The sequence below is a fragment of the Sturnus vulgaris genome, chromosome 4 (assembly GCF_052056855.1).
Source record: "Sturnus vulgaris isolate bStuVul1 chromosome 4, bStuVul1.hap1, whole genome shotgun sequence".
In the NCBI taxonomy this organism is placed as follows: Eukaryota; Metazoa; Chordata; class Aves; order Passeriformes; family Sturnidae; genus Sturnus; species Sturnus vulgaris.
Window position 1 is genome coordinate 40,441,690 of NC_142246.1, and position 144,179 is coordinate 40,585,868.

Here is a 144,179-nt window from a genome sequence, read left to right on the forward strand (position 1 = left end):
TAGGTTATAGATTAAGAAGAAATTCTTCACTATGCAGACTATGACACCCTGGAACATGCTGCTGAGAAAAGCTGAGGCTATCTCATCCTTGGAAATGTGCAAAACCAGGTTGGATAGGGCTTGGAGCAACCTGGTTTAGCAGAAAGCATCTCTGCCCATGGCAGGAGGTTTGGAAGCAAATGATCTTTGGTTTCCAACGCAAACCATTCTGTAATTCTATGATAACATTTTCCCCAAATAAAGAAGGAGAATCCTGTACGTTTAAGATCTGGAATGCACTTTTGTACATAGATTCACAAAAATGTCCTCTATTTTAATTTCCACTGCAGCAGAATCACACAGTTAATTACATGTCTTAGCTGAACATTTAAAATCAGCGTATCAGGCACTCAAGCACTTACCTGATCATGCTCTGAGTCTTATTTAGTGCCTTTTTTGAAGCTGCAGCAGGATTTTTCTTCAAAAAGAAACAGATGTGTGACCTCAGCCACTTAATATAAGGCTAGAAAACATACATTTTCTATTTCAGCCCAGAACATATATTTTAAAACATTCAGTTCTTTTAGCTTTATCCTCTTTCCACAAGCTCTACCCACCATCAAAGGGAACAAAGGCCCTGAACCAACCTGGCAATTATTATACTCATTTAGTCCTAAACATAAATCTGTTTCTATATCTGCCTGGCCTACCTTCAACGAATTTGTTAGTTACTTAGAGACCTGAAGATGTCCCAACAAGAATAAAATGGTTTTGGGGGAGTTTTTCAACCAAGAATATTTGTGTCTGTGATACATACAGTGTCCTGGATTGTACACATGTATCTTCATTCAGAATGTGCTAGGATCTTCCTTAATTTTCTAGCCTAAAATTGTTCTTTTGCTTATGGATCAAAGTATATGCAAAAAATTCATCAATTAAAAAAAATAACCAAATGAAACTGTAATATTCAGCTACAGACCTTATTCTGATTTTTAGATGACAAGACTGTTTTTTGCCAGCCCTAGGGCAAAGAGAACTTTCTGTCTTGCACTTGTCATTTCAATGTGCTTGATAAATTGGACTGGACATTAACAAGAAGCTAGAGCCTTTGGAATCTGGCTCTATGAAAACTTCTAATACAGTAGGAGAGTCAAATAGTTGACACTTTTGCAAACATATATCAGAAGCAACAATAGATCTACTTTCAACACGACAGCAACTGCATCAATGTTGCTTCATGTATACACAACTGCAAGAACAGTGATATGACTGACCTTGAGGCACTGTAAGTTTTATTTCACAAAAAACCTACTTTTTTTCTCTCTCAGAAAAGAAATAATTTTTTAAACTGGAAATAAATGTGTACTGCAATAAGAATATGGACATTGTTCTTTCGTATAGGTTTTGTTCTGCAAACCAGAAACATCATGGCAATTTAGGACATCTATATGTGAATATGCATATTATTTATATTCTGTTACAAAACTGACCAGAATGCCACAGTAAACCATTTAAATGTGAGTGATTACATTAAAAGCAGCTGTCATTCTCCAAAACTGTAAAGTAAATTATTTTCTACAGCTGCACACATTGTTACTGGTTTTGAGAACGCTTGGTATCCATGCTTTCTATCTTTTAAGCAGATTCCATTGGTCCAAGACTACTCTCTCATCTGTTTCTTGACCCTTAGTAAGTGATCTACCTACAGTAAGCTTTTTCTTTGTCATTGTTGATCCAGTGCAGGCCAGATGCTTGCATTTTAGCCTGAATCCTTTGAAGTAACTGGAAATAGACTCTGCAGGGATTTGCATCAAAGACAAGGAATATTTGCCATACAATAATTAAAAAGCCCCAACAAAATAGAACACATTTACATGGTAATGTATTTGTACTGCAAGTTAAAATCTGCATATTTAATGTTTTCCTATAATTTTAATTTCAACTACATTATTCAATAATTTCTCATATAAAATATCTTTCCATAAAGTATCTTTCAGTTTTATTAAAGTTTTCTTTAGCATTTGAAATGTCAGGTAAATGTCCTTTTTCCTAAAATTTATTTTCATATATAAAACGTTTAGAGTTTCTAAAAAAAAAGTAGCAAAAGTCTTTACCATATCAGTAAAGTATCTGAGAGAGGGTAACAGATATTTTCTATGAAAGCATCAAATTCTTTTGTATGCAGTTTTTCCCACTGCTTCAATCTAATATTTTACATTTGCTATTGATCGTTCTTTTTATTTCATATTCGCTGAGTCTAGTCATCTAGATGTTTGTTCATTTCTTTTTTAAACTACAAAATCAAAGGAAAGTTCACTCTTCATCAAATATAGCAAAACAAGAAATCCTTTGGAGTATTTTCACATCTAACCTATGACGATGGAAAAGCAAGTCTCCAAAGAAACCAGAGCATTGCCTTCAGAGGCAAAGCCATAGAAGGAGAAAAAAGTACCCAAAACAGAGAGGAGTTTAACTTGCATAAGCCTTTTATCAGTGGATATGAACAAAGATTCCTATCATAATTTGAAAAGTAGGAATTACTCAACTAAAACAAAAGAGATGCATTTTCATTCTGTAAAATAGTATAAGCACAGAAATATACCATGATTTAATAATTAATTTCAGAAATTCATATGGATTGAAATTCCGATGGACAAACTCTGTAAGTATCATCCCTCAAACTGACCTCTTTCAATGATAGATTTTTTTTCTGTCTGTTACTTTAAATAACTATAGTAGGGGGATTTTATTAACCTGTACTAATTATAAAACATCCATTTTAAGTTTATCACACTGTGTGGAATATCCTGCTCTTGATTTTACCAGTGTGTAGACAGATGGAGAATGGCTTCTCAGTCTTACTCCCTTTAAATATGTAGGAATTATATTAACCTTTTTAGACAGAGCCCTGTATTGTAGGTTTGGGGTTTTTTTCATTTACTTATCTTAATAACTCCTAGAGTTTTCTCAGGGTTGCAGCTTTCCTCACTCTAAAATCTTCAGTGGTCCTTATTCTTAAATGCTTCACTTCACATGTGTGCATATTACAACATTTCTACTTTGTTAATGTGTCAAAGTGAATCTAGAGTGAGGCAATTACACATGATACATCTAATTCAAAGTTTATCATTTTTTCAACTTTCTGGTATGTCCCTGTTATTCCAAGAGTTTTTTAAAAAGAACATTAGGGTGGTAAAAATTACTTCAGTAAGTTAGGAAGCCAAGTAATTTTCTGGGCACATCTAAAAGACCTGAAAAATTGTCTGAGTCACCATTTGATGCTGCTAATAATATTTTCTACTAGGAAGATGGAGTAGGAATCAACTTTATTCTTTTTTCTGTTTTAAGCTCTTCTACTCTATGCACTGGTGGGACAAATAAAATGTGTCTTCAAATGCCCCTTGAATATGAAACATTTTCTCCTCCTTTCTCTGGGTGTATTCTCTGTTGTTGAAGTATTTTTAATGTTCAAGACTTGGTTTTTTTGTTTTTGTTTATTTGTAATTTCTGTACAAAATTTGCCTTTTTTTTTTTTTTTTTTTTTTTTTACCTGGATCTCATTTGCCTCTCTTCATGCCTGGTTAAGTCTATTTACTGTCAGAGCCAAATTAACCTGACAAGCCGTCTTTCATGAATCTCATTCTACTGTCTACAATAAATATCACCTTGAATTTATGTAGACTTCTCATCTTTTCATACCACTTTAAAAAATCATTAAAATCTCTGTTGAAGGAAGGGATTTTGTTGACTAGATTTAGTACCAGAACTTTGACTAACATTACTTCAATCAAATCACAGAGACCTGAAACATGACTATGATTAAAGTTGTTTTTGGGTAGAGACAGCTCCAACACTGCAACCATTCTCCTGAAAACAGGAATAATTGGTTATTACCTTCTAAAATTTCTGCATCATCAAATCAATATTTACAAGTGAGACAAAGTATTCCTTAAATAACTGTTCTGCAACAAAAGTTGATCAAAATGCATACATGAATAACAGTCTTTTCCCTTCTAGACTAAATGCAGATTTCAGTCTTTCCAGTCTTTCTATCTGACCTTGCTGGCACTTCCTAGCACAGGGCTATTTATGAGGGCAAACAGAAAACTATAGGAAAAAAAACCACCACCAACAAAAGAATATGTACTTTGAAATTTGGCTTGGTTTCTTGGCAGCCTTTGACCATTCACCCTCCAAAATGAAACTGAAATATTTCATTAAAGGCCGAAAAACGTGACTTTAAGCCCAGATAACAGAATTTACATATATTCATTTTAATGACTTTTGAAAGAAATATGAACTTTTCCACTTCTGTGATCAAACAAGAAAAAAAACCACCAGACAAAAACTTCACCTCACTTACTATGCAATCCTACATAAAACATAGCTAAAACTATGCTTGCTTTGTCCTAGACCTTTATTCCTTCTTTTCTAGCATTCCTTAGAGTAAAGCGTTCCAGCTGTGGTAAATATTGCTCAGGCATGGATCTGCAATACATTTTGCACTTTGATATTCACAAGCATAAATTTCCTTCCAAGTCAAAGACGTTTATCACAGTTTGACTGGCAGTTAGAAACACATTTTCTAGAAAAAATATGCTATACATTCGGTTTTCTTTCCCAATGTTAACTTTCACTTGTAAGTAGATTATACTCCTTTTCTCTTTATATTTGTGGGGGGTTTTTTTCCAATTATTTGTATATCCTTAGACATATCTATTGCAAACTACTAGTCCAGTTCTTTTGCTTATTTTCTTCAGATGAAAATGTGAATCACATTCTATATCTTTATTCCAATAATTCAGTACATCTTCAAAGAGCATCAAAGCTCTCTTTGATCAAATGGAAAATGATCAAAGTCTAAGCTTGTTAGGAAAAAAAGCCTATACAGAGTGGAGATTCTAGTCCTTTTTTCACTTTTATCTTAGCTCTCTGCTTTGAATATGCATTTTATTGTATGAAAAAGGTTGATGGTAGAATAAAGTAAAACAGAAATTGAGGGCTAGTGGAGGTGTAAGTATTACTGAAGTGCTTGACTGCCTCATGCTCTTGTTTTCAGTGCAATGCTAGCTTCAGACACAGGAAGAGTTATACCTCACTGAGAACTCCATTCTCATGTACTTACAATAATTTCCACCTCAGGTTAAATAGGTCTTTAAATTCAAAAAGGACCTGCCAGTAGGAAAATAATGACAGCTGCATGTTCCTGATTAACCTAGTACTGCACAGGAGTTCCATGTACTCCAAGGGGATGGTGCAACTGTGTTCTGCTACTAATTGAGCCATCAGCTGTGTATTCCACGTGAATTCCATGTGTAATTTTGCACTCTCACTACTTGCATTGCAACTAAGGTGACTTGAGGCGCTAAGTCAAATATGGATGGTTTGAGCTAGTACTGAACTGGACAGCTATGACACTGATAATGAATAAGAAGTTGGGGAGGGAATATAATTATTTTCATTAATTTCTTAATGTTTAGTTGGTCCCGAATTAGGGCCCCACATTTTTTCTATATTTACCTGAAATCAAAAATTTTTATCATATGAACACAATGCCTAAATGTATATGCTACAAGGAACATTGTAGGACATAATTAAAAGAATCCCCTTAAAATCATAGTATCATATTTTTCAAGTATAGGAATTTAAATTTCAAAAATTCCTTGATTTATGCTTTTATATATCTGTATGCTTTCTTACTATATATTTCATTAATTAAATCATAAATTCAGAAATTTTTTTTTTTTTTTGTATTTCAGGGATATGTGTCAAAGTCTTCAGAGAGGCTCATTCACAAACTGAGAATTAAATGGGAACAAGAAAACACTTTGTAAATCTTTATAATGTTAATGAAATTTAATTTTTAAACATGTATTACCTACAAAATCTACTCCTCTACTCAGTTTTCCTCTCACATTTTAGCACCCCCATCTCCAAACTGCATACCTTTATCAACTCAGCTCTTTTTAACCCTGTACATTTACATTTTTCCACCTTGACCACCCCTTTAACAGCCATCATAGAACTGATCAATTATATCCTAGAACATACATCAGTAGGAAACAGGGAATAAAACTAGACAGGTTTATAGATATACTGTTGGAGATAGACATTTGCAAGGAGAATTCAGACTGTTTTCTCAGAGGTGAAATGCAAATTGAACTCATCACAGCTTACAAGTGCATTTACAGAAGAAAAAGGCTGACAGTTAACCCAGCAAAGGAGGTGTACCAAAGAGAAGATTACTGACTGGAATCTCAACTTAGAAAAACTCAAATTGAAAATGAAGCGGAAATTATTAACCATGTTTTGTATAATTCACCACTATTATCAAGGAAATGTATTATCAAGGAAATTTATAATTATCCAGTTGTGAATATCTTCCCACTACACCTACTAACCACTTTTTGTGGAAATGGCTTCAGTTTAGTCATACCAGTTTTTGGCAAAATTCAGGGATGACTGATTGATATGTGAAATGCTATAATATAAGGAAGTCTACTACATGTAGAAAAACCTCAGGGAAAGTATTATTTTGGTAATAAGTGTGGGCAGAAGGAAGTGACAGGGGATGTTGAGAAATCTGAAATGTTTCTTGCACATTTGTGCATCAGTCTCTGTCTTGGTTTGAAAGCCAGGTGTCTCCTAGGGAAGACAAAGGCCTCCCTTGGATTGGAGAACGTAAACCCCCTCCCTCTGAATTAGTATGATTTTGAAATTAAGGGGGCTCTCAGGCGAAGATATGAGGACAAGAATAACAATTCTTTACTAATATACATAACAAGGCAAAAAAACCAACAACAACAATGGATTTAATAACAAACAGAACAGGAACCCAGTTCCGGTCCTCTCAGCCGCAGGCACTTTCCCCTTTGGTGCAGTTCCCGTCACAGCCGGCAGGGAGCGCTGGTGGCTCCCGGTGGGCAGGGCAGGTGCGATGATCCCCCCGTGACTGCAGGGGGCGCTGTGGCGCGAGCTCGGGCAGCACGCGGTAATGGCGGCTGTGTCCGAGACGGGAAGGGATGGAAAAGAGAGACTTTGCTTCACGAACCCTGGGGCAGTGTCAGTCCTGGTGCTCCAGCAGGATACTCGGAAAGAGCAAGCTGAAATGGCAGGGCATCCTAGCAGAGCATGGGTGCAGGGTCCAGCAGCAGAAGAAGAGGCAGCTCCTGGCTGGGCTATGGCAGTGGTAGCAGCGACCGTCCTCCTCCAAAGAGTGAGCGAGAGAGAACAACTGTCCCCATTCTCCTTTTACCTGCTTCTAGTCTCACCGTGTCTCTGTCCCTCCCTCTGAGAGATACTCTCAAAAACCAGAGGGGTTGCTTTCCCCTCCCATGTCTCAATAGCCATCAGGGCCTCTTTAGCAATGGGAAAAATTCCACAGGCAACAGGTAAAAGAAAAACCAAACCCCAACAGTCTCATAAAAACACTTAAACAAAAGCTGACTAAAGGTAGTTTAATTAAGGGTAACAAAGATATGGTGTGAGCCCAGAAAAGGGAAGGAAAAGTTTACGAGGTAACATTTACATTACATATTTTCAAAACCTTGGGACATGATGGACTTCTACCTGAGATACTTAACGGATGAACTGAAAACTCATAAAATCATTCTCTTTGTGAAATCATCAAGGAAAAGTTAAACACCAAAAGAGTGGAAATTAATAAAAATAGTGTTAGTAAATGTAGTAAGTATAGTGTTTATAGAAAAAAAAAAAAAAACTAAAAAGCAAGCAAAATGGAACTAAAAAAATATAACTAGCTTATGCTTAGTTCTGAGAAAAATCTGAGCTATTTACAAACATCCTGCAGAGGCAATACAGATCATATATTTCAATGTCATAATGCAGGCCCATAATAAGCCAGAAAGCTCAAATTGCTTTAATTGCTAGATGGTAGGTGCAAAACAACTTGGATAATCATAGATAACTGTATTTAGATAGCAGTTAGCATAATGACATTCAGAAGGCTTGGGGGGATATACAGAATCTTATATTTAGTCAGGAACCATTCAATGACTTCATTAATGACATGGATAGTGGGGCAGAGGATGCTTAGTGAACCTGCATGAAGGTAAGGGAGATGGCACCTAAATTGCAGGACAACGTAAAGGTGAAATACTGGAAACTGGTGCAAGACATTCCACTTGTCCAACGGCAGCCAAATAGACATAGGATAAAGGGGACAGGATGCAAAAGAACCACTAGGTATCAGATCTGAGTTGGAATAACTGTTCCCTCCTCTAATTATCAGGGGCACAGCCTTCATGAATTGAGCAGCCTTGGTTACTGCAGTCTAAGATGGGAATTAACTGGATGCAGCTTGGAGAGGTGATCAATAGGTAGTCAGAGATACAGAAAACTTGGAAAGAGAAGGCTGGACATATTTCTAACATAAAGACAAAAGTGAATGTGGATGTAATTATGTCAAAAGCTGTGAACAAAGGGAAAATAAGTTATTCCTGTATTACAGTGATATACAGGACCAGAAGAAACAGGCCTTACAGAAAAGGCAGGATATTAGGAAATAATTTAGATTAGAGGGACTGATCTGATGACACAGGTTGACTGGGAAACTAATGTAATTTCCACTATTGGAACAATTCACAGGCTAGGCAATACCCAGGTCTGAATAAAAGTAGAAAGTAATATTGTTGATATAGGTGAAAGTGATACAGCTGATGTAGCCGATACAAGTGATAATCCATGAAAAACCTCACTATACATAGGAAGATGATCTTATAGAGTCTCATCAAATGCATTTAAGCTTCAACAACATGCATAGGCTGTAGCCTCCTTTGGAAGGTCAAATGCCATTCTTCCAAACTTCTGCAGCAGGCAAAGAAACGTACCTGATTTTCATATGGAATTTCCACAGAACAGGAACTTTAAAAATAAACCTTTAAATCCACATTAAAATACTCGGAAGAAAAGACATCCACAGGGATCAGTTTTCAGCCACATTTCCTAAAGCACTGGATTCACTCATCTATATTTTACTAACTAAAAATAATTTAGTTTAAAGCTGTTCAGTTCATTTAAAAAGCTGGTTTAGAATTGCTATTGAATAAACCAAGATTTCAGAATTCTTAATAAAACTGAGAAAGTTTGACTTTGAAATTCCAAGTACCAAAAACATAAAGAGGTTATTATGCTTTCCTCTAAGTTTTTTTGCTGAAGAATTAAAAGACTTGCAAAGTTGTATATGCATTAACTGCTTGACACAAACCAATTCAGTATGATTGAAGAGATATTCTGTGGGGGATTGCATTAAAAATGCAAATAAGATGAAAAAGGTATGCAAAGAAGATTAAATGATGACCAAGTGATTTTTTTTCCAAGTACATACTTGACAATCTAGCAAACTCAATTATTCCTCCCAATCCACATTTCATACTTATATACACATAAAACCCATTGTCTAGTGCCCTCAACGGTTTTCAAAGTTGTTATTTACAGATTTTCAAGTTGACAGTAATGTAGCCATAACTTTTGTTGGACTTCAGTTCATTAGTCTGTTCCTCCCTATGGTAATTTCATTACGTCTTCAACCTGCATTCTAACTCCCACTGCTACAATTAGTCATGAAATTTAAAGCTACCAGATTGTAAAGTTATGCTACCTACTACCTACCACCCAAGGGTAATTTAACCATTAATTACTGTAGCACCAGCTAACATTCCTCCCATCTAGTGAACAAGATCCTTAGAGCTCATAAACTTTCCTATATTTTTAGGTGAGTACTTTGTTGATCTGAGTCTGAATGTCCACACTAATCTCACAATGAATAACAGGCCTTAAATGCACCCTTTAAATTACCAAGTAACTTCACTGGAAATTAAACAAATATGGCAGAGCTGGAATACAAAAAACACCACAGAAAACTGTCATAGAGAGCATAGGACCTCTGTGATTCTGGTTATTTTTATTTAGCTGCATTTGTCCATGGATGAAAAGCCTGAAGGGGCTGTATACTGAATAAACACAAACATAAATTCTGCAGTTGATTTCAGTGGGGCTATACTCATGGGGCATAAGTCTTTGAAAACTGGATTTTCCAGCAGTCAAAGGTAGGGGAAATAATGGGAAAGCCACTTATTCACTGTTCTGATGTCACTGTTCATCATCAATACATACATAAAGCTTGGGGAGAAGGGGGCTGAGAGGTGCTAGTGACTTGGGTTTAAGTAGTCTCTCATCTTGCTGGGTTCACAATTCCACATGATCTGTCTCAACTCTTCAGTTTATAGAGAAAAGGTCTAGGAACAGGAATCAGAAAACCCAGTGTCAGGCTGATCAAGAGGGACTGATGAGTGAAAAAGAATCTTGTATTTCTTGAGTACCTAAATCAGGACACTAATCAGTATCAGCTGTTTCTATAAAGAAATTTAGGCTTTTTTTCCAGACACTAAAGTACTTCTTGAACAAAGAACCTTGTGCATTGCTTAGGCTTTTTTTGCTTCCAAAATATTCTTTCCTGAAGCATCTTTTCTTTTAAAGGATTTCCTGCATGTCTGGATATATATATGTGTGTGTGTATATGTATGCATATTCACATATAAAGATATAGATATAAATATAGAAATATAATTTTTTCAGTTTTGTTTTGTTTGAATACCTGCCATTGCATTAATGAATTTTTGAACTACCACACTGGGCATCAGAGGGCCTAGTGGAACCCTTCTCTTGCAGCATACAGCAGTCCAGGTGGGGAAAGAGGAGGAGACGTACACTCCTTCAGGTGCATGGAATATGATGGTAAACACTGCTTACAATAACTAAAACATTATTGTCTATTTTAATCACAGGCTTAAAAAACAGTTTCATATTGGCTACTATGAAGAAAATTAACTCTGTCCCAGCCAAATTCAGTAAAAGCAGTAATGAAATTTTAGGTTAGTTACTCCTCTTGTAATGACTGGCAGGAAAATACAGATACTTCCTATTTCAAGAATAACTTGATGCAGAGCATTTGGTTCTTACTTTCTCTACTTCTCTTTCTTTTTCTTACACCTTCTTTTTTTGTTTAAATCCTCAGAACCTAGCTTGGAATTTTCAGAGCCAGTAGAAGCACATAATGCATTGTTTAGATGTTGATGATGCTGCAGCAAGCATGCTACTAAACTCATAGCAGACCAGAAGCCTAGAGTTTTGTGGTCTTTATATTGTTTCTGTGACAGTCACATTACACCTGATTTCATTTATCTGAGTTGTTTTCTTTCCTTTTTGGTAGAAACAAAATCCTGCATTTCTTTCAAGGTAATACATTTCTTCTACCAAATTCCCCTTTACCTACATCCATCTTCCTTTCCCCCTTCCTTCCTTTCTCCCTTCCTGGAACCCTTTTCTCCCTTCCTTCTTTCCTTCCTTCCTGGAATCCTTCCTTCCTTTTTTTCTACTGTATACAGTATATAAAGTATAAGTAAACCCCAAAATTATCCATAAATTGATTATCCATTATAGGTTATGGATGTTTTATAGTTTGTACTAAGAGGTTTTGATTTCATATAAAGGACAAAAATGTCACGAGATGGCACTGAGGACACTTTCCCCTAAACACACAAGTGGGGTGTTTGGAAAAAATAGAATAGGGTGAAAATTTCCTTTAGGCAGTGGAAAATGGAAAACAAGGTTTTGCTCTCCAGGTACCTGAGCCCAAGACGCTCTTTCTCTATTTAGTAACTGAACTTATTTGCTAAAGAACTAAAGCATCTAAATGCAGGAAAGATGCAAAAAGGCATTATTTCTTTACAGTGGAAGACTACTAAGCACCTAAGTTACACTACACAGAACTCACTTATAGACTACCAATAAACATCTAATTTTTCATAAAACAATTTACTGCCTTGTGTTCTATTACAAAATTTTTATTTTCTCTAAAATTGAAGGCTCATGTACAAGGTCATTCATTTAGTTCATTCTGTAGTTTGATGTCATTTGATATAATTCTGTTTTTCATTCTGTCTCAATAGTGTTGTTTTCTGTATAACTGTCTATTAGCATTGACACTTTCTCTTAAAGATTTTTTTTCTTCTTGTAGAACTTGATTTGGAAAGTTTCATGGATTTTATGCAACTTTTATCTGAAGGAATATGTTCTGATTTATATTGTGCTTATTCTGTTGCTGACATTTGGTGACATTTTCTCTTTTGTTGACAGCTTTGTACTTCATTAAAAAGTAGGCTACTCGAGTGAAGGTGTTTAATTTGCTTTGTTCAGCCTTTATCATATCCAGCACATAAAGTACTCTTCTTACTTCATTCCTTGCATTAGCTTTCCTCTCTGATTGCTTCTTTTCTGCACTTTGCTTTTCTCTATGTCCCCTTTGTGAAGTATTTTCTCTTTTGTCAGCAGTTGAATCTCTCTTTACTAATTTTTTTAATAGTTCAGCAGTATAGCAGAACATTTTGTAGCTATTTACTTTGAAGCTGTAGGCAAGCAAAGCTTGTAACAGTATGATTTGCAAGTTCCTGTCATAAAAGGTCAAACACCCAGTCTTTCAGTCTTTGTGTTTCTCTTATTAGCATGCCAGAACTGTGATTACTAATCCTGAAAAAATTCTTGCCGCACTGACTAAAATCCAAGATATTTTTTATTCTAATAGCTGCCACAAAGGTGAACTAGAAGAACAACTTCGATGCCCAAATGGATGTGACTAGACCTGCAGCTTCACTGCTAATGGCAGGAAATACAAAATACTACCAAAGAGCTTTCAGGCAGAGATAAATTACCTACCTCACAGTCGCCAGAGACTAAATACCTGCCAAGATGCAAATAGCATTGTCTTACAACTGTGGGATCAAAAACAACTGATGTTTACAATAGCTCTTTTAAAAGGTGTTAAAATCTGAGAGACAACATAAGTAATTGGTTAATTATATCCCAGTTATTGAAAATTAGAAGCTTTAAGCTTAATTTTTCCAGAGGTGATATTCTTTTTCTTCTTAATCAGTGCTAGATTTCAGAATTACTTTGGTGGGGAGAGGGAAGATGTCAATATAACTTATCAGTGCTAAGGAGTAAAAGAAATTATGTTTCCTGAAAGCAAAGACTTAGCAATACAGCTGGTATTCTGGACCATGTTTTTTTAATTTTTAACCGATGGTCTTGCAGTTTCAACTTTCATACGCAATTCAGAGTAAGTGGTTTCCTGTGATGTACATCAGAAAGAAATAAACAAAAATAAATGGAAAGTAACTGGATTTCCTACATGATTAAAATTTTACAAAACATTCCAGCTCTTGGCAAGGTGGTGTGCAGGTGGGGCTGTAGGTCTCTGGGAGAGCCAGAGGTTGCTCAGTGCCACACACAGTCAGGTGCAATCAGCTCCAGTGGACCCACAACAGGACACAAGCGAACATACCAGCCAAGCTGATGACACTTCCATGAAAACATATGTTTTAAAATTCATAAAATGCCAGACAGAGAGAGGAGGAGGGAAAAAAAAAGGAGTGAGAAACAAGAGAGAGAAGACTGATGTCAGAGAAGGAGGAGCTCCATGGAAGAATTGATATTTCCCCTACAGCTTGTGAAGGGTCCATGCTGGAGCACAGAAGTGTGGGGAGGAAGGAGCAGTACACAGGAGCAAAGAAGCTGCCATGTACTGACTGTAAGCTCCTGCACCGCTTGGAGCAGGGCTAGAAGAGTCAGAAATGAAAGAATTATGTAGACCATGGGAAAGGGGGGCAGGGCAGAGTTGGGGGAAGGGTGTTGCTTTGTCTTTCTGTTTTCCACTACCCAAATTAATAAATGTCTATTTTAAGTAAGAGTAGATTACATTGTCTTTTCCCAGTTGAGCCTGTTTTGCTTGTGGCAGTAACTGATAAGCAATCTCCCTGCCTTTGTCCTGACCCATGAACTTTCTCCCTACTGTTCCTCTCTTCTCCCCTCTATCCTGGTGAGGAGAGGGAGTCAGCAAATGGCCAGGTAGGTGTTTGACAGTTAGTCAGGACCAGCCCACCACAATGTGCTGCAAAAAACTCTGAATGCACAGAAAAACATGATTCAAATACTGGTTTTATAAAAAAGTGAAACAAAATGAGCCGTTTATCTTTCTCAGATATAATTTTCCCGTATATATATGTGCATACATACTTTCACACACAGGTTCCCCTCATCCATGGATCTGATAATCATTTCTAAATGAAGACTTGAATCTTCATTTGAGCAATAAACAGTCTCCTTTTTCTAAACGCAACCAGAATGCTTCCATTTCCTAAAATTACTAAACAGTAGTTACACAGCATCTTTCCATGCTTATCATTTTACAGCCCAGAAAATAAGGATAAAAACTGTAACATTTCTGGGTTTATCCATTTTGTGGAATACTACAGTTCTAACCTAGTGTAACTAAATTTTAAAATGTGCATGTCTGTGTGTCTCCTACTGTGGATTTACAGGCCTAATAGGCTATGAAAATAGATTAGTAAATTGAGTATGCTGCTCAGTATTTGGTCTCATTTTTTATTTCTGTTGCTTGTTTGTTTAAATTACCTGAATTTGAATAATTTTTATGTGTTTACATATTTTGGGTTATTTTTTTCTGTGCTTGCTCAGTTCCCAGAATGCTAATAGCTCTGAAAATGGCAGCACCTTTGTGCCTTGTCTGTAGCACCAGTGGTAATACCTTATGTCTGTTAGCACCAAAATAAATCCTACAATAGGCTTGTTCAATCAGATTTTGACACAGACAACTGACACTTGGAAACAACATGCAGCTTGGTTTTGACTTAAACAATAATTTCCAATAGAATAGATATTTTCTTACTTGTGTAAGCTCCCCATCTGAGTAATAGCTTACCTTCTGTGAAGCCACTGGCATCTGAAGAAGATACAGGCACCAATCTCAGTCTCCTCTGCTGATTATCACCATTTCTAGAATACATAAAAGAAAATTATCTCTGTGACATTGTTTAATATCTTTCTTACTCCAGTAAAGCAGAAGAAAAAGGAGGTGTTGAAGACCCGTGTCTTGGGCCTTCTAGAAATGAAGACACACTGCCATCCAACAAGACACTGAAAGTATCAAGAAATAAAAAAATCTGTCAGAAGTTCTGCTTCTACCATTTCATGACTAGGCTAAGAGGTTATTGCCCAAGATCATCCATCCACTGATATTCCATTAACAATTTAACATTCCTCTGTTGTGGGGCAAGATCAGATATGGATTATCTGATTTGTCCCTATATAAAATTTGTGCAGTGGGCATCATTAACATATTCAGTCATGTTCATTCATTCATAGCTTCAGTCACGTTATCAAAAATCTACTTGCTCCTCAACCCTCAAGACGAGGGGCTGACAATCTTAATCTGTGCTGGTAAGCCCAGTGCTTTCCCCCACACTAACATTTCTCTGTACCTTCATGTACATTCTCATTCTGAAGGTGAACCCTGCAATAATGCTCCTCTGTTGTTTGCTAGGTTGGGGTACAAATTCCATCCGCAATCTATGATCCTACGAAGGTCAAAGACCCCAGAAACAATCATGAAATGTCCAATGCTAGTGAAAAAACAAACAAAAAAAAACCACCCCCCCAAAAAAAACAACAAAAAAAACCAACCTGCCATAAAAAGGGACTTCATAGATATTGTGAGGATGAATTGATGACTTGAACATGCAATTGCTTTACACGCTCTTTCACTTTAATTTTGTTTCTGTTTTCTCATGGGAAGCACAAATTATATTCCTGGCTACCATTTCAGTGGCATTTTGCAGATCATATAAAGTTATATAAAAATCCTATAAAGTGCACTTTTGGAACAGGTTTAATTCAGGCTTGATCCATTCCAAGAAATTGTATTCTCTCACTATAAATCATGATTTATAACTTTTCCCATTAAACCTTAAGGTTTCCACAGCAGCTGTCTGGTTTTAATTGCACTGCCTTTTCAAAATTAAAGCATTAAAACTTGCTTGTTTTCTATTAAAGTATGTTTAAACTGATCTTTATCTTATTATTTTTGTAGTATTGAATAAAAGCCATCATACTGAAAAAATATCCAATATTTACATATTTATTATGCCAAGGGTCATTCTAGCAACAATTAATCACAAGAATTTTCATTTTATGGTACTGCTTACATTCTGTTAGAATTAGATAGTCACAGATAGTGGAATTAAAAAACGAAAATGGAACAGAATTAAATTTTGTGAAAATTAAAAAAAAAAAAAAAAAACTGTGTTAGGCTGAATGGCATTTAACTGTTTGGAAATATAGAATTAAATCTTTCCAAAGTAAGCAAAATTCTTTTAAGCCAGAAGTTGGTAGCTCTAAATGGTAATATGTTTAAATCTTCTCTTGATTTACACTCTGAGTGTGTTTATATAACTGCAATCTGAGAAATATCCTGGTAACATCAGTTACATTAATAGGGTTAAATGAGCTAAAAAATGTCAGATTCACATCTTAGCATCAGTATAAATTTGGTCCATGCTTCTTAACTTCTGGAGATTTATTAAAAAGACATAAAACACTACCCTCTGCTACATCATCTATAGAATAACATTTCCTAGCCCAGAGCCTCAACAGATTTATTTTACTTCTGGGGCACACAAGAACGTATTTCAATTCATGTCTAAAATTACCTGTACACTGTCATTAATTACAAGTATTGAATTTGCATGTGTCTCCTCTAACTTATTCTTGTTCCTCTGCAGTAATCCAAATTATCTGTATCACTGATCAAATATACCAACCATCCAAAGTGATCTGACTCTTTCCTCTTTTTTTTTGGCGAGTGGTGGCCATCTTTTTCTTGACTACCAGGAGGCAAGTGAAGCAACAGTGTTAGAATAAATCTTATGCAAGCAATTTATTCACAAGTTATTTTATTAACTGAGCATCACATGGGCCAGCTAGCATTACTGTGCTTATGGAAACAGTGCAGTATAAGAATATCCTTGGGATTATACAAGACAATGGTTTGATGTGCTTTTTTAGGCTGCAGCAGTGCTGGGTTAAGACTGTACTGTCCTCCACTCCTTGTCACACTTCCCTTCCCATTAACATCCCCCCAGATCTATTGGCTTAACCAGGGTATCAGCACTCGACACTAGCATAAGCTAATAGTAGGGGTGTTTTCTAACCCAAATAATTTTACAGAAGCAAATTAGTAGTGAGTGAGTGTGCTACTAGGTTGGCAAGTATGTGCTGATAACTCTCACAGGTAGTGATAACTCTCAGAGATGATGATGTCACAGAAGAAGCTCTGAACTACCTTTTTAACCAGCTGAGCTGCATCTGGAACAATGCATCTGATTGCAAACTCAGAAATATTGTGAGTCAGCTATTTTGAGAATAGCTGTCAGATGCAACTAGAGATTGCAAGGGTGACATATGTTCATTATAGATAATAGATAACTGTCCCACTAGATAATGCAGTTATTTATCTTTTTTTTTTAAATTATTCATTTCTTGGGCAATCATTATTAAATGAACTTAGCTTTTTTGTTTTCAAACAGTTCCAGGGTCAGTCCAAAGTTTCATATATATTTTCTGAATATTCATACTTCAGACATAAAAAGACCAGTCATTTCCAAAGCATTAATATTAATAAAGTATTTAATTACATAAATGTCAACATTATATGGTTTGACTCCAAGTAAACAGACATTTATAACCAGAAAGACTTTCAGTTTTGGGGTTTTTTCACTATGACCTTCAGTCATTAACAGCTCTGGTGCTAAATGACACAGATGCTGGAAGTTGTATAATTTTTTTTGTATTTCAATCTAGACAGATGGCTGAAAAATGAAACAGCTGTATTTTTTCTGAAAGCCTGAAGGCACTTCTTAGATAGCAAAAATTCTTATGATGGACAGGTTCAGATTTCAGGGACAGTCCTACAAACTGCTGCAGCAATAAATGAGCTTGAATTCACCTCCAGACCACTTAATATCAGAGAAGATAAAGACATTGGAATTACTTTGTGGCATAATGAGTTTTCAACTTCCTCTCAGTGTAAGCACTACCTGTAAACATTTTATTAAATCAGGAAAAGATTCAAGGAAATAAAAAGTAATTTGAGATCACCATGAATTATTTATACATTCTTGAATGAAGTGCTTGAAAAAGGATGTACACGCACTCCTCCCGTTCTAGAAGGATCTTGCAGCCATAAAGCCAACCATTCCCTGGGCTGCATCCAAAGCAGCGGGCAGCAGGGGAGGGAGGAGATTCTGCCCCTCTGCTCTGCTCAGGTGAGAGAGCTGCATCCAGCTCAGGGGACCCCAGCACAGGAAGGACATGGATCTGTTGGAACAAATCCAGAGCAGAAACATCAAGATGATTAGAGGGATGGAGCAGCTCTCCCATGAGAAAAGGCTGAGAGAGAAGAGGAGGTGCCAGGCAGACCATATTGCAGCCTTACAGCATGTAAAGGGGGCCCATAAAAGAGATGGGTAGAAACATTTCAGCAGACTCTGTTGCAAAGGTTAGCGGTTTTAAACTAAAGCAGGGTAGATTAAGGTGACATGTAAGGAGAAAAGTTTTTACAATGAGGGCGGTGAAACACTGGCACGGGTTCCCAGAGACTTAATAGATGTCTTCACTTGAGGAACATTCAAAGTCAGACTGGATAGAGCTCTGAGCAACCTGATCTAGTTGAAAATGTTCCTGCTCATTGCAGGGGGGTTGTTTTAGATAAACTTTAAAGGCCTCTTTCAACCCAAACTCGTCTATGAGCTATCCAATTTGCTATTGCATTATATAAAAATATCTTATTCTCTGAGGTCAATTGCTGATGAGACAGCACAGACTTAAGCATTTTGACCTTAATTATACTTTTCTTTAAGTCTAAGTACGAAGAATTTGGATGCTAAGGAAATATCATTCTGAAAAGTTTGTGAATTACATAGAATAGGACTGGAAGGAATTATAACCTTTCTAGGGAAAATAGTTTAAGGAGAAACTACAGAACAAGTTATATAAAAACTATAGAAGAGTAAAGACCTTTTTATGCAATGAAGCGGCAATTGTGAGGAAAGAAATCCATCTTTATGAGAAATTTAATGAGAAAAACAGTGGCACTAATACATTGTTAAGGCTATAACTGCATGGTGCAATGACCACTGGGTAAAGTACTGCATTTTTAATTTTATGCACTGGTTAAGATCCACATGGTATAGGAATTGTTATACAGTGTAAGAGAAAAAAATGGGAATTTCAGAATGCCAAAACCAGTGAAACTTGTGGTGTAAGAGAGGAAACAATAAGTTAAAATAGATTCATAAACATATTATTGCTAAGACTATCTAGATTGCGTATTGATGGAGTAGCATAATGACTTAAAATTCTGGCTTTTAATGAGGAAATATATGAAATCATATAAAAATTCCATCTGCCCAACCAGAATAAGCACTTTCAAAGAATTGTTCTTGATTTTCAATATTGCTTGGACATTTTCAGTTGTAAACCTTATGTGCTTTAAAGATGTAACTTTAAAATTATTTTCATTATTCTTTTCTAATCATGTAACTTTAAATTTAATGTAAAGATCAGCAGGTTCGAGACATGCAATTGGACATTTAGGGTGATTAAAAAGACAATTGCTGATGTGCAATAATTGCATACACTTTCTGAATTGCATCTTGTGTAGGCCATTTGTGAAGTTACCCAAACTGTTTAAACACCTTTCTTTAGTGAATCTTCCAGTTTGTACAAGCACAAGTTTTTCACAACTAAATAAAAAGAACAGAACATTTGATTTGCACATGAACAGATGAAAGAGGAATCCGGAAGGATAATGCTTGGCATAGTTATAAACTCATGGATGATAAAGCTGCAGTGGCGAGGATATCACAACGTGAGATACAGCCAACCACCAAAGCAATGGAATAAGACACTCAGTAAAATTTTATGTTATAAACAAAAAGACAGTGTATGAGAATATGAGGGCATAAAACAAAGAATGGTAAAAAAGTTAAGGCCTCAGTGCTTTGTAAGAGATGTACATTTATTCTGTCTGAATAAAATGTCATAGTAGATCATATGGTCCTGAATACTGCGTTGGATTCTAGACAAGCTCACAAAAATGTCATCAGAAGAATTTCCCTCACATGTATACAGACAGAGTATTTGCAACATATTTAGTAATGATTGCAAATAAAACATCAGCAAAAATACAGAACCTGAGTTCACTGGTGTAGGACAGAAAAGAAAGTACAGAAAATGATTTAATCATTTTACTTACTGGAATTACACATAGAAGCTTGAACAGCAGGAGAGTCCTCTTATATAAAATCTGCTTTACAGACAGAGAAGTAGATCTTTCTTTTTTCATTATAATTTTAATTTTATACTTCCATCTCTACATATAGCATGCATGCACCCTAAAGCCCTCTGTCATGTGCTTTTCTTTTAAATACTAATTCTAACCAACATAAAATGCTGGTCAAGAGAAGCCTTGTGTATCACTACTTCCATCATAATATAAATTCTCATGTACATATTTTTAGATGAATGTTTATCTTGTGGCTAATAGGCCAGAAATGGACTAGAAATAATTTTGTATAGAAGTAATTATTAGATATCAAAAATGATAGGTAATAAATACTAAAATACTAATGAATAACTAAACCCAGTTGTAGACTGGCCCTGTATAAGATCAACACTTTGGAAAAAAGAATTTTCCTTCTACTAATTGTTGAATATTATTGTTTCAAGCAACAAAATTATTCATACAAAGCAATCCATTCATGAACAGAAGAAAAGATAACTCAATAAAATACTTTTAAATGATCAAATGATCATCAAAAATCAAAATTATTTCACTCACTCATATTTGATTGTCTTAGATTTCATATTTGGAAAGTCTATCTAATGAAGTTTTATCATTACCACTTTGTGGTGACTAAATACCATTATCTTGTTATTTGTGCAGATCCCTAATGCTCCCCACTCCTATTAAAAGCAGAGTTCTAATGAAGCTCGTGAGGTGTCACTAGGTAATTACCACTTACTGTCTGAAATGAAGCTCAGTTCCAAGCCATTCGCATTTTATGTGCTAAAACTAAATTATTAATGCGGAATTTTACACATTTTAAGGTTTAATTTTTCAGTCTAATGAAACCATAAATTTCAAGCTTTCAAAAATACTCCTATCCCTTATTTAATTCAATATGTAATTGAGAACATGCTTTTGCTACAGATGGAGAGGCCTTTTCAAATTTGAATTAATTTGGTGTTTTGCTGAGTTAGTAGATTAAGTGCTACAGATTTCCTGATGTTCACTACACTAAATCCTAGCTGTCAAATTAATGGAATGAAATTTTGGAAATTCACAAGGTCAAAAATATTTTTGCAAAAGTGATAGCTATATTTTCTCCCCTTACTGAATGACTCCCACAAAGTGGTAGCAGCTGGGAACAGTCAAAGGCAAAATTCTACTACAAAAAAGTGAATAAAATCCAAGTTCATTTGTGTATACATTTTATACAATGTATTCAGGAATAATACACCATTTTAAAGAAGTGGATATGTTATGTTTAGCTAGTGGTACAAACACCCTGAGCAAAAAGTTTACAACAGGTTTATCCTTAAAATTCAAGGTAATGTACTAAGTTGTGAACACCAGACTGACACGCTGTTTTCAGTGAGAGACTTCTGGGGTGAAATAAAAGAATTCCAAACCAAAAATAATTTTACAAATAGCCACACGTGGCTATTTTAAAGTGCAGTAAGATTTCCTCAAATCTTTCACATGTAGTGTCGCTCACATATCTCTCAGTGAAATTAATAACCACCAAGATGGGGGGAAAAAAACCCAAACAACAACAGTCCCACACTCTTCCTACAGCAGTATTCAGCACTGTTGAAGAATGCTATTTTCTCTGTCTTATATGAGTATTCCTCTAGTCTTCTGCTCCTCTAGCAGGAAGGGTAAGCATATGTCATTACCTTGGCTGTCTCAGCTTTCTCCACCAATTTCTACTGACATGTTTGGTTGAGCATAATGAAAGGTACAAAAGTGTTTCCTGATTCACAATGTCACTCATAAATTCCTGGCTCTCTAGTGCACCTACTACTACACACTGTGTATTTTTTGGACTATTTTATCTATCGCTATTCAGAGACCAACTCACAAATCTTTATACTAATGTGTTACAGTATTTATTTCACAAAGTAATTGCTTGATATTCGGCACTGTCATATTTTGCCTTTGACAGAAGAGAGGAGCTATCATTGAGAAAATGATAAAGGATTAATTGCTACATCCAGTGTCTCAAAAATGCTCATAGTTATAATTGCAGTTTAAAAAATTGCCATTGATGATTACAGTTAAAATATACAAATCCCCTGGTTCAAATTTTCTAGTCATGGGGGTATAAAAGTCAGGGTAATACCTCATTTTTGCTCCATAATATCTGTGACAAGTTATAATGCATCACTGACTATCTAGTGATTCATGAAATGAAAACTCCTTCCTGTTTACATCAATGTAGATATTCCCTGGGGGTTCTTCACAAAACATTTGTCCACTTGTACAGCATGCAAATCATGAGACATTTGCTATCTTATGAAATGCTCCTATTTCTTTTTCTTTTTCAAAAGCACTAGCCTTAGAGAAATTTCAATATCTATTTCATAATCTGTCACTAGAATTTAAATATTCTCTCAGCAGGTTGAAACAGCAGACTGATAACCTCAGCACTGGTGTTCTCTACAAGTTAGTGAAAGACATGCAGCATCACACGTAATTCAAAAGGTTGCTTTGCATTTATTTCACCAAACTCTCCAGATTCTCTTCAAAAAAAACCTCTTTTACCTTTGGCAGAACTATACTTCTGAAGCACAGATCACACATATAAAACTGAAAGCATACTAGCTAGCCCTAACCCAGATAACTCAGAGACCTACTTGGCTCCCTATAGGCAGCATGGAAAGAAATTAGCCACCTGCTGAGAATAATCCTAATGCACTAGCTGTGAGGAGAAAGGGAGGAAAGCAGTCTGGAGCAAACCAATGGAGAATTATAAACCCATGCATGTATCTAACTTCCTACCCTGCCTTAGACTGTGGTGCATCTGTTCACTTTGAATGTTCACTGCTCCATGCTGAGTCTCTGCTGAATTTCTTCTGACTGAAGAGATGCTGTAGCACAGTATCCTGCAGCTCCACCACTCACACCCCGTAGGTGGGACCATACCACAACACTGCATCACTCGCAAATTATGTGGCAGCTGCTGGTGCATCTATCTCATTTGGAAAACACTTTTTAGATTTGGTTTCTCAAGCTACTGTAGTCCTTCTCTGGGCAGGCTTTGGATGGGTCTCATTCTTCAGGGAGGAGTAGTTGTGGACCTGCATGCAGAGCATACCAAGGCTTGTGCACGTGCCAGGTTAGAAAGTGATACCTCACAAATGGAAGCATCAGTGAGCAATTTTTTATTTTAGGAGGTTAGCGCATGCATAAACTCTTCTAGATGTTTTGGCCCTTTGCCAGGTTCTGTGCTGTCTAGAGGAGCTGAAGTGTTGTAGAGTTTAACAATTTAGTGCTATATGCACTATATAAATTGTGCCCTATGTATGCTGTATAACTGACCAACTCTCATAGCTCATTAAAAAATAGAAAGCTAATTAAAGTGTCTGCCCATTTTTCATTTCTACGGACTGTTCTCTCAACAGTGCTCGAGTAACTAAGTGAAACTGAGAAAAGTTTTAATTCTGAAAACTGTAGACATGGAATGATTGCAAAAAAATTATATTAGACACTATTGTTTTGATCCAGCTCAAAAGCTCTTGCATCGTTTCACAGCCCAGTGAAATAGTTGAGAATTCATTCTTCAATGCAATGAGACTACTCTTCATAATTGCAACAATACTTGGCACTGAGGGACAATTTTCTGGTAAAAACATTATTTCCCTGAAAACTAAAATTTATGTTTCTTTAAAACAGAAAGAAGTATCAGCATATTTGTTCCATAACAGTCTCTCTCTGAGCTACCTATATTCCATGGAGAATAAATTAAAATATTAGGAATTTAGTCAAAGACAGATAAATTTTTCTTCCACATTTGTAATAACGCACAGTATGGAAGATGATCAATAATGTAACATGAATTGCTTTAGCCCCCACACAGACACATATTTGAACATTTCCTTTAACCCATTGCAGAAAGCACAAAATCACTCTCTTCCCAAAGCACGAGTTGCTGAATCAGCTTTGTGGTGAGAAGTATCCCTAAACCCACAATGACATTCAAACCAAAGCTGTAATTGGGGTTAGGATTTGGGTGAGTAATTATATCTAGATTAAAAATTATGTGACAACATTCATACTCTACGGAAATCAAACTCTGGGTTTCAATTCATAGAATTACAGACTGGAAATATTATATAAAGCACTGACTTTTTTTTGTTATAACTGAAAACTTACTCTTGTAAAGACCTTTAGGAATAGGTAAAATGCTGATGGGACTGAGAAGAGCAATACTTAAAGCAGATGCTATGCTTCCCAGAGTTTAAAACATGTCATTTCTAAATTTATTAAATAATTTTCAGTTATAAAAAAATCTACTGAAATTTGGTGTGCTACATGTAAACACACATTCCTTAAACACAGAATTCCTTACAGAAGAAACAGCTATGCCTGGTCCAGGAACTTGCCACGATTCTTGTAAGTATGCAAACCATTTTGTAACTAAGAGAAGGCAAAAGACTTGTTGGTATAAGTGAGAAATACAATATTCAGTTTTCTCATTTTTGCAACTTTGAAAACCTCATAAAATACATTGATTCAAAGTGCAGACAGTGGCTATCACAGGAACTTTTAAAATCACTTAAATAATTATTCTTTTATACGTTACAGAAATCTTCACTTGTAACTTTATCTGACAGAAAATATGTTACAAAAAATTCAACAATCATGAGATTAAGCTACAAAAGCTCTGCTGAAGAAGTGCTATTAACTAGTTTGGAAGGAAGAAAGGCAAAATACCTGGCTTGCCAGTGATGAGCAAGGGAATGTTGTGCCTAAACTTAAGGAAATGATCAATAATGGGATCCTTTCATCTGCTTCAAGAGGTGTTGTGGCTGCAAAGAACCACCTGAAATGTTTCTACACTAATGAGGCAGAGTGAGGAACAAACAAGACAAGCTCGAACTTTGGCCTGGTCCCGGATATTTGATATCACCTGCTTAAGTGAAACCTGCTGGGCTGACTTCTGTGATCAGAGAGCCCTGTTGGATTTTTATGGGCTCTTCTGGAGGGACACACAGGACAGAATATGAGGAGGTATAATAGCACTGTGTGTAATGGAAGGGACAGAATGTGTGGAGCTCACAGTGGGCACTGGCACAGCTGAGAGCTTCTGCCCAAGAATCAAGGGGCAAGCGAATAATGTGGATGTTACAGTGGTAGTCCACTACAGCTTTCCAATTCAGGGTGATGATGTCAAAAAAATATTTTTGAGGAATCAAGAGATGCTTCCAAGCCAACTGCTCTTGTTCTTACAGGGGACTTCAGCTTGTTAGAAACCAACTGGGAGCATCACACAATTGGTACAACTTGGGCCAGAAGACTCCTAAAAAATCTGTCATGCATACAGTGTAATATTTCTGAATCTTGTGGTAGCTTTTGATAGCAGTGTTTCTGTAGCGCTCTGAAAATAACTCACCTTGTAGAAGCTAAATCATTCCTTTTGGTCACTGCAGTACCACTTTATCACCTTGAATAAGAGCTTTCTGATCCTGTTTCTGCAAGTTACACCTTTCCCATGAGCTTTTCTATGTATTTCTTGCTGTTATGGTGTAAGTTATTTTTCTAAATAGAAGCCGAGAGACATTATTTATTTATTTTGGGTTCAGAAAAATCCTAACCACATCTTAACTCTGCAGAGAAAGGCTAGAAAAATGAATGGCCTAAAATGTCAAATAAGTACGATGCTTATAAAGTACTGTATCGAAAATTATAGTTCAGCATAAAAGATTCAGAATCCTACATTAAGCTTTCTTTCCCTTAGGTTTAGATTATGAAAGATCAAACTCAGCTATGTTATATAAGCATATGGAAGTCAATAATATTTTCAGTAAGATTTTCACTTCCATTCTGGCCAGATATGGCTTATTATCTTTAAGTATTACCAGGAGTTTACTATAGATGGAAGCAGCCAGCTCAGATAACTTTTAATTTTGTTTTTCTTTTAAACTACCCCATTTCTAAAGAAAAAGTCTATTGTAATGTCCCTAGAACAGAATTAAAATTCAAATTAATTTAAGACTCAATTTCCTATTATTATCCGTACAGTATTTCAGTTTAGGATGCATTTTTGTATCTCATTGTTCCTTATTTTGTTACAACTATACAAACATCTGTACAGATGTGGTTAAAATCAAAATATTGCTATTTATAACAGATGATGTTGGTGAGCTCAATATGAATCAGTCTTAGATCTGTGACATTTATAGCACTGCAATATATACAATGATACCATAAACTATTACTGTTTCAGAAACCTTAACAGCGTAATATTTGCTCACCAATTCATCAGCACAACTATTAAAAAGTTATTTGCGAAAAATTTCTTTGTAGCAAAAATATTATTGGAGTACTCAAAAATATTATTGGAGTAGTCTAGGTCTACCTAGAAAAGACGATGGTTCCTCAGGAACCTTATCTTGGACCCTCTGTACTGTAAAAGTTCTCACACTTACTGCATATTCAAGAAAAATGCATGCACATACATACATACATACATGCACACATACATCCAAAGAAAAGGAAATTGATTTGAAGAGGGATACCATTCAAAATTTTTTTAGAGGACCAACATTTAGATTATTGTTTTCCTAAGTTAGCATCAAGACTGGTGCTTTCACATGACAAGACCAATATTGTAAAACATCTACGAATTTCAGTTTCTGATGAGACAAGTCTTTCTGCTATACACAAAAACATTAATCATCCTAGACAGAGTCAAGGATGAAAAGACGTGCCAGTTACTGCATATTTGCCTACTGAGCAGGAGTTTTCAATTTTTAAACAATTATAAATAAATTTTTTTGTTGTTAAGGTCTATGAGCTACTAGTTGAACAACTGACAGGTCTACCTGTAGGAAATAAACAATCACAAAAACAAATGGTAAATATTTATCTATCTACACATTGTTGTTGCCTAAAGAGCATTCCACCAGATGGACACTTCTCCCCAGTTATGACTAGCCCATTCCAGACTCATCCCTTTTACAGCTTCTGTCATGTATTACATCACACAAAGGTGGCTGTTTTCTTCTGATGAGAGTATGGTAGAATGATAGAATCATACTGCAGTTTCTTTAAAAACTCCACCTTCCTGTTACTTTTTTATCATTTTAGGAGTAAAATTAACCCCCATACATGGAACTAAAGGTAGCACAGATTATTTGATTTTTGTACTGCACTGGTGCTACTATAACAGCTACAAAAGCATAAAAACATTTGTGAGGACACAGATATTGGAAAATGAGCTTTTGTGAGAAAGTGCATAAAACAGAGAATATTGGTTTATTTGACAGATTTCATAAAAACTGCCCGTGGATGATTTTATAAATCTCTCTCTAGGGATTTACAATCTTTATCCTCCTTTTGCTTCTACCCTCCACTTCAGAATAACCCTTTAAGGCTTCTAACTTCCACGCCACTTTGCTCTCTCTTTTACAGAAACATGATATACTACAGCTCAAATGCAACCTTTCTGTTAATTTGGTTTGGGTAGAGAGCCCAGACATATTGCCAAAATGAAACAAACAAAATATTGACAGAGTGTTAGCTAGGTTTTTTCCAGTATTTTGTAAGGCAAATTGAGAACAAACTGTACACCTTGGCACCTAGAGTAAGAAGCTGCAAATGCCTGTTTCATCCCTGCTCCTCCCTAACTGGGAGTGCTCCCTAAGCTCTTCCTAGAATATAGTACAGCATGTTTCTAAAAATAACCAAGAAAGACACAGTAACAAAAGGCTTCACCCATAACACTTGGAGTCCATGAAAAGTCCCTCAGCAACTACAATTTTTATATCACTTGTTAAGCTAAAGGTCTGTCTATACCAAACAATGCATTTATCTAGCCCCTAGCACAATCCCATTTGCAGTAACAATAGCTCAAATAATTTCTTAAAATCTAGGGTGAAATTCATGCTCCAAAAATTTTAATTCTAACTACAATTAAAATTGTGGTATATGCTACAGTATAATTTAATAATGGTTAATATATATTTCTGTCACTGTAAAAGCCATCAGATCATTTATTGCTTTTGAATAGATGTCCAACACAACTAATCACTTGTGTATCATCTCATTAATTTGGTATCAATAACTGAATACAGAAAAAGGTAGAGATGAGTGCAAACTCTGCCATGCAATAAGGAAAATAGAATTATATTGTTTTCTGTTTTAATATTTGATTTGCCAGGTTTGCTGATTCCTTTTATTTTTTGGCTTAAATAGACAAGGAAGTGTGATGATGAGCATCGCAATACAAAGTATCACCTTGTTTGTTATTTGTTTGTGCACCCAGGGAGCATAGGGGAGGTATGACCAACCTCTTTTCACCCTTGTTCTCTGATTTATATTCTCTAGCACTGGCAATATTTGTTTAGTTTTATATTATCATAATACAGTAGGGCAGAATACAACAGGTAAAGCCAAATTTTTCTGGATTCTTTTATTTCTATTCCTTTTTCCCTGTTTATGTGTGCGTCCCAGGAAAGGTGCCTGCAAATTAGAACACAAACACAATGTGTCACTGGCTTTATTGTTTTATTCTTTTCAGGTGAAACAAAGTTTCTGTTTTCTGCCTCCATTTATTTAAAAAACAATTATTGTCCTTGTTGAAATTGTAAAATAGCATTGTTAGTGTCATTGGATTTTGAAGTGCACTTTTCTTGTTTAGTTGTAAAGTGTGCTTTTAAAATATCTATAAAATATCTCTCTATTTTGTCTAGTTGTGTGGGCAGGTGTCTGGGTGACTCTAGTGCTTTTGCAGAAAGTCCACATTTTCTGATGAACAGTGTAAGATTCATGCCTCTAGAGAAGTCAAATTGTATTTAAGGTGGTGATTTTTCTCTATTGTCAGAATATAAATCAGAATAACATAAAATTATTTTCCTAAAATACTGTAATTTAAGAATTTTAAAGTGTTACAGGTGGAAAAAAAGAGAGGCGGACAAAAAAAGAGAACTTTAAATTATCGAACAACTCGTACAAACCACATATGGGGACTATCTTCCAAAGGGCAATCTTAAGTAGGCAGCAGACATTCAACCATTCAGGCTGGGCCATACAGACAAAAAAAAATGCAATTTCCAAGACAATTTAGCACTTGGGCATCATTCTGCTCTTGAAATATGCTCGTAATCCTCAGTGGAAAATGAATACTTAGTCAATGACCTTTTCAAAATCTCCTCCTGCAATATATGCTGCTTTTACTGTTCTGCTCATGATATTAGGTGGAAAAATCTTCTGACCTAACAGCTTCCCTCTGGAAATACTGATTCAGTAAAACCGGAATCAGCTGATTTCCAGTTTTTGAGACAATGCTGACTTGACTTCTTGCCAGTCACCAACCTTCTTGTGCTAGAAACAGTCCTAAAACATGGAGCTCCTTGACTTCATGTACTCCCAAAAACTTCTTTCATGGTGTTCTGGGGAGACATGGCTTCCAGTGTTTCCTACGTCTGCCAAACAGGAGAAGCAGCAGGATGCTCTTGGAGAGCTGACCTGCCCACTCTCACAGCTCCCAGCCACAGCACTTATTTTGTCAGCTGTGCAGGTAGCAACAGCCTGCAGAAGCAAACTCTGAACCCCAGGGCACAGGAAGCTGCCTTGTGAGAGGTTTTAATGCCCAAGTAGATGCAGATAGAAAAAGCCTGGTAACCTTGATGATGCCAGTTTTGTGACAGCTTGTTTATGTGTGAGCTGCTGAGGGACCTTACTTGCTGTTTACTGCCTGGCTATGTAATGGGATGCCAGTGTCTGATAAAAGGTAGATCGGAGATGTTCGGATTATCCACTCTTAAAATCAAACCTCATGTTTATATCTCACAAATGGTCCATACTAAAAGCTAAAAGCAAATCAGAAATTACAGATCTGTTTATATGCATATCTTGTGAATCAGTTTTATGAGACTAGAGCTATAAACTGTTATAACAGGTGAAAGTTTTGTGAGCACTGAGAAATTAATTTCAGCCAGAAAAAACTTTTTAAGGATGACAATGAAATTACAAGCACAGGGAAGTCCTTGGAGAAGGTATTGGTTATGTCTGCAAGAGGAACATGAAAAGTGTTAAGTGTTCTCAGTCATAGCTGTGTCTGCACTATGGCTAGATGAAAAGTTTTGAATAAAAACAGGATGACTATGACAGTCTTGAACAAAAGGAAAAGGTTGTGAGGACCCTGCTGTGCCTATTTTTGAAACCCTGCATTCAGCAGACAGGGTGCTCTTAGGTAGATATCTCAGCTACAAGTGTTATTTTAAAGGTCAGTATAACAAGACATTAGGCATTCAGGATAAAGCTCTTCCAACAAGGATTAAGTAACTGGGTTTCAGAGGTGATGACTGAGTGCCCTTTTAGCAGTAAATTCCAAACGAGTCGACTGTCAGTGTCTTAGCAAGAAATTCCAAAGCAAGTCCTAGATGTCAGTTTGTTTCAGGTTCCCAGCTCCTGGGTTAATTGGTTCCTGGTGTTCTCAGGCAGTCTGGTAGCCTTGCAGCTTAGAGCACAAGCCATTGTCCTTCACTGCAGGCATTTCCAGGAAACTGAAAAATTCCACATTAGTTGTTAAAATAGCTGTAAACCCCATGGAAGACAACGTAGTCTACGAGCCAACCTTTTATTCAGATATGTAATTTAAAAAACCAAAATCAACAAAAGCCACCAAACCAAAACACAGATATCTAAACAAATATTTGCATTTTTCATTTAGCTCTATTATCCATCACTTCAGAAGGTTACATCAATACTCCAAGCAATATATAGTTCACTCTACATATTTGTGATAAAAATACTTGGTGATAAATTCTTTAAAAATGAAGCTCATAGGGAAATCTGGAGTGTATAAATTCACAGAGCACATTTTGCAATTTTACCAAGTTTCAGTGCTTTCCTGGTGCAAAACAAGAGAGTGATTAGACAAGGGACATCATCTTCAGCCTCTGCCCCCAAACAACTTGGATAAAAAGCTTAGCATCATTCATAATTTGTCAGTGTAACTCAAGACCCCATGGCCAACCACTCTTGGGGAGATTAACTCAAAGCCACAGAGAGAACACACAATATTACCTCTTGCTTAGTTTTTCACAGAGCTTTTTCAGTGTGTAGTGAGCAGAAACCCACAGAGCCTTGACAAACTCAGGAAAGAGAAGGAGATACAATTTGAGAAGCGGAGTCGGATATGATGAGACTTGAGCTTGGGAGCCAAGCCACAGTCTACAGAGGTATAACTGTGTAGCAAATATAAATTACTTGTCAAATTTGTGCCTAACATTTCTTAAAGGAACAATTCCGGGTGACAAGGACGTGCTCTCTCTCTCTGTGCATTCATGTACATAAGTAAAACCCTGGCAAACTCTGGTAGAAGTTGGGACTAGAGATCTGATATTACTTTTATACTGCAGATACAGTGGTAGCTAATGTACAGTCTGTTTACATTTCATCAAAGATGGCAGATAAAAGTAAGTGCACAGAACCCTGATATTTAGGAAAGTGATATGCAGCTACCGAAATCAACATGATTAATCACACCCACAGCTGTCTCTTCTCATTTTCAGTAGTCATAAAAGTAGCAAGGATTCCCCTGCTCCACATATCCCTATTTTCTCAGCAGTGATTTTTTTCAGAAAGATGCTGAACTGGCTGTATAAATGCAGACTGTATATAACCCATAATAACAAAATAGTATAAATCTCAACATGAGTACACTAATTGCAAGTTTCCTACAATTCAATTAATAAGAAAATATATTTATATCAACACGATTTTGAGCAGGAAAAATGTTGTTGGATCTGCATACTTTGTATCTTTTCACTGTTTCTGACTCGTAGTCCACAAGCAAACTTGGTAGCAAACAATCTGTTCCTCAGCATTTTGCACAGACCACCATCCATGCTCACTTTCTCCCTCGCATCCTAGGTGACAGAATTAATATAGGAAATAAAACCGGGTTACCTTTTCTGACAATTCCAATACTTGCTTCTGGCTTCTTCCACTCTTTTAGCAACTGACAACCTCCGAGTCACAACTCTGGATCACAATGTACTGCTTTTCTATTCAATAACTTGGCATGAATGTCACTTCCAGCATGTTTTCGAAAGTGTTTGGAAGCCCCAAATGTCTTTTAGTTAGAATTAGGAATGAAAAATTTCTGTTACAGGAAAGATTTCTGAAAGTTACATTAGTTTCTGTTCTCACAGACAAAGGCAGGTTATTTCAAAGGTTTATCTTTGAGGATGAGAAGAAGAAGAGACAATTACGCTTTGGATTTGCTTACAGCTAATGGATAAATTATCAAACCACATCTTCAATGGATTGAGGAAGCTTAAGTGTGGTTCAATGGGCAATCATCTTTTCCAGAAGCTCAATCCTCTCCTCAATCAACCAGACATTTTAATTCTGCACCCTCTACAAACCTAATGAAATGGCATGGTGTTATATGCATAGATACTACATTCATAAAATATTTTTTAACAAAAATCAGTCCTCAGAATATTGTAATAGTACAAAATCCAGAATGTGAATTTACAGCACAACACTAAAAGAAATACAGAAGAGCCCTTGTAGTGGTCCTAAATATCCAAGTGGTTCCTGCAGCTAAAGACTGAATTTGGCTTACAGATTTAATTACTGCTTTAGAATTTGCTGTTGAGAATAGCTAAGTAAAAAAAGTCATTAACAGTATAAAAGCTCCAAATGCATTGGTTTGCACAACCAGAAATAAAGTACTCATGACAGAGTGTTCTGCCTAAGGAAAAAGAACAGTGGCAACACAAAATTATTTTGAGCTGCAAGAGTAAAGTTAGTTTCAGTTTTATAGAAAACATTCAAATAATTCCCTTATTGTTCATCACCTTGTTAACTGAAAAAGGATTTCAAATAGGATAACAAAATAAACTGTTCTAATTGGTGAGTGTATTTTAGGACTTACTAAAAATATAACAAGAAAACATGGCCTGCTTTGCAATATATAATCTGGTTTGCTTCTTAACAGTACCAAGACTCTATGAAGACAGAAAGGTGAATCTGATGTGATTTGCCTTTGAAGAAGCATTTCAAGGGGTACAAATTCCACAGCCATCCTTGTGTTACACAATAATTTTCTCTACACGATATTAAGAGATAATTGTCCAGTCTTCTTTCACGGGCATATAACAATAGTGCAAAGATTACAAGGGCCAGATATGTTGCAACTGATACACTACAGAATTAATCTTGAGCCGCATTGTTGTTGTTACAAGCCACTCGGATGTGTTTTCACTTTCAATTTATAGCTCCTTTTTTAGAGTGCCACTTCTCTTAGATTAGTCCTTAAAAGCAGGAGAAGATTTTGGGTGTGTCTATTTTTCTTCATACACTATTTTCTAAACTTCAATATATTCTTCAGAGCAAGCTGGCGTTCCAGGAGCTAAATCAAAAAGTACTTGTGGACATCACCTGATTGATTACAAAATCTCTTTATTTTCTCTCTGGTAACAACATCAGCCCAAAATATAATGTGGCTTAAATAAGGAAAGAGTGTTGCAACAATATTTCATGCACACATTTCTGTCTTGTAAATAGAAATATGAATCTAGATTAGACATTTAATATTAAGACTCAACTTTTTAAACTTTAAAACTGGTTTGAAAAAATCAAATGCAAAAGGGTTTTGATGAAATAAGCCCAGAAAAAAACAGAGAATACCCTGGGGGTCTTTGCAACCATGCTAAGTGTCCTTTCATAAGATTCATGGAAGCAGCAGTAGAAAACCAAATTTCAAGAGAGGAAAAACAAATAAAGTAAATGTTTTTATTTATGTTGAAGTTCTTGTGGGAATAAACATTCACAGCTGGTTAACAGACAAAAAGAATGGAATGTCTACACAGATACATGCTAACATCTCTTATGAAAGCAGACATTAAGAATCAGTTAAAAACCATAGAAATATATTTTTGAAACTTGACAACATACTAAAGTATTTACTCATTCTCCCTAGCTTCCTCTTCTATGGTTCCAGAGAAGCCAGTTCCAAACAGGTCACTGGTTCAAACACAGCAAAAGCTGTTACAATACACATTCTCTTGGTAAACCTTATTTTCCACTACTCTAAAATTTTGATCAATATTGCTTAATCTTGTAATGTTTACTAGCAGTGAAAGAAATCCCTTAATTTTTATTCAACATTCTTCATCTCCTAGATGATGTACCACACAAGCATGTAGCTAAAAAAAAATGCATCCCTTATATTCAATATCAAAAGTATTCTGCTTAAACAACTGCTGAAGTCATATCGCCTTGGCTGTAAAGGCTGATGGTACTCATGGTCTGGAATTGATGATACCAGATCCCTGAGAAAGGACAGCCTCCAACAGTCAGAGCAGAAGTTCCAGTCCCCTAAAACTCAAATAGTCATTGCAGTAATTACACACCACCATCTTATGAAACCAGGGTTTAGAGAAAAAAGCAAATAGTTCATTTTGAAGCCAATGCAGTGCTTTCACTTTCAGTATTTTCAGTGTATACCTACTTCAGCGAATACTAGGTTCTAGTTCCTTTTTAAAAGGAGGCATCTTGCTTTTTAAAAAGGTGTTATATGTTCATCCCAGCCTGGGTATAATCAGTTATTGCTGTGGAAGGATAGGAAGGGCTGATGACAATAATTCTTTATTTCTAAACACAATCATTTCCCACATTACCTGTAGAAAGTCTTAAGGCTGCCACGAATCAGAAGTTACTCCTCCTTTTACAGATTACAGTTCTAATAATCTCTAGAAAGGTTCAACTTTGCAGATGAGGACAAGTTTAAACGTTACCATTACATGTTATCCATAATAGATGATGAGGTTTTTAAATTATAACTTGACAATAATAGAATGATAGTAGATAACGTGCACAACTAAAAAGAAAAAAAAAACCCAAAAACAAAGCAAAACAGAAATTTAACATGATTTTATATTTTAAAATCCTTACCTACCAAGAAGACAGGTTTTTTTCAAAGAAGATGAGATTAAGTCAGTTTCATAGCAATAAATTAATGTTTCTGTAACTTCTGGCGCAAAATTATGAATTTACAACTGTAAATAATATTACAAGTTTGGTGGCTGGATGGAATGATTATGGTTATCTAAACGCACAGAAACTCATCTTTAAGAAATGTGGCACGTATGGATATCTCATTTCTGAACCAAGAAGTCATTTCTTTTGAGTGAAGAATGTGAACATAATGAGAAAAAAATTCAATAGTCAGCAGAATTATTTCAAATAACTAAGCAGCTTACATTTTTAAAAATGTAATTCACATTGAAGGTTTTAGCTGAACAGAAGAAGGTCAGGAGTTTTACTGTGGTTACTTATAGCATATTGCTGGAAAGTCACTGACACCTATCATACTGGAGCAAAGAAAAAGATACCTTTATCTGTAGTTCTTACTATAATCTGTACTATTTCTTCTCAAAAGGCTTACCTATTGAAATAGATATATTTATAACGAAATACCAGAAATCTGGTACCATTAAAGAATGTTTTAAAGTGTTTAAGAGAGTGTCAGCATTTACTTTATAAACCTTTGTATTCAAAGGTTTATGTCTGAGCCGTAAAAATCAGTCCATTGTATAACTTCGCTTATTAACTCTCATTGTAGGAGTCTGTTCCTCCACCCCACTCTTTCTCCTTTGCTAAATAGCCAATTTTCTTTCTGACCTGAAGTTACAGATATATATTTTAGAAATACTCGTTTATGTGTGATTTTCTTCCAGTTACTTTCCCTTCACTATTATACAACAAGACATTTTAGATATAATGTAACATTTTAATATAAGATGACCGCTCAGTTTTCAAAGATACAGGTTGTTATTAACTGAATATGTCTAACACATTTAATCCTCACATCCTGAGCTTCGTTTTAGCTCACCTGATTCATTAATGAGTAAAAAATACCTTAGTTGTTTCTCTTTGTTGTTGCTACAAGTCTCCACAGCATCCTCTATATCAATGTGCCAACAATAGAAAGATGAGGAACAGAACTACATTTTCATGAAATATTTCCCAAAAAACCCCCATCTTTGTGCTTAACTTGCCTCCTTGTGTCTCTGAGATACAGACACAGGCCATAAGACTGATCTCACATATTCATAGTAGACTTTGGTGTTCCAATAGCACTGGCACGTCTGGTAAGAGTGAGCCACTCCATATTGTGAAGAAATCTCATTAAATCTAATATGAAATTCTTTAAATTGTAAGTCTTCAGTGGCAAGCTGCAAGCCTCCAGAATGCATGGCTGCCAGCCATAGTTACAGTAACCTTCCACACCTACGTTCCTGCACGTTACCAATACTACAGTTTTTGCCAAGAACTCAGGCTCGCATTATTATCCAGAAGTCTCCAGCGACTCTCTTTGACTGCTGTACCCCACTCAGCACTGAAGGGCAGACACCGACCTGAGTGTTGTTGGCTCAGCTAGAAACAGCCCTGTGGACTAGCAGGTGGTAGTAAAATAAATACCTGACCTATAGCACCTCACTCTTTGCAAAAGGTCTCCAAAAGTTTCACTTGTCAGCACCAGTCCTTTCTGATTTTCCAAAGGAAGGAAAACAAAGAGAATAGCCATGAAATTCAGAAAGAGCTGCCTGAACTGCATTTCATTAGTTGGGAGGGTAGGGTGAGAGGAGAAAAATGTTCTCGTATATATAGGTCTCATCAAACACAGCCACTCGTGGCTTCACCTTGTGCAGCCTCCGGATGAGACAAGGTTTCTTATGTCTGCTGCTGTGAGAGCTGCAAAGACCCTGTGGGTCTGAAGCAGGACATGGATGAGCTTTACAGCACATTCATTCCTATTGCAGCATTCCTGAGTCATCTAACAGAGTACTGATTTTTCCTCAAGGAGTATGTTAATGTAATATAATAAAAAGGATTGCATTGTTTTAGCTGTCAAACACAAAGATAAATGCACTGACATTCCCAGAAATAAAGCAGAGTTCTGTTGTTCCTTTATGTCTGAAGAGAAGGGAAAACACATCACAATTCCACACATTGAAACTTCCTGTTTTCATTCTTTTGTATTTATCTATTTATGTATTCTCAGTCATTGAATTGCCTCAAATTTCTCCCCTGGGACATGACGCTTTCAGCTGGGCTGTTGAAACTAGTTCTGTGCTCAAAAAAGTGATGATTGAAAGCAGGTAAAATTAGGCTATTTAGTTGTTTATGATATGTTGACACTGTCCTCAATTAAGCCCTCTTAGGAATGAGAGATTCAGACGTCTGTATGTGTCCCAACATTCTTAATTAGCTATCTGGACAACTGACATAAAATCAAACAGACTGATTGCTCTTAGTTTCTCTGTTCTCTTCCTGTAGCCCGTGGCAGAGTTGAAACTACACTAAGAAGGTATCGGGTTTGTATATAACATTTCTAAAAGCACATACCTGGCTCAATGAATAAAAGAAATAACAAGATATTCTAGGCTCACATTGCTTTTCACTTAGTGTGATCTACAGTATCTGTACAACTTGGATTATTTTTGCACTAGTATCACTAACTTCTAGAGTGATATCTACAAATCAACCTTATTTTTTCTTAATTATGAAATGATGATAGAAAATTTCCGTAAGCCACAAAATACTTTTAAGTCCTGTGTGTGATCATTATTATTTAAGTAATTTAAAACTTCAGTCATTCTTCTCACAAAGAAGAATACCAAAAGAAATAAAGCAAAACAAACCACAACCAACCAAAAAATCCAAATACTTATGAATTTTGTCAAGGCTTTTTCTCAGTAATTACAAGACATCAATCCACCAGTCTATAGCATGTGGAACAAGGGAGCACAGTTTCATTGACATGACATCATCAAATGGCAGGGGAGGAATCCAAAGAAAGTTACTCGTTTTAGAAGTCCTTGGATGAGGCCGTGTATTTTTATTTCAATACTTAATAGGTCACAAGCTATAGCTGCAATGGTACAGTCTTTCTAAAATCACAAGAAACCTAAACCTGGGTCTTTATGCTAATAGATATGTATAGTGATTATATCACAACTGGGGAAAAGGAAAATAAAAATTGAAGGTGTTGCTAAATTTCCAAATTAACATGCTGAACAATGATATTCCAGGATGAAATGTGAGCAAAAATAATTACTATTAATGTTTTTATGAAATTTTAAGCTCAAAGATAGTTTTACCTAGAGACAAACTACATCCACTCTTTAGAAAAGCCAGTCTTGGAACCAGCATTTCTGGATAATTTATTCATGGCAGCCACTTTTCTAAAAAAAATGCTATCTGTCCTCTAGCAAAACAAGGACCTGTTAATCATAGAGTCAAAGTACACATCAGCTGGCTGAAATACAAGAAAACTTTAAAAACAACTTTTTGATTTTTTGAAATATTTTCCTAATTGCAGAGATGAATAAAGCAACAAAGGAACCCAATTTCACAGCTAAAATTTTCCTGCACTAATATCAATAGACATTTTTCTTTTAGCAAGTCAACAGCCAAAAGAGGCTGGTTCTGTTCTGGGCCATCTGCTTTATTGTATTTAAAATTACACATAATGATTATATGAATTTGAACATTTAACATTTCTGGCTACTCTGAGAGAAAAATGCAATTTCATAGCCCAACTTTTCATTTATAGTTTGGCTTATGCACTGACAAGGGAGAAAACAGTTGCTCTTCAGCAGTTGTTTAGGTCCCCAAACATAAAGTGAGTCAAGATTTTGGAGTGCTATATAGAAGATTTTCGGGATTGGTTCAGCCTACACTAAATTAACAATAGCAGCAAAAGTAGCCACGAATGAGATATTTTTGCCTTCTTTGCCAGGAAAATTACTCAGGACCAGTGCTCAATTCGATCGGTTAAAATAAATTTATGGTAATCATCATTAGGGACTTAGTGTATGCAAGAATGTGGCTTTCAAATATTTATTTCTGCAGAGAAATCATTGCTTTGAAATCTAGCCAAGTCCAAAGTTCTGAAAGCACTATCAGGCTTTATATATGAGTCTTCCTTGTCTTCATTTTCTGGATTTCCATTTTTCTTTGTTACCTTTACATCTTCTCCACTCTATCACCAAAAGTAACAAGTCAAAGTATCTCAATAGATAACATGGTCAAAAGAAATGTATTCTAGTGCATTGGCAGGAATAATGCAAGTAAAATAATTTCTAGACATTTTATTCTTCATTTTCAATTGAAGCAACCTGAGAAGTACAGCAAATCAAACAACTTTTTTTTCCTTATATTGAAACGTCTCTGTGAACATCTTTTATTTTAACTTTTACTTTGATTTGTGTACTTATATCAATAATTAGTTAGTACCCAAATATTTCTTTGGATCTCACCAATCCTGTTCTTACTTTTAATTCCATTATGAGTTTCATGAAGTGCTACTGCAAATTAATAAATTTACTGTTAATAAATGAAATTAATCACAACACAAGGGATTTCACTGTATGGATATACTGGTAGTTAGTAACTTCTTAAATCACTGGTTTAACAAATTTGACTGATGAGTCAAAAGAAGGCAGAAGGCTTTTAGGGCCCTAATAAAAACCTGCTAAGATACATAGGTTATGGCTAGATCCTTGCTGAGAATTTGAGGAAGGCTGGGTGCAAGAGTTGATGCAAACAGTGAACTGTTGCTTGAGAAAGCATCTTTCCATTCATACATGCTACATATCATTCCCACATTTTTCACATTTACATGATTACATTTAAATTTCTTGTTAAAGATTTTCTTGTCCTTGTATGACTGCTGTATTTTCAATTGAGGATTTTTATTTCTGCTGCAAGGAGGTTACAGAGTAACAAAAGTTATTTTTGTTAGGATTTTGAGACACAATGCACTTTATTTATTGATTAGGAATCAGATTAAAAATGTTGAAGTAGGGGATTTTTCCTGCTTTAATGAGGCAAAAGAGCTACATATATGAGCGTTTCTCATAAAATACGTATTGATAGAGTGTTTCAGATATTATATGCATTATAAAATACTATTACATTACAGTAGTGGAACTACAACATTGTGTGACAAAAGGGAAGATAATGACTAGAGAAAATATATCCAGTGCCCATTTTAAAATGCTTAAGCATTGTTTTGGAAAAACGTTATGATCTTTATCCTGATATGCTGCACAGTATGAATGTGCAAAGGCATTATAAAACTTCTCTGGATAAGCAGCTAAGGGGATCCCTTAATGACAGATTGATGGCAGAGATGTCACTACAACATCCGCTTTGTGGCAATGAAATTTTTGTCAAGACTTGATGGCAGTAGACATGCCAGAGTGTCACTTCACTCTAGCTGACTTCCAGCCTGTGTAATGATACTTTGGGCACACTTAGAGACTGACAATATTATGATGGTATCAAGATAAGGCTAACTGAAGGTTGGCATGAAAACTTTGCCCCTACTGCATAAAGTCATAATGTGTTGAAGTTGTGTCTGAATTTATTTTGACTTTGCAACAGAAGCACAGTAGAACTGAGTCAAAATTCTAAGCCTTCTCATAACTCTTACTAAAATAGCATTATTTAAACTTTGTGCTTAAAACATCTTCTTAAAAGTATCCACTACACATAGGGAAGAATTAGAATAGTGATGAAAATGTAATCTAAATGCAGGAACAAAGAGTATGCTGAACTATACAGAATAATCTAGAGGTTGTTTTCTCATTTTATTTTTGCAATCTGCTAATGTATCATAACATTCAACTGTCTCAATGATGTTACTATTTCATAAATCGTCTAAAGGAAGAAGTAAAGAGTAACTTCAAAATGTTACTTAGAAAAATGAATTCTATTTCTCTCTCAGGGATCTTGTCAGTGTTTTAGCAATTGGTAATCTCCTACTGCATATTTTCACATTTGATATACAATTATTATGTACAAACAGTGTGAATTCATTAGCTTTATGAAAATGATAGGTATTATGCATGAATTTCTTCCTGTCCCTCGGGACTGAAATGAAAGTCAGATACTGCATTTCTAAAGGCTTCCCTTTAGCAAATTTCATAAGCAAATACCGTAACAAAATGTTTGTTAAATAGGCACTAATGTATGCTGAATCATATCTTACCTAATTTGAAGAAAATCTTAGCAAAATTTCCAAGAAAGGATGACCCAGCTCCTGAATTTCTAGTGTTAGTCAAGAAGACCTTTTTGTAGTCATGAATTTGTTCAGAATGTTTTTGGTTTTATTTGCCAGTGACTGTAGACTTTTTGACACTAGAAGACTTCATATTGTTCTTATGGTTAATAATTTTTTTTCCAAAGTAACATGTTGCTCAGAGTTGTATCAACTTGGAAAGTTTCTGACTGGAAAATTTCCAAAGTTGGATGTTTTCTGAGAGGATTACAGAGACCTGAATAAGAAACATTTCTGCTTCCACAACACATATTTTGACACGAATCTTTCATGAAAATAATTCATTATTTGCATCATTGATTAAAAATAAATGTGAGCCATCACAAAAAAATTAAAGTCCCCCTTTCCAGTGAATGGCCTTGTGATGACTGAGCATGTAGTTAAAAATAAAACCTCTTTGAACAATTGTCAATAAAATCATTGCTGGTATCAGGAAATAAAGTTTCATATAACATGACAGTTTCTATTTTAAAAGGCAATATTCTCCAATTCCAGTTAAAATAAGTCACTACTTTCTGAGGAAACTTGTATTACTTGCATGAATCAAATCTGGCCTCAAACTTTCAAAACTTCGTTTACATATTATTTCATTTCCCTTAACTTCTGTTCAGCTATTGTAGCACAGGAATTTATTTGATGAGGTCATATGAATCTTGAAAGCCAGGACTAGTACCTCTCAGAGAAAAAGCATCAGAGAAAAAGCCATTTAGCTGAGTTTTTGGAAACTGTCCGGATGACTTAAAGGAGGAAGAGAAACAGAACATTTCTGACTGCTCAGTTAAATTAGCAATTTTAATTAGGTGTACTAACTTTTTACTCTTATGAGGAGTGTCTTCTGGCCATGTAACTGAGCAGCATGAACAAGACAGGCAGGAACACATTTCTATGACTTAAGAGCTTCTGCCAGACCCCTGCCACATTCAAGCAAGCACCAGTCGTATCTCCTAGCCTGCATCCTCCTGTGCCAAAACAGAAACAAGTGCAAGAGTTTGATGAGCATACCCCAGTTAGGTTTGCAGTCCTGATAAACAGTGAATGTGGATTTCTAGGTCATCCTCAGATGTCCAAAAATCTATACACAATCTTTTCTTAGTTTCATTTTTTTCTGAAGCTTCTGCCTTAGTGTATCCGCATCACAAATATTAATCTTTTACCTTTGTAGGCATTTACAAACTCATTAGTCATCACAATACAACCACACTCAATGATGCAGTGGAAGAGAGCAAGGAAAAAAACTCAGCCCAAAAGCAAATAAGGCATCCAGATAAACTGAATGCCCACCACCACCATTAAGATCAACAGTGAATTTCCTTTTTTACTTATACCACAGCTGTACAATTCCTTTCAGTTCCATTACCATGTAATTTAAAAGCTATGGTTTACACATCTGTCTCTGGCAGACTTCAGGCATCAAGGGATGGCTAAGCAGCCTCTTCCACACAAACATCTTCAGTACTGTGGGCACTTCTGCACCTCAAGAAAAACATAATGGAGCTAAGAGGGTATGAAGAAGGAATAATAACCTTAACAGGAACAGATGAGAAAGACTGGCATTGTTTGATGCAGAGATGGGGGGTATGCTTGAAGGTCTCACAAGGATGAGTGAACTCAGAACTATTTATTGAATAAGCCCAAAGAGAAACATCTAGCTCTTAATGAATTTATCATATCAATTTAAGGCTTTTAAAACAAAACAAAATATTTTTGTGCAGTAGCAAGTGAACTTCTGAAATTTGCTGCCTCAGGAGTCTCTTGGAGGCAGCAGATTAAAAAACCCCACAAATTTAAAGAAAACAGGGCCATAAACAGGTACTAAAGTGAATAAGCAAAAAGGCACTTTCTAATACCTTTAATCTAATAATTGTGGATTTATAATATCTCCAATATTAAGAACTTACAAGTTCTTACTATTTCTAGTCTTACAATTTGTTAACACAGTTTTCAAGAGTTGGTTGGATAAAGCCCTGAGTAACCCGCTCTCACCTCACAGCTGGTAGTGCTTTGAGTAGGAAATTGCATTAAGATGTCTCCCGAGGTCCTTCCCAGTCTGAAATATCTTATGATCCTAACTTGTGAGTTCAATAATTTAAGAATTCAGGAAAAATAAAATTGTTATTTTTCAAATGTGAGAGTTCTCCTCAGCAAAAAAGCTTCATCAAAAGGAAAAGCATAGCTGTATTGAAAGGCAGAAAATTAAAATTCTGCCACTAAGTTTAGCACATATTAAAGTTAATGGGGCATATTCTGAAATTGCTTAAAGTTCGTTCCTTTCACTGTAATAGTTAAAATGAGTAGAGGATAAGTTTTAATTTGGTGGGATTTCAGGAGCCTAGCTAGAGGGCAAATCTTAGCCCATGGAAATGTTCCCTTTTTCATTTGGAAGAAAAGCAGTTGAGCTTTCTTGCTTAACAATAACCACATTAATAAAACTCCACAGTGAGAAACTTGCTTGTGCACTGATCCAAGGGTAATGCAAATGGGGAAACCAGGCTGTCCATGAAATGAAACGCTTTCACATCCTGTAGAAAACAGGATTCATAAAAGTCTATCACTGTTTCCCAGAGAAGGGACCTTTCTGCTTTACCTCTTACCTGCTGCTTTTTCTCCGTGTTCATCGTGATATTAAACAGTAAAGTTAAAATAGATAAATCATCTATGTTTCTGCTTATTATTCTAGATTTTTCTTGCCTGGGGACTTCCTGAGCTCACAATAGGAATTCACAAAATTCTGAAAGTGGCTCTTGAAAAACCCATAGCTGCTTTCCCTTCTTTCCAAGCTCATCCACACATCCTCACACATAGATCTGGCTGTTGCTATTTCCACATTCAATTGGATAATGGCATCCCACACCCACCTTAGAGTAAAAGACAAAAAATGGCATGCATATTTACTATTTATACAATATATATAATATCTATATAATATATATATTTACTATTTTTACTATATTTATTTTCACTATAAATATGGTTTTACTGAATTTAGTAGCAATAGTATCTGTCAATAGTCCTCTCACTGCAAAGGACTTGGTAGTACAATTCAGTGTCTTGTGAGGAATGAAGAGGAAAAGATTTGATTTTCCCCTTCCCTGCTCTAGTCTTTACAAAAAGCAAGAATTCATCCTAATGCTGTGCAGCAGCCCACAGATTAGTCCACAGTCCTAAGAAACTTCACGTTATTGAGCTACTTTCTAAAAAGCTCAAATATGAGTTGGGCTCAAAGCAATACTGGGTGATAGAGAGAAAACCAACAGATTCTATCACATCCGGAATATAATATCCCAAAATATCTTCAGTTTTGAATACCAGCATCTGTCCTTGCCATGTCAATTGTTCACTCTAAGAGGCTCATGACTGAAACATTTATATCAACCATTTTATTTCCCCTGGGAGTGAGTCACAAGCTGGTAGTGAAAACTGGTGTCTTTCCGTTGATTTTAATGGAGCTATTCCAGCTGGCACCATCTAAAAATTTCATGCCTTATCTCAGATTCCACACTTCATATGAGTTAATTCATTATGAAAGCAAAACCTTGTGGGCAGAAGCCATGACTCTCTGCTCCACTGTCTCATTACTAACACTTACAGAAGATTAGATTTTAGAATTTGTGATAAGCTTAGTACTTCAAAAAGAAAGGAAAAAAAAGAAAAAAAATAATAATACCAAAAAGAAAAAGAAATATATTTTCTAAGGTCACTTATACCATAAAACATCACAGAAGAGTGGAGAAATAACTTGAAAGAACCTGTATAACAGCCTAAAGTTTATTCTTCATTTTTAGGTAATCTCCAAGTTTGTAGGATAAGTCTGAAATGGTAGACTTTTTTTTTAGACATTGGACTTTTTTTGGCATTTGGACATTTGGACAATTTCCCATTATGTTTTTTTCTGATTATGACTATTCATGTAGAATTCATTATTATGGAAAGCCTTTATACTGAGACAGATCTTAGAGCCAAATCTAAGAGAGATTTAAATTCCACATCACTGAAATATCTAATTTTTTTTGTTTGTTCATTTTAATCGGGTATATACCTCTAACTTAATTTCCTAAATTCAACTTAAGAAATATAGGGATAAAGAGAAGTCTGAAAACCCACAAAAATCACAGAGCATAGCTGGAAGCCAGCTCCTTATAATGTTTGTAAAGCCAGTGGATTAGACAGTGGAAAAGGTACTCTGCAGCCTAGAACGCAGTCTACAGTGAGGGATAAATTTTGGTCTATGTTCTAACCACTTGAAGCAAAATCAATGAACAGGTTTGGAGACTGCATTCCTGTCTAAGGCCACATCTTGTAAATACAGCAAACATCCCTCTTTAAGGATGCAGTTCTCATTCACTCCAAATCCTTTCTTTTCTTATAACTTCTCTTGACCCTTTCCTCTTTTCCCTCTTCCCCTTCCACACACACTTAGGAACTCAGAGTGCAAAGCGCTGCTCTTATAAGGTTACTTCCACAAAGTTTATGAGAAGTACGTCTGATACACAGATGGTGTGAAACTCTTCAGTGTTCCACCCACAAGATGTCAAACAGCCCTCAATGCACAAATTATACCTCAGCATCTGACCAGAGAATGGAGCCCTTATAATATAAACAGTCAAAACCTTTAAAATGAAAACACACAAGCGAAGGAAGGCTGAAGTGCTGAAGGATACTGCCTATGCTTAGAAATTCTGCAACAGAAGGGAACTTTATGATTAAACCCCCATGATGTTCCCTGGAACACGATAAAATATAAAAGTACAAAGTAAAAAATTCTGATGAAAAGGAAATCTCCTTCTTTCTCTCAAATCATAGAATGGGTTGTTTTGGAAGTGACCATGAATATCCTCTAGTACTTAACCCCTCACCATGAGAGGACTAGAGACTGTCACACCAACCTGCTGCATGCCTCTAAAGGGTATAATAGGGACTGCATGCAGAGGCTTTCCTGGCCTCTGTCCTTGCCAGCTCCCAGTGTAGCTCCAATTTTTCAGACGAAAGCAGCACAAGTCCTTACCCCAGCCACCATCTCAGTATTTCTCCCCAGACCAAATCACTTGTCAAAGAAGAGGATATTCTTTCTAACTGAGCCAGAAAATTTCAAAGACAGCAGTAATTGAATTCAACAGTGATATGAAGGAAGAGAATAAGAAGAGTGATCATATCTCCTTTCAATTTCTGTGTGGTACTTGTATACAGGGTTTGTGCCTTCCAAACTAACTGACAATGAAGAGAGAGAAAAGGAGGAAATAAAAAACATCAACTGCTCAATGTGCCATCGCAGTCAAGAAATTACCACATATCCATCTAAAATGTCATCTCCTCCAGAATATTATGTGCAGCATTGATCACAGGGTTTCAAAAAAAGTGTCAAACTGGCAGAGGTTCAGAAAAGGAAGCTCAAATCTCTGGGGAAAAAAATCCAGAGAAATTAACAAAGAGATGGAAAAACACTCAGTAAATTTTACTTAATCATTTTACTTAAAAAGGTGATGCAAAAATGTTACTTTGTTTTAATGTAAGTACATCAGAATAAAACATGCACTGATAGTCTGGAAATGGTTGGGAGCTTCTCATCTCCATTTCTTGTAATAAATAGGTATGAAAGAATTCAATTAAAGGATGCTAAATTAATAATAAATACCTTTTCTTCCACATAGCACAATAGAATTCGCTGTTCCTTGAAGCTACTGAGGCCAAAATCTCAGAGATCCAAAAATAACATATCTCTAATCAACATCCAGAATTCTTACAACTGTCAATTAACTTTGTATTGGAATATGTACAAAACTGCAGGAGAAAGGCTAACAGATTTCTATCCAGCAGAAGTTTAAGACCTAGAAAAGAAAAGGGACATTTTTTTCTAAATTAAACAACTGAGAAATCATCATTTTGTTGTTGTTGTTGTTGCTACAGATACAGTAAATAATGTTCTTCCTAAGGTCAGAATAAAAATACTGTGCAAGTTGGACCTCTGGTCCACTCACTCCAATATCACAACTCCAAAGACAAAGGGGATTAAATTTATCTAGAATATATGAGTGATGTTACATTTTTCAACAGAATTAGATCAATAGCAACAGTATATTTCAAGTAATCTTGAAAAAAGAAAAAAAAAGGCATGCAATAAACTGTATGTTCTCTTGCTTACATGATGTTTCATTCTTTTATTAAGTAATACTTTTAATGTTATTTCATTCTAGCACCTTCAGGTACAATTGTTTTCAGATTATTTCTTTATTCTGTATTTCAGTTCACCTGTGCATCATATACTTTGTCTTTACCTTGGCTCTGTTTTTATCCAAACTTTATCCTAAAAAACAGCTCGGTATATGATTAGTAAATTATAATTTATGGTGCATACCTTATTGTACATACTCACCCATGCCTTGCAGCTATTGGGCTTTTCATTGTTCTAATGGCAGTATAGTTATTGAACAAAAAACAAAGAAATGTCTTTTAGTAAGTTAAGGAAACATTTATGACCTCACTTTCAAAAGCTGTATCCAAATAAATATGAAGAATAGAAAAATAAAGTATCATTAATTCCACAGTCATTGGCTGATATTACAGTATGCCTGTAATAAACAAGGTTAACCAGACAGTTGAACACACTATTTTTGTACTCTTCAAAACTGTGTGCTTTTATACACTGATTCATTTTAATGAAATGTAAATTCAAAGTCTTATTTTCTTATTTGCTAGTACATCATTAAAGCATTTTTCACATGCCCATTACAGCCCTTTATTTTCTTTTCCATTAAATCATGGAGGGCAGCAAGGATGACTGGGGACAGAAGCATCTCTCTTATCAGGAAAGGCTGAGGGAACTGGGTCTGTTCAGCCTTGAGAAAGGACAACTGAGAGGGGAACTCATAATTTTCAAAATGTAAGCATGTGAGTTTCAAATAATTTGGTCACACATGATGAGAGTTACAAAGGAATGAAAGGATCAGAGCATCTATTGTCTCACAATAGCTGTAAATGAGCTTAGACGGGACAACAGAAAAATTCTTCATCTCACTCTAATCAGATACAAAATTTTCAGTGTAGTGATGAGACCATACACTTCAACAGTGTAACACATACATTACACACAGTGGCATAACATGCAATTTGCATAAATTTGGCTTATTCAATTTTTCTCATATTACATTGAAAATTATTTCAAAGATATCTTTCTAAAGATCCCTATCTCTATTTTTTAAATAATATTTCTATCTTTGAGTGGCAGTGTTCTTTGGCAGACCTTCCTTATTTTTCACCCACATTGCAACTCGAATGAACTGTTCAAACTGTAACCTGAACCTAAGCAGCTCAGGTTTCTGCAACTGTAAAAGAAATATGCTCAGTGCAAGAATGAAAATTAATCACACCTACTTATGCTCTACTGCCATTCTAAAACTCCCATTTTCCTACAAATTATAACCCAGCAGTTTAGGTACACAAAAATAAACAGGCAGCAGGATGCTCCCACACTAGCAGGATTTCAGGTCAAAATACTCAGCACAGTGAGGTTATAAGGTAAACCACCTTTTTACTATGCACTTGAGCCAGATTATGAACATCCAAACTTATTAGTTATTACATTGCAGGAGTAAGAGAAGATTTTCATTGCTGTGGGACTACAGCAGAGTTCCTGTGTTGTTCAGCACCAAAGTACCCCCACACCACACTCAGAGAGAACAATATCTCTCTGAGCAAATTCGGGAAGGACTTCTCAACCTCTGCAGAGAGAAGGAAGCATTTCTGTGACCACAGGAGGCTCAAAGGGCTTTTAAATTTCAGAAATCTTCTGATCATTCCTGCTACAGATACAGAAAAGAGCTATAGATATCACAGAGAAATAGATACTGCAGGAGAGAAAACCAGAGTTTTAGCCTGCCAAAAGTCCAAGGTTTGATATGATTGCCCTCTGCAGACATATCAAGAGGCATTGTATAAAAAGAGAAAAATGTCATTTCCTATCAAGGATAATGTGACACATGAAAAAAAAGACCATAAATTGGGTATGAAGAACTGAAAATTCAAACAAGTGCCTTGTTACCAAAATACTGGGAATCCCAAACATCAAATTGTTCTTAATGTGGACTTTAATAAAATTAATAATGGCATTCCATGATGCAATTTCAAGGAAGGGAGGAAGGGAGGAAGGGAGGAAGGGAGGAAGGGAGGAAGGAAGGAAGGAAGGAAGGAAGGAAGGAAGGAAGGAAGGAAGGAAGGAAGGAAGGAAGGAAGGAAGGAAGGAAGGAAGGAAGGAAGGAAGGAAGGAAGGAAGGAAGGAAGGAAGGAAGGAAGGAAGGAAGGAAGGAAGGAAGGAAGGAAGGAAGGAAGGAAGGAAGGAAGGAAGGAATTCATGCTTAGCTAACCAGGATATCAGAATCTAAATGGGGACATCTGATATTTCATTGTTTGCCTCACAAACTGCAATGATTAAAGTCAGTGATTCAGGCAATTTTACAGCCAAGCTGATCCAGATTAAGACACCACAGCTGCAATTCATCTGTCAGTGTCCTTGTTCTGATGTGTATTATCTTCATCTTTTCAAGAACATGCCAAGTAATGTAAAATCTACCCCTCCTTTACCCTGTTTACCAAAAAAAGCATTTGAAGGCAAAAACGTAGCAGTAGGTCAGTGTCTTCTTATGAGAAGGAAATAATAGATGGCACTATCTTTGACGGCAATGCAATTGAGAAAGATTTCAAGTCTTGAGAAATTAAACTTAAAACTAAAAGAGATTTTTATTGTGAGTTGTTTTTGTAAATGTATCTATCATTCCACGCTTTGCCATCTAATGTGATCTCTGAAACCATTTTTAAAATGGATACAAGGTAAGATATTTTATAAATAGGTAATATAGATATGCAAGTTTTATATAATTATTGTAGACTGATAGTGTAAATTATACACTTTTCTCTCTAGTTGTGTATTTTTTGTATGAAAATGTCAATGTCTTTATGAAAGCACAAATATGCACTTTTGAATGCACTAGAAATTAGGTATATAAGTTTTGCAGAAATACAGCAGTCTTTCAGACCATATTCTAAAATACAAATCTATTTCCTAGGGAATTAGGTTTCTTTTCCATAAAGCATGCTGTACACAGATTTGGAGGTCAATCATTCTCAATCTTCATTGAAGAAATTGGAGACAGTTTGATGATCAAAATTAATTAAATGAGAAAGAAATTTTTGCCACGCATGAAAAATTGAGGTCAGGAAGGAAACATGTTTGAAATTATCTATAAAATGAAAGTATAGACATATATCAGGTGTTAATAGAGACAGTTAGTTTATTGATTGTATTAATCACATCCAGAGAACAATTCCTAAATAGGTAATTAAACGACACTGGAGTCAGAGCATTCCACTATGCTCCTTGGCTCAGTATGGCTCAGTTATGGGTCTTTTGCCATGAGACAACCCTTGCTTTTGCCACTTCTAAAACTGTTGTTTTAGAAATCACTGCATACATTCATAATGACCCAAAGATGTGAAAGTAAACAAATTTATCATTAAAAAGGGAAAATCTACAAAGGAAAAACAATGGAAACATCTTTGTTCAATAGCTGATGCCTATAAAGACACCTAACCCCAAGGAATAAGTACACGGACACAAGTTACATAAATTTAGAACAGGCAAATAGGAGCAGAGATTTTTTATAATTTTATAACCATACAGAAAGGTCTTCGAAAATTTTTTATCAAATCTCTTGACCAAATCTAGAAACAGACATGTTGATAACACATAATAAAATCTCTGAAAAATGAGACATTATAATTGTCACTCAAATGGTATAATCTTCATGCAAATTTATAATCTAGTTTTGAAACTGGCATTCATTTTTATGGATACAACTAGTAGTTATTTATAACATTTACTGACAAGTTGGAACATTAAAAGCACTTGATGTCACTTTTTATTATTTTTCTCTAGGTTGTACAGTATAAAAAGAAAAATTCTGCTTTTCCAGCAAATTTTAAATTCATGACAGCGCCTCTTAAATGCACATTTGTAAAGGTTACATATATTTCATAGAAAATTATATATGCCATTTGAAACTATTCATTTTGTAGAATTACTGTTTCTGCCGTTGAGATATCTTCTACCCTACCACCAAATCTGATTTTATGTTTCCTTTTGCTTTATTTGCGGGAATATGGGTTGAATTCATTATGTCTGATATAGGAACACTTGTCATCAGAAATTATCTCAACTGGTCCTTTAAGGTACATTTTAAAAGTGTGATTTTGGGGGTTTTGAACTCATTAGTGATATTGTCATTGATCTGAATAAGGAATAGATAAAGGAGTGCCATTTACACTCTTTTAAGAGGAAAAACATAAACAAAATCCATAAAGTATTGACAATTTCTATATTGATGAAGGAATATGTGATTCACTCGCAAAGAAGCAAAAGAAAACTAGCTTCAGATTCTCAACAGGATCAATGAGTTATCAGTTACTGACCAACCAGTAATAATTATCACCAACCTATTTTTATGTGGCGAATAATGGAACTGGGTCTCAGTATCCTATTTTGGATTCTTGACTAAAAGATTTTTAAAAAGTGTAACTTGTCAAGTGATGCACATCTCTGTGCGGAGGCAGCTAAGTACCATTATGACTTGACACCAGTACTTACATAGTAATTTTCAGTGTCCAAAGCCATTTTGGCAATTGTTTCAAACCATTTGTAGTAGTTGGAGGTACAGCATTAGAAGAAAAATTGTGGCGAGATGGCACAAGGAAAAAAATTAATATGGTAAAAACAATAAACATTACATAACTTCAGGTTTTCAATTCAAAGAATATATTCAAATCATAGAAGCCTATAAAAGAGACCAATGCAAAAGCACCTGGAAATTACATAGCAAATTTTTTTTTTCTGCCAACAAGTCATGCACCTCTCTTGGTGCTAAATTTTACATGTGGGTAGAAAAATAATGAGATTTATCTATAAATACGTTTCTTCAAGCTTGAAAAATGAGTCAAGTATCCCAGATGATAGCTGGGACAGAGAAAAAACACTAAACAAGTAATTTTTTTCACTGCTTACAAATTCTATTTCTTAATGAGTCTATTGGTGTATTTTGTAAGACAACAAGCTTTTAGAACCACGGTATAAATAATAAAGCCAAAGTGATACCTGCCATCTTTAGCCCCAAATGCATGTCTAACTTTTTCGTTCTCTTCTTTCCCCATCTTAAAGTATTTACTGGTGGAGTATTTGCCCCAGCTTTTCAGAGATCCCATGATTGTATTCATAGCCAGTCTAACATCAGGAAGGAAAGAACAGCTGTAAGAGCAGTATTCCTGTATTGAGGCACAGGAGATGTGCAGGAGAGGTATGAAGGAGGGATGTTTCTTGTGATGGAAGGCACACACTCTTCCACTGAGGTACAATCTGACTTCATGAATGTTACAGCTCTTTCAGCTGATTAAGCTATAACAGAATTTCTCTCTTTAGTCAACCTTCTCTCCTCTTCATCTCCTATCTCCATCCACAGAAAAGGTTCTGATCAAGTAACTGACAAAACTGTGAATGAAGAGAAAAAAAACATCTAAAGAGTAATGTATTGATTCATTCCCTCTTATCAAAGGTTTGGCTAATCTTATACCATTTGACTTGTTTTAGCTAGAAATCCCCACTTTACCTATCATTTCATGATGTTATATATTCATAATGCATATCACTTCACCAGGATCACAAAGTCCTTTCTAAATTGAATGCACACCATGCAAGAATCTTTTCAGGCCCAGGAATTGTACTTAGCTCTACAGTGAATTTTCAGGGGCTATAGTGACTTTACACAACATTTTATAATAGAAATTGAAGGTTGCATCTATTTGAACTGGAAGTGAAGTTAGGTAAGGAGAAAATAATTATCCAAACTAGAATTGGAACAGAGCACTAACAACTCCATTCTTGCAGAACAATACTGATATGCTTTCGGTTTTGTCACTCATGTGAAAAATGTAATCATCTTTATCATACAGAGTCCCTTACTCGCTGCTGAGCCGTAAATTCAAAATTTACTTGAATCAATAGAGGCTTTTGTTAAAAAACACTCAACAATTACCTCTTGATTTTCTTTCTGGTTCTCTATTCTGGTTCTACCAGAGGGAAACATACATCTTTGATTACATTTTTCTTTCTTTTTTTCCCCAGGAACCAGCCTGTTTGATTACAAAACTGGAAAAATATAGTCCCAAATGGTTTTGCCAATGGAAAAACCATTTTAGATGTATCTCAGAAGTTGATCTTTGTTCTCTGCAGCAGCACTAACATTTGTTTTTTATGTGCAAGGATCAAGTTGTTATTTTTTACAAATATTGTCATTTTAAAAACCTTGACTTTCCATGAAATAAATATTTTTGTTTTCTTTTCGTTTTGCTTTTACTTGAACTCAAGAGTCATTCCTTTCATCCGGAACCAAAGCCTTTCATATTGATGAATGCCCTTTAAGAATTTTACATGTATATTTAACAGTGACCTATGTGTTAAAATCACATAGGTCACTGAGAAAGTCATAATTGTAGTTAATCTCAAAATTAACAAAATCTTTAAACATTACCAGTAATTATATTGAAAAAAATAGCTTATTTCTGTGGCGGTAATTGAGAAAAGCCCCTGGCATGCTTTTGCAGTTCCCTTTTATCAGTTATTCTGTCTGAATTAGATACACCTGTTACAATTATCCTATAGATCATAAGAAATACTGAAACAAAAGCCTGGATACAGACAACATACATAATTTAGAGACAGGGCTTTCAAGATGTGAATTTCTTCTATAACATGTTTCAGCTCGAGTGGAAACAATGGAGGGCAATACTTACCTCATCATCTATTCACAGGACGTGGAAAAAAATATGTCTGTGTCCCTCAGCTATTTTCTGAAGACTTGAGAACAGCTGCAAAATAGGTCAGAAATAGAAGGAGTTTGTCAAATTTCTCATTAACCAAAATCAGAAGATACATGTTTCCAAGGAGGTAATGCACATCAGAATGAAACATGCTGAGGTTCTTCAGCAAAAGCTCGTAATCATTTCTTTCGATCCCATCTTCTGATTGGATTGTCTCGCCATGAAGAGCTATTGTAATCCACTCCTCCTCTTTACTTAGTGGTACTGGGACCCAGCAGATGCCCTTTTTCTTCGTTGTGCCAGGTCATGACAGCACTTGGAAGTTGGTGCAAGGAATACACCCAAAGGAGCTGTCTGTTCAGGGATTCACTAATTAGAGCAAGGGGGTGGAGCACAAGACACTTTTGAATAAATATTATTCATAATTGAATAAATATGATTCCATTTTTCTGTACAAGAATTAGGCAGTACATCAGACAGTAATCCAAAGCACTATAACAAGCTACCTCTGTGATTCTCCTTCAAGATTTTTACATATTTTCCAATTATCACATTAAACTAGACTATTAACTTAAACATTAATGTTACAAGTACTTTTCTTACCACTTTCCCACTGCCTTGGCACTCTCCTAAAAAGAACAGTGCAAAGTTCAGCAAAAAATCATACATAAAATATAATCAGCCCACCACTGAATTCAGACAATTTTAAGATGTAGAATAGAACTGAGTCTGGGTCTTGACCAACTTTGCTTAATTGTTCCCACTGAAATCAAAAGTAAAATTCCTACTCACCCCTCAGGGAGCAGAAGTAGTCTGATGCTAAGTAGTTTTAGCAGATTAACTACAACTGCACCTTTCCTCCTGCATTTTACATTTTTTCTATTCTAACTGCTCTCCTGGGATGCCTTTCCTCTAGGAGCATTTGTGTTCTCTGACCTGCATCTGTTCAATATTATTTCACTTGGATTCTCCCTAACCTAACCTCAGTTTTTTAATCCATGTTTAAATTGATATTTGTACATTAAACATCAATACATAACTATGTAAGTAAAGGGATTTTTTTAAAGTTATCTTCAGTGTCTTTCTTATTCTCTTATCTCCTCAACTAAAAAGTAAATTAGAGTAATTAATAAGCAACACCCATATGAAATTTCTTTGTCAGTGACAGGTCAATTCTGAAACTTAATGATAGACGTTCTGATATAAAAAGGATAAAAATTTAGATTAGAAATTCTTTTCCCTAGGATTAACTCAACAATGAATACATATTCCCTAACAAAATCAGCTCAATGACAGTTTAAAATATTTTTCTGCTAAATAGAATGTGCTAAATAATTCTAACTAATCTAAAACCCAGAAGATTAGCACTCTGGTGCAGATTTCTGAACGATGCCATATATTTATCTTACCTAGACAGTGCTACCACTGGAACGTTTATGTAACCTCTTGTGTCCTCTCTTTTCAGTTTAGAATGGTGATACTTCCTGTAGAAAAAGATCTTCATTTTCCTGGCACTTTTGATTCTGCCTGTCCAGATATAAACTTCAACACAGCACAACTTAATTAATTTCTGTGTTTCAGTTTTAGGTTCACATTTTCCAAAAAGCAAAAAAATCTCCCTTTTGGGCTTGACTTCATAAATGTAAATTATTTTCCTTGCATTCAGCCTAACATTTTCCAAAGTGTTAGGCTGAATTCAAAGAAAGTGATTTTTGTTTGCAATTACAATGCAAGTCTCATACATGCAGTATACTAATCTTCATTGCATTATACAACTGCAGTTATACAAAGTACTTTAAACCCAGAAAAACAATGGTTTGGATGTAATTTCATGCAACAGAACAATTGCATCTACAAAACATTTTCTATTTATTTTAAGCACATTCTAAATTTGTTAATTTTGAAGCTACAAGTAGAAATGCTTCTGTTAAGACATTATTTTCTACCAGAAAAATCTGCAGCATGTATCTCGTTTTTTGTCTAGTACATAGCAACTGAAATAATGCGTTATGTAGAATGTTTGTTATATTGTATTACCTCTTGTTCACAGTAAGTAAAGTTGAAGTACAGAGTGAGATACCCCTTGCCTTCAAATCCAGCAAATAAAGAAATGTAGCACTTCAACTGATGGGAGTAGTCTTTGTCTGAACTAACCCTAGCAAATTTCTGTGGATCTACTGGCAGTCAAAACTAAAGCCCTCCATAAATAAGTAATTTCCAGAACTAGGGTAAGATTGGGAAGTATTAGAAAAAAAGATTCTCTGGAATATACTCAAGCAGGACATTGTAAGATGCGTTAAGAGTGAAATATATGACTACAGAATGAAAACTGAGATGCTTATTCTAACACAAATTTAGACTGGATTCAGATTAGGGATATTTTGTTTCCATTTTTTATCACATTCGAGGCCAGACCAGAGTGATGAGCAATTAAATGGCAAAATTCAAAGCACAAAAGGTAGACACACATAATAAATATATCTCAAAATCTATATCAGAGGTTTTAAGATAGACTTTTATCAGAAAGCTTCAAATTAACTACAGATAACTTTTTGTAAATTATTAAACTCAAGAGGAAAGAAAGAAGGGTTTGTATATATGAAATTAATTCTAAAGCACAGCAGCAAGAAAATAGTTGGATTTTTTTTCAGATTGTTACCAGCACTGTATTTGCTGTCCTTATTAACATGCTGAAAAAAAACATTTATGAATGTTAGAGATCTTTGAAAAATCATGAGGTTTTGAGGATGGCATTAAGTCCTCTGACAGTCTATGTGTTTACTTTTTGACTTTTCCTTTAAAATTACTCTTTTTAAAGATGAAACTTGATCTGGAAACTTGAAAGACCTGATTATAGATCATGAGGCTAACATGGGGCAAGAAAGAAACCAGGAGAACTGAAGCTGACAGAACTCTCGAGTTAGTAAGCTCAAAAAAGATTTAAGGCAGAATATGATGATACACTACCACACAGACAAAAGGATATCTGATTTCACAGCCTTCTGACTAGCTCTAACTAGGGTGATAAAAGTGGTGAACCTTTCTTGTTGGCCTTCTCCACAGGGTGCAAACTGAAAAAGAAAAAAATTAAAATGCTATATTGTTATCTAAATGGCCTGGAGTTATTTTATTTGTGGGGATTATAATTGTGGCGTATGTTCAGGGTCTCTGCTGACTGATTATCACTAAAGAAAACACAGCAAACCAGAAGGGTAGAGATGTTGAGAAAAGCAATCTCTAAAAGATTTATGATGAATGTCAGAGCCAATGCGAGCACCTTTTGCTGTTGCCACCGCAAGACACAATCCTACTGGTAGTTATCTTCAACAAACACTCAATAAGAAAATGTCCATGGAGAATGGGACTCTGTTCATCTGCAGTTTTGCAGGGAAATGGCCTAGGAAGAGCGTGGGTAAATCACCATTGGTCAGTAATCAAATGCCAAATAGTCACTGAGGACAGTTTCAAAAAAACAATCTTGTTAATTCCTGCTCTTTATCCAAGTCTCTATTTGGAAGTGCAAGTAAAAGCCAATTTGGGGCATAGTTCTAGAAGTGGAGTCCTGCAAATCTCCACAGCCATACAAAAAATTTAAAAGCTAAACATGGAAAACCAGTTACTTATAACAAATATATTATATATATCAACTATATTCTGTCAGAATCTATCACACATTCTACAGTATGACAAAGATCTATTGAGCATTCTTGGCTGATATATGTAATATAAACTAACATCAAATGGCCCAGACAAAATCCTCAAAGAAAGATAATCCTCCATATCATCTACCTGTCATTTATTTGAAGCTTAAGTGCTCCAGAGGTCTCCTTTAATGAGGAATGAGTTACCTTATGCACACATTTTTTCTTATTCAGTTAATGAAACTTCTCTTCAATTGATTAACATGTTGACATATAATATCTTGAAGACCTTACAAGCTATATGTCAAATCGTGGCACGCACACATATCAAGAAACACAGTGCTGGCAGGCGTGAAATACAAACTTCAGGTCAGAGAGCTAGCTAGAGACTTGATCATTTCTAGCTCCATCCTTAAGAAAATATGGTTTTGGATATCAGCCACAAGCGCTATTGAATTTATCAACATGAATTATAAAATATAATACCGTGTGAACATAGATGCAAGCAATGAAGGTGAACATGACCCACAGCTGAAGTGGTAAGAATAGAATTATTCCATCACCTTGCTGGCTGGAGGATTTAATGAGCAAGCTGGGGGACATACACTGCTGAGCTCATTCCATCTTAGCAGGTGCAAAAAGCATGTGACCTCTTCACCAGCCTCAACATATCAAAGCGTCTGGCACATGCACAATTTACCTCCATGATTTTCTCTGTGCTTTTTCTTGGAGAGGGCCTCCAAGTCTCTGTAAACACCTATGTTATCTCTACACAGAAATTCTACTTCTCAAAACAGAGGATAAGCAGCACTAGGTGTAATACATGGTTTCCCACTCTGTTATTTGCCAGGATTTGGCATTCCCAGCTACATGGTCACTCGAGTAAATCTACTATCCTCCTTGCCATTTTTCCACTTTTAATTCTTTCCTCCCAACAAATTCTATTACCTTTGGGATATAAATGAGAAGAAGTAAAAAAGTGAATAGGGGTGCAAAAAGCGCTGCAGAAGACACAGAAAGCAGCATTTTACATTCTCCACAATTGCTATAATTTAGGAAGGCAAAATATCTGTATTGGTTTTGGTTTGTTAGAGATTTTTTGGCTAATGCACTAATTTATGTGAGGGGTTTAGTGTTGGCTAAATTAGCTAGTGCATTTAGTGGAATTATTTATTTAATTTTTGCTGTGAGATAGGGTTAGGAGGGAAGGTAAAGTTGGCTTAAACTTTGAAGGGTATAAAGAAAAACCTTATTAATAGATTTTTTAAAAATAAATAATAATTAGATTAAAAGAACACTTTTCTTTTCTCTACACTTTCTTTTCTTTGATAACATATAGAAACAAATTAGTTTACCTTTTAAAAATAGCATTTATTTTAAATAGTCTTTTATTTATGCAATTTATTTAGGGAGAGGAGTCTCAGTTTATGGAGATTTCTTCATAAGAAAATAGGTTTTTGTGGTTTTAATGTCATAATGAGTTAGTTGTTTGGGAGAATGGAAATTTGATTACTGTGTAAAAGGGGGTTTTTGGCTTATAGTTTTTTTATCATTATTTTTGAGGGTGGTGTTACAGGGTACTATTTTAAGGATGAATAGTTTAAGAAGTAAAGGTTTTCTTGATATTATTTTTTTGGGGGAATAGAGGGGGTTTTTTTTAAGGGCAAAGGGCTTTCATTATTTTTTTCCTTTTTTTGTTTACGTTTTTTATTAAATTATAGCTATTTTAACTTTTTTTTTTGTTTACTATGAATACTTTTGCTTATGCTTACAATTTGAACGTTTTTACTTTATACTTTTTTAATGAGTTATAGGGAAAACGTTTTTGGCTTTTGTTGTATTTAATTTTAGTCTTGGGTTGATGGTCTTCCCTCGCCCCACTGCAGCCAGCAGTTCTTTGTTCAGCTTTTGTTGGGCTGTATGGGCCAGCAGCAAAGGGGGCCAGGTCTGGCCACGCTGGTGGAGGGAACCCCACCCTGCCAGGCTGCAGCAGAGGTGTAGCATTGTGTCAATATTAAAAATCAGCCACTGATTGGTATTTTGTCAGGTCTAAAGGAAGCTGCCAAGGTCCTTATAGGGAATTATTTCCATAATTGGTTCCTTTCCTTCCTTGCCAAAAAGTAAATTAATACAAACCAGCACAATACTAGAGGAAGAATTTATAGCCAAGGCAGCTGCAGTGAAACAGGCAGGCACCCACACAATTGAAAGCTGTTTGCATAAAAAAGTGCAGAGAAAAAAGGGCAAAATATTCTTTGAAAACAAATTCCAAAGAACAAATGTACCTGGTGGTCATTCAGGTGATGAGTGAATGGTTTGTCCATAAAATAAATATTCTCCCAAGAGCCAAGGTGGCATGAACACTACAGATCTAATTGAAGGGCTTGGAAAGAATATTACACCTCCAGAATCTCATATTTCTACCCTGCTGTCAGGACTCATTCAGTAGCAACTAGAATTGTATTCTGCCATCCAAGGCAAGTAGAACTTCTCCATCCCAGACACCAGGCCTGCAGACAACTCATTTAAGTCAACTCAATTAACTACTCACTAGTTAAGATCTACTTTGAGCTTCAGTGGAAATTAAAAGAGGGAATAAGAGATGTGAAAATCCTTTTAAGTTGGTTTCTCAGTGAGGCTCCCACAACAGAAATGAAAACTGAAAGTGTGAATACACTATTTTAGTGGGGCAGAGATCAGTACACTGGAGCCTACTGATGTGTACAGTCTCAAGCTACAAAATTGTCCTTACTGGGAACAATAGGTCAACTGCCTCAGGAACACAGCAGGAAATGGGAATTGCTGTCCTAATATGATTTGGTGGTTCTCACTGAGTTTTGAATGGTAGAAACATTTATAGTGTGCAGCAGTCTGTTATACAGCTCCTTTGGTAATTCAGCAGGAGCTGAGTGCAATTGCTTCATACAAAGGCAAGATGATGGGCCATTAATCAGTAAATTGGTGCTGTCAAGGTAGAGGAGTGACTATTTTTAAGGTATTGAGGATAGCAAAATACCTCATATTAGCCATGCTTTCTCTTCAATTGGACCAAAATTGGACCAAAAGCATATGCTTTTGAAATTATGAATGGACAAGAAATTCAGGAAAAGTCTACAAAGGTGTTTTTCTTATGTTGACAAATTATGTCATGGGCAGATTCCTAGGAATATTTACATAAACCCAAGACCTACAGAAGTAATAGAAAGTAATTTTAGACATTATTGGATGCAAGGATACTCAAAGTACACCAGACCACAAAATTACACATTAACTTCACAGTAGTTGGCACCTAATCAAAGCTGCCAAAATAACCATTTAGACTAATCATTGTTAAGTATGATTATCACATACAAAACAAAAGTAAAAAAAAAAAACAGTATAAATCCAGTGAAGAAGGATCAGGAGCTCCAAGTTTCAGCAAGACCCAGCAGAAAGTGAGGGTTCTCATTACAGTTATGTATATATTAAAATAATCCAAGACATACCATGTTAATTCCCAGACCTAAACTATTATCTTAAACTAGAGAGTTCAATGCTTAGCAACCTCTCCCACTGATCTCATAAACCAGCCATTCGTTTAACAATGTTCCAGCATATTCTGTGCTGTCTGAAAGTCACATACAAGGGGAGCACTGCTCACAGTGACTGGGGGTGCCCAGCAGCATGACAGCACTGTGGGTTTACACCTCATTCCTTCAGAAGCAAGGTGACCACTGAGAAGAAACATCATAGCTGGAAGTTGCCCTTTGCTGCCATGCCAATGGCCGTCTCAGTATGAAATTTAAAAATGCTACAAATCTTTTTTAGATCTTAGGAAAATATTTCCACAGACAGCTGGGCAGCATTGCTTAATCTGCATTTTGTTTTTAAATTAATCACTGCATTGAATTAAACCTATTCAGGTTTTTCAGAGTTGATAAAAAAGCACCCCATTTTATTACTGACACCTTTTTTTTAGATAGGAAATCCCTAGACACAAAATAAGGGTAAAATGTAAAGGACCAACCTACAGGCTTACTTTGTGGGACACAGGTTTCCAGGAGCCCAGGAGAGGTGACCTTTTGATCTTCTGTTGCAAATATACTTTCCTGTTGTGCACAAGGCAGAGTGCAAGTTGACACCAACAGTATCACAGATGGCACAAAAAAACACATTAGCCGCTTTTGTTGTGTCTTGCTGTTAATGAATGTGTACAACATCTAGTTTGGATGTGTTCTTGACAAAATCTATGTTACCACAGCAGTAACAGCTTGGAAGACTGTTGCATTCTTAGACACATCACATATACGCTTACCATCTTCAGATTAAATTTAGAATTATTTATACTGTGCCTTACCTGATTTATTAATTCTTTCCTTACAATTACTATTGTACTCATAAACATCCAGAGTTTAAGTTCTAAAATATGTTTTACCTCCTTATACTCTCTGGACATCCAGCTTGTAAATTAAAAAGTAATATAGCAGCTATTCATTCCGTTCTGAAGAAATTAAAGTCAGAGCATCACGATTGCAATTACTCATGAATCAGTTTCAAAAATTACATTTTTCATTATGTACATGGAAAGAAACCAAATAGAGGAAACTCATAGTGAATGGAAAATGACCAACATTTGATTCTGATAATTAAAAATACTGAAGAAGAGTTATTTATCAAACTATGGGGGAAAAACATGGTATTAGAAGCCAAAGTATCTTCATATTTGCAAGAGCACATATGAAAAAATCTATTCCTGTTTTCTGTGTAATTCGGTTTTTAACAGGTATAGTCCCAAAAATGGAGAAAACTCAACTTAAAGGGCTGCAATCAGCATAAGATTCAATAGCCTCTAGAAGTGCTAGGAGTTTCACTGGATGCATAGACTCTATCAAGTCAGTCTTCCTCAGTATAATGGCACCTACTGACAGACTTTATTAAACAACATTCTATCATATCTTCTGGTGAATTATGGTCTGGGGTACAATGATAGGTGATATTTTGTACTCAGTATTTTCTATACATCACTGCACTGTCATTGGTTTATTATAGTGACTAATTTGATTTAACAAAGTCTGATGATTTATTGATTATTTTTTGAAATTCCCAGGCTATATTTCAATTGTTAATGACATATTCTGTTGTCATTACCTTCAGCTGATTAGCACTTCTGGATTTATTTTTTTACACAACTGACTGAAGATGAAGCACAACAGCAGCAGAAAATTGCTACATCCCTGGACATGCTCAAGGCCAAGTTCAATGGGTCATTAAGGAACCTGGTCTAATGGAAAGTGTCTCTGCCCGTGGTAGGGGGGGTTGCAACTCAATGATCTTTAAGATTCTTTCCAACACAAATCATTCTATGATTCTATGACAGATGTGACACAAATAAGACTGCAGTTCAAATTCTTTGGACTGAATTTAAACCTGGTATTTTAAGCACTCTTCTGGGGAAGCAAAGATCCACTGAATATATCACATCTGAATATGGCTTCTTAATATTAAACTATAATGTTCTTGACCTTTTTTTACAGATCTGCACTGCCTAAATAAAAGTCACCTCAGCACAGTAGTAAACAAAGTCTATGAATTGAGTCCTACACAAAATATCACTATAACCTAAATGGTCTTTTAACAACCTCCTGTAGAAATGCAAATTCTTCACCCACCATCACCTGCCAATCTCTCTCTCTCCATATATTCAGAGATCTACTTTTCTGAAAAGTAAATATAGAATTTGTCATGTTTATTCATATAGCAGGATAATCTAGGACCAAGAGCATCAAATAACAATGATCAAATGAAATGCTTAAATAGGCATGTTTGGTATTTGACAGGAGAGTAAAAGGAAAGTGTTAGCAATATCTTGAAAAGCGTTCCTGTCAGTAGCAATAAGAAATCTGTCATCATGACTAGTACATACTTCATAGTTAAAAATGGTTTATATCTCCCTCCCACTTCCACTTGTATCTGTAACATAGAATGAACTACTGATCCCAAAGGAAACATGATCAAGGCTTAAGCTTGGAGTTTGCATCTTATCTTCCACACATACTGTGTCATTTTTTCTAACAGTTGTTGCAATTGCATTGTGTTCTATGTTATCTTTTCTTTCGAGAATGTCTGTGATTAGGTTGTTACCTTATGTTTTCATGTTTTCATTATATTGCTTTTCTTCTGTTAACTCTTAAACTGGCAAGAAAAATAACTATAATAGAAACTCAACTTCCTGTGATCAAATACCTTCTCTTTCCCATTCTTGCTTGCTCAGTCTTACTCAATAAGGCTACAGCATCACAGTTTTATCACCGCTAGCTATTTTCCTCTAAAGCAGGATGGCCACAGGCAAGATGCTTAAATCCACAGGCAGTATCAGATCAGTAGAAAACACTTGATACACCAGTTTTGTTGATTTTCCTTTTTAAATAAATATTCCACTGATATGACATTTCTCTATTTGGATAACAAATAGTAGCATATTCTCAGCTGTGTTTATATGTAGCATTTAGAGCATTTTATAGACATAGGAAACCTTGACCTTTAGTTCCAAAGTTACTTGTAATATTTAAAAGGAGACAAGCAAATAATACATTTATGCTCATATGAAGTTTCTTTTTATCACTATAATAGATTCTCTGGTTGTGATGGCACATGATGACACCTTTTACCAAAGTCAACACCAGTTCATTTTTTTATTACGATTATTAAAATTATAAATGAGAAGGGAAAAACCACATAAAATGAAAGGAAACAAAAGCAAATGATAATTGGGAAACAAATGCTTTTGGGATTCCTTTTTTATGACATGAAATTCCAAGAAAGGAATTAAAGGCAATGCTATAACTTAACAAATACTAGAATGGCTAAGAGCCTTAGTGTTTTAAAGATACTGGTAAATTAACTCAGAATCCGTTGCTGAACTGGAAAAAATTCAGAATATTGCATATATTTCTGGTCCCTTTTTAAAATTTTATTTATTTATTTATTTTAGAAACGTTAATTTAAATTGGAATGGATTCCATAGCAGGACTAATACAATGATTAGATGACTGGAAAATTTTTTCTGTAGTTGAAAAATAGATTAAAAGAACCTGGCTTGTTTAGTTTACAGAAGTAAAACAGAAAAGGGAAGCTGATAAAGTCTGCAAATATTGAAGGGATAGAAGCAAATATTAAGATGAAAGAAGAATTATTTCAGTTATGAGAAGCAATTGTCTATGGTCATGCTAAAATAAATTCGGCTTGTAATAACTTAATAGAAAAAAAGTGTGCTTTCCAGGCCTTCACAGACAGAACTTCTAAAATGGAAATTAAAATGTGGAGGGAGCACTCATGTTCTTTGCAAATGAGAGAAAACCTGGCAAGGGAGCATGCAGCAAAAGAGAAAGCTTGGGTTTAAAAACCTTTCCTAGCCATCTTTTTGACCTCAAAGGTAAGGTTTGTCGGAACAGAACTGTTGTTTGAATGTCTGATCTCTTCTGCTTTAATCTTGTGGAAAATTACCGTTGATGTTTTTGCCTCTTTCTGTAGATCTCAGATTTATCAAGGTGCACAGAAAAGCATTTTATTAACTGTTATGGGGGGGGCGTAAACATTGAGTAACATAAATATATGTGAAAATGTAGGAGTAGGGAAGGAAATGGAGCCCCAAGCACCTCAAGAAGCCCACTCTATCTTTGTTCTTGATATCATCTTCTTTTTTTCTCCTTTTTTAGCTGTATAACCTCAATCTGTAATGTTAATCACCAACCCTTGCTCTCTCCCAACATGCATGCTCTCAAAGATTTGTTTTGATGTTAGGGGGTCAGGGCTACAGAAAGAACCAACAAGAACACAATCAGTCCCTATCTCACACTCAGTGCTAGAAATCCATTACAATTTGCTAGTCTGGCAAGGAGGAAAAAATCCGTCTTTCCTTCTAATCTGTGAGCAGCTGACAAATCTCCCTTCCCTCCTGCTGTGTGGAGGTGTGGGAGGCTGTGATACACGAAAGTTACCCATCCAAGTCAATGTTATCCACAGCTGATGTTTACTTTACAGGGCAAATAATCAATTATCAGCTCTACTAAGTTTTCCAGTCTCAGCATCCCTGTTCATATGCCTCACACAAACAGAAGGAGAATTGTTCCTGAGGTCACAGGGACAGATTGCACAAACTAATTTATGGAAACTGAGAGACATAAACCACTGTAAAGCATTAGTATGTAATTTTACTGAAACAGAAGGAAAGTCAAATGAAAATGGGTTTTTTTGAGTCTGGCCTAATAACTGACTTCTTCAATACAATAATTATCAAAGATATCCATGCAATCAGTCTCTTTCTTGCCATATTCTCTATCTATTGGAAACTGAAGTCAATTCGAAGTACTGAAATCATTACTTTTTTACCATTAGAGACTAATGAAGTAGCATTTCTAATTTTGCAACAGCAAATGGAGAAATAGAAATAGTAATTCAAAAACACTGTTTATATAATACAGTCCCACAACTCAAACCAAAAATTCCTCTCTAAAAGGGTCTCAGCAAACTCGAGGTATAATAATAGATTTATCTGTTCATGCAACTGTATAGGAAATATTTTCTTTTCCCATAAGATACTTCTTTTAAAAAACCCAAACAAATAATTTAATTACTTTTAAAATTAATTTCTTTCAAGAAGCTATAGCAGCTTATAGTGTTTACTGTAGAAGAAATTACTTTTCCAACTTAGTCTATAAATAATGGTAATTAATTTACTTTAACAGGGAATATGATGGAATACATACACATAGGGCAAATACACCAGGAAAGGATGAAAATTAGGCCAAGTTTTTTTTCCAGGGAAAGAGAAAGCACCTGTCTTTTGAACATTGTTTGACATTAGCCTGATGAAATCTTTTCTGGTTAAATGATTTGGATAAGACAATCTTTCTTCCCCCTTTGGTTTACCACACTATTCATGTAATTTCTTTTCTAATTGTCATCTCTGTGGTTCTGAGCATTGCAGCTGTCCAGTATACAAAATGCCAGAAGCTAATTTACTGCTCTGCTTAATTAAAGTAGAATTTACCATTGAAGGTAAAATAAACTAGATCTCTGTTAGCTGCCATGAAAAACAGTAAGATGTTTGCATTTTTGTTAAAAAGTGCCGTTCTCCCCCACATTTTCTGTAACCTGCTGAACATATTTTACAAAAGGCTCAAATTTCCCCATGCAACTGAAAAAATAGCAGCAGCTGATGTTTCACAGACTTCAGCTTTAATATGGACGTGATGTAAAAAATGTGGCTGAAATTGGTATACAGAAAAAAGGCACATTGCTTGAAGACTGACTGGTTAAAAAAATTCTCCAATACAAACAAGCTTAGAGTTCTATATTGTAATCTTGTTTTCTATGTTGAACTTCTCTGTCCTTCACAATAGTAAAAATACAACAATATGAAGGCTGGAAGAAGATACAGTAGGAAGGCTTATACCTTTACAAATTACTTTTACACCTTACCTTTACAAATGTCTATCCAATATTTGATATTTTTCTGAATTATTACAGTTTCCTTTCCTTTCTTGCTTTTGTGGACTTTGAGAACAGTCACTAAATAGGTGGAGGAGGATGCTACTCACAAGCAAACAAATAATGAAAGCGTGTGGCAAAATACAAGCTGGCAATAGACTCTCTGCATCATGTTTTTGTTAAACACTGACGGTATTGCATTCTAGACAGCAATGATCTCCCCGCATATCTTAAGGGACTGTTGTTAAGGCAAATTGGATAGTAAATTTAAGAAACTGCTGCATAAATGCAACAATAGTCAAGACCTTTGTTCAGATTAAACAGGAATTAAATTTATTTTCTGGATTTGCTTTTTACTTCTTTCTTGACACCAAAACCAGTGACATTTTATTATATGCTGTTAGCTGTTGAGAAAGCAGGAGGATGACAGCTCTGAGGGATTCTGAAATCCAAACAGCTTGACCTGAAAGGTTTATAGTGACCTATGGTCCTTCTTGTCTCCCACTTGCCCCAGAAAACGGGATGAATAACAAATAACACTTCATAACTGCAGGGTTTTGCAGGTGCTTACAAGGAAAGGACACAACAGCAGAGCTAGAACCTGAAAGCAAATAAATCCAGAAACAGTCTGCAATAAAACTACCTTAGAAGCATGGCTAGAAGATCACTATGGCACCAGTATTTAAATAAATCAAGAAGGAATAATTGTATCCCATTTTTTTATATTCCTTTTCTTATTTCTGCGAGCAGAATCACAGATGTTTACTATTATTTTAGCAAGATATGTTGTAAAAAGAATGTTTCCATTGATATGGTGAATTTCTCCATATTTAAGCACTAAATGAGCACTATGTCAAAGGTGTCTTTTTCTGACAGCAAGAATTCTTGGACTGAGAAAGAACTCTGCAATTAAATAGCTTAGAGAGATGTAAAATATAATTAGAAACATAGGCATATATTTAGAGAAACAGGGATCACCATGAGTTATATTTTTAATGTATTCTATTTTGAAAGCCCAGCATACTTACAAGTTTGGGTATCTGTGTGAATCTACACTTTTGTGATTCCTCTCAGGAAAGTGAATGAAATCTTGTGATTTCAATGAGGATCAATTGGGTAAGCTTCAGTCCATTTCCTTGCACTTCATGTCACCCCATTCACTTTTCTTGTTTTCACTTAGTTTCAGAATTTTTTTTGAGCATTTAATTTCTTCAATTTTGTTTCCTCTCTGTTTACCTTTTTTTCCTTTTGGTCCTTTTCACTGCACCTCATTTCATCTCAGTACATTTGGTTGTAATCATTCCAATTTTCTGGGGATTTTTTCAATTGCATTTCATTTGATCATATCTTCTTGTCAGAGTGTTTGTTACACTCTGTTCTCGAATTTCAAGACTCCTTCCCTTTTCCTGAAAGGAAGATTTGCAAGGTAGTATGTTCCCTCATAGGAGGATTAACAGCAAAAACCTAGTCTTCACAATGGACCACAATCACACTTGAAATATTTTAGTGTAATGCCAGCAGCAAATAAAGGTCCCATATTAAGTGCTGTTGTCCTTGAGAATGGAGGGAATGGCTTTTGTCCAAACTCTTCTGATTGTCAGTTTAAAATTTTAGGCTTGACTGCCTCAAAATCTTAATATTCTGCCAGATTACTGGACTTCTGAAACTTTGCAAAAAACATAAAACATTTTGTTACTAATGTGGTTAAAACATATAATCTGAATTGTTGTTTTTAAATCTGATGCATGCTGCTGTACTCTGCATTTTAAAAAATATTTTAATGTTAAATTGAAGATATGGGATAGCTTTCCAATATACAGGAACTGTTTCTCCAGAATCTTTAATGTGTACTATGATGCAAACACATCTATTTTTACTGACCTAAATTAAAAGGTAATGAATTTTAGTGCAAATTATTCTTTTGTTTGCTAAAAACTGCTGAAAATAAATTTTAACCATTCTTAAAATATAGCTATCTGTCAACGTACAATGAAAATGTTGACCTCTCTCTAGATCATTCTAAATTTATGTCTAACATAAAAGATTTAGAAACATAGCCCAGCATGGTTGGGCAAGAGAAATAACACACATCAAAATTCGGAATGTGTCCTTTTTTTACCTTGGTTTCCAAGGGTAGGAAAGCTGTGCCTGGTCTTTGAAATAGCTATGAAACCTTCTGCCAGGTTCCCAGTACTGCTGGCACAGAAAGAGCAGGACAAGCTACTGGACACTGGACAGGTACAGTGACTAAACTGGCCAAATTTGAGTCAATGGGTATCCCACATATATTCCCATGTTTCCAGTCTTCCCTAATCCTGAGTGGGAATGTCTCCTGAATGGGAATCCCTAATGTCAAAAAACTTGGGCACACTACCTGAGCTGCATTGCCTAGATTCTCTTTTTCAACTTCCTGATGGCTACATGAGAATTGTAATTGCAAGTTCCATCTCAGAATATTGATTCTCTAAAATTTCCTATGAATCTATTATCAATTCACATAGCCTACACACATATCTGTCAATTTCTTTTCTTTTCATGGGCCACAGTGTAGTTATGACTGGGTACGCTGTTTCTTAGAGTCTTATGTCGGTGCTAAATCTCTATAGGAGATTTTCCACAGGCTTCTGTAGGAGCTAGGTTTAAGACATACCTCTGCCCCCAGCATTTTTCACTGACTGCTAGAACATAGCTTATTTCTGGGACACAGACTGTGTTACACCAACAGTCTTCATATATTTAAGCTAGCTGTGAAAGAGAAGTAGAATTTGGAGATGCTAAAACAGGTCCTATAAGCAGAATACTAATATTAGCTTATTCTTATAGGTATTACTTCTAAAATCATGTTTGCTGGTAGATAGACTCCTACTTGAGTTAGCAAAGGTCATCCCCAATTAAAAACAAACTACAGAGGTTGCTAACAGTACTTCAAATTTATTTCATTTTAAGAAGAAAGCAAAGATGCAGGACTTTGAATCTAAGTCTAAACAGCTTAGTGAAAGGTAAAGTAAATACTATAGAGAATGCACAAAATCCTTGTTTAATTATTTTCATTAAATTATGAAAAATTAAATTAATTAAACAAAGCAATGAGTTTACTGCTGGCAAAGTCAGACACCAAAAGACCCAAAATATATTAAATGGAAACAAAAGATAATGGACCCAAATTCACATAATTGGTTGTTTGTTTGGATTACACAATAACCCAAATATCATGAATTAAAAGCAAAAGATGAGCACATAAGGCTTCATCAGATTATGAGAAGAGAAAGAGCATCTTAGATTCTGGGCATGCCAAAATTTCACCTTTTTTGCAATATCAGAGTGCACAAGAAAATGCTTGGCTTAATAGAATTTTTCTTCCCTATAGTTGCTTCAGTGTCTGGGTTCACAAAGAAAATACTTTTAGTACACAAGTATTTTGAAGTTTCTTTCTTATTCTTTACATTTTATTGTTGCTTGACTCTTTTTATTAACACACTTTTTTTCTACTGTTCTCATTGACTGGGGCCTTCTCTCATGCAATAGTATGATCAAAGGCAAATATATTCTATTTCTTGAAGTGCTTGATATATAAATCAAAGAATTTCACTAGGCTAAGGAAGGAAGTGATTCTGGCTTACTTAGTAATTTTATATATTTATTAATTATATTAAAGTGTTGACTGTAGCATGATTCATTACTTCCTATTAAGTACAGCTCTATGTTGATTAACTATCAAATAAGTATTTTCTTTTAGTATTGAATGAAGGAATGTTGCTACCTTTTGCATCCCAGGTTGAGTACAAGTACTGGAAGGTTCTTACTGCATTTGTAATCGGTTCTATATTAACATTTAGACTGTTTAAGAGACCTTCTCTACCCTACACTATTTAAATAGCTGCCTTCTTTTATTACTGTACCTTGTGCCCTGCACAAACAAGTTCTTTCTTGTCTTATTCATAAAGGAAGCTTTTGCTAGAAACTGTGAACTATATTGTAAATTCATGTGTAGTCACAGAGGGGGGAAAGAATGAGAGAAATGGAAACCTGGAAGCAAGGCTCATTGCTGATAAATCCATGCTGCACAAATAGGCTAAATTTCAATCATTTCAAAGAATCAAGCTCCTGCCCAGAAGCAGAACACCAGGATTCTACTTCTGCTGTAGATATTACACTACAGGTGTAGTACTAACAAGCTTCCATATGATCTTGTGTGTATACCAACGATATGCAACATGCTGACTAGGAGCTGCCTAGGAATTTGCCCTGAGAACCACTGAAGAGAGATTTCAGTTCCTCAAAAAAAAAAAAAAAAAAAAAACCAACAACATTCTGTATTTTGAGAGTGTTTTGTTTGTGGGTTGTTGGGTTCATTTTTTTTAATCTGGCAAACATTCCCAACATCTTCATGTTAAATGCTAAACAGAGATTCTTTGTACATGATGAGCGAAGGTGAGTGTCCCTATAGCATAATTGATAGAAGTTACTTTATATCTGAAATGATGACATCTTCTCCCAATCAATGTGATGAAACTAGAAAGCCACTACTACATTGTAAGAAAACTAGCACAAAGAGTAAAAGCCTATACAATCAGGAAAAAAAAAGGTCATATATGAATATCCACTCTAAGTGAAAATAAGCCTCTAAAAAATTGAGATTTTAAAAATCATACTTTAGCAATAAAAAATTGTTTTGATTCATTCATTAAATTGGACAAAAATATTATGATTCTCAACTCTCCCCTCTGTCTCCATCAAAAAGAGAACATGTTTTTCAAAAAGTGTGCAACACGTCCCCACATTGAAAGGCTTATTTGAAATAAAAGCCACTATAAAAAATTAATTAACAGTCATTACTTCTAGGGTCAATCCATCAGCATTTTCCAAAGGGAGAAAACACAGTTTTCATCAAAGTATTGCCTACTGCATCTTAATTATGGAATCACAGGATAGTTAGGGTTGGAAGGAACATCTGTAGATGTATTTTCTCTAAAGCAAATGAAGCAATACTTACTTTTTGCCTACGCAAATAATACTAGCAACTGATCTTTCCATTTCCAAATAATAAAGCATAAAAGTCAAAATATGCAACTTTGCCAGCCTGTGTAATTTGCCTCAGGGTAAGTTGAAGAGTGTCCCTACAAAGCTATATAGTGTGTTCAGAGCGCAGGAAAAGATGAAAGGATACTCAGAGCAGTGCTGCTCCAGAGGAAACATTTGAGGATGTATGTAGCCATGGAAAGGGGTTTTAACCCTTTAAGTGCGGTGGAAATAAGATGCACAGCTACATGGTCATCTTTCATGACAAGAAGAAAGAGACCAGTTTATTCAGAAACAAACTTGGTTTTATAGCATGACTCGCAATTCCAAGAGTAGAGAAAAGGTGATTGGTTCAGAGAGAAGGCACCCCATTGCCAGGGCCTGGTCACACAGCACAACAGGTGTTCTAGCTTTGCTATTAATTCCTTTTTATTTTGACCAAATTATCACCCTGGGAGAATTCTCCCTAGCTTTCAGCTGGACCAGCTTATCGAGAATATTTCTCAGGCTGTAATTTTCTTGCTTTCTCAATATGTGTGCCTACAGATGTACCCTACTCTTTTATTGATTTTTTTTTTCTTTTTTAATTCATGGTGCTATTTCTCGACATATTTTTTCTCTTTTCTTTGTTGGGACTCATTTTTTTGCATAACAGTATTGACTTTTGTCACATTTTTCCTGGTCTCTACACCACCAGATCTAAAGATTTATGCTCTATGTCCCCAAGAAAATTCTTTTTCATTTCTTATTATTTTATGAATGAAGAGTGGATACCAGTGGAATTCTCAGTGTTAATGATTATCATAAATTTTGTTGATCTGTAGTGATGTAAAAAAATCAGATAAATATATTCATGCCCAAATATACCCAAAATGGGCAGCAAAAAATTAGATGAACTCAGAAAATACAGTGAAATTTAAAAAAACTTAATTAGGCAAAAGTTTCAGAAGGACAATCTCAGTGACAGGAAACTATTTTTCTCAGCTGTTTCAATATTGATTCATCAAATCACTAAGCCAAATGGCAATGATTGTATGGTTTAGGTTTTTGATTTTAGCACCAAGTTAGATGATAAACTATTGGGTAAGTTATCGGGGTAGATCAGTGATATCTGCTGTACAAATGGGAATGATTATTTAATGTAGCTAAAAGATAATAATGGCTATCCTTACATGAACTGAGTATTTTCATATGCATATTTCAGCTGAAGGTCACCTTAGTGTTAAGCTCTATGATTTTATTGCACTGTAAAACATTCTTTGTAGAATCATTTAATAAATCAAATTGAATACTACCTATAAATAAGGCTAGTAATTCCCAGAATAGTAAAATCAAAATGTTCTGAAAACAGTGTGATTTATTTTTCTTAGCTTCTTACTGAATCTATGGACCACAAATCTTTTGATACAGAAATCTTAATGAAGATGTGTATCTCTAATAAATTTTTATCTCATTAAATTTCATTTCCTATTTCATTTTCTATTAATTTCAAATACATAAAGCTCTATAATCAAGCAAACCAGTGTAGGCAGAGTCACTTTTTAATTTTGGTACTGAAATAGTATAATAGGAGTTTCAACAAATATTTTATGGTAAAATAGACATTTCACTTCTGTCTCTGAATGTTATTCAAATCCTGTTGCAATTCTTAAATAAAATTATCTTTTAGAGGGATTAAAATAAATGACATGTCATAATGACTGATTCAACAATGAATTAAACAAGACTTTTTATTATCGCACAGAAAGTTACTATCACTCCAACATTGTTATTATGATTGGAAGAAAGGCTTTTACAAGGTCATGTTATTTGAGATTGTGACAGGGTTAATGGCAGGATCAGAGTTTCCATAAATCAGACTCTTCAGACACCTTTGAGGCTTCCCCTGAACTGAGCTTCCAATATGGTTAATGGCTATATGGGATGTCTACTCTGTTATGAAAGCATTGTCTGTTCCATTATGTAATTAACTACACTACAGAAAGTTCTACATAACTGTGAGAAAACACCTTTATTTTCCTGTTGCATATAACCACACCTCTCTGAGAACTATTCCATGGCTCATTTTCATTCCCTTACTCTTTAAAATAAAATAAAATAAAATAAAATAAAATAAAATAAAATAAAATAAAATAAAATAAAATAAAATAAAATAAAATAAAATAAAATAAAATAAATTTCCCAAGAATTACATTCTCTGTGCTTAGAAAACACAGTAGTTTCTGTTTGCAGTAACATATTTAGCTGCCAATATTTTTTCTGGGTTTATCATCAAGCTATAAGAAAAGAGAATTGTATCTTTGTTTCACTTCTGAAAATAGAAGCAGATATTAATATTAAAGTCCTCGATATCATTTCTATGATGTGTACATATTTGGATCTTTAGCCATAGAAGCAAACATACGTGCATGATGCAACATGTGCAACAGCAACAGAAAGTAACTTCTCTGGGTTCACTACTATGTGAAAAGACCAAAAAAGCATGAAAAGGACTCACTATTACTTCATCCAGATATAGCAATCATATTTTACTTTCTGAAGTACTGAATTTTTGGAAATCAATTCATACATTAATAAAAGCCACCACTCAGACTGAAATGAACCGGGTTGTTTACTTTGCATAACATGTAGAAAGACTTCTTCAAGGCCTGCTATTCTAAAGTGCAGAAAAGAACACACTGAAAACAGAAGCTTCAGCAGGTAACAATCCATCTATCTGTCTGGAGGAAAAAAAAACAAATTCTTCCTTTATGAGCAAGGCTAGAAGGTACTAAGACACCTCATATTTCCCTTATTACCCTGTTCTCACCCTGCAGAATCTGCTATTGTGCTTTAATAGCCTGAGACACAGAGGTAGTAAAACATAGGAAAGGGGCAAGGGTAATTCCCCTCCCCTTTTACTGTCTTCCCCTGAGGAAGCTGCTTGCACAAAGCTTGCAATCATAATACACTGCAGAAAAATGTTCAAAAAACATTTTATTGCCTTTGACAGCTTTCAGTGGGAGTGTAGTTTTAGATTTACCCACTGATCTGAGCAACGAGAGTAGATCATGGTCTCCAAGATACGTCATATTTTAGGTATAACTGGGGTCAGGAAATGTTTAAGTTACACCTGCAATGGAATTTCCACTGCCTTTCGGTGTTTAAAAGAATCTAAGGACCAATAGCACACTAAAGTCCTCTATCCCAAAATGTTTAGCTTGTGACAAGAAGCAAGCATCTCTAACTCTGTTTTATACCATGTTATCACCATGATCCTGCAAACAAAACAAAAGAATATAGAAATTTGTTGAATGTACAATACAAAGTTCACCTATGGGCAAAATACACAAAGCTTGGCAGAACTGTGAAAATGTGTTGGGTTTTTTTTCCCCTTTTTAAAGTTAAAATTCATTTTAGTTTAGGAAAGAAAATAATCTCTAAAAGAAGAAGATGAAAAAAGCCCCAAACAGTTAAGTTCAGTATGTACTTGTTGCTGACTCATCTTTTTCACCTGAATGAAAATAAACTAAATTACTTGTGGTAAACAGATATCAATTATACTCTCCATCTATAAAAAGGTTTATAAAAGACTTAGCGGATCAGACTTTCCGTTTCCTTCTAAAAGTTATATATTTTGTAGCTCAATTAACTATCCAATGAATTGTCTTAGTCCTTATGAAATGATAAAGCCTCTTCTTTAAAGAGGCTTAGAAAACCATTACAATGTAAGAATTTTCTGGTTTTCAGCAGTTCAAAATAAAATTAGTTTGGACAAAAAATGCTTAAATTGGTTAATGTGAAGAGCTGGATCTTTTTTCCTAATACATAAAAGCAATTCCTCTAATATTCTCCTTATAACATGATTTTATGTTCTCATTAAATACTCATCCTAAATCCACCCTGAACATTAGTATACACCTTTGGACTATAGAAATGCTTGGGTTTTATCTGGAATGATTTTGAGAGTGCACAGATGGCTATTACAGATTACTAAAATGGGACTGTGCAATAACAGTGCCAGCTGTGTAACAACCAGTTCATCTCTAAAAGAGATGAATTCAAAGAGGTAATCCTTTCAGTAAAGGTCTGAGAGCTGCTTCAGATGAACTGAGGCTCTACATTAGGAGGACAGAATTCCTTTACAAAAAGGACAGAATGTTTCTATCATATTTGCATCTATCTATTTCTATCATGTTTGCATAGGTGGTTTAGAGAAACGAAAGAGCTCAAATATTCTCTTTTATATTACAAAATTATACCACTCAACACTCAGCTCTCTTTTATTTAATCTTTCTAATGTGACCATAAAAAATTAATTCCAGAGAGGTTAGATCAGTGGAGAGAGTTACTAGAGGGGAAGGCTGATTTCTAGATCATTAATCTTAGCTGATACCCAGAGTGCTTGAAAACTATCTCTTGAGGAATATTTGCTAGTTTATTTGAAAATATATGATGTCTTTGCATATCATTGAAGTACTGGGGAAAAAAACAAAAATTAAAAAGAACTGCATTCAAAATCCAGCCCCTGAATACTTGAATCTTGGCACCATCTTTTTTCTTTTCTTTCAAGAGGCAACAATTCCCCACAAAATTTGGCTTCTCCTTCATTTTGTCTCCCATTCCTTTTGTTCTGGTCCACTGATATATTTAGCAATTTGAGATCCAAATTTCATTAAATGCCTTTTTGATAACTGCTGAAACAGTTGTTATGTGTGTTATATGTGTATTGGTGTATTGTGTACATGTGTAGGGTTCAGTGCAATAGAGACTGACAGTAATAAGTATCTTTCAGGGAAGGTATTTTGATACCAGCCGCAACTAATTGAAGTAAAACTCTAAATAATTCTATCATCATTATGAATGCAGGACCATCTACACAAAGGTGTCAATAATGTCACATGAGACTGAACAAAGAAGAAATTGATATTATATACTGCTTTCTGGTGTCTCCACTGAAACACTGAAGACCAAGTAAACTATTCAGTCACTTTTTTCTCTTACATTCAGATTTAAGTTTAATAAAACTCTAACTCCATACTGAAGAAGTGCAGAAGTCACTATATTTTCCATGTTTATACTTAAATAAATACATGAATAAAGCAAATCTTCCACTCTTTCTGGCTTTTTTTTTCTCTATCATGAAGAACCAGATCTAACCCTTACTCAATACAAGGAACTTGACCCTGGGGAAAGTATCAGTATTAACAACAAAAAAAAACTGGGTTAAGGACCTAATTAAACTCACAAGGAGTTTAATCAGCTGGGGATTTAAAATTTTTAGCATGTCCTTGAAAATCTTAAGTAAAATTTGTCTTTCCAGAATTTAAGGAGGGTTTTTAATGAGATTTGAATTGAATTAACAAAAATAACTGTGTTAAGTTTGTGGCATGGCAGTATGATTCTATCTTTTCAGGGGCTGCAAAATGTAGGTATAAAGGTAGAAGAAAGAAACTAGTTAAAAATATCATCATTAGTTCATATGTAAAATACATGGCTCAAGGGGATAGAAAATGTTCTTATAGCTGGCTAAGCAGGGGAATTGCTTTGACTACCATCATCTCCTTCTACTAACAGAGATGGTAGTGAGCATAAAACCTTTCAATAGTTCCTGCAGCAATGTCAGCTGGAGTTCAAGCAGTACCAAAGACTGCTGGAGTGTCCTTTACAAGACAAAGTTACTATCCTGTTAATGATCTGTTTTGTTTTCCTGATAATGTCGTTTGTCATGGTTTATGTCTGACTTATACCACTATTAAGGAATAAAATCATAGGTATTTGCAATGATATAACATTTTAATACTAGTCTTTTTCCAAAAGTTCACTTTTTTTTTGTCGTTGGAGGAGGTCATTATTTAGTGCTTCTATTAGGGTAGACCCAGGCTCCTGAGCTGAGCTTTTTTTCGTTCAGATTTAATGGCTCTTTTATAGACAATTGTATCATAAATTGTTTTAACTATTCTATTTGGTCCTTTTTCCTATTAAGAATTATTATTCTGCCTCTGGCTTAGGAGCTTTACTTGCTAATTCTCCAGTTTTCTTACATCAGTTTTAGGGCTCCACTTCCTGAAGGTTCCTAATGTTTTATGGAGTGACATTTCTCAGGTTCTAACCTTCATCTGAGGGGTGAACTCTTTCTTAGTTAGAGGTGGATTGTCCAGCTACAGAAATGACATGACATATATTGAAGATCACTTAAAAAAAAAATTAAGGACACTCATTTATTTCCTTCTAATCATCCCAGAGGGAGTGTTACCAGAGTTGTAATTATAAATACTTTTTTGGAAGTTGCATTGGATTAATACGATTAGAAAATGGCTTTTTGTTTTCATGTGAGTGCAAACCAGTCACTGAGTAATGCCCTAATATTCTTCAAAAGTGTTTTTCACTGGGCATAACAAAAGAAAAATCTCAACAAAATTATTTGGAGACCACCATATAGTACATTCTCTAGTTAAGACAGCTAGATAGATGGTAGGGAAGATAGATGGTTGCCAGATAGATAATTTAAAGCTGCCCAGGGCACGTGAAGACAAAAATGGCTCTTGCAACACACTTTGTAGCCTAAGAAGTTGACAAACACCAGATATTCCAACAGAAAATCTGCCTAAAACAGAGCCTTATGAGCAACAGTACTTTTTGTCTACTAGCTTAGTTCTTTTCCTCCCCATTTGCTTAAGCACACAGAGGTAGTAAAAATAACTTTTGGTAGAAACTGAAGGAAATGCTTGCAGGAAGAAGCAGGATAGGAGACAATCATTGCCATTGGTGCCATAGAAATAATAAAATGGCACATACTTAGTAAAAATTAAGCTGTTTATTTGGGGATAATTTTTTTTTTTTGTGGTTTCTTCCCAGAAAATATATTCACTAACCTGTTCACTTTTGGCTATCCCACCTTGCATAGCTGTTTTCCTTCATCTAAATTGTGACAGTTAATTGTTTGATCAAGCACAACATTTTTAGTGTATTTCATCCCACTCCTCCAGTAAAGATTTCTGAGTGAGGCTAGCTTCTATCTTCTGCAGTTTCATGCATTTTTATATATATATTTATATATGCATATTTCAAATATAGTATAAATTCCACTTCTCTTTTATCCCATGAAGACAATTAAGAGCTGTGGGATTAGAAAGACACTCCTTCACTTTATGTCAGAATTTAAAGGGAATTTTCTGAGACAATTTTTGTCTTTTCAATGCATATTTCAAATTCAACAGAAAAAAAAATAGAGCCCAAAGATGCAAAATTTGTTACGTTTACTACTTTCCTATTACAAAGAATATAGTGGAAATAAAATGCATATTTATAAGACAGAGATTACACATAACAGTTCAAGTAAAAAGGTGCTTTCTCATTGCTTGCACAGCAATATTCTCTTAAGTAATGGGTACTATTTTCAGTTAGACATTATCAAAAACGCTTCTCTCATCCCCCCTTGGAAATCATGGCACTTTATTTTGTACTGGTACTTCAAGTTTTTGTATTGAAATATATGTAATATCTAATATATCTAATACCTTATGTACCAAGTTACAGACCTCACCTTAAAAGTCTTAGCTGGGCATAAGGTAGATCCAAAACACTACCAGGAGTTGAAAAAAGAAACAGGATTCTAGGAAAAGAGCCAATAAAAAATTTTCTCACATGCATGTTTCCCTTGTAGCACTTAACCTTTGGCAAGCATCCCAAAGTGCTGTTATTTCAAAATTTTCAGAATGACTGCAAAAGGCCTCAAGAATTGCACTAACAGCAGTGACAAAACATCTTCTAATTGTATTCTTATTCTGTTATCCTGGGTAAAAAGTTTGCAGATCAGCATCAAAAAAAGAAAAGGAAATACACTATTGTCTGTGACAAGTTTGACAGTATCTGGAAGCGCACAGATATACTAAAAGCAATGACCTAAGCATAACATCCTGCAATAAAGTGCATCTGTGTTATTACTTTGAGTTAAAATTGCTTCAGCTGAACCAGTACTTTTGTCCTCACTTCCATTTCTAGTTATAACAAGTCATTAAAGAAATGCCTCAGTGATACTTTCACTTCTACACACACGTGAACACGCACATTAATAACAGTATGCTTCCACAGGGTCTAGCAGGTTATTGAAAGGGAAGTTATTCAGCCCAGTTCTGATGAAGGGAGAATATAAGATTACAGCATGTATGCTGACCTGCAGAGAGTCCAGGGATGTCTTTTTTAGCAATGTGCACAAGCTGTAGCACAATACTGAGTTCAGATTCATCTGTCTTCTCAGCAAGGAAAATTAGGCAAAACAGAATCTCATGCTGTCACAAATCTAATGCTTTAAATTAAACTACTAGAGGTACCTCCACTAGATACAGGACAGTGTGCTCCACCTATCTGGAAGCACAAGAAACCTCCTCCATCAATACTATCTGCAAAAGTGTTATCTCCAGTACTTGTGGCAAGACGCTCCCACTGAGAAGTCATACCTGTCTTTCTCTTCTGCCATATCTTCCACCAACAGTATCTGTGTAGATCACAATGGCATGCTTGACCTCCTTGAAAGCCTTTTCTTTACCCTATTTTAATTTGTTGCATCACAGAAGACCATGTCTTTCTAACATAAGAACAATATCCAAGCAGTTTATATATTTAGTAGTATACGAACTACTGTTTCTGTTTCATATATGGCTAGGATGCTTTAATAAATAACTCATAAATCATAGAACAGCTTGTGTTGGAAGGGACCTTAAATATCATCTAAACCGTTTGTCATGGACAGGGACATCTTTCGTTTAACCAGGTTGCTCAGGGTCTGCTGGATCCCAGAAATCTGAGTTTTTGAGTTTTCTGTGCTTTCAGGCACAGAAATCTCAAAAACTCCAGATTTCTGGGATCCAACAAGGGTCCTATCCTACTTGCCCCTGAACACTTCCATATCTTCTGTGAGCGAAATGTTCCAGAGTCTCACCACCCTTACAGTAAAGAATTTCTTCCTAACATCTAACTTCAACCTCTTCTTTTTCGTTTTGAAGCCATTCCCCCTAGTCCTGCCACTACAGGCCCTTGTAAATTGTCTCTCTCCATCTTTCTTGTAGTCTCCCTTCACATACTGGAAGATTGCAATTAGGTCACCCTGAAGCCTCCTCTTTTCCAGGCTGATAAATTTAAATTGCCTTAGCGTTTCCTTATAGGAGAGGTACTTAATTCCTCTAATCATCTTGTTGGCCTTCCTCTGGACTCGGTCCAACAGGTCGGTGTCCTTCCTATGCTGAGGACCCCAGAGCTGGATGCAGTGTTCAGGTGGGGTCTCACCAGAGCAAAGCAGAGCAAAACGGAATCACCTCCTAAATGTTCAGTAGACTTTCATCTTAACATACACCTTTCTTGTCAGTTTTATGGTGAAACACAGAACAGAGCAATCAAAGACATTATTTCCTAACAAATCTTTTCTTATATATTAGTCTCCTTTCCCATTGGGCTCTGACAGCTCATTCAGATTAATAATTATCGGTGGGTAATATCATTTAGGGGAAACTCACAGTTGTACCACTGACTTAATGGCAGATGATTTTCTCCCTGTGAGATTCCTGAGCATATGCCCTCCTCAGTTTAGGATTTGGCTTCTCTTGGCAATGTGAAAAGGTACAGCTGGTTTAGATTGCAGCCATCTTCTCTAAAGGATGAGCTATTACTATGAATAATGATATAAGAGCCTCATACTGTTTCCTCTACCATGGTAGAGCTGTAAAAATAAATTAGAAAAGTCTGATTGCATAAATTATTTTCTTATTTTCCATCCCTCCAGAACTCAACTGGTCAAGGAGGATGGCAGTTCAAATGAGTCTTTTCTTCCAAATCCCTACTAAATGTGAAATCTGTGCTTACTAGATAGTCAGTAAGACCACACTGCTAACTAAAGCCAATAGAGAATGATGACTTGCACTTTTGAATCATTCAAAATTCATGGTGAAAAGTGTAGATAGATATTCAGTTTGTAAGCATTTAAGATTTACAAAATCATGCTTTTCTGCTTTATGATGCATATAAATATAGATTCTTACCTGCAGAGAGATAGTACACTCAGAAAAGTGAACGGCTCTGCAAGAAAGAGTTCAAAGTAAAATTTCCTTTCCGACTGAGCATTCCACAACACTCAGGTTGTTGGTGACAGAAGCATGGAAGATTCTTTTAAGAAGCTTGTAATACTATTGAACTACTGTGCTTTAAAACTAACAGTCCCATGTGCATACAAAGATATTCTCGAATCTATTCTTTAAAGCAAACTAAACTGGTTATAAAGGTAGAAGTTTTATATTTAATAATAAATATTAGAAAATATATAACTTTCCAATTTTAGTTAAGTAAAATATTTGATACCTAGTACAGCATATATCATTTTTTTTACTTTAATAACCAGTTTTCCTGTAGCAAGGAAATACTGCAACGAATACAAATATGTTCTTGCACATAGCCAACAAGTTTTAATATGACCAGAGTTCACTAAGAGCCTGGGCACAGAAAGGTTGCAAATATTCTCCTCGCCTGTATTATTTTATTCTACAATATCAGCTGCTAAACATTTATTTCAGAGGTGAGGCACATCACGCTAAAAACTTAGCTATACATCTAGGTTTCCAGCCAAGTTTTTAGGTTTTCCATTTTCTAGGGTTATAAATAACTGCAAATGTAGTAACTTCAACCATCTTCTTTGATTTACTTCACTTCTACCCTAGTGACTGCCAGCTCTTGGACTAGTTCTGGTCATTACATGACAAAAAACGCATATGTTAGATTTATGTCTTCTATTCTTTCTCCTACATTCTATTTTTTCCACAAAATGCAATTTTGAGCTAATGACAATTTCTTCTTGTTACTGAAAGTAGCAGGCCTAGTTACTACCTCCAGCTTATACGTGAGATCATGTGGCTTTAAAGAGTTTGCATGAAAACAGGACCTCAATCAAAATATTGCTTGCAATTACATCACTGTAGACTGCTTCCCAACTCTTGTGAGGTGGATTGGAGAAAACCCCTGACCCCTTTCACCATGCACCTTTTATGACACTGGCTGCATATCAGTAACCTAAAATATCTCATTGGTCTTAAAACAACTAATTTATGGTGAACTTAAAATGCACATGCTCATAAAATAAGCATAGCACAGATTTCACTCTATTTGAATCAGTGAAGCTCTGAAAAATAAACATTATTCCTTGTGGGGTTTTTTGCTTCCCACTGCACATTTGCTAGTGTTGACTCAAAAAATTTACAAAGAGAAAATAAATTTGTAACGGCATGAAAGGAAAAAGACACAATTACCTTGTAATAGGAAAGAATTTATTATGCTAGTACTTTTTAAGAGAAAGTATTTGAATCTAGATGTGGTAACTTCTCCTGAATCAACTAGTGAAAAACTGACACCCAAAGTGTTTGTCTGACAAACTTGTCTGCTTTCAGGGAGGCTGTGATTCTGAGGCAGTCTAAAAAGTTCTAGGTTCCTCTAATCCATATAACCAACAACAAAAGTACACCCCTGTCTATAATCTAGGAGTTACATTTTTCTAAGATGGGGCTTAGATAGGCATAATCTTTAAAAGTATCTAGTTTTTTGGAAAGCAAAAATTGCTGACTTTTCCTCCTTTCATACATCATGATGACTACTGCAATAAAACCTAGGCACTGTAGATGGCAATTCCTCTTCAAATTCAATTCCTCTCAGATTTTACTGGCCTTCACTAATTCCTACCGTCTTGACTTTGTTCTTGTTTTTGCTGAATCCATTTCACTTTGTTTTACAAATATATTGCTGATCCTTTCCCAGCAAGTTCTTCCTGTTAAGACTACTTTCTATTCCGAATGGATTCTATCCTGATCAGATACAAACAACCTAAGCTAAATTTCAGAGAAGCATACAACAGCAGCATTTGGCTGGCAGATTGTCTCTGCCTATAGCCCTGCCATGACAGCTGCTCCCATGATAAATGATAGGAGCTTACAAACAAGGCAGAGTTGCAAAGGACAGTGCAAGGAACCATTTGCTAAGGTATTACAGACAGAGAAGCTTTTCACAATGTATAGTGTAGCATTTACAGTGCAAAAATGGATATGAGATCCTTTAGCATTCCCTAGCCATACTGATGTTCTCATCTATTTTCACTTGTCTTCCCTTTTCTAGCTTCTTCTCATTCCTCCCAACACACGTACACAAGCACATATAAAACCCTCTTCTGCTCAGAAATATTTTCCTAGGAAGCTTCACAAGGACAGATTCTGGATAAATACAAAAGACGAAATAAATTACAGGAATAAGAATGGTTTTTTTATTGTTTGTGGCACTGCTGTTGGTTTACAATGAAATTTCTACTGGTTTCTAACTAAAATGCCATTTAATATGTAAGTGTAATAACAAATCTTCTAACATTCAATCTAATCTAATTCACAGGCAATAATTTATTTTAAATGTTTTAACCCCTGTACTGCCTATATTTTGACCAAGGCTGTGCATAGTCTTAACAACTAGATGATAATAAAAAAAAATTCTACATTTCCAGGTAGTTTAGACATCTGTATCTTCAACATAGAAAGCTACATTTAACCTGAACTCCCAACAATCCAAATTAATATTTTAAAAGAAATCACAGCAGCACTGATCAGTAGTTAAAACTCAAGAACAGACTTGAGAGTTTGAAAAACTTGATTTCCTATACTGTGTGAAAAAAATATTATTTCTGCCTGAGAAATATGGAGTGGTCATTTAGCCTGAGGACTCAACAGGACTGCAAAACCTTCTCCCTTAAGGAAACACCTGTTAGATTTAATCGTGCATTTATCTCAGAGTAAACCAATGCAGTATTATTGTCCAAATGGAAAGAGATTCTCAAAATATAATCAGACACAAGATTTCATTCTGTTTAATTATATGAGCAGTCATTCAAAGTGAATGAAATATAATAAATTTTTTAATCCTTGCATTTCAACAGCTCACAGAGGGGCAAGAAAATATCCCAAAGTCAATCAAAAGTATCATAACAAAACAAAATATTTTTAAGTGTAATTTTATAGGTCATTGCTTTCCATAGTTGAGTAACATATGGATTCCCCTTTCAAAGTCTTCCATTTTCTAGGCACTGAAACAGAAATAAGAGAAATTCACACATTGAAATAATGAATACTCACATACTCTAATCTGAACAATCTCTTTTAGGCTGAAGCTAATATGATAGTTTCCTTAGATCTAGACTGCAGACCCCAGATCTAGACTCAGATCTAGACTGAATTTTTCTGTGCAATTCAGAGAGAAAAAAAAAACAAACAAATCACCTATCCTGAACATCTGGAGAAATGAAGAGCAAGCCTCAGTTGTGCAGGAAGGATAAGGAGAGCTGCCTAACTTAAACAACCACACTGATGATTTGAACATACCCCCATTATTTTCTTTCCTTGTAGCTTTCCACATAACTAAATTCTTTTGTCAGCATATCTGTGACATCAAAACCAAACCAAGGGAAACTATTGATCACTGTCAAGTACAAGTGTGGCACAGCAATACTTACAGATATGTGGAATTTTCAAGAATACAGTACCTTTTTCCATTGCAAAATTAAAAAGGAAGAAAAAGTATAATGTTCTGTGGAAGGCTTTCTGCTTAGACCAAGCTCTCTACATACATAATTTCAAAACAAAGCAAGGACTGCTCAGATACGTCCATCTGCACTGAAGCTGGTATGAACTTGGTTGATTCTGGCATATTCCAGGTAAGTAGAGCTACTCTTTGAACCTATGGATACTTAATTACTTATAGAATATAAAGAATAGATTGAAAGCAACTCATGGCAATACATTCAATTGCATGGCATGAAGGATATTAATCTAAGATGCAGACTAATCATACAAATCAAATCTTGGCTCTGAGCCTGGCAGAAACTTTAATTAAAGAAGCATCTAGATTTCTAGGTACAGCTAAAGGTATAATTCATGCACACAGTAAGTACTATAACCTGCTTCCACTGTCAAACATAGCTGAAAGTATTAAGTAGGAAATGAGATATCACCTGATAATGCATTGTTAAAGGCAGAAAAGTCTGCCAAAACACAGAACTCATAAGACAGATTCCCTGCATAAGCTGAAAGGAAACCAGGTTTCTTACTTTCAGTATAGATAATCTAGTTAAATTTCAAGAGCTGTGGCACTGAGAAAAATATTTCTGCCTGTCATTTAAACCCCGCTGGAGATGAAACACACGCAGCTGCTCACTCAAGCTCTTCCCCACACTTCGGTGGAATGGGGAAGAGAATCAAAGTAAAATTTCTATGTTGAGATAAGAACAGATTAAGAATTGAAAAGAATGCAAAATATAATAATAACAGTAATAACAGTAATAATAGTAATAACAACAACAACAACAACAACAATAATAATAATAGTAGTAGTAGTAGTAGAAAAATCCGAATTATGCACATTGTAATTGCTCACCACCCTCTGACTGATGCCAGACTCCCCGTTCCCAAATCCAGACTGGCTCCTCCTTCCAGGTAAATCCCCTGGTTTATATAGCAGCAGGTATGCTGTTCTATGGTGGGAAATACCCCATTGATCAGTTCAGGTAATACGTCTCAGCGATGTACCCTCCCAGAGGGCTTTTGCAGGGTGGCTTTTTCTGTTGTTTTCTGTTAGTTGCGTTGTTGGGGTATTTTGGGTTTTTTGTGTGCCTCCTCACTGGCAGAACATGAAACAAAAAAAAAACTTTACATTCATCTTTCCTGGCTCTCTCTAGCTTTTGTAGATGTATTAGCATTTTCAGACACACAGTAACACTGTGGATTTAACTCCAGGCACTGACACAAATATGATGTCAAATCCTTTCTTTCCTGTGAAATGGACAAGAAGAAGTAGTAAAAGTTCAGAAAGTACCTGACATCCATGCACATGGAGAGTTTTTTTAATTTCTTATTTATATTTCTTTCACAGATTTTACTATAGCAACTAAAGATGAGATAACTTTAAAAAAAATAGAAGAGGAAAAGTACAGTATTCACATTTTGAAAATATTAGCAAGCAAACGCAAACAACCAATTAAACACATTGGTTGTAAAAATTGTTCCATCTTTTGCAAAGAATCTGACATATTTTTAAAAACTGCTTTCATAATAAACAGGTACCTTTTTGTTCCCTATTTTAGTCACAGAATCTGATTTAAATTTATATTTTGGTCCATTTTGATCTATATTTGCAGAGCAATTACTGACTTGTGGTGTTCTAAAGGGGCTTTCTCAGAAATGGCAGGTTACCACGCAGTTTCATCTGAAAAAAATGTATATTCTTCCAAGACTAACAGGCAAAACCGGGAACTCAGACTTGTGGTCATTTCTGATGGAGAAATATGAGTGAAGACCAAAGGAGTAAATTTGTTTCTCCTTTAGGAAAGTCTTTTTACCTTGTTAGGGAGTACAGAGAATTATTTACCTTATTATATTTCAACCAATATAAACAAGAAAAATATCTTTGTATACCTTGCAAATATGAAAGGGAAATGTAAATTTTTGCTACAGAGTTGAACACCCATACAAAGTTAGTGGAATACTAATCCCTAGGAGGGCTATATCACTTGTACAAAATCAACAATCTCTTCCAACATAGCTATCCTGGAGGGAGGAGAAATCTTAAATGCTTAAATGAGAAGTCTTTAAAAAGCATAAAGAATCACAGCATGCTTACAATTTGCTAAGCCCATTGTTTTCACACCTCTTAAAAATAAAACTCTGCAGTATCCAGGCTGGTAAAATGAAAGCAAAGCAAATAGCAAATGCAGATGTCAATAGGGTAATGACTTCATTTGAACTATTTGGTGAACAGATCAATAAGTCAGTGAATCAATACTGGGGGGCTTTTTAATTATAAATTACATCCAAGCTGAACAACAAAATGAAAAGTGACATAAGAATGGAAAACTATGTCAGAGCTGACATAGGAAAGTAAAAAGACCAAAACTGGCTGAACTTTCCAAAGCAAATATGACAAGTTATATATTATTAAATGCATTAATGATCCATCTGTCATTCTATCACCACTCAGCAGGGTCTGTAAACCTTTATTTGACATACTGAAACAATAATGACTAAAGACAGTCACAGCTTTTACTCTTGTACTTATCTAGTATAAACTTTGCATCTGAAAGGAAGGACAGAAGGCAAGGAAATTATCTGAATTGTCCCAGATTTTATGGAACTGGAAGTAGGGTCAGTGTTTCATTTTACCCTTCTGCTAAAAACTATCTATGGTGAATGACTGATACCGTACATGGTGAGGTTATTGCTAGAGCCATGTGAGTAAAGTGTGCTGTGCTGTGAGAACTGGGCACCATGCAAACAGGTATTTGGTGCAACCTCTAGTTCAAAAAGTCTTAGCACCTTTAGCATCCTTGTTATCAAAAAAGTAAAACTGGTATCAAGTGTTTTTTAAAGACAATATACCTATAACAATTACAACCAGTTTATCTCTAATTAAAAGACTGCAAGATTCAGTTTGACAATTCACAATAGTCTTGTTCTACAGGAAATTGATGGGTTTTTACTTTATCCTTAGAAGGTTTGCTTTAACTACTCAGAGGCACTACTGAGTGGTTTTGAGCTTACACACATGATGAAATTAAGTAAAGTGATAACACATCTAAATTGGGGAAAAAAAACTGATTGACATAATCTGTGGTGTTAAATACCTCTGAAAACACATCTAAGATGTAGGTATACCAATTTTCTGGTCAGTGTAATCATAAAACATCGTAAACCAAGCCAAATTAAATTCCAGTGCAGTAATGAATGTTTTCTCACAGAAAGAAAACGTTCATGATTAAAGCTATGAGATTCTTATTGCCAAAAAAACCCCAAAACCAAAACACAAAACAAAAAAACAAAATAAAAAACAAAAACCAACAAACAAACAAAAAAAACCAAACCAAAACAAAACCCAAAAAAATCTGAAAAAAATAGTTGAAAGTACTTTCTGAAAAGGAAGTTTACTATACACCTGATAAGTTGGACAGCTCTGCCTATAATGCCATTTTGATTCTTTCTTAATATTTTCCAGCCGGATTAATGAACATAAAATATTAGGATCAATAGAGTCTACAACAGAGTTCATAAAGAAGAAATCTGCTCTCAAGAAACATGAAGTATGCAGAAATGCATGACAACATTCCACACCCTTGCAGGACATGAAGACCACACAGGATGGAGATAACGTGAAATGAAAACATATTCCGAAAAATGATAAAGGACAACATTGCAGCCTGTTCACAAATACTCATATCTCCTGGGGAAAAGGAAGGAAAAACAAAACTGAGATTTAGAGAAAAGCAGAAAGGACAAATTAATTAACCTCTGCCAGAGAAGGCATATTTTCCCTATTCCTTCATTACCATTATATTTCTTTCAGTGTATATTGTCAGGAGTTCAGCATAGGAGATTTTGCTATATACTGTCACCCCCAAAGCAGAAAGCCAACAGAGTTAACAATAGTGGTAGCAATAAAAGCAAACAATGTGAGGCAGATTCTTGACCTGTAAAACAATTAAACATTTTCCTTCACTTCATATTTTACTCCTGACATATACATCATATTTCTATGTCATGCAGCAGAAAAGTAACCACATTTCACTACATTCTGGAGTATGGTCAAATGGAAGCAAAGTGTAGATGTAAAAATGACATCCACCAGCCAAAATAAAACAATAGATGTATTACAGATAAATCATCATCATCAGTTGGCAGTTTGTTGATTGCAATGAGATAAGTAATTGCAAAGTGTAACACAGCAACAGTCACCCTTACTCTCTGAAAATGCATCAACATTGTAAAATATAAATATGGTCAGAAACATTTTCTGACCATATTAAATTCATTGAATTAATTGTATGTTATTAAAGTCAGTGTATCAATCTATGAACCATGGTCAAAAGACTGAATTCTTTTTGCATTCCTGCAAGCTCTGCTTTCATGTTGAGGTGTAATAATAGGGATTATAAAAAAACTTTGAGGTCCAGAAATTACATTTATTAAGAAAATCTAGTGTCAGGCTTAGAGACTATTTGAAATTCTCTAATTCAGCTCCCTACCCTTTGGATTATATATGGGTTATATCTTATGAGATATTGTGTCATAGTATGTGGCTATGCTATTTCAAGTTTAAATAAAATTTTTAAAGGACAAACAAACAAACAAAACTAACAAGAACAAAACCAACCAACGCTACTGTGCATTCACTGCCAGAACTGTGACTAGAGGTGGATGCCCTGCTCTGGAAGTACAGCACCATTTCAGTGCATGGCACTAGCAACAGATAATTTTGCCATAGAGCATTTTGTTGATTTAGGTGGAGACAAAACTCAGAGAGTTGTCTTGAAGCACAAAACCCCAGCTAGCTTGGAGGATGTCTGCACTGTGCTACTAGGAAACCTGTTACTTCCTTAAGATCAGCTACTTGCCTATAATTGTTGCTCTCACCATTTCTTGGGAGCTTGAGGAGCGCTCAGGACATTTTGAAGGTTTCATCCAAGTGTCTCGGAGGCAGGGAATATCTCCATGTCCACTAACACAGGCTTCTGAATAAGTGAATTTTCTGAAAAATAGGGAATGGATTTATGAGGCACAACTCTTGACTTCTGAAGACAACACATCGCACAGTGAACTTTCAGGACCGTGGCACAAAGAGTTTGCATCCTGGGATTATTTATTCACTTTATTATTATACAGGCCATGACAGAAGAAGAAAGGTTACATTATCTCTGTGTATACTGTGCTAGTGATAAGACCACTATTAGAGCACTATATCCAGGTATGACCTTCAGATTTTAGTAAGAATATCAATAAATTGGAAAAAAAAGATAAACTCCCATGAACATTCAAAGAATCATAGTCTTTGAGTTATAGAGAAGTTAAAAAGTTAATTCAATGTAATACAGTGCAAAGAAGCATACAACGTGGATATAAAAGACAAAGAAAGTATATTTTTTAATCTATCCCCTCTGTTTCTCAAATTAAGATGTGTACAAGTTGTAGACTAAAGGTTAATAAATTAAATATAATTTTTTTCCCATCTTTAGAACAGAGAGTGAAATTAGCCATTGGTATAACATAATAAACATTGTTTATCAATAAAAGTAAGAGAATAAAGGCTTGAGGGTTTTTTTTCTAGGAGCAATGACTACTGAACGTTGTGCATCTTCCAGTCAGATATCATTCACAGAAGTTCTACAGCTTCTGTGGCAAAGGAAGTCAGAACAAGATGACCATGGTGGTTCTGACATCCCACCTCAAAAGTCAAGAACTGAAACACCTAAACAGCAATAAAGAAACATCTAAAATTTTGCTGAGGTCTCCAGAATAATATGCAAATGCATACCACAATACAAAACGATAGTGTAAATTTCTGTTACTTTTCCAAAATGCCCTGTAAACTATACACTTACAAAGTAATAGAGGTTCAGTACCTGTGCTTCAGAGTACTAGAGTTTTATATTACAAATTTAGTAAAAATAATGAAACAAATTACAGCAATTCTTGCGTCCTATTTTTCTATCCATGAGAAACCTGCCAAACTGAAATCAGTCCAATTAATCTTACTTGGAATTAACCTGTGAATTTCCCTCTGTGAGAAATGTTCCACTGTTTTTACTTGTGGGGTCACTCTGGCTTTGAGAACATGACTAATATAATTATTATTATTATTATTATATTAATATAATTACTATCAATAATAATATTAATATTTTTACTATTATTAATAATATTATTTTGTTGTTGTTGTTGTTATCGGCATTATTTCAAAAACTGACATCTCAAAAAAAGCTCATTTTGGAGCATTCTTGAAGTATTTTCCCAAGTAACGACATTAAAATGGTCTCTGACATTTCTGAAGACTATTTCTTAAATGTAAAGTGTCAAAACTCCTTCTTTTGGTATGTAGATGCAATCAAGAATATTTACCATAAAGCACATCAAAATAATAGATGGCACTCCCAGTAAAGAAAATTAATTTAAACAAGTAAGGTAGAAACAAGTATGTTTTTGCGGAGAAAAGTTTTTTGTATTAGTTCTGTTAATTTATTTCCTCTTGGGAAGACCATACTACACAATCGCTTCGACTTGTTAATTTTCCCAGTATATGCCTTTGAAATAAAACAAAATTCCAATACTTCTAGTAGTAATGTTGCTTCTCTCAACCTGTGTGAAAAAAAAAAATCTATTTTGACTTCCAGCTGGCCTATTAGTTAGTTAATTAGTGCAGCTTATTACAAAATCAATAACAACATGCCTTTGCTGATACTTTTCCCATTTACGAATGTGAACATACAGGGCTTCCAACTACTTCATTATTGAATTTATTTCTTGGAAAGATTCTACAGCGAATAATGCATTAGGCTGGCCTGAAATCTCTCCACATATACAGAGCACAAATAAAAGTGAGAATGAGGGAAGACTGCTTGCTAGATTTCTAATTCTACAAAATCTGTCTAGTTAGCAGACTTTTATTTGCTGTATGAAACATCAATAAAATACAGTATCAAAAAACCACAAACTTTTCTATGTCCTTTAATATAATGCCCTCTAATAATAGAAATAAAAAGAGTAGCATCATTGCCTCACTCTAACTCATGTAATACGAGCAGTATCAATTTTGTGTGCTTCTGAGATCAGTAACATTAGATGCACAGCTATCTCTGGTACTGTAAAACACGTTTCTGGTCAGGCAGTCCTTTTTAGTACTCAATAGCAACAGAGTAATTCGGGCCAAACCAAGTTGCCAGCACCTGGGATATAAATATTCTGTTTAATTTTGTCTCGTGGTGTTGAAACATTATTTCTCTTTTTGACCACTTTGACACGTTTCCTGACACAGGCACTCCTACTTCTTTACAGGAAATAGGAGACCTACAACCCATGTGGTCTAGGCCAAATTACAAGAGTGATTCCTCAAGGTTTGCTAGGAGCTCAAATTATTCTGGTTGTGTGATGATACTAGGTACTCAGTGATACTTAGAAGAAAATAAGCAGTAGCATTTGTACTTGTTCACAGTATTCCACTTAGTTCCAAAAATATGAAATACAAAAAGTACAAAACCACAAGCCCCGGAGAAATTCAACTTCCTTCATTTTGGCTCTTTGCTAAATTATAAAGTGTTTCCAAGCACTGTGGATCTAAATAAGCTTCTTACGTGGCCAATTAACAGCTTCTCATACTTATGACTTTTAATGGCTTAGATATATTAGAAAATTATGTTAATGTATTGTGATTTCTGACCAACACAGTTATCTATCTAGTGATGCCTAGTTGCTTCCCCTGGTAGCTGGAAGCGGGTGTGAGTGGTTACGTGCCTGGATGATCTGTTCAAGTATTATAAAGGAGCAGGCTACACACAGTAGTACTGTATCTGGTTCTTCAGTATCCTAACAGCTCACAGCTGACAGTTCAAATGTGGAAACACAAATTTCTTCTTTCAGCAGCAAGAAATATGCCTCTGGCATCTTTCTTTTGCACTTGTCAGTCATGAAGCTGTACTATACAGATTTTGAGAGCAGTGCTAACACAAGAATTACAGAAATACCAGTATTCCAGGGTCTGAAGGGAGGCTTGTTTTCATGCAAAAATAACTGAGAAAATGCTTTGCAAATATTCCATGGACCCTATGAGACTATCCCAATGCTTTGACTGTACCTGCTCCAAAATCTTACTTGGATAATCTTCCTGTTGCTTTGAAATGTGCAGACTTTGTGTGAAGTCTGACTTCAGTACAGTTTGATCTGCCCAGACTTGGATTTGCCACTATTTCTCTCATCACAGAAGTAACAATGTAGACATAATTTTTTTGACAGAACTGTCTGGATATTTTCATCATCTCACCACAATCACTTAAAAAGAATAACCACAATAAACCAAATTTTTGAAGTAGTGGCTTTAAAAAGTCTTTGTTCCATGGCCAGGTGGTCTATGGGAACAGGCTGAGATTTCCCAAGCTGAACCACACAAAATTTGATATCATTTATGTTCCTCAGAACTCTGATACACAGGAGACAATTGGATATTGAGATTTATTGCTTATAAATCAATGGAAAAGGTGTACCTCAATCACACTTTATGCTGTACTTTTTCTAATTTCAAACATATTTTTATCTGTAAACCACACAATCCTATGCCCCACAGAGACTCTTCTGTGTAAAGTTCCAAATGAACTAATAGAATAAGAATGACAGACTAGATGTTAGTATAAATATTTTCCTCTCAAACAAAGATTCAGTCCAAAACTCCTCTCTGTACATGGAGCTTGGAAAGTAAACTTAGCTACAGAACTGGTTTTTTTCCTGCTTTTTTTTTTCCAATAATGGAAGTTACAAACATCTGACCACCCTCAAGGGACTTATCTCTCCCTTAAGAGTGCAGAAGTTTTCCTCAGTGTTGGAAGAATAATATACAATAGTGAAAAATGCTAGGCAAAGGATAAATTTCATAAGAATTTATTTATTTATTCATTTATTTATCAGGGTACTCAACATGTTTTCTACAAATAAAACACTCCAATATCTGTTTGTTCTGCAGTCCTGGAGGGAATGTGAACTATATTTTTAAAAGTATAATTTTCTGGAGCTTATGTGATATAAGATGAAGTGCTTGCCTCAAGTGTACCATGGAGGCCTGCTCTCTGCACTGCAGAACTGCTCTGCTGCCTTCATGTACCACTGCAGGTACAGGTGCAAGGTAGGAGACGTGCAGAAAGGAGTGTTCCATCCAGAGACAGCATAAATTTGCAGTGCTTGTGAAAATCAAGTTATTAGAGACAGAGACAAATGCAAGCAGCAAACCAAGTAATATTTAATGCTTTCAGGTAACAACGTGCAGGAGACGACCATGGGCAAAGCTGGATCATCAAAACATGAAGCACAGCTACTTAAGCAGATAACCAAAATGGTTCTCAAAATAATATCTTTCTGAAGTACTACATGCTGTGGCATAACATGCATTATTAATTTTTCTAGCCAAGTCAACAATATTTTCTATGCCCTGTCACAGATCAAAGACCTAGATATTGTTCCTATTAAAAATGACAACTGTGATAATAATTTTTGTTAACATTCCAACAGCCAACTCCTTTTTTTTGTTGTTGGGAGCAAATACACAGCATTATTGAACCTTACTACATTCTCCTCTTTGCTAGAATGTAAATGGAATGATAATTTTCTTCCTCTCACAGAAAATAAAAATCATTTTAAAATCTGCTTATACTGTAAAAGCATTGTAGTATTGTAGTCCATGGAACATTTGCAAAGCATTTTCAATTATTTCCATAAAATCAAGCCTTTATCTTCTATCCCTAAGGTTTGAATAAATTTTGTGATGACTCTGCTGTTCTACTGCACACCATTTGCTCTTGAAAGTTAATCAAGAAAGAAAGCAAGTGTTGGAGGAATTGAATAAAAACTTCTTAATAATAAGGGCAGACAAGGACAATTTAATTATTTCCACATTTCTTTAGAATCTCCCTCATGCTTAGACAGTTCTGCATGGTGAGTCATGTTGGGATGTAGGTGATGTATTTAACATGTAGCAAAACAAGTTATACAGAGTAACTTGCTCCTTATTAGAGTAGTAAAATCTACTGCTATTAGAATTATGACTCTTAGGGGAATAATGCACAGGGTAACCAGACATCCCCACATAGTTCATGCTTTGCACGGTTTCCCCCTGCTTGGATTTCTCTCCAGAGCTGCAAGATAAGGTAAGAGAACCTTTACCTTTCTTGCTGTGCTCCTTTTCAAAGTCTGCTCCTTTCAGTTTCCTTATGCAGGACCACATGGCTTAAAATTAATGCAATTAATGCCTGAGAATCTCTCACATTTTTTCAGGTGTAGGATAGTAGATGAAAAGTTCAAACTACCATATCAGAAAACTTGGGTGCTAGGAAATTTTACAACCTCTGAAGTCAACTAAGACACCACCCCACTGATTGACTGATCTCAGGAGGTCAATGGAGAGTCTTACAATTAGCTATGAAAATAATTTTATATGGAGGAGGCATATTCGATTTTCTGAAATAAGATCTCTAGAGAGAGTAGCTATGAATTTCAAAGTGCTATCCTTATGACTTTTGCTCACAGGGGAGTAAAAGATCAAACACACATCAATAGCTTTGATTTATGTAGTGCAGGTGAAATGACACATTTTTAGCAGTTTGGCTTTTAAAATAAAATTGTGTCTAAATATAAATTTCATTCATTTGATAATTTATATTTCATCTTCCCAGTTATTGCAAACTTGCTGGCACAATGACCTTTTACAAGAAATCAATGACTCAATTCTAAATTAATGTCTTTGAAAAACTCTTCAGCAGATGGCTAATTTTGCTTGCTCTTCCTATCCATAAATGTCCGTGCCTTCAAATTCTATATTTACATGTTACATGTGTTTATTATGTGGGGTCATAAGAAGAGGCAATCAGAAAGTGACAACATTAGTGTCTACCTATATGGTAAGGTTAGAATACAGATCTTAATATATTTTCAGTGTTTCTTGGGTAGTAGTACATGGTAACCACTGTTAAGTCTGTTTCTCAGTATTGACTAGAATTACTTGATTATAGCTGATCAAACATAAGGAACTATTATTTGCACCACATCATGACTCCTTTCATTGTGTTCTAACATGAAAGAAATTCCTTAAGTGGAGAAAAAAAATCTGCAAAGCTTACCATAGAGGCAGGCTGGAAGACCACACCAAAGTCTCCGACAATCCCCGCATAGAAAAACAAAAGAAAAATAATATGTCTATTTAGTAAGTTCACTTTTTATGTTATATGTCCAGTTTTCACACCCATATCTGTTGAGAAAACTCAGGACATGAGAGTTGTAACAAGACAAAAGCCAGTCACTACAGAGAGTATCTCATAGCTGAACTCTCACATTCAAAGCATGCTCACAAAGCTTTTAACTCTTAACTTGGAGTTGCCACAGATTGCCATAGGAACTGAGGTCAAAACCTGGGAATGTTTTTTAGTGGAGGATCATAGATAAAGCTAACTTTAAACTTGCATGGCAAAGAGTTTTCTTTGGTTTGGTTACAGGTTCTCCACCCTGTCTAGAAATCTGGGAAATTTCTGAACACTGAACAGATTCTGTCTGTAACTGAAACCTTTAAAACCTCTACTCTCTATTTTCATCCTTTCTTTTACAGCCCTGTTGAAAGCTGTTCATTAGAAAGCTAAAGGGCAGATTAAGCAGAATACGAACTGGACTGAATATAAACTGGAAAGCTTAAACTTTCTGACAATGCTCTTGCAGTATAAATCAATACGTTTATGAGGATCTAAAAATATTATAAAATTATTGTGTCTCTGTGCTCAGCCACTCTTTGCTAACTGAAGCAGGGATTTCATACACCTGAATTTAGGAAAATAGTACAATTCCAGGGAAATAATGTTTTAACCTCAGAGAGAGCCACAGCTCATTCCTAAGCATTACTTTCCAAAGTGCAGCTTGACTTTAGTAATTGGTGATTCAACCATGCACATACATTTAAGGCGGATAAATTTTCCAAAATTTCTGGAATTTTCCAGGAAACAGAAGGCAATATGAGCTCTAATAAAAGCAGAAACTATCCCAAGGACCTACTGAAAAAGTGGGGAAGTGGAGGTTTCTTGCTTTTTCATCTTCTTGTGCTGAGCTTGATAGAACCAACTTTTCTTTGGCTTTAATTTCAAGAATGTAGAAATCCAAAGAATTATAGGTTAAACTTCACTATTTCTCAATAATTTCTCAACCACAGTTCATATCAATGAAACATCCCACAAAGACATATTTTTAAAAATCAATTTTATATAAGATTTTCCTTGTATGTAAAGTTGATAGCACCCAAATTTCAAGTCTGAAGACATGCATATGGTTGACAAATCTAATAAAGTTAAGAAGATAGTTCTTAATCCTGGCAAATCCCTGCAAATGTATTTTTATTCTATACAGAAAATAACTATTAAACACTAGCTGGAGCTATCTCCAAATGCGAGTGGAATGAATTCCTTGTAAAACGGATTTTATGTGAATGTGTAGAAAACTGAGAATTATTTAGTAAAAAGCAATGATCACCTTTCCACCAGGAGATGGATGACAAGAAGCAGTAGTCAATACTCCATTAGCAGGTCCATTATAACTTTGGAATAGAAACGCATTTTATTTTAGAATGCTAAAACAATTGTAAGTGAATTTTAACAGCTGAACAAATGTACATGCTAATCTACAGTTACAAAAGTTAAATAAAATTAGTCATGCCATCACCATCACTTCTACTGCACAAAAAAAGTTTCTCACTCATTTTAAGACCCATTATCAAACTGTTCATTTTGTCTACACACACTTTTACTCTTAATGTTGTGTCAGCATTTCCACAACAAACACTTCTTTCCGGAAGATTTAATCATTGCTGAAATTCTGCACTGAATCGTTCTTTCTGGAAGGTGTTTATAGAGATGGTTTTAGTATAGTTCTAAAAAACTTTTAGAAGTGCAAAAATAATAGTTACTATTTCAAAGAACTATTTAAGGTTCAAAAATTTCTCTGCAGCTATGTATACACAAATGTCTATCCAGCTCAGGTCAAAACTGAGAGAAAACGCCAGAAAAAATGCTTTTCAAGACTGAAATGTTGAAAATATGTGAACTCCCTCGTTTTTTCTCAAAATTCTGTTAATTGCTCTAAATATGCTCCTTCATGCCAATTTTTGCTACTTTCATAGTATCTGGATTTTGATAAATACAATGAGAAACTAGAATTAATTTTGTTGATCCAACAGTTTAACAGGATCTGGACCCTATTTCACATATATTTTCTGTCAGTAGAAATTATTAAACTACTTACTGATTTAAAATAGTTGTCTTTCTCATTCCAGTTGAAATCAGAAATTCCAGGTCCTCAAATTCAGATTTCATGAGGTTTTTTTCTTCACCATAATTTTAAAAATGGATCTTCAGAGTTCATGTGAACCTTTTCTGTTCAGGAAAACTCTGCTGTTGGAGAGACAAATGTACACAAAGTCAGGAAAGCATATTGCACTGTGTCCTCTGGGGTGGTCTGTCATGGAAGAATATGTTACTTGAGCTTTGTGAGTCAGTGAAAAAAAAATCTACACTTTCCTACATGCCCAAGAAATGAAAGTCTCATGTACGACTCCTATATTAAAAGTCTTTCATAACACACACACAAAAAAAATCACATACAAAAAAAATAAAGTTCCAGCTCAGTTGTTCAAAATGCAACACTATCAGACCAGAATTTTAAAAAAATACAGCAACCCAGCTGAACTACAGTTGGTTTTAAACCGAGTTTGGTGTTGACAAGAGATAAATTTTCTAAGCTCATTTTAAAATTTTACATAGCTATTCTTACCATGTCAAACCTTTCCATATCTAAAGATGATGAATAATAATAGTGCATCAATCCCGGTCTATTTGAAGAAAATACTTCAAATTAAACCCTATTATAAAGATTTTACCATGACACTCTCCTTCCCACTAATCCATAAGACCAGTTGTGTGATGGTTACATATGGTAATACATGCAGGTGCTCCCTTAGGCAGGAAATGAGAAAATATTTCAATGGAGAGTATAGATCTCTAAAACAACATATGTTAAATGCTCCCTTGCTAGAAAGATTCAAAATACATGTATGTATGCAAGCCAGATGGATTTCCAGCACCTCACAATCACACAGCTCAAGGGTATATATTGTGATTGCAGCATCTTAGGTACATCTACCGAATTTTGCTCTTGGCAGATAACAAGTACAGCCAGCAATACATACCTGTCTGAGTACGTTCAGATTTCGTGGTGAATGGAGTCACAGACTTGGGTGCATCCTCCTGAGAAATGCTACTTTGAACACTTTAACAGAAAATGATTGAGCTGTATGCACTTTAATAAGTGATACTGACTGCTGGACGTGTTGCTCCCCTTCCACCTGGAAAGCACTGAGTACCCAGTTAGAGCTGACTATGTCACCAAAAATGAAAGACATTCAGAAGAAAATGTGGTGGTCTGGAGAGGGTTCACAAAGGCTACTTGGCATGTTCGAAAAATCAGGCAATTCCTAAAACAAAACCCTGTGAATGATTCTCCTTTGAGACATGCAAATAGCTCAAAAGCAAAGGACTGTTACACATGCAGAAAGAGTAGCAAGAAACAAGCACATGGTGCTCAGTCTCAGATTCCTACACAAATCTAAAGATAAAATAAGTGGAGTACAAGCATTTAAAAACTTCTTGGTTCTCCAGACTTGCAAAGAAATAAATGCAACTTTTTTTCTTCCTTTTTGTTTTAACCAGAAAACAACTGGGAAAAAAAACTTATGCCATTCAACTGGTCAAAATCCAAGTCTCTAGTAACTACAGCCCAAATCCATTTAGCATAAAACTACATTCTCCTGCCTTCCCTGTGTCCCCTTCTGCATCTTCCCAAACCAAGACTGAAAACCAATGCCAACCTGTTCCTCAGCCTTCCAGTGTCTAATCCCAAAGGCTCTTGCGTTTTCTTTAATTCCTGGATACAGAGTACAACCCTCTCCAAAACGGTGTATTTCAGAGGAACTTACATGTGTCTGAATCCCACTGTCCATACCAGGAGGCTCCTCTAACAGCAGGAACTGTTCTTCACATCCCTGCAGCACCAGAGTCTGTAGCTTTGGAATCTCTTACGCTGCTTCTCAGCCCAGTATACCCACAGCTTTCACAAAGTCAGACACCTGGAAGGGAAAAAAATGGGAGAGAAATATTTTTCAGCATGTCCGAGGATAACATTGTCTCCAAAAAGGCTTTACCGAAAGTGCTTGTTATGGTTTAAGTGTTGTTGGTAAAAGTAGAACACTTTTGAAGTATAACCAAAAATTTACTCTTAGCTCAGATAGCATCTAAATTATTCAAAGTACCACACTTCTCAATTTAGATAAAATAAGATCAATAGTCTATTAATAATAATTTTAAAAGGCCTTAAAACTGTAATTAAAGAAAAAATACTGTCCACTGAATTTCTCTCATGTTGTACTTTCCTTTCCAATGCCCTCTGAAGTCAAAAGATTGGTGATTCCTGGTCTTCTCCAGACAGAGCTGTCCTGTGACATGACACTATGAGTTACCAAAATTCATAATTATCCACCAGGAGCAACACAATGCTGCTGACGGGGGTCTTTTCCCCCTCACTTTTGGATTCCCGTGAATCTATTTTTAAATATTTTCTCATCACAGTCTATTTCCCCTCCCTTATGCTCTCCACCCTGGCTTGCATACAAATTCTGAAAGCTGCAGAATAAGCTGCCATTGAGTCAGTTGGCACAAGGGGCTGTTGTTTTCTGGGCTACCACACTACCTGGTATGCTAGACCTGTTAATTTACTCCCTTACATGTGTCAGGTATCGAGGATGAGGCTAAGTTAAAGCAGATAAGCAAAAGTCAACCCTAGAAAATTGTTAAAAGAAGCTAAAATCAGTTCAGGCCTAAGTCCTGTCAGGTCAATACAAAGTCTATCTACTTAAATTAACCATGGTAAAATTTGTATTTACTAGGCTGTGAAAGATAACTGTTTGTTGCCTGGATTCTGGTTTCTACCCTCTCTTCATATGTTCCATTGGCCAGAGGACAAGAAAAGATGAGTAGAAAAGCCGTGGGCATCAACTCCAGCTTCAAAACAGCTCCAATACAGAAGGTGTAGACTACTATCACAATTCTTTTCACTAGAATTATGTAGTAGTTTCTAAAAGAAAAAAAAATAATTCCTCTTTCAGATCTTGCTCTTACAGTATTTCAGACACTTCTACTTATTTTATTTTCCTCCCTCTTGGAATTTCATAGTGAAATGTCTCTAGACTTAGTTTTTGTTTTGTACTTTTGTGTTATCTACTACAAAGGACTAGTTTTCTGATTGTGGCTTTCAAATTATGTATAATTACCATGACTGTTATCCATTGTTATTTTTTAGCATGACTGTTAATTAATTGAAATAAATTAATTTAATTAAATAAATTAATTTAAATTAAATGAAAAAAAATTCAGAAAATTAAGGGATAAGATTATTACTGTATTCCACAGTCTCAAAACAATCTTCATGTTTGAATTTAGTCATGTCTGAATAAAGTATCATACTGAATAATTAGATGTCTTAAGGAACTTGGGGAAGAGTTCTGAGGCATTGCAGACTCCTACTTATTAAAAAATTATCATTGCAAAATAGAGTGATGGATGAGTGGTTCTCTGGCTCATTATTTATTACTTGTAATATTCTTTTTCCATCTCACTAGCTAGAAACTCCTAGAAAGGTAACTCATAACTGCAGGAATTGCTACCATCCCTTCATTTGAAATCAATGTGGCTCCAGCACTGTTTATGTCTTGGCTAAACTAAAGCATTCTAACAACACACAGATAAGGGAAATGAAAGATCACTATAATTCAGAGTCATGACAGTAGCACATTAACGTTTATGTTCTAAAATGGTTTTTGTAGACTATTATTTAACACTGTCACTGAAAACAGTGACACATTTTGCACAACAAAATAGAAAAATAAAAATATTTTTGAAGTTGAGAGGGTAGGTGAAATGTCTTTTGAGAGAAGAGTTTGTTGCAAATCTCGCAACATTTTCAGGGTTTTTTAAAAATGAGTGCAGAAGAGTGTTTCTGAGACACCTCAGAAAACTAACATGATTCAGGTCAGTTATGTTTCTTTCTATCTCCTGTTGTTCTTTCTGTTATCAAGTAGAAACTAGAAATTGATTTCATCAATTTTGAGTCTGAAATGGATGACCTCTAGATACCAGGTAATGATAGTAACATCAATTCTCATTCTTAAAAAAGCAAGAGCATTAACATGAATAGTAACAGGTCTCAAGAAAGGAAATAAAATGGCAATACTGAAACCTATTGGTAAACATTACAGTGCATTTAAAATATAAACTAATGTGACTACACAAATAGGAACATCTGATGCACTAAATTCAGCTTGTAGATGTAGGGAGCCTCCTCCTTATCTCTACACTCTAATGCAGATCTTTTATCATGAATTGTCCATTGGTTTATTCCAGCTTTTTTCCCATGGACACCAAACAGATTCATTAATTTTCTCTGTGCTGTTGTCAGTGTCTGAATACGTCTTCAATTATTTTCACATGAACTGAATTATTTAAGAAGAATTTGACGCAGGTGAAACAGTCTCAAAAAATAATTGCACTTCCACAATTTCAACGAAAATGGAGGCAAAAGTTCCTTAGAATACCTGTCCTCAGAGAAAGACTTCAGGATGACTTTTAACCTTCCTAAACTCAAAACTGATCTGAGAGAAATCTATAGCAAAACAGATAGGCTTGCATTCTAGATTTTAGGGAAATATTTGTTATAGAAAGAAATATTAAAATAATTCTAAATCTCTGCCACTTGTCATTGTCCTTCGCATTCTATTTCCAGAATAAAAAATATATCAATTGGCACATCAATGTAACTTCTACAACTATTACTTTAAACCCTGGAATATAAATCACAGATATTTTTTGTACTATGGAGCTAGTAAAGAGTAGGTTGGAGGATCCAAATAAACCTAAGCCTCTTTCCTAGCTTGACTGAAACAATCTTTTTCTCTTTTGATTTACATTCATCACCTTAAAATGAAATTAAAGATACTACAGCAGTGAACCATTCAAGGAAAAAATCACTATATATTTCTCATTTTCTTGCTTCCATTAGTGCACAATGTACAGATAACCTTTACCTTGCTCTACTAGTTTCATAAGGCACCACTTTACAGTTTTACCTTTTCACCTGTAGTATGATGTATTTAACAATAGTTGTTTAGCTGTACTTAAGTGAATGTGGCATGAATCAGAAATATGGTCTAAAATAAAAAAATGAGCCAGAAGTAGCAGAAGATGATAAAGCCTATGAGATGACCCTTTGAATTTTACAATGAAAAAAAATTGTCAACAACTATATCCAAGATAAAATCCCCACTTTGTACACAACTATTTTACACCCATGGAAATGAACAAAATACTCAGTAAGAACTTGCATACAGCATGCAGCCCAGTTGTTGAGTCCAACTTAGAAGTCATATTTTTTTCTGTAGTATAAGGAGACTTCGGTATTCCACAGACAAATCATGTAGGTGATAGACAAAATGAGGCGTTATTCAATAAAGATAAGCTCTAAATCAGGTGTGTCTTCCACAGGGGGATGAAGATTTATGTGGGTTTGGGTTTCAGAGATTTTACTGGAAAAAATAGAAGGCAGAAGTTTATGCACACACACACAGAAGCAATTTATGTTTGTCTTACCACAGTTTATTGTATTAGAACTCCTTATCTCTACATGTGCTGCATCAAATGTATCAGCAGGGGCATATGTTCGGCTGGAGAACTAACCAAAACACATGCTGAGAACAGCATTGACGTTATATACAAATCTGTGTAGGGATATCTGCAAGAGAAAGGTCAAGATCAATTCCATTAACCAGAGAGCATCACTGAAATAGATTTTAACCCTTTGGGTGTAATTACCATGATTGCTGTTAACACCACTCCATCCTTTAGACGGATTGAATGCCATTAGATACTGAAGTTTCACTAAGACTGTGAAGTTATCCAGAGTACCTAAGGGTGGAAAATTTGTGTCAGATTCAACTGATACTTCACATTCAGCCAAAATCAGTTTTAAATATTAATTTAAAAAAAAAAAAAAGGGGAAGACATCTTACTTTCCATTTAGTCTCATTTTTATTTGACATTACTCATATAAACTCAGAATGGGGACCAAGCCAATTCAATTTCCCTTTCCACCTTCTACCCCAAATCATCCTGGAGGAAGAAATGAAGAATGTGTAGCTTTGCATACTAACATCTGAACAAGCTACAGCCACCAAATTCATCTCCACACAGTGGCCTCTGAAAGGCTATTCCTAGGCAATGAAGCAACATAGAAAAAATTACAAAAAGACACCCATCTATAGTTCTATATTCTGGTTAGGAAATGCCTAATGAAATCACAATCTTCTAATTACTAAATTCCTTCATGAACTTAGGTGTTTCATGTCTGTTATATCCAGAGAAGTGTTTTGAACAGAGAGTTATACCAAACAAAAATCTGACTAAATTTTCACTGAATTCTGCCAGGATCAGGAAAATATGCAGTCAGCTGAAAATGTTGCTTGCAGGGCCTTTTAACCTCTCCTATAGAAGTCACATCATTAAACAGAGCTCGAGGTTTCTCCCCACATCCACCTGCCTATGAAGTACTTGAAGATTCATAACCTCCTCAAACTTTGTATTTGCTACCTTTGGAGGTACAGAGCAATACGTTTTTGTGCAAATGAAAAAGTATAGACATTGGCTTTTGGAATATAAAAATGCAGTGTCTAACTGTGTGTAAAAGGAGGCATTTACAGATCATAAAAATAAAAAATTGATATAATTATACATGCTTTATTTAATCATTTCTTAAGGATAGTTTAATAATTTAAAATTGTTATATATACAGGTTCCTATTACCCTGCATTGAAGAACTTTACACTAATCTGAGAATGTAAAGATTCTGTGACAAAGACAAGATATTAAAAATCCAGTCCTTCAAAACTCAACATTGCTACAAACATCTCCCTTAATTTGTCACTTATTCATGGATTTGGAGCAAACAGAACCTGTCTCACTATAGTATCTGGGGGTATCAATGATGTCAAAAGCTCTAAAATTATTCAGTGAGGGTGTATTGATCTAATCAAGAAGCACAGCTAGATTTGTGCAAAACTGCAGCATTTCTTCTACAACACTGCAAGTTAGGCTGTTAGTGAAGTGGGTGGGAGGAGGAATCAGGAGAGACTGTATGCAGGAAAAGTTGATTATAAATGCAAATTGTGGTGGAGAATATTTCTGGAGCTTCTGGACTGAGACCTTCATTCTCTTTAACACTCAAAATCAAGAGTTATGAATGGTGGGTTTAACGTTATTTTCTATCCTGCTGTAAATTCAGACTAGCTATTTTCTTCAATGGAATAGCATTATGTTACCAAGATCAGTTTTCCCCCTACTCATTTTCTGTCCTTGTCCAATCACAAAGCCATTTTATAAACTAGTATATCAGCATTTGATTACACAACTAGTTGCTACTAAATTTATTTAGAAACTGTGGAAAATGTTATTGACTGTCTGTTTTTAATTACTGGAAAAACACCTAAAGCAATTTTGGTGGCCCATCAGTAGTAGCTGTTTTGCACAGCTGTGCAGAGGCTCCATTGAAGATCATGTTAGCTGTGCATTAGTCTTCATAAAATTATTAAACATTTAGGCAATCTGTGCCACTTTTTCCAAGTTTTCCAGACCAGAATTCTGCTCTGGAAATTCTGAAGTAGCTTTCAAATAGCCTTCAGTAAAATCATAGAATGACTGAAATTAACAACATTATAGTTATCCCAATACTTTGGAGACTGAAGCCATTAAAAAATCAGCCACATACTTGACTTTCTCAGTTTTAAAGATATAAGGAAGCAAAATACATCAAATTTGGCACTCTCAATATTATTAAATAAATTTAAATTAGATAAATATTAAACTTTTTGAAGTATGCACTTAATATTTCATATGATGCTGTGAATGAGAGAAGAACTGTCTGAAGAGGATGCTAGCTAGCTATTTGAAGAAGTCTGGCATTTCTGAGGAACATGAGTAAAATTAACTAGTGCAACTTGAATCGCAAAACCAGATATAACTTAAATATTTTGGTACTGCATGTGTATTAACCTAACTAAGAAAGAGCCATCATTTTGTCAGTATGATTTACACTAATTCAATACATTTGAAAAGCAATTTAAATGCAATTGCATTCATAACACAATTGCTTGGAGGGGTCACCATTAATGGTCCAAACTCGGTGAACTCCTCATAGTTACCTACATTTACTAGACTCTACTGGCAGTAGAGAATACCTTGCATCCACAATGATGACATGTTTTTGTTTGTACTCTAATATAAGTCTTGCCTGGTGTTTCACTGCCATATACTGCATTCTTCCAGTGGTCAGAGTTTTTATCAATTTTCATGTGACTGGTCTGAAAGACAGGAGAGGGTTCAAGACTGTCAAGGAAATTTCACAGCTAAGTAAAGCTGAAAAGAAATTTACATCTCAAAAGAAGAGCTTTGGCTATATGGGAAAATCAGTAATCCAAAGCTAATGTCAGCCCTTATTCAAATAAATGGTGAAATGCCAAATGTTGTTTAAATTTTCAAAGTTTGTGACAGTTACTTTATTAAGTATATGAAATCTGAATCCATTCATTATTATTTCTCAAATAGTAAAATAATGAAAATACAATATGTAATGTGTGCTGGGCTTTCATTTTATTTTTTGTTGTTATTAATTTTTAATAAAGTTCAGATTACAAGGAAAATAAATGTGGACAGCAACAGTATCTTTTATCATTAATGAATAGTACTTTTTCATGAGTTTAGAAAAGTATGCATTTTCTTCCCAATACCAATGGAATAATTGACAATCATATCACATCTCTAACAGCATTTGATTATGGCACAAATATGTGATAAAAATTATTATTAATAACTAAGTATTTTGTTAGCTTAGTTATTTTTGTGTTGACTTTAAAATAACATTCGGAGAAAAGCACCAATAAAAAATTAAGAGTGGCATATATATAATGTAATACTTCTGAATTCCTCAATTTCAGAGAGTGAATAATGCAACAAGGTCAAAGATTTGTGTTTAACCAAAATAGAATTCTATTCTCAGGTAGATTTTCTTGCTCATTTAATGACTATCGAAGAGCATTCATAGATCCTCTTTGGTAATAAAAACCAGGGGTTTAGGATTTCCGTGCTTTCCTGTACTCTGAACTGCCAGTTGTTTTATTTCATTTTATAATATTGATCTCAAACCAGAAGTTTTTTCTCTGATTAGTAGCCATTGTAATTTCTTTGAATTTGACTGCTTTTGCTAGATGTATCATAATAGACTACAATTTAGCCCATGGAATTTTAAGATTCAGAAGTTTGAAGTTATACCAAAGACACACTGGTAGAGTGCCATTTCAGATGTGCATCTATGTTAGTCTCACTATCACTGATTTCAAACTATTACACATCTGAGATAAAAACCTACTGCCCAACAAGTGATATATGACAATCTTCTGATTTCCTACCCTTTATACACATAGGTCTCTTTCTTTGTTTATGTATTGAGACCTGACCTTTCCTTCACTATCTCTTCAATTTTTTTCACAGAATTCTCCTTTCTGTATTTGGGGTTGGGTCTTTTTTGTATGTCTTCTCAACTTTTAATGCAATATTCTCCATATAATTTTATTTCCATTCTGTCATCAACAAGACATAATGTTAAAAAAAAAAGATATAAACAAAACAAAACCAAAAACAAACAAAAACAAACAAACAAAAACTAAGCACATATTCTGTAGTTTTCTTTTATTCCTGATTTTTTTCTAGTCAGAAATCGTGACTCAAACTGCTCTGCCTGATTATATCAGCCAAGTTAGGTAATGGTTTAGATTATATAGGTTATGGTACAACAAAAAAAGGAAGGCCTTTATATCATGGTATCATCACAATCAGTGCATTGGTTTCTGATCATTAACTAATAGCAAAAAAAGATTTAGACTGAGATGCTAAACTGCTGCACGGAAAGCAAGTTGCCTGTATCTTAACCTATCTTTGGATGGTATAATTTAAACTCAAATACAAGTAGCTCATACTTCTTTTCCTGGGAACAAGCAAGCCTCTTAAAGCACCTCAGACCTGGCACCCTCCACGGCGTACCACAAAGGGAAGTGAAGCTGCAGGCCCACTTACACACTAAAAGATGTGCCTCAAGAGAGCAGCAGGGATGCAGAGAAGCACTGTTTGAACTCAGCTGTTGTAAAAGTGTCTAGAACTAACAACTATATAAGCTATTGAAAAAAAGGGGAAAAGTCTAATAAAAAGAGTGACAGCTTATGAACAGATTATTAAGCATGAAAAAAGCAAGTCAAAAAGATCACGACCCCAAAGAGCAAAAACATGTCAAAATAGAGAGGATGTATTCAATCTTGAGACTTTTCTAACTCAAAGTATTGAGAAACTCTTCCTACTGTTCCTTCACAGAGGCCCTCCCCTGCATAAATCACAAACAGTACACAGAACTAACTGTAGTTGCATGTTTTAAGTTTCAGCAAATATATAACAAGCCATGCAAATATACAAATATAAATCAGAACAGAAGCTGTATGTGAAGAACAGCCCACGCACTGGCTGGCTCATTTCTCTGGACTGATCTTGAGAAAGTTCCTTCTTTGATGATAAAAAGCATAAAGCTATACTACTTGCCATCAATATGTGCCTTTCTGTTTCTTCCTCAAATTCTGTGCAATTTTGTGTGAGACAAGGAGGAGGCAATATTACTAATGAAAAATCAGCATCATAGGAAGTAAATTACCCTCCTTTAAACTTTATGCTGGGAAGGTTCATTGCGAGACTTCTCTTGTTTTTACTCAGTTCAGAATCAGTCTCTGTTAATCAAGTGATTTGCACAATGTCCCTGCTGAACAGTGCAGTCAGAACCATAAAAGGATCTCATCTTCCTTATTCCACCACGATTCCACAACTACAATCCAAAGACTACAGTTCTACTAGTTAACATTCATGCCTGAATATCATTTAAGCAAAATTGATGAGGCTTGAATGTATTAAGGACAAACCTAGAACCTAGTTATGTTAGAATTCTGTCCTAGAAGTCATCATAGGCTATAATCCAGCCATTACAGAAAAATTCTTGATTTCAGAAATGAACTATTCTATTCTATTTGAAATCCTGCCCAAAAAACTTACTTTGTGCAAATTTAAAAAGCAGGTTTTAGGTGTCATTTCAACTTCATTATGAAGCACGGGGCTAAGTGTTAGTTTTTAATCAAATTTAAGAGCTGAACTTTGATTAAGAACACACATAAAACACTTAAAAATAAGATCATAACTTTCTCGGTGATAAATTACTTCTTTAAAAGCAGTTATTACAGTTTCAGTATTGAACAGAAAATACATAAGCTCCTTTGATAACAAGAAAACTTGCTGATGCAGAGAATTTGTGATTACACTTCTCAACCCTCATAGTCACTATTTTGTTATGTAAGACACTGTGAGAGCAAATACCTGAATGGCAAAGCTAGAGAAGATTGCTCTTAGATATAAAAGATGAGCAGAATTTTCACGCACTGAAAACCTGCTGGGAACAGCATCTGTGCTACCACGTGTATCCTATGCTCATGGTTGCCTTACACTTTTCTCAGTGTTGATTACCAAAGAAATTGCTTTAGGTCAGAGCAAAGTAAATATAACTTGTCTACAGCAAGCAAGATGACCAAAGTATAATAAATAAATAATCCTTTTTTCTTCCCATCATAATTTCTTTTTTCATATATACCCTTGGAGCACATCGTCCATGATACAAGACTGCCTTGGTCTCATGTTAAGTCTTGGCTGCACAGGAGTTTTAACACAAAATTTTCACAGATGAGGCAAGTTATTAAGCAATATAAATTCCAATTTTAAATTGCTCCTCAGATCAAATGATGCCGTGGTAAATGGAGTTTAATTCAGATGCTGGCCAGTCACTAGTGTTGTTCCCCAGGGCTTAATGTTGGAGACGGTCCTGTTTAATAACTTTATCAATGACCTGGTCGAGGGGATTGAATACACTATTAGTAAGTTTGCAGACAACACCAAGCTGGAAGCATTGATCTCCTGAATGGTAGGAAGGCTTTACAGAGGGATCCTGGATTGATGAACTGAGGCAAATTGCAAGAGGTTCAAAAGATGAAGTGACAGGTTCTGTATCTGTATCACAACAACCCCATGCAACACTACAGGCTGGGTGAAGAATGGAAAGCTTCCAAATGGAAAAGGACCTGGGAGTGCTGGTGAACAGCAGCTGAACATGAGCCACCATGTGCCCAGGTGGTCAAGAAGGCCAATGACATCAATAAAAGTGTGTCCAGGAGGACCAGGGCAGTGATTGTCCCCATTTGCTTGACACTGGTGAGGGCACACCTCGAATCCTGTGTCCAGTTCTGGGCCTCTCATTACAAGAAAGACAGTGAGGGTTTCATGTGTGTCCAGAGAAGGGTGACAGAGCTGGTGAAGGTCTGATGAGGAGCAGCTGAGCGAGCTGGAGTTATTCAGACTGGAGTAAAGGAGGCTCAGGGAAGACTTGATCAGTCTCTACAACTACCTAAAAGGAGGTTAGGGTGAGGTGGGTGTTGGTCTCTTCTCCAAGTAACGAGCAATAAGACAAGAGGAAATGGCCTCAAGTCACACAAGGCAAGTTTAGGTTAGATATTTAGAGAAAATTCTTCACCAAAAATGTTACCAAGCATTGAAACAGGTTGTCCAGGGAAGTGGTTGAGTCACCACTCCTGGATGTGGAGATATGGCACTTGGGGACCTGGTTTAATGATGGGTTTGGCTGTGTGAGGAGTATGGTTGCACTTGATGATCTTAGAGGTTTTTTCAAATCTAAATGGTTCTGTGGTTCTATGAATGTACAGGCAAGTTTCAATATTTGGTTCATTTTTTTCATCAAAATATGCAGAACTGAACAAGATGAAAGAATGCCCATGATATGATCCAAATGAATAATATTTTCTTATATTTAAAATAATAATAAATAAGTTGGACACTATTATGTTAGCATTTTCAAATTAATCATTTCATCTTTGCATGGCTTTTTATATCACAAATGTGCTTCACTTCTGCTTTGCAGAAAAAGCAGAAGTTATGTTCACCAGCTGAAGTGAAATACCGTGCTTTGAGCTGCACTAAGGATAAATCAAGTCAACATAAACTTCACCTACTTTCTTAGAAAAAAGCCAAAACTGAGCAATTATAGGCAGTATGTGTAATTTTATTTTTTAATATCTTGGAACTGCAGCCACTCACTTCAGCATCCAGGTATTTAAGCAAATTTGGGAGATTTTACCTTTAACACTCAGGGCACTGGCATCTTTCAGCTCAGTTCTCTTTTCACATTGTAGCTCTACTACAGCTTGCATATATACTGCTTCGTTAGACTAACCCTGGCTGCATCTTACTGCCAAATCTCTCATCTACGGTGGGCATCCTGGTATGCCTGAGCATGAATGTTAGCACTTAGTTCTTTAAATTTATGCTGTGGAGGACTACTTCTGGCACTTTGATCGCTCCCTGCACTAGGAATTATTTATACCTTTTAAGACATACTTCACCAGATAGTATGGCTACACACACCAGTAGCACTATCCATGCCCTACTGCCAGAATAGCACAAAATGAGTGCAGCAACATTTTGCCTCTCACCTAAAACCTGAAGATGACAGGGATGGAGCCACACTCCTGAACTTATAGACCCACCAAGCTCTTTGAAGTCTGAAGGCAACATTCCCCTCGGCTTAGATCCCAAGCCCAGCTTTCTCAGTCACAAAATGAAAAATTCCTCTGGCCAGACTTTGGTTGGATGAGGTCCAGCCAATATCACTTTCCAGAACCTCTCTGCAGCCATGTGGCTGTGGCTACTCTTCTCCCTAGCCACATGTCCCTGTATCATCCAGGAGACTCTGACCATGTTGGTCACTTTGTGCTCCCCCAGGACTGTGTAGCCGCAGCTGTATGTAGAGCACATGGAAAAACACACAGAAAGTAATTTTGGATTGTCCCAGGACAGTCTATCTGTGGCTTTGGGATGCATACAGCAGAAGCCTGTAGTCTATGCCCATTAAATCCCTTCGTATTTACTGTCATCCTCCACCTTCCAGCTTCACTTCTGTTTATCAATCACCCTATGCAAAGCCCCTTTCAGGATGGTCTGGGCATTCAGTGCAAAATTGTCTTGCTGTGAAGGATTCCTTAGAGAGGGATGCATGAGCTGCAGGTGTTCTGTGCACACTCTCCCCAGAGGAGAGAACTGCCTTCCCCTGGGAAGCTCGGTTCAGCTATCCACCATTACCAAGCAGTGACAGCCACAGGCAGGCTCACAATGCTTGACAGCACACCATTTTTCAAGACTTCCTTAGGGATGCTCCCTGCAGCCTGGCAATCCTAAAATAGAGTACCCCCTGTCTTCCAGATGTTATCTAGCTTCTCTATGGAGAGAGCTGCAAGAGCTCATCTGACAATTCATCAGCCTAAGCCTGTCATTTTGGAAAGAGCAGGAAGAAACCCTGAAACTTTATGTTAATGTGCTGGTTTTGCACATGTGATATTTAATGATGAAGGAAGGAGACACCCATGCAAATTTTTTTTTTTTCCTTCAAAAAAGGCTGCTGAGAGCTTCCCCACCCCACCCCTGCACAGCATTTCCATGCTGCCACTGCTAAAACATCTGGCCGACACTGAGCCCTGCTGCTGGCCCGGACTGGGCCAGGGGATCTGCAGGGCCTTGAAACCAGCTAGATAGACTCTCTTATTTCCCTATAAATTATAAAATCCCTATAGGGTGGTAAAGCGTTCATATTGAAATATGAGCAAAGGCATTCTTGCTAAAGTAAGGAAATGTTAAAGTAACGATAATCCCATAAAAAGTTTGAACAGGAAAAAAAAAAAGAGTATAATGCCCTTTGCCGCCAAAGATAAAGATATCTCTGTTCCCAAAGTTAAATAAAAAGAAACCTTTCTCTTAACTATTCATCCTTAAATGAGTAGTTTAAAATTAACATCCATAAATTAACAGAGCCCATAATTCAGCTATAAAAAAAGCTAAAAAATAAGAGGGATTTTTACACAATAACCAAATTTCCTTTCTCCTGGTTGGCTGATGACTGTAACATTAAAGTCACAAGAAAACCATCTTCTTGTGGAGAAGTCTTCATAAACTATGCAAGAGATACTCCTCTCCCTAAGTATATTAGAAAAATACTATTTTAGAGATGACAAACTGATTGATTTGTTTCCATACGTTGTCAGTGTGAAAAAAAAGAAGTTTAGAAGGAAGAAAAGTGTTCTAAAAGTTTTATTCTAATTCTTATTATTTTTCCTCTTAATTTATATTAATAAAGTTTTCTTTATACCCGTCAAAGTTTAAGTCTATTTTACCTTCCTCCTAATCCTGTCTCACAACAAAAAATGAATAAATAGGTCTAGTAAGTGCACTGGCAATTTAGCCAGTGCTAAACCCAACACAATAATTAGTACATTAGTCAAAAAAAATCAAATTAACAAATTAAAACCACTACAGTTACCAAAGATAAAAGCCTGCACTTGTTTAGGGGCTATAGGTAAACAAGATTTTAGAGAAGGTTTGGTGAGTACCTATTTCTATCCCAAACATGGCCAACAGTCCACTTTCTTGCTACTCTTCTAAGGGGAGGGCCATGCCATCTTTCAGGATTAGTAACCACACAGGTCATCCTAAAAGGCTTGCGAGATACCAAAAGTTCATCAGCACTCAGGCTCCCATCTTATATAGGAAAAATAAAAAGGTCTCTGTACCTGATTAATCTGGTTCTTCCATAGAAGTTCTGCTAGGAAGTACAGAATTAGGTAGTACATGTACTTCTGGATTGATAAACTCTGTTAGCATGAGAGGTTGTTTCAGCAGCTTCCATATCTCCATATCTGCTTCTCTGCACCTATAACAGCAGATCTCTATGTGCTATGTAATATCACTTTTTCACAAGGGAAGGTGTTCTACTTTGCAGTTTTAGGTTGATAAAATTGCCAACAGGTAACAACACACATCCCGTTTCTGTCATTCTATAATTTCACAGTGCCAAGGAAAACAAGAGAAGGAAGAATTGAAGATTTTTTCTTTCAACGGAATCCTCTTCAGTAAAAAACTTGATTGCCTCAGGATAACAGTCTTGTTTTACCACCTATAAGACATCATGGTACTAGAATGACCCCTCATTTTGCCTTTGCAGGGAAGGTCTGTTTGCCTGCTTTGTATGAGATAGGCAGGTATAAAACCTATAGAACCTCTGGAGTACTACCCACTCACCTTTGTCAAACAGCATGAGAATCTGTATCTCAAACTACCCAGTTTTTCCCCAAATCCTGCAAAAGCATGTATTTGCTGCTGAAAATGATGCTTCTCTTCACTAGATCCTGTTTGCCAGGCACCTTTCAGCCATGCAATAAGTGGCTTACAGTCAGTTTCATTTAACAGTCACCTTCTGTAAATAAAAAAATCAAACTATTTTTTGCTCTCAAAGACAAAGTCCAAAGACATTTTTCTGTTTGATTTTCCTTAGTGATGGTGATGCATAGGACACAGATCTCCAGGGTTTTCATAGGAGAAAAGGACTGTACCAGCCAAGTTCCTTATAGACACCTGTAACTACAGACCTGTTGCTCTGTTAAATGCTCTTATCGCTGCTGGCAGAGATACCGAGACCGGTCCAGCTGGGAAGACACATGGCGAAAATAAAGGCATGGGAATGATGGAGTTGCCCGAAAAATAAAGAACTTTAATGGATAAAATAATAAACGTAGAAACCGCACAGTCTAAGGGGCAATATCTGAAGACCCAGGGGTGTGTCAAACATAACAATATACAGGGGTATCTGAGGCCAAAGGTCCAATCACAAACACGTACTAGGAGCATGCTCTTATAAGTGACTGGTCTCAAACCAGTCAGATGAACAAGAACCAGAAACATGACCTGTTATAGAGTAACTCCATTAACATACCAACTTTCATGGTCTCAGGTTGATGCCTCCTGCATATGCAGGTGAAGCCACTCCCCTATCCATCCCCATCAGACTCCTTTCTACACAGCCTGTTTGCTCATTTTTCTCTACAAGATTTTCCAAGCATGTTATCTTCATTTCAACTTAACATTTTACTTAGCATGCTTTAATTTATCAGGTCCACCTCTTCTGCAGCTGCAGTGAGTCTGGAGTCACACTTTTCTACCATTCTTTCATCACATTCAGACATCTGCACATTTTAGCATTTTCTTGGCTAAGTCTTAACATGACCAGTGGTAGCCTGAGAGAACAGTGTCTCCTAAAAAGCACGCTGAATGACTATATGAATGAGAGCATGTACTAAGCTTTTTATTCCTAAAGGAATCTGCTGCAAACCCAAGGGCATCACAATAATAATAAAGCAGACACAACAACACCACCACCACCACAAAAAACCCCAAATCAATCCCCCCCCTTAAAAAAAAAACCCACACCAAAGCAAAGAAAGCCCTCCCCATATCACTATCAGTCTTCTCCTCTTGTTGGCACTTATCTAATTCTTATATATATTATTTTCTTTAAAAGTATCTGTTTTTTTTCTAGAACCACAAAGAATGCATCTTGTCTGACAGTTTTGCTATTGATTATTTTCAGAGCTATCCATGTTTTGGGGTTGGGTTATTTTGGTTTACTTGGGTTTTTTTTCTTGTTGGTTTGTTCGGGGATTTTTTTCTCTGCATAAAGATTAAAAGAACTGGGGGCATGAATCATGCCTCAACTTCACTTTTTACAGATTCTGTGCTACACACAATTTAGAAGTTCTTTATCCTCTGGGATATCTTCAAACAATTCCTCAACAACTTTGATTTTCCTAGTCTTCAGTGAGACCACACATATTGATACATTCTTAAATGTCTTAATTTTTTAGCCCTGATTACTATTACAAAACATAACATTTTATAAAACCCTGCAGGACCTGCAAGTCCAAAAGTTGTTCCTGATTGACACAGGCTATCAGGTACTATTTTTGTCCTTTCACTGCAAACTTCCAAACAGGCTCGGGAAGCTAATGGGAAGATGTATCCTTTTACCCTCTGGAAGAAACATGTCAGTGTTTTGGCCTTTCTGTGAGTAGTACCCAATTTATAATGATTACACACCCCAGAGAATACAACATATTGATGTTTGCTTCTCTTAGCCTGTAACTCAAGTCATATAAGTATTTCTCTATAAAATCCACACTATCAGATAGGGTTTGTAGAGTTATAGGTTCTGAAACTATAAAAATTAATTAAATCCATGGTTAATCCACTTGCAACACAAACAAATCTCAAAATTCTTCCTTCCTTTCTCTAAGTCCACATTCACATCTCTGGACACTGATTTAAATCTTACAGTCAGGAAAGGTTTGAAAGTGTAAACCACTACACAGGTGAACCAACCTTGTTAACCTAGTTACTGTCATCTAAACTACTGCTATCAAACACTTTTCATTAGCTTGCCCTGCATAAGATAAAATTAATTAGTTATAAATGCCCTCCTTTAAAGAAACCATTAAAGCTGTTAGCCCCTCAGGCTGCAGTACTGGTGTTTGGAGGCAGGTCTCATCGATACCCCACGTTACTGAGGTGCCAAAACGCCTGCTCAGCTCCCCCAGTGGAGACAAGCTGGATTCCATAAGCATACTGCACATAATGTTACTCAAATGTCCATGCTAGGCCTCTAGACACTGCCTAAACTTGATGAGTAGGAGTAACAACTAATTTCATCCTGTGAAATAACCTCCACATGAATATTGGGGGGGGGGGGGGGGGGGGTTGCTCAAAATACAGCTTTCATCTTATTCAAGAACATCATGTAACCTCAAAAAAATTTGCATAGAATCTCATGTAACCTCAAGCTTGTATACACAAATGGGAACAGATAACGTTTCAGCTTTACTCATAAAAATATGTGATTTCTAAGAAGCAACAGTAATCATGTATTTTTTGAAAATCAAGATTTCTAATGCAAAAGCAGGTCTCTCTAAGGACAGAATTTTCTCTCTAGCAACACGGCTAAATAAAACAGCCATGCACCTGCGAACATGAAGGATAAGGAAGAATAGGTCTCATTTCCAAATCAGCAGCAGTGCTTGCATTCTACTTTAGTTAAACAACAGGAGCAGTAGTCATAATCTCTCTCTGTGGTGGAAACTGTAAAACTCTAAGCTATTGTTTGAAGAAAAGAACTGTAAAAACTTTCTAAAAAGGGTATTTTAAGGTGGGAAAAAGCTTCTTGGGTTGTTTTTTTTTCCCCCATACCTGCTTAATGAAGCTTAGGGAAAGACTGAAGAATTTTCTTGAGACTGGCCTGGCTTCTTAGGAGTTCAGGTAGACCTGATCCTGTCCATGTTCAGATACGAAACAATCTCATCCTGTGATGACTCTCCCTTTGTGCACACAAATGACCTTCTTCCTCCCACTGTAAGTCAGTGATAAGAAAATGGGAAACAGGTAAGCACATGTTGCAATTCCAGGCATCTCTGCTTAGGAAATTGCAGCTGTTGTATATTCTTCCTTTTTCATGACACATACCAATTTGTGGGGTATGGCTGGAAAGCAAGCCTACAAAGCCAATTACGAAGCAGGATATGCAGAGTTGACCAAAAAAAGGGTGCCACTGCTGGAAGAGTTCTGTCACTTTTTCAAGGTAACTTTGACACACCAGGAACTTTTCTAAATACACCTGGGACAGTGACAGGAGAAGTAGCCCTCAATATGCACCTATGAAAGAGAGCACACAAACATCTATATGTATTTATACACACACCTATGTGACTGTACCATCCATGATGTGTTTCTACAATGCACACAGAACAGCCTGCATTTTCTCCGTATGCATGACTCTTAAGTTCTGCTGAGTCAGACATTCCTGTAGATCTTTGAAAATGTCCAAGAACCCTGCCAGTCAGATTTCCTCATCCACAATGAAACAAGAGTATCAGTCAAGGTTAAAAAAATTAGTTTCAAATATAAATGAATATATTGCAACCACACTTAATTTGCCATTAAATAAACAGAATGCATGTTTTTATCCAGATATCTATGGCATACAGGCATGCACATGCCATTTACACAGCAATGAAATAGAAACCATATTAGTTACCTTGTCTTATTAAATATTTTTGTCTTCCTGGCAATGGTAAAAGACAACCTGCTCATTCTGCCTCCTCTGTTTCTGGTTCTCTGTGTTAATAGCTGTAAGGCATTTCTGAGACATGTCTGGACCCTAGAGGGAAAGGATGTTTACTGGAACATGGGAATTCATCTTGTTAAGAGTATCTCAGTAACCATGCCGGGTTCATCTACCAAAATGTCATTTTAAGAAGGAGCCACTGTTCTACAACGTATGACAATGGTCATGTCAGCTGGGTGTTATTTCAGTATGTGAATGATATTGTCATTATCCTGTGCTGCCTAGGTAAAACGGAATAATACTATTTTTATCCTTTGGCTAGTTTTTTTCAAAGTACAAATTCTCTGTGGGGAACAACAAACTAAAAATTAGATGGCTTTCAGAGCCTGAGCTTAAATGGTGAAAGACAAGGTAGACATGCCTTGTGGATATACGAGTAAATTAGATATTATATGCCACAAAAAGGACTGGATGAGTAAAACTGTTAGAGTTAGCCTTAAATCTGTAAGTGTGCTCCAGATGCTCTTATCAAATATGCCCGGCACACAAACAAAAATTAAAGTTTCACTTTGTTACCTTTTATTTAGAGTTTTTAAAAGACAGTCACAGAGTTTGAAAGTCGTATTTCCAACAAGAAACAAAAATAAATTCAGCAGCAACCCGTATCACATAGTAAAGACCTTTCCTGAACATTCCAGATTAAAATAGCCATGAGATTTAAATGTGTTATTCTATGCTGATGAAAGTCAACCTCCTTAGACAACAAATGAAAAGAAACATGGAGCAATTACTATTCTAAGCTGGAGAACAATCTAAACAAAGGGGGGGGGGGAAGAAAAAAACCTCAAACCAACAAAAATATTTTGGAAGGAAAAAAAAAGCATTAAAATCACAATAGATAACTAAGTTCAGTCTTCCATCTCCCATACATTGTTTCAAAATGAAATAAAACCTGCTGAGTTCATCAAAGTACAAAATGTTTTACTGCTACAGCTCCAGATCACTGTGAATCTAATCACTGGGAAACAAAAGACGAATGCAATGAATTAGCTGGGAAAGGGATAACTGGTTTTCATTTATTTTACTCCTTACAGCATCTTAATCTGAATAAAGTATTATAGAACCCTGGCTGAGCCTAAGATTAGAAAGAAATGTGTATAAGGCATAGTTTAGAGAGTCAGGCTCAGCTGTTAACAGCCAAGATAATTGCATACCAAGGAGAAAGATGATGAAGATTAAACATGTAGTAGTACTAGAGTACAGTTAAATTATGAGTTGTTGCAACTATAAAACTGGTTTTTAATGCATGCTGCATACTTTTAATAGATCTTTGGATGGACGGTAATGTTGGTTATTTTTTTTTGTTCTCACTAGAATTACAGAGATCCTTGTTTACAAGGGGCTCTGCTGGTTTCATTCTTTTCAAAGGTTGTGGACAAAGCTCTCTTTCAGCAGGGGAAAAAGTAGTATTAATTGCAAATAAAAAAACCTCTCAAATATTGTTGCTAATACAATTGCATGAAGTTGCACAGTTCCATCTAGTGGTCAAAAATTACTGCATAGAAGAAACAAATATAGCACCTAAACCATAGTCCCAAGAGATCTGCAAATGTTATTATCTGTTTAAGCATTGTACCAATATTCTCATGCATTTCAGCCCAACTGTGTTTTATTATACAATATCCTAAGGCAGAGCCATATACAGTGAATGCTCCCTGTCCACAGCTAATTCCAGTGAAAACAGATACAATTGCATCTCAAAACTGGTCTCATCTAAAGAAATTGAGCTATCATTGATTTTATTTTGCAGCTTACTCTGCTTCCTGAGAATCTTTTCCTATAGTAGATATCACTCTCTAATGGTATTCTGCAAAGTGGCAGCTGATGGTAGCATAATAAGCAGCACTTTACAGACATTGTGGATTATATTACTATTGACACAGTCTTAAACTCAAGCAGAATTCCATTTTTACTGCAATCACAACATCTCTGTCACAGTCTCCAAATCAGTATTTCAAGGAAGGCTGTGTCCTGCTGCTAAAGATGTGCGTATTTTTATGGCCAGCATGTGCCATATTTATGACTATTTAAAAATCTCTGGCTTTTGTTGAAAATTGACTGAAAATTATTTTAATGACCACCCTTCTTATTAAGCTACTAAGTAAAATAATCCCTAAGAGCATTCACGTTTACAGTGTTTCCAAGCTACTGTTTCAGAGACAAAATCCCTGATTGTTTTGGTATGACGGATTTAAATCAAGGGTTGATGTGTAACTTCTACCACTTCAATAGAGAATTTGAGCAGCCAAAAAATTATGAGGCACTGTTATTTCTCTCTTTGGGAAAAGTAGACGGAAAAGTTTGATAATTATGTAAGTGGTGAAACCCACAACATGGGTGAGATGAGAGCAATGTGCTTTTCTCAGAGAGCTGATACAAGCACTGCAATTGATGTCAACACTTCTGTTAGGAAGGGCCACATGTCCACCACAGAGGCAACAATGCCCAAGGAGACTAGAAGGGCAAAGGACTAGAAATTGCTCCTACATATGAAAGTGGACTACGCACCAAAATATCCTGCTATAACTTTGTAAAAGAAAGGTGACATTCACTTACCACTTGAGTGACACTGCCCACTGCACAGACAGCAGGCCCTGCACATTTTCTCAGTCTAAATCCCACTCATCCACTCTGGAAAATGAGATTGCACTTACTTTTGTAGTTCTGCAAATCCATGTATTACCTGAAAAATATTCTTGTCATCCATTCTGTGCTGTGTGAACATATTGTCCGAATAAAAAATTCTGCACTCTTTTTAAAAGCTTATTTCATTGCAAGTACACCTGATTGCTTTACAATATTCACATCTCTTCAACCCTAAACCACTGTATTATTACATTGGCCAGATGAGTTACAGTCAGTCAGCAAGAGATCAGTTCCCACACCTGAGCTGGGAGGCTGCAATATATGGGAAGCACAAATGTGTTTCAAAGCTAACCAATTTATCTAACTTTCTCTGACATTTCAGGGCAAGTTTGACTGAAATTTTACTCAGTTTTATTCAAAATAAAAGTGTCAACCTACCGGGGGAAAAGATATTCTGGTGCATCAAGAAATCCAGATATGTGTGAAAACTTACATAAGTCAGTTGCAGACAAATAATAGGAGAAATACATGTTGCAGGATGATAAAAGCTAACACAGGTGGTAAGAAAAAGTCCTGACCTCCTGTATAGTTCTGTACTGCACTAAGGTATTATACCTATGTTTTAAGACCAGGGTTGATTGCAAGTGGGTCTTAAAGGTATAATTAGATGCAGGTGCCAAAGAGATCTCAAGATTAGAAATGAACTTGCTTCTATGCAAGTTGAAGTTAGTAGGCAATAGCTCATGACTGGATATCTATCAGACTTAGAATATAGTCTGTCTTGTTCATTTTCATTGCTTGCATAGTTAAACTTCTTCTGGCAAATCTGCCTCACAGAGTGAAACCCAATGCTGTATAAAATGTTAGGTAAAACAAAAAAGTCTACCCATTACAAGGCTTAGATAATATTTACATCTATTGTAATTGAAACTGTTAATATAATTAGAGTTAAAAGAGTGTTACAATCAGTTATAAAATATTACCTGTTTGTTGAACTTCTTTGAAATTTTATACAAAGAAAATGGCAGATTCTCCCAGCTGTCATGTAATCAGCAGAAAAATTCTGCTCAAGTCATTAGAGTGAAAAATAGAAAATTACAAAATAGGCACAAAAGAACCCATATTACACACATTTCAGTGCTATTTGTTACCAGGGTAAGTAAAAATGGAATAAGGATCAGTTTACAAGCAAGTCCTTCATCTGTCACAACAGCCTAAACTACAAGATCTTACCAGCCAGTTTGCAGTCCTGATTTTGGCATAGGAAAAAAACAATAGAATGGCAAAGAGAATTGGAAGTATCTCTGATTCTGGAATACTGGATAAGGTGGGAGCTGAGAGGGAACGATTCAGAACGACTTAATATTTTAACTTTTTCTTAGCCCTTCTTCCTCTGAGTATCTCCTGTGATAGCTATTTATATCTTGAATGGGGTTTTGAGAATAAAGGAAGGACTTCTTTGAGGAGCCAGGGGATTGGCCGTGCTGCAGAAAGTGGACAGAAGGCAAAATAGCAGTTTTCTTCTTAGATCAGTAGCTTGGAGGCTACACAGGCTATTTAAAAGACTGACATCAGCAGCAGAGCTCTTTGGCATCAGGAACTCAAGAAGGTTATCTTTATCTAATTGCTCCCTAAGCATCACCAGAAGATAGCTTTTCATTACATCCACTGTAGTTTTGTGGTTAAAGGCCACAGCTAAGACCTTTATTTGTCACTGTATTATTGTTTCCTCTGATTTGTCTTTGACATCCATCCTCATCTGACCTGTTCTTTCTCTCACTTTGCTTTTTATAGATGCAGAAGATTTGTGGTAGGAGGGATTTCTACAACCAATATGTATTTGAGATCATATTAGATGGGTGTGGGTCACCACAGAACTACTTGGTCTCACAATGTTTCAGCTTTTTCTCCAGGATTCCTGGGAGACTTGATACTTACCTGATGGTTTTTATTCTTTACACACATATTTTATGTTATCTATTAATCATTTTACAAGTAGAAAATATGAGCATTTCTTATCTACTACAAAGACTCAAGTACCTCCAAACAGTTCAGGTATTGAAAGTGAAGCACAAATACTTGCATATTGTATTTTTTTAAATGAGAATTTGTGAGGCTTTATTTAATTCTTAGGGCCTTATTGGCACTGTAATATCTATTTTGAATTGTCTTGCATATAGCTCCCCAAAGCAGTAAAAAAAAAATCTTCATAAATGTCTCTTTATAGGGGAAAGGGAATTTTCACTGTAGATATTACTGCAGTTTACAGAGACTTGGACGTATAAATGAGCTTAGGTGAATAGGTAGTCTTGGTGACTCTTAGAAAGTTTGGGTAAATGGAATCTAAACAATTTAAGTAACAACTTGGTTAAAATTAATTTCTATCACATTTACTTTTGGCAATCACAAAGACTATATGAATTATAACTGTCTGCTGAAGCTGCTGTTTTATCTATTTTCATTCCATCTCATTTCTTCCCTTAAATAACATTTGCCTTTATAATTCTTCTCACCTTTCTGTTATGTCAATGATGACATTAGTAAGTCTTTGAAAGCACAGACTTATGCCTTTTAAAGTCATAAAGTATATTTCTGTCACATAAATAAATAACTACATGGTGGAATTTATTGTTGCAGACATCCTTGATTTCTAGAGGGTCAGTAGCAATAATAATAATAATAATAATAATAATAATAATAATAATAATAATAATGATAATAATAATAATAATAATAATAATAATAATAATTTATGAAAAAATATAAATATTACGAAACAAAAGCATTTGGAAGGAATATTAAAACCCATGCCTAAAGGCATAAAAAATGTCTAACTGATGGGTTAAAGAAAGAAACTTTTCCCTCAGGGCAATTATAATTGTTTAGCACATGTCTTCCTCCAGCTTTCTTTAAAACACATTATGGCACTGAGAGTGACTGCTAAAAACAGAATAGTAGAGTAGACGGAGGGCTGGATTGTTTTTGCAATGGCATTTCTTGTAGCCCACATCACTTTAATAACAGATTCTAAGCTGACCCTTTCCTCAGCTATATTTTTTTCCATTTTATATTTGCTGTACAGTTTATGCAAAGTTAAATTCAGCAGCAGACTTTCTGCAGTACTTACAGCCTCAGCTACATCTTTCACCTCATAGCCTCATTCACACATTCTGTTCTCAGGCTATTACAGTTCTGTTTTGTTTTTTCTGTCAGTCTTCTCTCCTTTCTGGCTTGGTTTCTATCTTTCTTGTGGCTTTTTAAGTCTTACTGAAAGCTTTTTTTCTTTCTAACAAAAATAGTTGGCATACTATTCTGCTTTACTAAGAAAAAAAAAAACAGAATATAAACTACTAAAATTGGTAGAGGATTCTGGTTTTCCTTCTAGGATTTGATTTTCTTCACACCACGTTTTTTACCATAATGGACTGTTTTAATCCATACCAAATTCGTAAAAAATTATTTTTTAACTGATACATACAAAGTCTACTAACACTGTAGTCACTAGTTAAACTATAAGGAAACAGCTTCTCAAGAGTTCTATTCTAAGATCCATAGGGTGAAAAATAGGGCAGTATAGCTGAACTGAATTAATATACTTTGCAGGCAGAACTGGATGGTCTGGTTCTAGTAAAAGAAAAGCCTTTTATTCTTACAAATTTATGTTGTAGTATATAGAATTGAATTTCTCTCTAGAAAATACAGCAGTGACCAATGTAAATTGACCCATATAAGTAAATGATTTTTTTTTCTTTATGGATATCAATTTCACAGGCATTTTTTCATCCAGATGTGAATCAACTATTTACTTTTTGCATCATAAATTATGCAACTTAAATAAGTATGACTTATATAGTACTGATGCAAATAAACTGACAGACTCTAAACCTTGTATGATTTACTGCACTTCATAATCATGTACAGCTTTTAGCTTTCACAAGGAAAAATTTGTTCCAGCATTTTCTTTAAGTTACCATTTCAAGCAAGACTTTCAGTACTCTTGTGATGATCCAGTTAGCAGGTGCCAAAAAACAATATGTTGTGATAAATATATTCTGTTTCCACTTCTGTTTAATCTGCCAGTGATTCTTCATGTCAGCCAGATCTTCACAGACTTCTTAGTGTTTTATGTGCTGTTCTAAACTGGACATTGCTCTGCAGCTAATCTTGGTTACAAGATTTCCTTTAAACATTACACACATAGAGTTTAGTACTCCAGAAATACTGAAGAACTGTCCCCCATATTTTATTCTGTCTATGATTTGGTGCAACTAAATGTGCACACAACTGAGCAATAGTGGTGATGTTGGCAGTCTTTCTGTGCTTATATTTAGTTGAATGGGTGCTGTGAATATTAAACCCCCCATAAATACAAGATCAAGAAGTGTGAAGGAGCCAGCCCGAGGATACCAGTAATAAAGTAGTTTAAAGATAAATTGAGTGAGGATGTGGGACTCACATTTTGAAAATGAATTCTGTATTCATGTTCAGCATTCACGGGTGTATCCCTTTTATTCAAAGTAATATGAAATTATGATTAAATCTTAAAGGACTCTGACCAGAGACTCAGAAAGAATAAGTGTTCCTCTAGTTCAGAAACTTAGCCAGATATTCTTCGCACTTAACTAAAATATGGTTGCATGAGAAATTGCTTTTTAGGTGCAGTAGTTTAAAAAAAGTCACCTCAGATCATATCAGGATTAATAATTTCTGACTCTTTCCCTGATTTTTTTGGTTTCTAACTCATTTGTAGGCAAATTAATGGAATAGAGGGCTGAGATTCACAACATTACTGGAAGGAGAATGGCTGCCACAGGACCTCAGGAGTTAGTCCATGAAGAGGGAAAGTATCTGAGTTCAAGCTTTCACAAATGCAGGGTACTCAGAGGAAGATGATGTATTCAGTCTCTTTTTATGACATTATATCAATAATTAAAATGGGCTCAGATTCCTCATTGTCAGTGTGCAGCTGGGACGCAGCTACTCAGCAATGCTGAGATCGTGCCCCTGGGAAGCCACTGCAGGGCAAGCTCAGCTCTGCACTGGGCTTGTTCATAGGTCCTCTTCTTGGCTCAGAGCAGAACAGGAGACTGTAGGTATAACTTGTGTTGTTCCTGTTCTAGATGCAAACCTTTAATGAAAATGGAATGGGACTTTGCTCAAAATCTGTTCCAAATATTTTTATTTGCTCGTCTCCATTCACAAACCCTTTACGAGTCAAGACCTTTGAAAATTCATATGATGACTTTTGGAAACCTTTTTCTTGTGTAAGCAATAATGCTTCTCTGCAAGTCCTCTCCGAGCCCATCTCAATGGAGATGCCTTCCATTTAAATTTTTCCACTCATACAGAGGCAAAAAGGGATGTCTTTGTTCTGTCAAATTCTGATTCATCTATCAACTGTACAAATTCCTGTGGAATTTGAGGAGAAAACTCAAATTTTTATATTAAAACCCTCAAAGGCAGATGAAACTAAACTTTCTCTAAAAATTCTTTTATTCTTCTACTTTTTTATATATAACCAAAAATTAACTGTTCCTCAAATTAAATTTAATTCTTCTAATGACTCCTTTTACTGAATACATCAACATTTCTTCTGTAACTCTGCCTTTTAAGTCAATAATCTCAGTGCCTTAACAATTTACTATATGTTGTTTCCTATAGTTTTTAGCTAGGGAAATTAATTATTTTCAGACTCAAAGTGAATGTTTGAGTATACAGAATTAGTTTACATGATACATGAACAAATCTAGGACAGGATTTAATCATGTTTACAGAAATTTATTCTAATGAATCAGGTTGATTTTTTTTCTAGTATTTAATGGACCTTACCAGGATCAGTAAATCACCAAAAATAATAAAGCAATTTCTTCTACACTCCTCTTTGAAGGAGCAACCTGTATAACTAATAAATAGCTATATACAGTTTGTACAATCATATGAAGGAAATCTTTCTACTTTCCCCCCCCTTCGTCTGTGTTCTAGATTATAATCAAGACTAGCTTCTGTATAAAATCATTAACGTGTTTGCAGAAAATAGCTGTGTGATGGGCACATTAAGGGTAGATTAGCCACACTGACTTTCTAATTTGGTGTTCTGTCTTCAACAGTGTTCAGTACTGAGTGTAGCAAAAGAAGCACAAGATTTATTAATACTGGATAAGCACATGATAACGTCTTAAGAGAATATTTCTTTAAAAATATTTGCCTTACTATCTTGAACCACAAGCAACTATTTCCAGTCTATCCAGAAGGTATAAGTGTGCTGAACTTTACCACACAGACACGTTTACCTCTTCTCCCACAGTAAGATTGTAGTTTTACCAATATCTCCTGGCAATGAATGCATTATTCTAACATTCTAGTGAGAAATCAGATTCTTTCTAGAGCTACACAAATATGGAAGGCTTCTTTTGTTCGTGTGCAACTGCCTAAATATGTTGCCAAATTTGTATTGCTCACAGCATTCAATAATAATAAACCATGGCTCTTTTACTGGTCCCATATCAATATCTCTTTCTTTGAGCCCTTTTGATGTTTATAGTTATTTTCCTTCTGCCTTAGATGTGTAATTCTTTGTATAAGTTTGTCAGACTATAGTCCTTCAACTATAATATTTTAACTCAAGCAACTTTATGCACTTCAATATACTTTATAGTATTAAAAATTCTTTATCTCTGCTCTGGTTTTGTAACCACATTTAAATAGGAAAAAATTCCTGTACAAATTCTCTTCAGGCTTTTCCAAGTTTACATATAAGATTTTCATAATAAACTTTTGTTATGATACGTGAAAACTCAAGATTCATTTTTTGTTTCTTTAAGGAATTGCTATAACAATTAGAAGCAGAAATGTAATCTTTTGAGGATTTAGAAAAATATTTTGTTTTTAAAAGTTTTTTAAATGCAGTCCAAAAAAACAAGGGAGGTTTTGGAGTTTTTTTAATCAGGTTTTAAACCATAGCCTAGAAGGCAATAATGTCAAGAAGGTAATTCCTTCAATTAGAGTATGCTACAAATATTTCATTCTTATAATATTAATTGCAAAATCATACATTGCTAAAGTAAACAAGCATTTCTAGACTTGAATATTATTTACACGACATTAATGGAAAAAATTACCAAGGCCGCATAAAACTTCTATTCAATTCTTCATTTTGAGGAGGAAGGTGAATGTTATACCCAGCAATCTGGCTTTCACATTGCCTATGTTGTCACATGAATAACATAATCACTTTTTCAAATTCAATCTTGTTAGTGATCTATTGTATTTTAGAAGTAAAATAAATTGGAATGTCATTTCTGTTTCCTAGATTATTTCTTCTAGCCAAAAAGATTGATTGGAAGGAGAAATTATTCCCAATGTAGTGAGCTAGTGCAAACCATTTATGACCTAATAATTGCTTAGAAGCTTTTCCATTTGTAGCTTTTTTTCTCCTGGATTGTCATTTGGATTAGGTGCCATTTATTTTCTCTAAGGCAGCTTAAACCCATAGTTCTGACTAAACTGAACAGTATGTGAATGTGGGTTTAGTTGATGTAGCTCAAATTTATGCATAAAGACTACCTAGAATTAAGAACAGTAAAAGAATTGTTGCTTACCTGAGAAACATTTTTGCAACCACTTCTACACAGAGGTAGAGCTATTCAAAAGTTATTCTGATTTCTTCTTTCTTTTGGGTTATTTGAAGGCACTTTTACGTTCTCAGTGAAGCTTTGTTCTGCAAGCAGTTATTAGAAGTGCAAGAAGTAGATCTTTTGAAAGATTTGTGTCATAATCAAACAGGAAACCGAGGAGAGAAAATGGATAAAATAATCTGAAAGTGTCCTGGATAAGTAAAAGGAAAAAAAGAAAAACAAATTTTAAGATATTTAGTACACACATACAAATATCCATATAATTATCTATGTAATATACAGTCACACATAAATAAATATAGTCACACAGGCAGAAATATATACAGATGTTTCCAGAGAATGACGGGAAAGTTATGCAGCTTGATGGTCTTTTCATCTTTGCTTTCAAAACTTTCAGATTCTTTATCACTGCCTCAATTCCAGTAATGTTACTATATTTTGGCTTATGCCACATAGGCATAGCATTCTTAGTGCTTTTAAAAAAGAGCTCTTTCAGAATTATTTTTTATTTCCACGGGCAAAAATAAGGGAGATGAGGTTTTATAGACTTTTACTTTCAGTGCTGTTTCCTGAGGAAAAAGCTTCTTGGTTCAAAACTGTGACTGGTTTTACTTAAAAGTAAAATCACAAAGATGATCACTATAATATTAACAACAAATAATTTTAATATTTTTTGGTACAAAAATCTAAAAATACTGGCACAAGAGCAGCTAAGTCTCTGAAGATCTGAGTATTTGCAAAAGACTACAAGAAAAGAAAGGTCTATATAAAAAACACCCTACTATGAGTTATGTAAATTCTGGTAGCTGCCTGGCTAATAATTATCATTCACCACTGAATCCAAAGCAGCTGTGTAGAATGCATTGGAAGCACATGTTAATTGATTAAAAACAGCCTTAATCAGAAATATTAATCAGTTGTGGCTATATGTGCAGTTCTACACTGCTAACCACACTAAGTATGGATTCACATCAATTCCAAAACTATGCGACATGTTTATCCATGAAGCAGAACTAAATATGAAAAACTGTGCTGATGAAGTGGTGGGAGACACAAAGGTTTGCAGAGAGAGAGAAAGGACATGTCAGAGAATCCACACTGGCCTGGGTGAGAAGCACGGATGAAAGGGCAACTGAAGCTGCTCTCTGCCAAGCCAGCATGATCCATCCTACCACTCCACATGTGGAGGAAGTAGAATATTCACCAAATTAAAAAGCTGTATAAAAACATCTTACATGTTGGCACAGAGAATGGCAAGTGGGCAAACACTCTTTTCTTTAGGATATATATAGAGAGAAAAGTTATTTTTAGTCTTCACAGGAAGATCAATTAAAAACTCTTTACCACTAGATTCAGCTTAAATGCTGCACAGACAGAAATTCTTCAAGACAAATTAATTTACAAGAATTAAAATAATGACCAGGATCACTGCCCTTTTACCTGCTAAGTGCAGAGACTCATCCTGAATTCTTTTGTACCAAAGTGTTCAAAAAACTGTATGAAAGAGCAATTATCTTTACTGAAATTACTGTTCATTAACCCCTTTTGACATTAGAAAATAAAGCACTTTAGAGAACTGATACTGAAATTAAAGTTAATTGAAACTAGAAGACATACCTCCTTGAAAAAAATTTTATGTCTTATGTCAGCAGACACCTCTTATTCTAGTAGTCAGATTCTTCTTCAGCTTGCTTATTCCCTGCAGTAAATATAAAACAAGGAGTTGTTAAACATTTTCTTTACATGACCATAGCAACCTTCCATGATAACAGCATATTTCCCTGGAAAATAGAATTGAAGTGATCCATGTTACTGATTATAAATACAGTCATTCAATTAAATAGTCTTATTCAAGTCAAAGAGATTATTTTTGTAAGAACCTAATTCTGGTAAATATACACTTTTATGTTTTATATGCTTTATACCAGAAACACCATATTAAATTCGGACCCTTTTAAAATGAAACAAGATTTTGTGGTCATGAAGTGGAAAAAAAAAAGCAGCATAAAAGGGAATGAAAATTAAAGAGCTAATGCATTGAATCTTGACCATTTCATGCCAATTAGCTGGAGCAACGTCAGGGGAAAACTGGCTCCCCCTTGCTGAAATGTGACAAATGCATGAGCCAACTCCTTAGTTTACAGGAAAAGCATTAAGATCAGTGTGGTCATACATCATTTATTTAAGTTAATTAATAGGCAATTCTAATAAATACATAGAAATATAACTCAAATACAGAACTTAGATTGAAAAGACATTTTTCAAAATCCCGAACTTCACTGTTAAGTCACAAATCTATTCACAGCTAGGGAGTGCAGACTTCAAACCAATATATCTAACTCCTGATGATTATTTATGTCTGACATGAGTGTGATTTAGACACCCAAATCCTACAACCATTCTGAACATACCAGGCCTGAATTATAAGCTTTGGAGCAAGATAAGCCCCGAAGCAATATAATGCAACCACATTGACAACATCTAGAATTTTTCTGTATATAAGGCATGCTATATATTTGAGCTGAAAGAGAATCAGAGCAGTTACCTGTAAATCATACCTAGGCACGGTACAAGGTGCTTAAGATACTATTTTACGAATAAACCAATGAAAACAACTTCCACTGTCATCATGTCTAACTCCTTGTTTACTGAGGCAATGTGTATCATAGAGCCCAGTCCCTTTCAGAAGTGCTGTCTTATCAAATTGGGTAGAAGATATAGCCAAAACTTTAAAAGACAGCCTTTTTCAAAATCTAATTCTTCTTATGGCTACCAGATCACTACTCTTCTAATGTTTGCAGTATTTGTTTCCATTGTCCTTGGTCTTTTAATTCGTGTGCATTTGTTCTTTGAGTGGGGCAATTTCTCTGAGGCATTTGACCAGCACTGTTTTTTCTTTTGATAAATTTCTAGCAAGCAATTATATGATCTATGAGCTAGAAGGAAAAAGACAGAGCTTTTCAGCACTCTGGTAAAATGAAGTCCCTACTTTTCTGATTACTCCAGCAGCTGCTGCCTAGACTTATCTAGATGACTAGAATTGAACAAAGAATTAAGGTCAAGGGTGTAACAAGGACCTTTTTTTGGTATTTCAGTATTTCAGTACTTGAGTGGAGCACTTTCTACTTCCACAAATTCTTGAAATTTATTGGATTATAAAAGACGGCAGCATTTGTGATGGAAACATGGTCACAAAGCAGAAACGAATTAAGATACGAGATTGGTAGTACACGTTTGTCAAGATGATTTTATTTTTTATTGTAGTCTCACAGATGGAAGGATAGTAACTCACACGTCACTGTACTACAGCCAGTGGCTGGCAGCCTGCCCCAGAGAGTTCCCAGTTTCCCACCACCTTTTCTGTCAAGTTCTGCTGCTTGTGTAAGTGCTCAATGGGAACAGCCACAGATCTGCTTTGGTGACTCAAGTTTTCACTAAAACAAAAAAGCAAACAAGCTTTGAATCTCACCAGTCCAAAAGACTGACATTCCAAACTGGATCAAAGTTCAGAATATTTTATATTCAGACACTGCAGCACTTGTATGATGTCCAAAACAAAGCATTCAATGTCTGTCCCATACTCATAGAAAACACCAGAACCTTTGCACATGACAGTGCTACAGACTTTAAGCCACTTGGCTGTCACCTTACTGTCTGATATTATAAATTAAGAGTCAGAAAATAATTGTGCCATAGTATTTGCCAAAATTGATGGCTCACAGGGAGAGATGGAGTCTTATTATTTTGGAGCAGAGTAGACTCCTAATGCCTGGAAGAAGAAAAAATACTGAGACACCAATTTTTTTTTCCTGTATCTACTGCATCCTTCATGATTGCATTAATTAGCTCTCAATACTGAACTGGACAGTTTTCTACCTATACAGTTAATCAAATCAAGATTGCCTCCTTGGAGCTGATCATCCCAGATAGTTAAAAGTGACTTTATGCACCTGAACATCCCAAGTAGCTAAGAAGAAAAATTTTCATTCCCACTTAGTTGTGGTGGATCAAAATTATAGGAATAACAGATGTCTTATTGAAGGACTTTCTCCCAAACCACTGGAAAAAAAAAAAAAAAAACAGAAGAAAGAAGAAACTGAAATAAGTTATCAGTTCCTCTTCACATCTCCAGAACATATAACATAATAAACAAATCACTGCCTGACTCAGTCCCTATTTTACTTATTATATAGTATCCTCTTTGAAAATTAACTTGTTTTCCTCTTGGACGCTTTTTAACATAATGCAAAGGATTGTTTTTACTGTTCTTACCTTGAACACAAGATCTTTCCTTTAGCTGTATTCTCAAGTGCTCATTCATGTGCCCCCCTGTAAAACTCAAACATATTGTCTCAGAAGGGAAATGGATTTCCTCAGTACTATATAAAGCCCACTTAAGTACAGTAGATTGAAAATGTTTGCCTCTCATGCTTGTCTCCAACAAACCAATGAAAAGAGAAAGAATCATTCTTTGTGGGATATCTTCACGAATAAAAGGCAGAGTAGCAATTAAAAATATATATACTCCCAAAATTTGGAATTCTGTCCCATTCAGAACTCTTACTTAAAGCAAAATAGGCATCTTTAATACGTGGAGTAATATCAGAAAAATTTGGTGCATAAAGTATTAAAAAATGTTGGGGGTTTTTTCGCTATTCAAGTATGTATTACCACTATTTTTTTAAATATTATCTTTCTTTCCTCAAACAGACCTTTCAGCATTTTGAGATATCTGAAAAAGAAAGAACCTACTCTGAACAAGAAGTCTTCTTACTCAAAACATTCTTATTCTTATTTAATCTGGCAGAACAACACATAAAAATACATCTCAGAAAAAGTAGGAAGCATCATTGAGGAAGTTGCCAAGCAACCACTCTTTAAAGCTAAGTAACAATAATATTTTCTATCCATTTGGTGAGCTTATATCAGAAAAAATATCTATGTTAAATTGTAATTTGCTGAGAAGAAATGCCAATACAAAATGCAATTTTAATTGTAACGATCAGCAGATGAAGATACAGAAATAAAACCAAATGCATGGCATAATTACTGGAGGCATTGAAAACTGAGACAGTTTTATTGCACCATCTTTTCCAGAGATGAGCTACAGCAATCAATAAGAGATATTGCTGACCTTGCAGTGTGAGTAATGTTCAATAAATATCTAGGGCAATCTACTAGCATTTTATTAAAATGAGTCTATAACAACACTGTATTGTCTAGTAAATTGATCACAACTGATGTGACCACCAATACTACTGCTCCCAAAGTTACAAAAACATCTTAAGATAACTAGTAGAACAATTTCATGCCTGTAGTGGCAGTAAATTAGCATAGAAATGGTGCCAGTGTAATTAGATTTTTTAAGATCTTTAAAAAAAAGTAATAGCATTATCAGTACACTCTCTCATGTTGCTACAGTAAAACCTATGTAAAAGTATTTTACTGTTAATCACTTCTGTAAACATATAAGGAAGGGATACACACACATATGCACACATAGAGAAGATGCAGGGGTTTTATATTTTTAACCACAGCAGATTTAAGCTAGTAGATTCAGGCAGTTTATAAACTATTTTTAGATCCTCTTTTATTCTTAATTGAATACTTTCTTTCCAGAAGAAACAAAATCTCACAGGGAAAAAAAAGAGGGAAAAAAAGAAAAAAACAGACCAAAACACTGTCACAAACCAACACACAAATATGAGAGAGTTCTTTGAGTCAAAAACTAATATGTATCTTGGCACATGTGGTTAAATAAGAACATCTAAAACATTATAAGCAATATTTATGCTGTTATTTGCAGGACTCTGCATTCTAGCTTTACAAGAACACATTCAGATAGGTTTACATAATGTACCTGACTTCAGATGAAAATTTTGCAATATTTCTTACAGTAGCAAGGAAATGTGTTAATGAGAAGGAATAAGTGGTTTATAGGCTGCAGAAACATTCTGACTCCAAACAATATATTAGTAATAATCATCATAATAATGAATAATAATAATAAAAATAATGGCAAAAAGATCAGCTGTGTTCAGTGTAGTCAAAGTGAGATTTCTCTGTTTTACCACTGTGCTTAAGATCAACTTTGACCTTTTTTCCTCTACGGTGCTACTTTTCTGTTACCCATAATTCTAAGAGCATTCTGCACAAAAACAATAAGAATGTAACTTAGTCACCACTGAATTAATTTTTAACCCTTCTATAGAGATTATTTAATTCAATGTATAATTATTCATATGCTAATTTAAGAAAAATGCTAAGATTTGCAAATCTCTGAGAAGAAATACATCTGTTCTCTTATTGCTGTAAATATTCACTACAACAACATAAATCTCAATGTAACTTGGATTTCAGAAAGGGTTTGCAGAAGAATAACTAACTGCATTTTCACTTTCATTTTTGTAACTTGGATTTAAAGACCAATATACTAGAGCAATATTCATGTTCTGTCATAGAACTGCTAAAGCCCCAAATCTTTTGGTAAAACGGGGCCTATTTTCTTGAGTAACAAACACATTTATGTTCTTTCAACCTAATATTATTTCCTGTTTGTACTTGCAGCACCTGCCTCATTATATATCATTCCTTGAATCTGTTACAGACAACATATACAAAAAGCCTGACTACTCCAACAAACATGCTCTTAAAAATACCAGTAACACTAACCAGTGTTCTCTTTATTCTTTACAGGTTGTCACTCAAATTTAGCTTTTAAAATGTCACTATTCTCTTCATTCTTTTACAATCCATATTACATTTCCAGTCTCTCAGTAAATCTGCACCACACTTACCAATTTTTTCTCTGCCTTTTCGTGTTATCTCACAAAAATTCTTAAAATAGATTCTTCTCTAATTATATTGTTAAAGAAGACTAGAGGAGCCTCTTTTTTGTATAGTTTTTTGTTGTTGTTGTTTGGTTAGTTTCATTTGGGGTTTTTGTGTGGCGTGGATATACCCAGGTTTAGGAAGAAGGGGTAGTTTCAGTAAGTTGTGAGTAGATTTTTACTTAGAGTTAACAGTATTACTTATACAGTCAGGTAATATTTTTTTAAATTATATTGAATTTCTCTCTGTTGTATAGCTATGTGTGGAAGTGTCATCCTTCTACAATAAATTAAAAATTCTACATTGCAATTTCACTGACTTCAGAAAGCTATTCTTGTTCACACAATCAAGATGGATGCTTTTCTATTCACGAGATTTCTTTAATTATACAGCTGGGCTGAGATCCATGACTTGTTGACATTGTTCACTGCTTCTACAGGGTCTGCCTCACTGTATAAAATATAAAGCAGATAACAACAATCTAGATTACTTAGTATCATCATGTCAGATAAGCCTTTCAGAAATTTCTTTGTGGTGAATTTAAATGATGCTAGAAAGCCTTTCATACTTTGAGTCCTATTTACTTTTATTGGCCTTTTCTTTATGAGTGGAACAAAACATTAATAATGATTTCTCAGAACAAGATTTCCCATCACTGGCATAAAGATTTACACCTCAAGGGCTTTGGTATAATTGTTCATGATTGCACAGTTAACTGAATATACTGTGTTTGACAGCAATATGCTTTTAAAAGTAGTTTACTTTATAATAAAAATGTGATAGAATGGTTGAAGTGGCTCAGAAATCTGAAGTTAATCAACAACCTTTCCAGAGTTGCACTTTCTCTTCTAGAGGTATAGCTCTGCTATTTGTCTCCAAATGGTAAATTGCACTGTTTCCAGAAAGGCAATATTTTTAAACCGTTTTTTTTAAATAAAATAATTATTTTTTGAAGTCCCAAAGCCTAATTTAATCTTCTTACCTTCCACAGTTCATAATTCTCTACCCAAAAATTTCAAACTTCCCATTCAATTAAGGGAATAAAAAGCAAAATGTCAAACCTTCTTGGGAGGAGGGCAGCATTTTACAGGTAACTGAGTAAACTTTTTATTCCCTCTTGCCTCAGAAATATCAATCCAAACATGCATTTATTTGTCTTGATTGTTGTTTTTTGTCTACAGAGTTTTGATTGCAAAAATACTTAATTGAAAGATAAGTCTTGCTCTAAAGACTTGCAAAGGACTGAGAGCCACACCTTCAGCTAAATATTCTAACCTAGAGGTCAGGTGAAAACATTGGAAAAGAAAAAAACTCAGATGGATATTTAAGTATGGGAAATTGTTATCCTCAAACACCATACTCAGAATTGCTGCTCACACACTGAGTAAAATACTGGATTGTATGGAGGTGATGAACTTGGATGACACTAGTTCTCCTTTGTTTAAGCAGAAGAACTTCAGTAGAAACACTGTTTGTCTAGTCAACTTTAGTTGACATGCAAGGCTGACACCACTCAGCAACAATCTCAGCAGCTGAGATTGTTAAAGTTGCCCTTTCCCCAGGAGCTGGGATGGAATGGGCAATGAGGAAACACAGGCCTTTTGGCATCCCAGATCCTGACTAACAGGTAACAGGCCACCTGTTTCTGCTGCCAGCTCACCACACTTACAGGACACAATATCTACCTCTGCTGCAGGGAAATTAAAGCTCAAGTGGAACCTCAATTTGGTAATAGCCAGAGGCCAAGCAGCTGGCTGTAGATTCAACATCTATGAGATTTGTACAACATATAGAAGAAATAAGGCAGCTGCTGCTCTAAATACCAAAACCAATCCAATCCATTGGGATCATCAGATTATACTCACAATGAAAAGGGGGTTTTTGTCCTAGTAAAAATATTGGAATGTGCAGAAAGAAAAAAATGAAGGGAAGTTCCATCAATATTCACATCAATCTTAATTTAAAGTCATATCCTATATGTGTTATGTTGGCAGGACAACTGAACCAGACTTACTCATTTGCCAGACCAGGAAAAAAGGTGAGTATGAGTATTGAAACCAGCACATAAGTTGAGCTTAGGCTGCTACTGAACCCTCTGCAGCAGGGCCATGGTGCACGACACAGCACAGCTACTGCCCAGCCAGAGGACAAGCGGGTACAAAGAGGCTGCCACAGATACAAGAGACTGCAAACAGATTCCTTGTCCCAGCAAGAAGGGTCACCTGCACATGTCCCTTTTTTCCTAAAACATCAGGATCTGTTTCTCAGAGAAAATTAAGCATAAAAGATCTGGTTTTTGCTGATACACTGGACACTGAAATTCAGTCCAGTTTTTTGATGGAGCATTTTTTTTTAAAATCCCTTTAGTACCTGAGTTGTTGTTGCTCATGGAATAATATGCTGCTGTATGTTGAGAGCCAAACAAGAGTCATTCTCAATATATTTATGCATGCAATTCATTTTTACCGTGATAGCCTGAGGAATAAAGGCTTATGCAGCTCACAGATTTCATAGGCACATCTTTCTCTTACCTCTGCATGAAGGTCTGTCACTCAGGTCACCTCAGAATAGTGATTTAATCTATTGACTAATTTTAAAATAATTTGAAATAGGGGTGTGTTCCCAGATTCAGCATCCAAAGGTATTCTTCACCAGCTTCAGTTGCACTGAAAGGATGCTGTGATCCATCACATAGAATTAGAAATTGCAGACATGTACTCACATTAATGAGGCGCAAAACACACCTGCTAAGGAAACAATGGGAGTGTACAGCATGACCTACTTTCTTCTTCATTATAATTTAGATTACAGATTTTGGGGTAAATAAAAGTATAGCTTGAGTTTTGAAGGTACTGAATATGAGAAAGCATTTTGATTAACAATATTTCTTCTTGCACTTTAATATGAGAGCTTAATATGGAGTCTATCCAGGAAGAAAACCCAGGTGACACAAGAAAAATAGCTGATATCAGTGACAGTGAAACTGTATGAGAGTACTAGGTTTTAAGATACATAACTGTTACTCATATCACCATCACAAAAATGTCACTATGTATTTTTACCAGGTAGAAGGACAAAAACACTGTTTTGCCAAAACATATATGAAGAAAGTTCATATGACCTAGCAAAATTTTTTTCCTATCAAGTCTGAGGTATAACGTATGCTCAAAAATTAAAGTAGGAAACATTGCCAGCCAGTGATGAAGAGGGAAGAGAGAAACTGAGATAAAATGGTGGGGTGCTGTGACTGATATATCCATATTCTTTGAATATCATTCTCCTAGCTGAGAGTATGGATATCAAAGGTATCAGAGTAGCATGAATTTTATAGATTGTAAAAATCAATGGGGTAAGTAAAGAACAGGCATGATTCTAGAAGCTTAAAATATTCTTACTAATGGATCATATGTTACTTCATGAGTAATGAGCCAGTTTAATTCACAAAGAAGAACAACAAAAATATTCTTTTCCCTGAATATTTCCATATCTCCTTTTGGAAATCTTTGTTTCCCAAGTAGAAATTTTTTTTATTTTTTTAATTTTTACCTTCCAGGAAGTTGCATTCCTAAGAAAAAATATGTAAATTCAGTGGAGAAACAAGTCATGAGTCCCAGAACATAGATCTAATACTAACATTGGAAGAGCAGGAAAATACAAACCAGATATTCCATGAAGCTCTGGAGCTTAGAAATTCTGCAGTTTCCATATAATTCAACAGCTGCCCCAGGGAAAACACAGCTAAGGAATAGATATGTACTTACTGCAGAGCCCGAAAGAAGGAAGGAGCAAGCTCACGGCTGCCCACAGGCTGAACAGAAAGCTGACCATGTACCAGTTATCAGTGTCATTTTGACAAAATCAAAAACGAAAACCAAAAGAAATATATTGATTTTGAGCCAGAAAGACTGTGCTCCTTCAGTCTTTATCTTTTTCTCAGAGCTTTTAAAATTGGTGTCAATTATTTTGAGGCAAATTTGTTCATATAATACCTCAAAATCATTTCATTTTATCTTCTTTTTACTTCTCCTTTTTTCGGATGAAAACACTCTTTTCAGTCCTCAGGTTACAAACTAAAAAATAATAAACTGCCATCTATCCTTCTTCTATCAGCTTTTACAGTAAATAGCATCACTTCAATTTTATTGAAACCTGTCCCACAAGTTACCTTCACACATATGCTTCATTCTCCTCTTGCTTCTAATCTAAGATCACAGCAGGAGGCAGAGATAAGTCTTCATGTGGTCACTGTACCAAGAACTATAAAGCCAATATGTTGTTGCATAAATAATCATGCAACAACAATAAACTAAAAACCCCCTTCTTAAAGGAACTTATGTAGCAAATTCCATTGTCTTCTAATTAATTCAGGTAAATAAAATAGCATGTTTGTACTCTGAATATTACACATATATATCTCTGATAGTTTTATTACATATTCTATGTAAAGCAGTATTTGAATTTAAATTGATATTTATTAAATATATATGCTTAACTATATCCATGTTGGGTATTGACTTCTGCTAGGAGGCTAGATTTTCAGGAGAAGGAAAATGACAAATCTTATACAAGCAAATGATAGAAAAATACAGACATTCCTGTCTCAGGCTGACCTTTAGATCAATGACCTCTTTCTTCTGCCCATCTGTCAACAGGCAATGCCACAAAGCACCATTGCTAACCTCCAGTCTTCAATTCTCCTCTCTTACTATGCCCTACAGTTCAGGTTATACCTACTATCCCCTAAACCATTAAAATCTCCTGGATTTTGCCTGTAGGGCATTTATTGTAGCTCCTACTATCCAGTATTTAAAAAGCCAGATGGTAAGGGTAACACTCACTTTCTATGATGCAGTTTTCTTGGATAAAAATAACTGTCAGCCGACATGGTTTTTAGCAGTAAATAATGAATTTATTCAGTGCTACAAACAAACCAGACTGAATTTTATAGAGAATCAACAATATCAAAACCTACCTATTTTTAAAACACTAGTAAATCTCTTTGTCAGCAATGAACTGCAGATTCCCAACTTGTCAGTTCAAATGAAAAACACTTCCAACATTTTTTAATAGTGTTAACGAACGTTGGGGTTTTCCCCTTCTTCTCCATTTTGTTGTCCTTCCTCACTTATTTTGTGGCTACTACTTTATTAGAACCTGAATTTAAAATTCATCCTGATATTCATGAAGGATAAATAGATACATACAGTGACAACCTCAAGTACATCAATCACACTGATGGGATTTTTGCCTAGCAATTTAATCTTGCTCTAACTAGCCACAAGGCAGCTACATATAATTAGTGAACAGAATAAATTTTAGATTACTTTTATATTAAATTGCTTTATATCAAAGGCACAATTTCCTGAGGAGTCTGTTTTGAGTTTTGCACACATAGGAACATCAAAGTCCAAATAACAAAATGAAGATGTAGACTCAGAGAAAGACTCATCATTAAAAAGATACAATTTTTTTATCATGTGTAGAGTGAGACTGCAGACAGATATGAAACAGGATTTCGCAGGACAAAATTAAAGCAGCTTGGACTTAAAGAGAGCAAGGGATATTATAACAACCCTGTTTCTATAAGCAGAGCAGCATTCTGAGATTTCAGGACAATAATGATGTTTAACAACTGAATGTTTTAACTTTGCTGTTTAGCTTTTATCTAATGGTGTATATTCTCCTTAAAATTAAGCAATGTTCTGTCAAATCACTTACCCACTATATAAATTAATTGCTATGCCATTCTGAGGCATAAAGAAAATTGCTGAATTTATTGGAAGTCTGAAAGCACAGGCACTCAAAGTGAAATAGATGTGCAGCTGGGAAACAAAATTTAAAAAAAAACAAACATAAATTAATCACATAAATTTTTCACACAACTGCCTGCACAGTCCCCTGTATATCCCCCTAATATTACTTAACTAAAGAAAAAAAAACAGAATGATAAATATCAAGAACGTTATTTGTCCTTATTTTGTTCTAATTTCAACAAACTGTACAGATGGGATGCAGAGAAATGAAGAAAACCTGAGAAACACTGTAATCTGCAGCAAAATTTGCAGGCTGGTTGACCAGTTACACATTAACCTCTTTTTTTGAGGGAAGGACTCTGCAAAAAAAAGCAGCCACTTTTTGTGGTGGTGGTATAGGCAATGTGTGACAAGCTCGTTTAGCTCTGCTAGTGTGTTAGGGTGTGTTGACATGTATTAAATCTAAGTGCTTTGCTTAGAAAAGGCAATTTTAAGGTGTGATTGGAAACCAGTAACTCAAACTGGACCCTGCTAACCCCCCATCTGAGCTGATGTAGTTGTTGAAAGCCCTGGGTATACATCTGGGCAACCACTGACAAATAGGGCAATGATGACTAAGCTTATCCTCTTGTGCTTTGATTGCTTCTAGTTATCTGCTTACAGCCCAAAGGTGGATTTTTAGCAGAGCTGTTTCTCCCTGTACTATTTATTAGGAGAGATACTCTGAATGTTGTTATTGAAATAGTTCGCTGATAAAGTTAATACAGGTCTTCAGGGCTTTTAAAACGATTTTTTTAAGGTCTAGCCCATAGGAGCATGAAAGCACAGCTCCAGTACAGAGAACATCAGAATAACAGGTCGGGAGAGAATTTTTCAGCCAGTGCACAAAGAGCGTTTCCCTTTTGAATTCTGAAATTAACTTGATTTTAAATATACAATAGTTATTACAAATTATTCCTAAATGAAGTTTTAAGACAAAAAAAGAAGTGACCTGAGAGGGGAGGGGCTCCCTCCTTTCAGGGAAATTGAAAGCAGATACATTTAACAATGCCCTGGATTTGGCTTGGCTTCCATCTTGGTGTCTGTCTTGTTTTTAATATAGAAAAGAGCTGAGGAAACATAGTCTTATGCAAACTAACTACAGATGTAAATAATAATATTAGGGTTAGATTTAATTATAGTTCATTGTCCTGTTATCATTTGTTCTAAACCTTTCAGGGTACTTTGTTCTGCAAATGCACTTTCCTGCTTAGATGGTGTCTTGGCCCAGCTGGCAACCAGTCACTGCACTCACTTTACTGGTGGGATGGGGGACAGAACTGGAAGAGTCAAAGTGAGAAATCTCATGGGTTGATATAAAGACAATTTAACAGGTAAATCAAAAGCCACACACAGAAGTCAAGCAAAATAAGGAATTTTTCACCACTTCCCATCCACAGTTAAATTGATACTTAGAGCAAATGAATTGCTATATATGAATTTTTAAACAACCTAGATTTAATCTTAAGAAATCTAGACTGACATTAAAAATACATTTATAGCTGTGTTCATCTTCTGTGTTGTGAATATAGTTTTGTAGGCAAAACTACGCTCTAAACAAAGATAGGATAAGTTCAAAAAATCTTACTTTAATTTCAGACAGAGGTTAGAATTCCTATCCCAGCCATTTGCAGAATATCTATTTTATGTGTAGAGCAAGATAAATGACTTCCTGTTTTGATGATTTTTTTAATATTATAAACAGCCTTAGTCACAACACTTAAAATTACTTCTAGAAAATTTTACAGAATCTCAGTTTCCCATGTTATGAAGTTTTACATTCAGGTAGAATTTCTCCTTTCATAGAATCTATATAGAAAAGCAGATGCTTCAATGGAGCATCCCTGTACCTTGCCATATGATAGTGAAATGGATGATGAAAGGTTTCAGTCTTGCATCACACTCCAAAAAAGAAACAAATATCAATAATGATTGCAGTCACATAAACAGATTGATATCTTTTTAAACAAGTCAGTATAATTCTAAAGTTTACATCATTACTCAAAGAAAATATCTTCAGAAAATGCCTACAGAAAAACAACAGCTTTTTTCATACAGCAGTATGTTTTATGGTTTTAGAGCACATTTTATAGGAGTGAAAAATGCAACTAAGCCTCACACGTAAAACATGTTTTAAAACAAACTAATGTGGAACAGCCTTCTAAAC

At 35.4% G+C, this 144,179-nt stretch overlaps 2 long non-coding RNA genes across 3 annotated transcripts in view; both read right to left on the reverse strand.

Annotated features, from left to right (window-relative positions):
- Window positions 1-50,544: 50,544 nt before the first annotated feature.
- On the reverse strand, window positions 50,545-104,866 carry LOC148223960 (uncharacterized). Of its 2 annotated transcripts, none has more exons than XR_015803175.1 (10): window positions 104,787-104,866; window positions 104,565-104,706; window positions 100,844-100,993; window positions 100,058-100,115; window positions 99,115-99,263; window positions 96,957-98,410; window positions 90,721-90,835; window positions 55,553-55,685; window positions 54,117-54,191; window positions 50,545-52,815 (listed from the first exon to the last, which is right to left on the reverse strand). It is a non-coding gene; the product is annotated as an uncharacterized LOC148223960 (long non-coding RNA). The 2 variants fall into 2 exon arrangements; XR_015803174.1 differs by having other exon boundaries at window positions 54,117-54,512; window positions 100,058-100,137.
- A 24,490-nt stretch (window positions 104,867-129,356) lies between these two features.
- The window catches only part of LOC148223961 (uncharacterized), a 15,178-nt gene continuing 355 nt past the window's right edge, over window positions 129,357-144,179 (reverse strand). The window contains exons 2-3 of the long non-coding RNA XR_015803561.1: window positions 131,007-131,088; window positions 129,357-129,579 (exon numbers count right to left, since the gene is read on the reverse strand). This is a non-coding gene — a long non-coding RNA (uncharacterized LOC148223961). The remainder of the gene's footprint in view (window positions 129,580-131,006; window positions 131,089-144,179) is intronic.